The 111,701-nt window shown below is 45.3% G+C and overlaps 1 protein-coding gene across 4 annotated transcripts; it reads left to right on the forward strand.

The window, feature by feature from the left end:
- Positions 1-44,104: 44,104 nt before the first annotated feature.
- Positions 44,105-92,938, forward strand: RAB4A (RAB4A, member RAS oncogene family). 4 transcript variants are annotated; one of them, XM_046026916.1, is made up of 8 exons: positions 44,105-44,400; positions 70,794-70,874; positions 73,057-73,171; positions 78,154-78,216; positions 79,771-79,925; positions 81,138-81,233; positions 85,454-85,588; positions 90,207-92,938. In XM_046026916.1, exons 1-7 carry the CDS (start codon positions 44,370-44,372, stop codon positions 85,567-85,569), a joined length of 657 nt encoding a protein of 218 aa, XP_045882872.1. In that variant the 5' UTR covers positions 44,105-44,369; the 3' UTR covers positions 85,570-85,588; positions 90,207-92,938. The 4 variants fall into 4 exon arrangements, with proteins under 4 accessions (XP_045882872.1, XP_045882873.1, XP_045882871.1 ...); XM_046026917.1 differs by lacking the exons at positions 44,105-44,400; positions 70,794-70,874 and having other exon boundaries at positions 79,809-79,925; XM_046026915.1 differs by lacking the exons at positions 44,105-44,400; positions 70,794-70,874; positions 73,057-73,171 and adding an exon at positions 73,677-77,642.
- Positions 92,939-111,701: the final 18,763 nt, after the last annotated feature.

The raw sequence follows: 111,701 nt of genomic DNA on the forward strand, positions 1-111,701 counted from the left end.
CTTTATCTGTGTTCTTTCTACCCATGCCATCATTCCCAGCTGTCTCTGCCCGTGCGCATCGTCTACCAACGGTTCCATCATATCGATGCAGGCAGGACCAGTCCTCATCACCTTCACCACTTTTCTATAGAGCCCTCCCTTGGGGTTATCAGTATCACTGCTGGGTTCCTGGGAGGAATGAATGACTCTGAGACTATCTCTAAGGACACCACGTCCACCGTGTTAGCAAAAAGACACAGGGAAGAGCAGGGGTCCAGTGGACATGGGACCACCACCAGCTTAGGGTGGATGACTTAATCCTACACCAGCCCCAGCTCCTGCCTCAACAGGATTAGGTCAGAATTTTGTCTGCATGTTGCAGGTATAACTAGCCAGGGGGAGGCTCTGACAAGACACACCCGGTAGGCTGTAGGTAGGCTGTAAGCACGTCAGCCTGGAGGAGAAAGTGTTTCTTAAAGTGGCAGCTGCTGGCTGCAGGAATCAGAATCATCTGGGGTGCTTCCGGAAAATGTGTAGTCTCAGGCTTACCCCAAACCTGCCGGAGCAGAGGTCTGTGGTTGGGACCCCTGAACCCATACCTTAAACACCCCAAGGAGTTCTAAGGTTGACAGCTGGGAAACAGCCCCAAAACGCGTGGTTCTAAGAACTCCATACCCTCTGCTTCTTTATTTTGTGACTTTCTGATGTGAAGCAATTTCAAACTTCAGAGAAGTAATTCAGGAATAGTACAAAGCTCCCTTATACCTTTTATTCATTAATTACTCCCATTTTGCTACATTTGCCCACTTTCTCTCTATATATATAAATGTATGCATATATGTACACTTAGAATTATTATTTTCTGAACAATTTGAAAGTTGCAGTGACAATATTTCCTTTTACCCCTACATATTTCAGCATTTTTATCCTAAGAACAAAGATATTATCTTACCTAACAACAGTATAATTTTCAAATTCAGGAAATTTAAAACCGACACAATTTTCTCTTCTACAGTCCCTGTACCAAAGTCTTCAAGTGTCCGATGACGTCCTTTACAGCCATTCTACCTGACCAGGATCCGGTCTAGCCAGCTACACGAGCCGTTGACACCCCAGTCCCTGTACGGGGTAGGAACTTGCCCCAGACTCTCTCTGCTCTCCTCACGGCGACCCCTGCCTTTGGGTCGGTCTGCTGTCTGTCCTCTCCCCGCGCACGGACACTGCACCTCTGGGGACAGAAGGACGCACAGAAGAGGACAATCGCGGGACAACGAGAGGCTGACGCTCAGGACGTCTGGCCATGGGGGTCACTGCTGCGCTCTCAGCCCCCAAGCCGGGCTGCGGGCGGCCGAGGTCGCGGTTCGGGGAAGAAGGGGACCGCAGAGCCAGGACACTTCGGGGACAGCCGCGCGGCTCCGCTCACTTAAACCATGCGCTTCCACTGGCCTGGGACTCCCAGGAGGCAGCCGGCCAGTTTCCTTCTCATGAATAATTCAGCCTCCCAGCCTCCGGCTCACGACTCCGAGAAGAACAGCTTGAAACCGCTGTTGTTCCGCCTCCCCCAGCCTCAGGGAGAGCCTCTGCACCCCGGCCCAGCCTGCGACGCTCTCCCTCTTTTCTCCTCGTCCTCCCACCCCTGCCATGGATGCTGTTTTTCTCATCTTCCTACATCAGGACCAAAGCACTTGGATCCGCTTCTTAAAAATGCTTTCCCGGAACTTTGAGTAGGCCTTTACAGATGGGGAGGGTCCGCGGGCTTGGAGCCAAGATAAGTTCCAGCCGCTGGTTACCCGGACGGAGCTCCCTCCCCACTGGAGCGCCAGCAAGACCAGGCGAAGTGTCAGATGATGGAGGCCTTCAGGGAGCCTGACAGGCGGGAGACCTCACAGGGGATCACATAGGCCTGCAGGCAGATTTCCAGGAAGCCCACGAAACTCAGGCTTCAGCCAGAACCTGGGAAGGGTTAACACAGTTGTGTTTCTGGAAAATTCTGCAAAGTAAGATTATTCATATTTTTTCCTTGAAAAAGGCCACAGAAATTTTATAAGCTACCACCCTATGAAACTGTGTGTTTGCAATAGATAGATACAGGTAGGTACCTGGATACATAGATATGATATATAATAAACAAGTATACGCCAATGAGTTATTTTAAGGAGAATCAAAATTTAAATTAAAATTATTTACATTTAGGTCTTTTTTTTTTTTAAGTGAGGGGTAGGGAACTATGGAGCTGATGGAAACATGACTATTAAAAACTTGCCTTGGAAAAGAAAAAAAAAACTGAATTTTTTTGAGCAAAACTGCAGACCAAAAAAAAAAAAGTTCCTGTCCTTTTCCTTTTCGTTTTGTTTTGTTTTGTTGCAACATGACTGGATTCTTCCTGGTTTTCTGATCCAAAAATCACTTCTCTGGCTTTCTCTTCACCAGAGAGTATAAACCCATACACTCAATGTGGTACAGAAATCTGCACCTTTTGCTGAAGGAGGAGAGGACAGAGCCCCATGTCTAAGAAATAGTGTATAGTCAGAGCACGTCTCCTACCTCTTCTGGAATGTTCCCATCATGGAATGAATGCTACTCAAGTCAGCTGTCTTCCTTCCTAAAATCGTTTGCTTTGTCCTTTTAGCTGATATGCAGCCTCATTCTAGAAAATAAAGGTCATTTTTCATCTTGCAAGCTGTCCCATTTCAAATAATCTCTCTTTTTTTTTTTTAAGATTTATTTATTTGACAGATAGAGTAGGCAGAGAGGCAGGCAGAGAGAGAGAGAGAGAGAGGAGGAAGCAGGGTCCCAGCTAAGCAGAGAGCCCGATGCGGGGCTCGATCCCAGGACCCTGGGATCATGACCTGAGCTGAAGGCAGAGGCTTTAACCCGCTGAGCCACCCAGGCGCCCCTAATCTCTTTATTTTTTAACTTTTTTTCATTTCAAATAATCTCTTACTAGATAAATGATCAAGTATTAATAAGGTTGTTTTCCAACATTTCCATGAGAATTCAAAGAAAAACTTGGTGTTAATCACTGTATTTTTTCCCAGAAGAGTCCGTGGGACTTAACAAGATATTCTCAATGCTCCTCTGTCTACACAGAGCTTGTGTCTCCTACGCCAGGTAGTGAAACCAGCGAGGTGGTGGGAACCCAGGCAAGAAAAGATTCTAAGGAGTTACACAGAAAGAACTCTCCATCCTGGGGTATCCTTAAAGCCATGTTGTTCCTCTCAAGAATCTCAAAGCTTGACATGACCCCAAGCCATACAGGGCCTTTCCAGACTAGAGCAGAATCAGTTATTCCTGTCCAAACACACACCCTTGGCGTTCCAGCGCCAGTGACCTGTGACATGACAAGAAGGCATTCGGGTGGCTTCTGAGAAAGTTGCCACTTACTCTACTTGTACAGAAATACCTAAAACCTGAGGTACCAAAGGCAGCTATCGCTTGCTGAACCACGCACTATGCTAGGTTCTTGTCATACGTTCTGTCGTCTAACCCCCAAAAATAAAATCCTGGAGGGTTATTATTTTAAAAAAGCATTTTTTTTTTTTAGAACGGGGGAGAGAGGATTCCCACACTTTTTTTTTTTTAAGATTTTTTTTTTTTATTTGACAGAGAGAGATCACAAGTAGACAGAGAGGCAGGCAGAGAGAGAGAGAGAGGGAAGCAGGCTCCCTGCTGAACAGAGAACCCGATGCGGGACTCGATCCCAGGACCCTGAGATCATGACCTGAGCTGAAGGCAGCGGCTTAACCCACTGAGCCACCCAGGCGCCCCTAAAAAAGCATTTTTAACAGAACGGAACAAGTGTTGGTGAGGACACTGAGAAAGTGGAACGCTTACGTACTGCTGGTAGGAATGTGAAATGGTGCGGTCACTGTGGAAAACAGTATCAGGATTTCTCCAAAAAATTAAAAATAGAATTACCATAGGACCTAGGAATTCCACTCCTGGGTGGATGCCCAAAAAGACTGAAAGCAGGGACTTGAACAGATATTTGTACCCTCATGTTCGCAGCAGCACGACTGATGGAACCAAAGGTGGAAACAGCCCAAGTGTCCACTGACTGATGAATGGACGAGCAACACACGTCGATACACGGCACATTGTCTGTCCTTGAACGGAAGGGAATTCTGACGCGTGCTCCACACATGGATGAATTTTGAGGACACTATGCTAAGTGAAACAAGTCAGTCACAAAAAACACAAATACTGTATGATTCCACTCCTATGAGGTGCCCAGGGCAGTCAAATCCACAGAGATAGAAAGTAGACTGGTGGTTTCCAGGGCCTGGGAGGGAATGGGGACAGGGGAGTCATTGTTGAATGGGGAAAGGGTGTCAGTCTTGCAAGATGAAAAGAGTTCGGGAGATGGATGCAGGTGATGGTCCCCCAACAATCAGCAACCCAGGTTATCTGCAACTTGGTCATTTTCATAAGGTCACTGGGTCCTTGGTGACTTACTCTGTTTACCTGGACGGAGGGGCAGTCCACACACACACACACGTCTTGGTGTCGGTGGCTGAGATCCCTGTGCTCCCCTCATCCACACAACAGCCCCGCTTCTGTCTCCCCAGGTTCAGGATACGAACTTCTGAAGGAGGCAGGGGCCTGGGAGCCACATGTCTATCAAGACGACCTCCTCCCCCAGGTCACGGGCACAAAGATAGCTAATTTAAACCATGCTCTTTAAAATCAAATGAAAGAGAAAAGCAGTCAAGTAGAGAACGTGGGTTAAGTAAACATTACAAAGCCTTCAAAACCAGAAGCCCAGAGGCACATTTTCTTTGGGGATAGGCCTGCTATTTGTTCTTCCTTTCAAGGGTGTAATGTTTATTTAACTGGAAAAGACAGCTTGATTTAATTGAGTGTATGTGTGTGTGTGTGTGTGTGTGTGCTCGCGCACGTGGAAGGAAGGAAGAAAGGGGGGCTTCTACAGCTAGGCAGAATATCTGCTCTCTCTTGCAGAAACAGGCTACACTCGAAGGTTGATGACAACATGGACACGATCACGGTTTCTAGAAAAGAAACGAAGGAAGAGAAGGAAGGGTATAAATGACCATAGTTAAATGCCTACTCTGACTGGGCACATCTAGACCACACATTTAGGCTTTAAACATTTTATGCACCAACCCACAGTGTGAAGCACATTTTATCGTAGCCCATATACACGCGTGCACAGACACACACACGTTTACACATACATTTCACAAAAACAATGCTTGCCCGTGTGACATAGGAGGGATCCAGGCATTCTCTAGGCCATTTATTTTTATTTAACTTTTAATGGAGGTCTAACATGCCATAACAAAGTACACAAATGTCATACAGCTTGATGGATTTCTTTAGGGTCCTAATTTTTTTTTTAACAAATACGTTTATTGAGATATGATTTATATACCACAAAATTCACCCATTTCAAGTATATGGCTCAATAGTTCTCAGTATATTTCCAGAGTTGTGCAAGCTTTGCCATAATCCAATTTTGGAACTTTTGCATTTTCGTCAGCCCAAAGAAAAGTCAATGTCTATTCTATTTTGTTTTTGTTTTTGTTTAATGCCAGTCACAGCCCACCAGTGGGTCACAACTGCAGATGACAAAACATATGTCGGAGGTTTTACTGAAATCTTTCCCTTACTCGTCCCAAGAGTCCTGAAAGACCGGCACGGCTCTGGCCACGCAGCTGAAGAGCAAGAAGCAGAGTGTCCCAGTAATTCCAAGCTTGCAGCACTCAGAAGCGTTTGAGGCTGGGCGGGAGAGCGAGCCAGCCCCACACAGAACCCCCCATTGTGGGGAGATGCTGAGCTTGGTGACTCATTGCACAAAACACATTATAGTCAGGACTGTTGCCAGAAAAACTGAATTCAAACCTCATCAATGCAGAACTCAGCACTGACAATTCATAACCTGGGTGGGGCTGGGCTGAGCCTGGCCCTAGCGGGATTGAGCAGACGAGTCTGAGAAGCGAACTAATAACATAAGAAAACCTTCGGGGACGCTGCTGCCCCCAACTCTTCTAACCTGGAGCAGATGACCGTGCTTCAGAGACTGCAAACCATAAAAACTGTGCATCTATTTCTATAGCATGAAACTATTGTTATCAGTAGAACTGAGAGCAATTTCAATCAGAGGTACATCCAAAAATCCTACAGAACCACTCTTACACAGAGTGTTGTGATTAACAGCAGACGAAAGTTCCCTGTCTTCTCTCTTAGCCCAGCTCCTCAACCGGGGGAGGACGTGAGGGGAGTTTGTAGAGGTCTGTGTGCTGTGTGTAGGAGCGTGTCTGCACGTGTGTGTGAACACGTGTGTGGTGTGTGTTGTGTGTAGGAGCGTGTATGCACATGTGTGTGCATACGCGTGTGTTGTGTGCTGTGTGTAGGAGTGTGTATGCACGCGTGTGTGAGTATGTGTGTGTTGTGTGCTATGTGTAGGAGTGTGTATGCACATGTGTGTGTGTGAATACGCGTGTGTTGGGGGAAGGGAGGGCTCATTTCTCACCTCCACCCAAAATGGGCTAGAGGATGTAGATGGGAAGCAACCGGCAGACATTCCAGCCCAATGTGTCCCAAATTATGTTGTGGCAGGAAGGGCTCAGCTAAATACTGGAGGAGAAGAAAACCCAGAGGGCCTGGGCTCTGGGTCTCGGGCAAACTGAGCCCTCCTGAGGGGACTGGATCCTTGAGGGATTGAGGTCAAGCGCTGGGGGGCAAAAGAAGGACTCAGGGAACGGAGAAGATGCTGGCCAGCTTCCAGTGTACAATCAGTGCAACTGAATACGCTGATCTTCTTTATCGACCAGCTGGTTTGATGGGTAATGAAAGTGTGAAGGTCATCGGGGGAGGAAAGCACATAAAAATTTCACCTTCCAGTCCAGCCCCATCCTCTTTCTGGACACCTGTAAGTGACTAAACCAGGCTCCGCTTTGAGATCTCAGTTTCCTGCTCATACGCAGAGTTTCTGCGTCCATTCGACAAGCATTTCTTGAGCACCTTGTAAGTGCCCCCAACTGGGATAGAGAGCACGGAGCTGTTTCATTTTTCCCTAGAAGCTGTTGGGCTGAAGTCTAGGACAGTCTAAGATATTTATACATAAACATCCCCAACTCGGATACTGGGGAGAACTCAGTTCAGCCAATGCCAAATGTGTGAGAGCCTGCAAACCTCACCCCCAACCTGAACACATCTGCACCTTGAGCTCGGACAAGCTCCCTGCGCCCCACCTCCCCATGGAACAGAGGGTCCCCAGGGAAGAGCAGAAGCACAAAGGGAGCAGAGCCGTGGGGGCAGCCTCTGCCCAGAGCAGGGTTGACCGACTCACCAATGCTGAGTGTGGCTTTATCACATGTTTGCTCTAGGATGGGCTTGACATGTTTCCTGACCTGTTCCGTGGCAAGAGGACTCCCGCAGAAATGGGGGGCAGGGTTAAAGAGCACAGCCTGATCCTGTAAAACACAACAGAGCTGGCCTTGGTAGGTTTGGGCCTCCCCTTCCCTGAAGCACAGGACACGGCCACTGACAAGCAGTACAGGGCGGGGAGGGGCACCCCGAGTCCTCAGTCCCCTCAGATCCAGGTGCCGGGGCTGCCAGATCTCCCTAGGATATGGGTTTCTTTGAACTTTTCAAAGGTATGGAAGAAAGCCTGGCTTTTTATGAGTTCGGCCGCAGGCAGAGGAAATGGCTGTGTGTGGAGATGGAAGCCAATTAGAGGCAAAGGTCTGCAAGCTGCTCTCCCCAGAGCTTGCCACAGCCTGCCTCGGCCCCGTGGCCAAGGCTCCGCTGCCCTTCCTGCTCCTGAGGGCTGAGAGGCACACAGGGGGCTCCTGAACGGAGGTGGAAGGCCATTCTGAGGCGTCCTCCCCCGGACTGAGACTACCTTGGACCCCACTCACTGCTGAATTCTAGAAGACAGTGGCTTGGCCCGGATCCCCCATTCATGAGGTGTTGTGAGAAATGCCTGAGGAAGGCCAATGTCAATTCTGGCCCTGGGAGGAAATGGCAGTTCTTTTTTCCTGTCTTCCCTGGTGCCCTGAGGGCCACAGAGCTCCCCTGCAGAGAGACCCCCCCACCCCCGCCTCAGATTAGTGCCTTACTTGGTAAGTCCCACAAAGGGGCTGACCCCTCCTGGGACTAAGGGGTTCGCAGGAACACAGGACTTTGAGGGCTAAAACAAGTCTGTCAGTCTGCCCACCAGGCTTTCAGCCCTCCACTAAGAGACACAGAGATTCCGAGGGAAACAAAGGAAACCTGTCCCTGAGGACAGAGAGCATGGATACCAGCCCTCCAGCTGCAGAACACACCAGTGTCACCTGAGGTTCAGAGGACAGGTTGCATGGAGACTTCCACACGGGCCCCAAACCAAACCACCTGGGTCAACCCCCAATCTAAGCTGAGCCGTGACCCTTCGAAGCCTGACCTCTTCTGACCCAGCTGGGGCTGTGTCCCTCGTGGCCACTGCGGCCACCCGCAGGCTCTCAGTCCCCTGGAGCAGCCCAGGTACCCAGAGATGGTGGGCCATAAAGAATGGTCTTCTGGGGCTTTATACTTGCCAACATCCCGCATCCCTGACAAGGCACACGGAGTGAGGGTGAGTATGCCAAGGGGCTTGTGGTTCATTTTACCTTCCACAGTGACTAGGACCCCAGCGAGCTTTGTAGACTGTACGGAAAAAGGGAAGGGAAATAGGACAGGGTGTCCCTTGGCCTTTGGAACCCTCTGCTTGCTGCTCCTCTCCTCCAGGTCCCCTGGACCGGTGGGATGAGCCGTCCCGGGCCTCCGATACCGATGGTGAAGAGCAGCGGGAGAAAAGGTGGTGGGGCCAGGAGGAAGAAAGGATCCTGCGCACGGTTGGGGGCGGGGGCCTTGAAATAGCCTCAGCGTTCCCTGGGCAAGGATACCTGGTCGCCCCTAAAGGCCCCCGTGGCTCAGATCCCTGTTAGCCACTCGGGGACTCCTCCAGCAGCCCCAGGAGGGTCGGTTGGCTTCTCCGGGTTCACGGGAAAGAAGGCGCTGAGGGAGGTGCGGCCGGGCCCCAGGCGGCACAGCTAAGCAGGGTCATCATCCGGCCCGTCTGGCCGCGGAGCTCTCCCAGCCACGGCGGGCGGCTCTCGGTCGCGCACGCCTGTGAGCCTACGTGCGCGGCGCCCCTCCGTGCCCAGGTGGGCTCCTCGCGTCCCGAGGTCGAGACCCGCAGGTACCGGCCAGGGGCTCCTTGGGAGAAGCCGGGGCCGGCCACGGGGCCCCGCGTGAGGCTCGGACGCGGCCGCGGCGCGCCCCCTGCCGGCCGCTCCGGGAGCTCGCGCGGGGCGTCGGGGCGTCGGGACGGCGGCGGCGCGGACGCGGACAAAGGAGCCGCGCGCGGCCGCCATACTGGGGACCGCGCGCTGCGGGGCGCGGAGCGGGGCCTTCCGGGGCCGCGCGGAAGGAGGGGGCAGCGCCCGGCGCCCGCTTCCCCGAGCAATGCTGAGAGCGGCCCCTAAAATGCAAACGGTCGTTCAGCTGGCGCGACCTCGAAGGCCGGAGCTTGTCGTCCCGGCCTGACGTCAGACCCGGAAGGAAACCCGGGAAACGAGAGCGAACCCCGGGACGGAAGCCGCCGACCCCCAGCGGCGCGCACGTGCTGACCGCGTCCTCGCGCCGGCGCCGTGCGGGCCCTGCGGGCTGTGCGCTCACTCGGTCCTCACGGCCGTGACCGGGTCGCACTGTTCCTGTCGGCAGTTTGTTAACCGAGGCCTGTGAAGTTGTTCGGTTTTATCAATTATCATCATAATTATAATTATATAATCATAATTATCATTTCCACCAGCTATGGGAAAGGGGCACAGAGAAGTCAAGTCGTTTGTGTGAGGTCACACAGCCAACAGGCGACAGAGCCGGGGTCTGGACACAGAAAGCAAAGGGGACGCAGAGCTGCGCGTACGGAACAGATAGTTCTGCCCTCCCGGGTGCGCAACGGTAGTACTCGCAGCGCTGCGGCTGTCGACTGCTCCTTCTTGTCTCCCGAGGACGAACAAGCAGACCAGCAACAAAGCATTTGGGAGTCCCAAAGTCAAGGCGGTTCACCGCGGACCGCAGCACGGAGGGAGCCCCGCACACTCCCCTCCCAGAAGTGGACGTTCTGCCCCTGGACGGTGAAAACACGCCCTCACTCCCTGAGCCGAGCAGCCGCAGAGAGGGGGCGAGCGCCCGAAGCCTAGGCTCCGCCAGCTGCCTTCCAGTAAACTACCTTTCGTGGTTTGCAAAAGGAATTTGGCCTTCCAGGGGAGAGAAGAGAGCAAACGGGCCGAGGTGCGCAGAGACGTCTGGATCTGACTCAGGTCTGGGACTGAGTACGCGGCACACTTCCCACTCTGCTTTCCGCTACGAGATGACGCAGATGATAAGATGACGTTGTGCCTACTTGCTTAACAGGACAGTGAGCGAGGTCGGGGGGCAAAGTTGACGGCAACTGACCTCAGAGTGACTCTTGGTTCTTCCCTAAAATAGAACTGAAGAGGCCAAAGAGAAATAATGTGGCAGCTGGTGTCAACCGCTGGGTGTTCTCGCTTTACAGAGGGGCGTAAAAGACACCCCGAACCCCAGATCTCCACCCTAGATAAAGGGAGGCGTTGATGGACTGATGCGGAGGTGGGAGGACGGCTGCGGGGAATGAGTTCAGACCTTAAAACTAAAAACATCCCGGGGATCTTGGCAGGATCTTCGCTCCTCCATCTGCCTTTAGCTGACTTTCTGACAGTGTCCCCCAGTCTTGTGCAAGGGCAGAGCTAAGCTTTTGGCAGCGCGCTGGAGCCCAGATGTGCCAGGACATTCTGTTAACAAAGCACAAAGGGTAGAAGGAAGGAACAAACCATTCTTGTTCGGCAAGAGCTCCATTGTGTTTACCCAACGGGACAGAAATACTCCCTCCTCACCACCACCGCATATCCCTCCCAAGACCAGACTCGGAGCCCCACCCCCAGAGCAAGGATCCCGAGGTTTCACGGGCAGGACAGGGCGCAGAGCCTGCAGCTCTAGCGAAACTTAGTGCTCAGATCTGGCAGCCCCGGGGAGGGCAGGCCCATATCCCACCCACTCCAGAATCGCTTCATTCCACTTGTCTGAGCAGAGTGGGAAGGAGGGCCTCCGGAAACCAGCTGGAAGGGAGTTGGCTGGGGCTCTGCTGTCACTGATTTATGAAGGCCTTTCAGGGCCAGAAGGACACCATCCACCCTCCACCTACTCCTGCTAATTTATATTCTCGGAGCTTTCCATCACGGTGACAGCCCTGCAGGCACTTCAACCAGTCACGGGCTTCCGAGGCCCTGCGGGCAGGCCTGCTGTTCCCCTGTCCCCCATAGTGGGCCCTGCACCGCACTCCACACCCCAACCTCTCCCTACCACACTCCCAGCCCCTGCTGCTCCCAGCTCTCTGCTCAGTCAAAGGATCAGCAGGGCAGTGACTTTCTTTTCACTGAGGAGAAGCTCCTTCAACCGAAAAGAAATTACCATAGTCAAAAAAATAAAAAAGTATTGACATTATGACTCAGCCTTACCTGGTTTGACTGCTAAGTTTCAAAGCAAACACCTGCTACCGTCAGCAAAATAAATGCTAAATTACTAAGATACCCAAGTTCTTTCTAAACAGAATTTACCACACCGCTGAAATCACGCTGGGTTAAAAGAGTTTTCCAATTGCCCAAAGCATCTGAGTGCCTGTCGTTTTTTTTTTTTTTTAAGATTTTATTTATTTATTTGTTTGACAGAGAAAGATCACAAGTAGGCAGAGAGGCATGCAGAGAGAGAGAGAGAAGCCGGCTCCCCGCTGAGCAGGGAGCCCGATGCGGGGCTGGATGCAGGGCTTGATTCCAGGACCCTGAGATCATGACCTGAGCCAAAGGCAGAGGCTTAACCCACTCAGCCACCCAGGCGCCCCTTCTGTCCATTTTAGATGCTAGATCAAACCTTTGAAGTTCACTGTCTCTTGCAAAAGTAATAATAATAGTAGCACTAGTAGTAATAATGATAAAAACCACAGCACACTGGAAAGCCTTATTCTTGAGGACACTATAGTAGCTTGCTCTACCATATGGAATTATAGTCAAACGCACAAAAAAAACAGGTAGAAGCAGAAAGTAGGCAGGAAATGAAAACCAGGCTAGCTAGAAATCGGAGAAAGGCTTTAGGAAGCACTATGACAAGGAGAAGAGAAAGTTCCGGATGGCTTTGTCTCTGAGGTCAGAGCTGCATTCCACCGCTGAAGTGAAGGTGAGCCTTTCATTCAGTGGTCGGACAGCCAGCAAGCATTTATCACGCACCCACGACTTGCCTGTCACTGTGTTGGAATCAGAAGTCATCTCTGAGTCTAGCCGGGCTCTGCTAGAGAAGAAAATCCACCCTCATAAAGCTGAGTCATGCAGATTGCCTACGTGGCTTTCCCTGGACGGCTTCTCATGACCGAGGGATTCTGTTTCTGGCACGCGGAGGCCAGGGATAGACTGTTCACTCACCTCAAGGGCAAAGCCTGTGATCTTGGCTGGGTCACTCTCCTTCCTGCTTCATGTACAGTGGGCTTTCACATCACTGCTGTCCCCCAAACTCCAAACAGGAAGTAAGGGTTGTGATGTACTTCAGAGGGTACCAGGTGGGGCGGGGAGGGGTGAAGAAGGCTGCCTGAAAGCAAAGGTGTAAAACGTGCTGGGCAGGGAACCCCATCATAAATGCTGTGGTCGCCCCAGTGGAGTTTGACTTTCACTTTTGGTCTACTGTGATCAAAGCAGGAGTAGGGGGAGGGCACATGGTAAAAAAAAAGGAGGGGGATCGGATTAGCTCTATTTGAATGTATATTCTAGCTCGGGTAAAACACATCTGAATCATTGACAACCCCAGAATGCTAACAATTCCATGAACTAGTGGAATTAGTAAGAGACACAGCATACCAAGAATAATTAAATGGCCCACGGCCAGTGATACAGGAACTTCAGACAACGCAGAGGTCAGAGTGAGCAGGCACAGGCTTGGGCCAGTTTTGGAGAGGGAAAGCAAAAGGGAAAGTCACCACAGTCAGTAGGCCCTATGAGCAAAGACACGAAGAAAGAGAACTCACAGGTTTCTGAGGACGGCATGACTAACCCAGTAGATGAGGAAAATTCACTTGAGAGATGGCAGATGAGGTTGGATAAAGTTATCAATAAAATAGGGGTCATTCTCTAAAACCCCAGGAGGGGAATCAAGATATTGGAATAACTATCTTACAAAGACTAATCTGATATTAAAATACAGAAAGGATAGGAGATAGAAAGAAGAAAGGTAGAGGAAGGTTCTAGGAAGTCGTAATGTCACCTGGACCCGAAGCCCCGAGGATCTGGAGACAAGAAGGAGAGGGTGATGCAAGAGATATTTGCTGTCAGAAGAGGCAAGATTCAGTGTGTGACAATCTGGGCGACTGTAGAAGACAAGAAGAGAAGTAAACATGACATGGAGATGTTGAGCCTCTATTTCCAACTACTATGGTAGGAGTTCTCATGACAACTCCTCTAGCTGCCATTATTGTTGGCATCCAGATTCTGCCTTCAGATCAGAGCCCAATCTTACAAGTGGACTGAACTCCAAAGCAGGACTTGGGGGCCCCTGGGTCTCTCAGAAGGCTGTTTTCATTGGGATAAATGTCAAGTGTTCTAACAGAGACGAAACATAATTCGGAGTTAAAGTAGACATCGACCTCTCTCCTGCAATAGTGCACACATGTGAGAACCCAAGGCTTATATGGCAGCCTCGTGTGTCTAAGACAAGGTTCTTCCTTTCAAGTCACTCTGGCATCCTTATAGCGTTGTCCTCATTGGTGTTCTCCCAGGCGTCTTGCTCTGTTTCCTCCATGGTCTGCGCAGCAGGATGGAGAAAGGGGTAGATGGAATCACACTCCTTCCCTCTAAGAATATGACCTAGAAGTTGCACAGCCCTTTGGCCACACCCAGGGGCAAAGGAATGGAAATGAAAATCTAAAAGAAATGGAGTCTTGATCCTGGACAACTCAGGTGAAAATCCTATTACTGTGAAAGAAGAAATGAATGGATATTGGGAATTCCCTCCCCATCCCCCACCCCCCCACCCCGCAGTTACTGATATGGAAGCACTTGGCTTAAAGCAGTAAGTCACACCTTTTTTGAGCAGTGTGGAAAGAATGGCCCTAGAAATCAATGGTACCATTAACAGAAACAAGAGGAACAAGGAGAAAAACCAGCAAGGGAAATAAGATGATTAATTCACTTTGGAAAGTTCAGTGAACACCCCAAGAAACATTGGCTTGGGGCAGTCGAGAGACCAGGCACTGTAGCTCAAGGGAAAGGAGAGGGTTAGAAGCCCAGGTGACAGCCATGACACAGAGACCAGGAATGCCTTCCAAAGAGACTGAGAGTATGAGCCTCATTCAGGACTGTTCAGTGGCCTTCAGTCGCAGTACTGGATGTTCCTAGACAGCCTCCAAAAACAAAGTTAAGTCCTACTCTCCACTGAGATTCCTCGTTCCAAATGGCACTATTTCCTATTGAGTCTGTATATGAACACTTGATGGACAATGACTTCTCCTTATTAAGCGAGCCAGCACCTTCCTGATGCCAGTCCCTCTTAGCCTGTGTGTGCCCACGGGTGGGAGGAGGGAGGGAAGACAAGAAGGGAAGTGCTGAGAATTTTCAAGGCACCTACTGTAAGCACAAGTTGTCTTTTTTTTTCTCTTGGTAATCGTTAGCATTTTTGAACATCCTGAATTTTTCATCCTCTGTTGTTTAGCCGTCCATTTTCAAACTGTTTGCATCAATAAATAGGATCAGGGTGAAGTGGACTGGGTGCTAACACCTTCACCGGGGACAGAGATGGATTTCCATCCAGTGCGCATGAAGTTGGCTCCAGAACATAAAGGGGGCCCCCTCTTCCAAGCTACTTGGCAAAGTTCGAACAAAACTGGGGAGCCAGCAGGCCAGCTGTCTGGAATATGGAGGTAAATGTCAAGGTCTGAAGGAATGTGCACAACACGTGACAAAAAAGAAAAAGAGAGAGACAGAATTCCAACTAACAAATCTGCGTAAGTCTCTCAAAATCACAACCGCAAGACCACCATTTTGTGTGATGACACTCTGAGTACCAGAAGATCAAATTTTATATTGATTTATATTATATTTCTGTCCTGGAGCAAGATTAGGAAGGTCATATAGGGTGTTTTTGGTTGTTGTTTTTTAAAGATTTTATTTATTTGACAGAGAGAGATCACAAGTAGACAGAGAAGGGGGGGGGAAGCAGGCTCCCTGCTGAGCAGAGAGCCCAATGCGTGGCTTGATCCCAGGACCCTGAGATCATGACCTGAGCCGAAGGCAGAGGCTTAACCCACTGAGCCACCCAGGCACCCCCATACAGGGTGTTTAGATTCATCTGGTGTGCAGGGCAAACCAATAGCAAAATGAAACCAAGGCAGTGCTCAAATGGTTTGGATTTCTTGCCAACCAGCTAGGTATAGTTAGCAGATAAGTAAGGCAATGCCCATTTTTAATAGCTTTCTGAACTAATGAGGCAAAAAACACTAAAGAGGCACCTGATGTCTTTGCCTCCAGCACAGAAGGAAACTAGTATTTACTGAGTGTGTATGACATGCTAGACACCTTCCTTATGCTCTCTCATTTACCATCCCAACAATCCTAAGAGGTGGATTTTGTTATTCCTACTTCACAGGTGGGGACCCAAAGCTCAGAGATAAGTAACATGCCCACGGGCACACGGCTAAGCTGTATGGCCAGGCTATGAGCCCAAGTCAGTCTTTGTTTATAGATAGTACATAGAAGGGAACAAATTAATCGTAAAGGAAATATACCCAGAATTTTTTTATTAGAAAGTGTTGCACAAAGTCTTAGAAAGTAGGGTGTTTCTACGAAATGCAGTGTCTATAGATCAGAGCGATTAAAAGATCTATGTTAAAACTAAACTAAGTGAAAATGGACAAAGTAAAAATACAAATTATATGTGGTACCATGTTAGCTTATTGAAAGAAATATGAAGCCTTCCAGGATAACTTTAAAGTTAGAAGTCTGAAAATATCAAAAGTCAGTGAAAACTTAAAACACCTAGAACTCTCATCCACTGCTTGGTTGGAGTATAAACTGGGGATTTTTGGAAAACTGTTTAATGTTATTTACACCTGCGCTCAGACCCACAGTTCCACTCCTAGATAAACACCCAAGACAAACCAGGAGCCCGTGCCCTCCAAACACCCCAGCATTTCTAACAGGTTTATTTGCTACAGCCAACAGCTGGAAACAACCCAAACATCTGCTCTTAACAGATGGACATTTCCTGGTTTTAAGGCCCTCCGGGAGTCCCAGTTGTCTTACTGATCCAATTTCAGTCTCCATTCCTATCACTGTGAAAGCTCACAGTTCCGAACAGGCAAGGAAACGTCACTGCACGGGGTCCCCACTGGGAGCGATAGGAAACCACATGAATGTGTTGGTGATTCTGGACTTGAGGGCAGCCTGGGTCAGAGGATGAGGGAGTAAGGACAAGACTTGGGAGGTAGAGACAGAATTAATTACCCTGGGAAGGTTTGTGTGTGTTTATATTTCAAAGGGTAATAACCCTGGATCCATTCACTTCTGTTCCAAAGGGCTGTGACCGTCCAAAGACACCAGTGTTGTGATTTAAAGAAGAAAGCAGTCGATTCACAAAAGGGCTCGTAAACATGTAACCAGGTACAGGCTCAACAGTACTCAAGAAAAAAAAAAGAAAAGAAAAATGCGACCAAACCTACTACCATGTTCTGTTTGTCATTTTAGCAAAGAGTCTCTAAATTTTTTTAAAGATTTTATTTATTTATTTGACAGACAGATCACAAGTAGGCAGAGAGGCAGGCAGAGAGAGAGAGAGGGAAACAGGCTCCCTGATGAACAGAGAGCCCGATGTGGGGCTCAATCCCAGGACCCTGAGATCATGACCTGAGCTGAAGGCAGAGGCTGTAACCCACTGAGCCACCCAGGCGCCCCTCTAAATTTTTTTAAAATTTTTTAATAAATGTAGAATGTATCTTTAGCCCCAGGGGTACAGGTCTGTGAATCGTCAGGTTTACACACTTCACAGCACTCACCACAGCACACACCCTCTAAATTTTTTTAATATCAAGTGTTGGTAAGGGAGAGGTAAGTTTTCTCACAAACTGGGGACAGAAGGTACTTTGAAAATAAGTTATTAAATGTCTTAACTCACACACATGATTTGTCCCCTTTTAGAACTATCCAAAAGAAAAAATTGTGGATCTGTGTGATGATCACAACTCTGAGGGCCTCATCACAGGGTGATTTTTGATAGAAAAGCTTAATAGTCCAATAGTAGAAGGCTGGTTAAATACATTATGGTATATATCCAGGCATTTTGAAATGCTGTAGGAAAATATTTAATGACATGAAAAATGTTCACATTATTAAGTGAAGAACAGGCTATAAATGTTATGTGAAGCATAAGAATATATATGTATACACATTTATACAGAAACTCTTGAAGTCTGTCTACCAGATCGATGACAATAAGGAATATTTAAATGTCCTTCCTTCTGCTTACCTACATGTTCTAAGTTTTCTAAAATGAATTCAAATCTAGTGGATTAAGAGAAACAACAAACATTATTGTATTTAGTAATGTAAAAGAGTCATCTGGGACCTGGATGCGGCCTGGTGGTTCCCAGGCAGGACCACTGTCTCATCTACAGCTGCCCCCAGCCGCTGCCCTGGGGCCAAGAGCCAGCCCTTCCTCCTCCTGCCTGCGGGGCTGCTGAGGCCTTGAAACCCACAGCAAATCTCTGCGAGGGTGGAGGGGCAAGAAGGTAGGGAGCTTCTGGTGCTCCTGGGGGCGGGAAGGAGGCATAATCCCACCAATATCTGCGCTCCCCCCAATGCTCTCTGTACCATACTGGTCAGGTTTTTCAGTATTAATAGGCCAGTGCACTATGGGTTACGTAGGTACAAGTAAGCTAGCATCCACCTAATGACAACACACGACATTGTTTCATGAGAGTACATTCCAAGTTCCAAACAACTGACTTACTAGCAACTTTTGGCTCCTAACATACAAATAAATTGGGAACTGCAAATTTACTGCTTTCAGTAACTCAGAATTGTTCAATCACAGCCAGAAACGAGGATGCGTCCAAGAACAGCTGCTCTCAGAGGTCCTGCTGCCAATGGGCATCTCTTGCTAAGGCCCTCGGCAGGGCCCCGTGATAGAAACTCAGAGCCTATAAAGAAGATCTGTGGCTGTATTACAACGGGATCAATGAGTGCTCACTGACCCTTCAGCCCTCTGAGACTGGTGGGCATAAGGGCCCATTTACTCTGCCCTAATCACCACCTTGTCAGAGACACTGGATGCAACAATGAAACCACCAATGGGACTCCATTGGAGCCGTTGTCTCAGGAGACCCCTTCCATTGATTGGCAAAACCATCCTAAAATCAGCACCATAACAAGGAGCAGAGGGAACCCAGTTTGAGCTAAACTGTGCTGTCAACACCCCCTCATTCTTGCAGAGCGGCAATATTCACCTCCAACTCCTGGAGCTCTGAAACCACCTCCCACCTCCCTTGAGTAGCTCTTGCAGGAGAACTCGCCCGCATAAAAACAAAGAACGTTTTCTTTTTTCCCCAAAGGAGGTAAATATGGAAGTGAGGTGGACAGCATTATGGAAGTGAAAAGGGTAGGCGAAAAGAGATCTACCCCCACTGCAAGTGTTTGGCATGGCCTTATTAACTAGTCACTTACATTTTATTCTTCCCAGTGACTGTTAGTTGACTATTCAGTACTTAAGATCTTAATCTCCTTAATTGTCTGATCATGAATAAACCTACACTGATCTATCATCATCCTAAGAGAAATCCATTTTATCAAAAGAGGGAAGGGAAAGGAATTGTTATTTAGCCCTCGAAGAAAGAATCCCTGAGACCTCCTTTAAGGGTTAACATGTCTCCTACACCTGGTTTGGAATGGCTTATTTGAGATGAGAGTCCAGGTTAAATCAGGGCCCTCTAACAGTCCTCTGGAATACAGCAGCAAACTATGACCCAAGGCCATTTTATAAATAAAGCTCTATTGAAACACAAACACCCTCCCTTGTTTTCTATTATCTATGGTTGCTTTTGTACTACAAAGTCAGAGATGAGTAGTTGCAACAGAAGCCATGTGGCCTGCAAAGTCTAAAATAGTTACTCTCTGGCTCTTTGCAGAAAAGTTTGCCAACCCCTAGTCTAGACAGTGGAGAGACGCTGGAGCCCATCCTGTTGCCCAGACATGGCCCCCAATAGAAACCCCAACACCCACATCACAAAAGCCATCCACTGCTTTTTGAGGAGCGATTGGGAGACATTGGGAGGTAGGGAGTTTAGGGGGAAAAAAGTGAGAGAGAGGTAAAGACAATTTAAGATCTTCAGAAAAAGAGAAGGCATCTCAAAAAATATATAAATTCATAAGAATATATAATTAAATGTACAAAATTATGAACCCAGTGTAAAGTTTTAGCTAGTGCCTAAGTCAGAGGACATCTGTTCCAGCCATCAGGCATAATAAAAATTATAATAAGAATATAAACCACCTTGGATTTCTAGAATGACTTTCTTCTAGCAAGTTTAAAGCACTTCCTTTTCATCTTTCATCTGCCTTCATAACATTTATGAGAATTGTTGTTAGACTCACTTAACAGATGAGAAAACAGATTAAGTTGTAGCAAAACTGGATTTAAGGTCTCTTAACTTCATATGACCATATAACTTTTCATCTAACAAGTCTTTCTGTGAGTGAATGGGGGTGGGATTAATAATTACATTCAGACAACAGGTGTGAAACAGAACTGTCCTAGAGACACATTAATCCTCACTATATTTTTTAAGATTTTATTCATTTATTCTTGAGAGAAAGAGAAAGCACTCATGGGCACACAAACAGAGGGGGTGGACAGAGGGAGAAGCAGACTCCCCACGGAGCAGGGAGTCCCAGGACCCTGGGATCATGACCTGAGCCAAAGGAAGACGCTTAACCAATTTACCCACCTCGGTGGCCTAATTGTGACTTCAAAACTGTGTTCCATGAGGTGATCAGATGAAGGGTATTAAGGAGGGCACGTGTTGTGATGAGCACTGGGTGTTACATGCAACTAATGAATCATTGAACATTACATCAAAAACTAATGGTGTACTATATGATGACTGAACATATTGATAAATAAATAAGTAATTGATCTAAGGTTCTTGGTTTAAAAAAAAAAAAGCAAAACTATTCCAGAGATAGACTGGAATGAGAAAACTTCAGTTTATATGATTTTAAGCAAGTCAAATACCACCAAACTTATTCCTTAGGACTTTGGAATGTAGACGACAGAGAAAAGATACCTCCCAAGCCTAAAATCCTAGGAAGGAGTGTAGCTGTCCAGTTCCAGGCCTGGGAACACAAAATCATTCACCCATGAATCTGTCATTTGGCCTTCCAAGGCAGGAAGAGGATGAAAAGGGAAGAAAGTAATGGCAGAAAGGCAATACATGTAGCCAAAGACACTCTGAAACCCACAGGTAATCTCGACCTCCACAGGGGCCCAGGCCCAAAGCTGAAAGCCTTTATTCATAGGTGAGTGGGTGGAGTGGTGGGAACTGATTCTTCAGCTCTTCTTGTGTGTTGGCTGAGAGATCTCAAAAAGGTGGGACGGAGAAGAAGAGTGACAGATATGGTGACATGTGCATTAATATTTTAAAATATCTTGTTCTTTGGTTCACCTGGGTGGCTTAGCCAGTTGAGTGGCTGACTCTTGATATCTGCTCAGGTCCTGATCTTGGGGTCCTGGGATCAAGCCCCATGTTGGGCTCCTTGCTCGGCAGGGAGTCTGCATAAGGATTCTCTCTCTCTCCTTCTGCCCCTCCCTCTGCTCATATGCTCGCTCTGTCTCACTCTCTCTCTCTCAAATAAATAAATCTTTTTAAAAAACTTGTTTTTTAATATATAATTTTTTATTATTTAAAGCAGGTTCACAAACTATAGCTCACAGGTCAAATCCCATCTGCTGCCTGTTTTTGTAAATAAAGCTTACTGAATTGGTCATGTTCATAACTTATTTATTATTTGCATTGTTATTGTGTTACAATAGCAGGATTAGGCAGTTGCAATAGAGACTATATGGTCCTCAAAATCTAAAATATTTACATTCTGGCTCTTTACCCAAAAAGTTTGCCAACCCTTGATCTAAAGCAAAAAAAAAAAAACAAACTCCAAGATATTATGGAGTTTATAACATATGTAGACATTAAATGGATGGTAACAATAACATCTAGGTTGGGAGACAGAAATGGAAGTATAGTGTTGTATGGTTCTCATGCCATGTGTACTAGACTGTGACAAGTTAAAGATGTATATTTCATACCCTAGAGTAATCACTAAAGAATAATAATTCTTTATTATTGTTTAGTGATACCTGGGGGGCATGTTTGGTTAAGTTTTTGACTCTTGGCATCAGCTCAGGTCGTGATCTCAGGGTTGTGAGATGGAGTCCCACATCAAACTCTGTGCTCAGCACAGAGTCTGCTTGAGATCCTTTCTCCCTCTCTCTCTCTACACACACACCTCCCACGTGTGTGCTCTCTCTCTAAAATAAATTTTTCATAATAATAATAATAAAACAAAGAGGTATAGTTACCAAGCCAAGAGCAGAGATAAAGAGAACTCTAAGAAGTACTGAATCAATCCAAAAGAAGGCAAAAAAAAAAAAAAAAAGGAAAGAAGAAAGGATAGATGGAACAAATAGATGAAAATTCAGGACAATAAACTGAATCCAACTGCATCAAGAATTATATGAAAGAAGTGGGAGCGGAGGAGCAAGATGGGGGAGGAGAAGGAGACCTACATATCGTTCAGGTCTCAGGAGTTCAGCTAGATAGTCATCAAAGCATTCCCAACACCTACAGACTCAACAGGAGATTGAAGAGAAGAAGAACAGCAATTCTAGGGACAAAATCGACCACTTTCTGGAAGGTAGGCCATGCGGAGAAGTGAACCTGAGGTGACATACAGGAAGAGAGACCGCAGGGGGCGGCGGGGGGGGGGGGGCGGCGGCAGGCTCCCAGCAAGCAGTGGAGCAGCAGAGCACAAAATCAGAACTTTTAGAAGTCTGCTCCAATGGGGGAGTCGCTCCAGAGGCTAAGTGGGGTGGGGGGGAGTGGAGGGTGAGGGGGTGGGGGGCTGGAGTCCCCCTCGGGACAGTGAGGTCTCAGGTCCCTCAGAGTCACAGAAAAACTGGGGGCGTCTGAGTGTGGCAGAGCTCGCGGGTATCGGGGCAGGGCAGCCGGCTACAGAGACGGAGCCGAGGAGTGAGCTCTCAGCTCGGGGTTACCTTAAACTGTGATCCGCAGCACGGTCGGGCCACTGCTCTTCAAGCAGAGACACCACAAGTGGCAGATTCAGGGAGACTCGCCTTTCTCCCCCACAGGGAGTGGCGAAGGAACAAACAGCAGGAATCTGCTGGGTTTGGAGAGTCCAAACGGGGCCACGCGCGAGAGACAGAAACACTTGGTCAGGGGCCGGGTGAGCTCAGAGCACGGCTGGAGACCAGGGAGACGGGAGGGATGGACTTTTCTCCAAGGGCGCACTGAGGAGCAGGGCCCTGAGCTCTCGGCTCCTCCAGGCTGGAGACTGGGCGGCCTCCATCTTCATTCCCGTCCTCCAAAACACTACGGAAAGCATTCGGGGAACAAAAGCTCCGAAGAGCGAACCCGAGGTCATGACTTAGCCCCGGCCCCTGGCAAGGGCGGTAAAATTCCACCTCAGGCAAAGACATTTAAGAATCCTAGGACAGGCTCCTCCCCAGCAGATCAGCAAGAACATCCAGCCAGACCAAGTTTACTCATCAAGGAGATGCGGAATTCCAGAGTAGGGGAAAGCAACACGTATAATTCATGGCTTTTTCCCCATGATTCTTTAGTCTTGCAAAGTTAAATTTTTTTAATTTTATTTTTTCTTATTCTATTTTTTAAATTTTTCCTCTTTCTTATATTAACCTATTTTAACTATTTTATCTTAACAATACCCTTTAAAATATATTTTTTAATTTTTACTGTTACAGTCACATTCTATTCCATCATTGTATTTAACCTTATTTTCTATATATGTATAAGTTTTCCTTCCTTTAAAATTGTGTGCTACAGTTTCTTCTAACAGATCAAAATATCCCCTAAATCTAGCATATGGCTTTGTTCTAGTCTCCAGCCTGATTACCTTCTTTTTTTTTTCTCTTTTATCAACCAACTTCTTATCTTACCAATTGCCTTTTTAAAATCTTTTTTAACCCACTGAGCTTAAATCTTTTTTAATTTTCATCTTTATAGTCATATTCCATCCCTTCATCGTGTTTACCCCTATTTTTGTGTATATATGAGCTTTTCTTTCTTTAAAATTTTGGGATGCAATTTCTTCTAACAGACCAAAATACACCCCAAATCAGTGTGTGGCTCTGTTCTATTTACCAGTCTAACTGTATATATATATATATATATATATATATATATATATATATATATAGCGATATAGAGGGGACCTAATGTACATCACGGTAACTACAGTTAACACTGCTCTTTGATATAAAGGAAAGTTGTCGGAGAGTATAACCTGAAAGTACTCATCACAAAGAGATAGTTTCTTCTCTTTCTTACTATTTTATCCGTATGAGATGATGAATATTAACTAAACCTCTCATGGTAATCATTTTATAATATATGTACGTTAAACAATCATACTGACCACCTCAAATGTATACAGTGATGTATGTTAAGTATTTATCAGTAAAATGGAAAAAAGATCAACATTACTTTATTATAAGTAAGTCAATTCTTCGAGAAGATATAACAAGGTCAAATATAATAACAGTGTTTGAAACAAAGCCCCTAATAACAGAGCTTGAAAACACAGAAAGCAAAAGCTGATAGAAAGGAAAAATAGACAAATGCAAAATTATAGTGGGAGAGTCAAACATTTTTCTCTTAGTAATTGATAGAATAAGGCGATAGAAAGTCAGCAAAAGATACAGAAGATTTCAACAACATTATCAACCAACTGGCCCTAATTAACATAAAACACTCTACCTAAAAATAGCAGAATACACATTCTTTTCAAGTGTGCATGAGACACTGACCAAGACAGACAACATTCTGGCTTATAAAACAAACCTCAATAAATTTAAAAAGACTAAAGTAATAGAAAGTGTATTTTTCTGACCACAATAGAATCAAACTAAAAATCAACAGAGAAAAAAAAAAATGATGATAGTCAATGTTGTCTAGAGTATAAAAAAACAGCATTCTCATATATTGTTAACAAGAGCAGAAATTAGCATAACCCTTCTGAACATTAATTTGGCTCCATGTACCAAGAACTATAGCATGTATCCTTTTAATCCACCAGTTCTATTTTTAGGAATTATGCTAAGGAAATAACTCTAGATGTGCATAAAGATTTAAATATGAGAAGGTTCAACACAGTATTATTGTTAACAGCAAAAAAAAAAAAATGTGTGTAGAGGAAGGTGGAGATATCTTAAATGTCCAAGAATAGTAGATTAAATAAATTTTAATTTTGATGTAGTCATATAGTAGACTACTATGTAGTAACTTAAAATATTTTTATAGAAAAATACTAGCATGGGAAAATGTCCACCATAAAATATTAATGAGAAAAAAAGTAAGTAGAGGCGTGCGTGCCTGTGTGGCTCAGTCAGTTAAGCGTCTGCCTTGGCTCAGGTCCTGATCTCATGTCCTGGGACAGAGCCCCAGGGCTCCCTGCTCAGCAGGGAGTCTGCTTTTCCCTCTCCCCCTGCCCTACCTCCCACTCATGCATGCACATAGTGCTCTCTCTCGCTCTCTCTCTCTCTCAAATAAAAATCTTAATAAAATTTTTTTCAAATTAAAAAAAGAAGAAGAAAGCAGATTGTGAAACAATATGTACATAATATCCCAATAGTGTGTGTGTGTTTATGTAAGAGACTAAAGGACATATATCATAATGTTAACCTCGGTTATCTCTGATCATAGAATAATTGACAGTTATAATGTTCTTCTTTGTGCTTCTTCTTTGTAAAATCCAAATTCCCTGGAACTCCTATGTTTTGCTTTTAGAATCAGGAAAACAAGTTTGTTTGTTTTTTTTTAAGATTTTATTTATTGATTTGACAGACAGAGATCACAAGTAGGCAGAGAGGCAGGCAGAGAGAGAGGAGGAAGCAGACTCCCTGCTGAGCAGAGAGCCCTATGCAGGGCTTGATCCCAGGACCCTAGGATCATGACCTGAGACGAAGGCAGAGGCTTTAACCCACTGAGCCACCCAGGCACCCCAGGAAAACAAGTTTTATTTAAGAAGCATTTTCTGTTATACCCAGTCTGAAATACAACTTCTTTAAACTGAAGTCTGTGGCTTCATGATGCAGGGGGTTCTTTCTTTTTTGTTTGAATGAAACAAGTAACTGTCCCCACATGTGCTAATAAGAATACCTGTGGTAGAAGTGGGTAGGCAGCCACTGAGCAAAGACACACACACACACGGGGGTTGGTGGAGACGGAAGAATAGAGAGATGGAGACAGAGAGACAGAGAAAAAACCAGAAAGAACAAAGAGAGCACTTTGGAGAGCAGGTCTCAGTAAGCCTTTCCTCTTACGTGTTCATATCTCCCTCCAGCAGATCACCTGTGGCACTGTGGGCCTAGCGCGGCTCTGCCTCAGACATTCCCCACACTTAACACTACCAGCAGAGTCCCTCCTTTAGGTTAAAGATGTACTTTACAGAGTGAGGAGTCTCTTTGTCCCTTTTAAAAATGGGAAACGCGTTTGGACCAGTGAAGTGATGAGCCCTCCGTATTTTTATGCAATTAATGCATTAATGCAGTTAATAAGAGACATTCAGTTATGAAAAAAAAAATTGGGGGAGGCGGGTATCAGGATTCCTGAGCCCGAGAGAATCTATAGGAAGCTTACAATTCCCATAGCTTTAGTTAACTTATGAGAAAGTTAGCTTAGAGGTATGAGGATTAGAGAAAGGGCAAATGGGAGACATGCAGGAATACGGGCCGGGAGGATGGAGACTCTGATCGAAGGCTGTGGTAGCTTCAAAATATTTCCACAAAATCTTCGGGACTCTTCCCTTCAAAAGGTGGGGCTTAATTGCCCACCTCTGGGGTGTGGGCAGGATGTAGTTACTTACTTCCAAAGAATAGTGTCGGGCAAAAATTGCAGTGTAGGATTTCAGAGAACAGGTGCCCTTCCTTCCCCCCTCCCCTGGGTCTTTCTCTTTCCCTCCTCCTCACACTGTCCCCTCTCACTCACCTTCGCTGGCTCTGACCGCAGCCAGCTGCCTTGTTGTAAGGAAAGTCAAGCAGTCTTCAGAGAGGCCCACACGGCAAGTCGACAGTCTCGTGAGTGAGACTTGTTGGAAGCCGCTGTCCCACCAGTCGAGCCTTCAGATGACTGCAGCCCTGGCCAACAAACAGACCTTATGGGAGAACATGAACCAGAACCACCCCCTGGGCCGGATTTCCAACCGCTGGAAACTAGGTGAGATCATATTTGTTGTTTCAAACTGCTACCTTCTGGGGTAAATTTTTGCACAGCCATATAGCTAAATACAAAGGAAAGGAGGGAGAAAACATAAAGACTGTGTAGGGACAGGACGATATGCTTTTAACTTAATTTCAGATTCACTTCCTCCCCCAACCTCTCCCCAACCCCCGCCTGTGCCTAAGGCAGAATCTGAAGGGAAAAAGAAATACAGTGATCTGATATGGGGAGGCTTGGGGACTGTGTCTCATAACACAACCACTAGCCCACCTGTTGGAAATACAAGCCAGGGTCCTAACATTTAAACCTGGGAGCGGGGTCGTTTATTTATTGAACAGACAGGTACTGAGCACACAGCATCCAGCACTGTGCTATCTACTGGAGACACAGGAAGGAGGAATATAGACACAGAGCCTGCCTTCGTGGCGTTTACAGAATAGCATGGGAAAATTCCAGTCTCTTCCTGTGTCTGGTCCCAAATGTACAACGACCCAAAGATGAGATAATGTTACAGATTTCAGGATGGAAGTCTCAACTGCTAATTTTGCTTGGTTCAAATAGGGTCCCACAGCAGTGGAAAGGCAAACATGTTTTCTTTTCTAGGTCAGAAGCCAATCACAGTGCCCTTTTTGGAGACAGAGAAGCTTCCAAGGACTTAGTAGGAGAAAACTCACAGAAAAAACCAGCCCCCGCCTCTGAGTTACCTCTCTTCCCACCACAGCACCCAAAGCACACACGGCCCCACCCATTCACCTCCTGGACCTGAGACTCTCCCAGCTCTGCTCAAATCTTCTTGTAAAGTCTCCATAGTGCAAACTACCTCACGGCTGTTTTGTACGGTAACACAAGAGGAGGAGAATCTTTATTATTGCTCCAATAGGAGAATTTCTCTTTCTTTCTTACTAGTGACAGCCACTGAGAGATACAGGGAGGGAATTCTCTGGTACATCTGTGACTTCCTCAAAATCTTCAGCCTTCTGGAGACAGCTCATCCCACTCGTGCACAACCAGAGGATATTATCCGTAAACCCTAGAAGTCACTGCAGGACACATGCAGGGCTTCTGCTATCCCCCCTTATGCTACCACAGAGCTTCCAAAAGACAAGCTCACTTGTCCTGATGATGAGGAAAAATCCGTGTCCTAAAGCTGGCGGACAGAGCCCGCAGGGGAGGCCCAGACCCTGCCCCAGGGCTCTTCTGGGTTCTCCCTGACCCACTTCCCACACGCACCCAAAGTACCAAGGATGTGAAGTAGAAGTGTTAAAATTACCCCCTTGCTTGTTCTTGGGGTTCTATCTTTGGAGATCACTCTCCTCTGAGCTCCATGGCATTAGATACACGTCCTGTCCTCCAAGATCTCTGAGTGCCGCTCGGTTCTTCCATCAGGGTCCAGCGCAGGTTCCAGGACACTGACAGCCGTGTCACCTTCACAAACACCACAGTCAGCATCCTCTACCCTCCGTCTTCAAGTGTCTGCATCCTCTACCCTCTATCTTCAACCGTCAAAAACTGCATTAGGACCAGCTTCGATAGTCAGTGCGTTTAGGTGATGGAAATGATTTGTGAAACCAAGCCCCCGGGTTGGGGGATAATGCTGTCCTCCTGTCCAAGCCACAGGGCTTCCTTACAAGCAAGGGACTTCTCCACAGTGAAAATCCTGCCTCATGGACCTTACCCAGTCAAGTCAAGAAGCCAGACCCAGGAAATGGGAGCAGAAGCTAAATGCTTTCTTACACGAAAGAGCATTGTTGGAGTTTTAGTCGATCCATTCCAAAAACAGAAAAAAATGTGGTGATTATCGATATGGTGATGTTGGTTGGGCCATCAGAGTTGATGGCCAAGAAAGAATTCTTGAAATGTCTTTGGTGCAAAAAGGGGGTTTTATTAAAGCACAGGAACAGGACCCGTGGGCAGAAAGGGCTTCCCCGGTGACTGTGAGGAGCGACTGATTACATGCATTGAAAGAGGGGGGAGGTAAAGACCAGGGAAGTTTCCAGAGGGACTTTCATATGCTAAAGAAGACTCTCGGGATCCTGGAGGTTTAGCTATTGTCAAGCTAAGGTTGTTTTTCCCTCTACAAAGAAAGCATTAACAAGAAGACTGTTGGAAGTTTCCCGGAGCATTGGCTGCCTCAAATATTTGCCAGCGGGCTGCAGGGTTTAAAGAAATTTAAATTTATCTTCATTTCTTCCTGCCATCGTTCCCCCACATTAATGATCAGCTCTGTGCCCAGCATTACTGGGGCTGGGGCTGCCAAAAAGTCACCTAGGCTTTCTGCCCTTGAGGAACTGGCTGTCTGCTCACAATAAGCAATACAGGACTACAAAAGCCGAGAAAAGCACCCAGAAGAGTGGCTGAAACCACCTGCTTTGTAGAACAGTTGACTTTGAGGGATGAGTAGGAGTTCGCCCGGAATCAGAAAGGGGAACAAACCCATGGAGGGGTCAACAAGCGTAGTGTGTTAGGGGATTTGAGAGTAGAGTGACCAGAATATAATGGACTGGAAAGGTTGCAAAGGAAAGGGCCAGATCATGAAAGCTTGTCTGTGCCATACTCAGAAGTTTATGGTTTTCCTTTTTTCATCAGTCTGGCATTTAGCCTGATCCTAAAATAAAGATCTTACCTGAAGCATTGGTTCTAAGTGTCATCAGATCTCTTTTTTTTTTTTTTTTTTTTGTCATCAGATCTCTTAAGGATGAAAAGCATCTTTCTGGTTTCTTTTCTTTCCTTTTTCTTTTCTTTTTTATTTTTAAACCTTCAGTGAATACTTTCACCACCATAATTTCTTGTTCCCTTTCACCCTGACATGAAGTTGCTTAACAATGGAATAATTCAGTTCTTTTATTTCTCAATATTGCCCTTTTGAAGGTTTTCAGGTTTTTAAAAATCTGAATACTTTTGGCTGTTGTTATTCAGGGAAAGCCAGAGGGTACTCTGAGCTCGGCAGAGAGGTCAGCTTTCTGAGGACAAAAGAGGCTTGTTAGATCTGATTGTGGGCTCCCCCACCAAGAGCCCCGGGAGCAAGAGAAAAATGCAGAGTCAGAAACTGAGCTGAATTCTACGTTCACACGAGGAGCTCTACCACACAGTATCCACAAAGTTTCCACAAACTATCTCCCACAAAGCTGAGTATATAACCACCGAGTAAATGCTTGATAACCCCCCTCTCCCTCTTTCTACTTGTTCCAGATGGTTTTTAACACCAGAAATACCTAAAGCCTCCAAATCTTACTTCCCTGACCCTAAGCTCTCTGGACTCAAACATCTGCCTACTTGCTCAACATTTCTACTCTCACTTGACTAATCTTGATCCCTCTGGTGGCAGATTGTATTTTCTGAAAATAGGAACCACAATATGGCCCATCCCATGCACTCTTCGACAGTGGGATGCTGACATGGCCCATGGAAGGTGGAGACCCATATCCCCTCCCCTTGAAACTAGATGGATCTTTGTGACTCCCTCCAGCAACAGAGAATGGTAGAAATGAGGCTGAAACTTCCTAGCAGGTGCATGAAACTGTCATGCGCTACCATCTTGCTTTTGGAAGGCTCGCTCTTGCAGCCCAGCGCCATGATGTGAGGAAGCCACCCGCCACATGGAGCGGTGAGGTGTGGGAGTTCTGGCCAACAGTCCCAGCCGAGGGCCCAGCCAATAGGCAGCATCACCTTCTTCGGGATTGAAGAACCTCAGATAGTTCCAGCCAGCAGCTGGGTGCCCAGCTAATGCCACCTGCACCCACGAAGCCTCCACGGAGCTCTGTCCACATTGCAACTTTGTGAGAATTCACAAATCCAGGGGGCAGGTGGGACACACGATGGGACAGTGAGCCTGACTTTAGAGTCACAAAAACCAAAGGGGCCTTAGACTCACCACATCTAATCTCTGAGATGTTCCTTAGCTCCAAAACACCAAGAATAAAACTCAGTCTTTGTGGGGTTCTTCTAGGGACTAGAAAGAATGTGGAAAGTACCTGCCGCACAGAAGACACTCAGTATGTTGATGTTGTTGTTGCTGTTAAGAAAGGCAGGTTGCTGTCAGATTATGACCTGCTAATGAGTTTTTTATCCTGAAGGCAATAGGGGTCATGGAAAGATTTTAAACAGGAAGTTATGTAATTAGATTTGTGTTCCACAGAGACCTCTGTGGACCAGTAGTACTTGACCTTAGAACCTCTTGGAATTCCATTTAGGATGGTCTGTGTAAGTGTATATGTGTGCTTCACTGGAGGGCCCTCCCTGGTTCTTTTTAGAGCTTAAGGTCTGGCCCTGTAAAGGTCAAGAACCACTGCCAACGAAGCAGCAGGCAGGGGCGGTGGGAGGAGTGAGGGGCTGGCACATCACGAAAACACTCAAGGTGACCGACGGAGAGGACCCCGTAGTAAGTAAAGGCTGGGGCCTCCGCCTCTTGGAAGTGGGTTCCCCAGCCCCAGCCAACGTCTTGACTGTATCCTCATAAGAAGGATGCAGAGGCGCCCGGTTAAATTGCTCCAGATTCTCGGCCCACAGAAACTGTATAATAAATGTTCATAGTTTTAAGACAGTGAGTTTTGGGGTAATTTGTACCAGAGCAAGAATTTACTTGATCCCTCTAATGTCTTCCAACTACTTCCCTGGGCATCCCCGCCTTTGGCTCCTTTGAGAATCAAGTTTTCCTCTACGACATTTCCACCCACACATGGGCCCAGGCCAACGAACTTCAGGGTCTCACTCTGCCACCACATGCCACCACCCCTTGGCCCCGTGATAATATCACATTTGCACAGTGCTCTATGATGAACAAAATGCCATTACGTATGGGATCACATTGTCCTCATGGGAACCTTGGGGGTAGGAGAACTCTCCCTTTTGCATGTTTCCACTGTGTAGTTGATGACACTGAGGCGCAGAGGCACTGAAAGGATTTGTCCAAGCTCACACAGGTTGTAAGTCATAGCTGGGACTTGGACTCAGAGTCCCAGACCCCTTGCGCATTTGTTCGCTCAGCCCATCCTAACAACGTAGCACAACTTGAATGCCTTCCCATGGCAGACACTTACTCTCTCACAGCCCTAGAGGCTGTAAGTGCCACGGCGAGGTGTCAGCAAACTAGTTCCGTCTGGAGGCTCTGAGAGAGGGTCTGTGCCATGGCCCCACATCCGAGCTTCGGCTGAGCCTGGCGATCTTGGGCATTCCTGGGCATCACTGCGACATCTGCCTCCATTGCCCCATGGCCTTCTCTCCCCACCATGTCTGAATCCTCATCTTATAAGGACACCAGTCATACTGGATGAAAAGCCAACTCTACTGGCCTCATCTTCACTCACTCCTTAATTACATCCACAAAGATCTGATTTTCTAATAAGGTCACGTTCACAGGTACCGACATACCTTCCAGGCAGGTGGCGGGAGTCACAGATTAGCCCACACCACTCTCTTAAGTTACAATCTCGCCCAGTAGACAACCCAGAGAACCATCCGCTGAGGCCCAGACTAGCAATTCTTGGGATCCTCCTTTCCGCAGTGGTCTTGCTTCTCCGGAGCCCAGAATCCTGGCGAGTACGTTGAAGTACCCACAAGGGGGCACCACTTGACCAGGAAAGTCACAAAGACACCTGCAGTCTTGCTAAATTCCTTAGCGAATTTGTTTCTTCAGTTTATTTCTTAAATTAAGATCTTCAAATTGGATAGCCTAGAGAGACTCAAAGGTTTCCTGATTTTCCAACAATGATTTCTGAGCAGGATTGTTCCCATTGTGTAGCCGTGGAGCAGAAGCTGCCCTGTGCTGGTAGATTCTTGAGGAAGAGAGAAGTCGCTCTTCAGAGTCCTTACCACAGGACACCCTCTATAGAGTCCAGAGGAGCTCAGGATCTCCCACTGGACCCAAGATTCGAGGGAAATCATGCATCAAAAAATAAGTTGAAGAGTATGGCCATCTTTCCAGAGCTGGATCAACCTTCTCTCTCTCTCTCTCTCTCTCTCTGTCTTATAATTTTCAATTCTCTGCAGAGTTGACCAAGAAAAGTCTTTCTGGTTGGCCCCATCTCTCCATCACTTCTTCCATTCAACAAGCTTGCTCCACAAGCCCATTGCATATTGGTTCTCAAAGAGTCCCTCAGTTTCCAAAACCACCTCTCCCACAAACAGAATTTCCATTTGCTTAAACTCAGTAGTAAGGAAAGACCTCCCTTTACTCACACACAACATGAAAACACTTAAGCTAAACAAAAAAAGAGGCTAGAAGGAAAACCCATAGAAACAGCCTCCGTAAAACAATCCCTATTTCCTACCCCAAGTGACTCACCTGTTCCTTGGTAATCTGGCACATAGCCTTCATGCAGCCTTAACATGGACTCACCTGAAATGGTTTAAATGCTCCATATATTCCCCATGGTCTTCGTTACTGTTCACAGGTGGTACCAGCATCCATCCATCCATCCATCCATCCATCCATCCATTCATCCATCCAGTTAATTCCACAAACATTTTGCAGCATCTAAAATGTGCCTGCCCCTAGAGTGCTAGAGAGGGCATGGGGAAAAGAGTGCGAAGAATGAAGGTCAAGTCTCTGGCCTCAGAGAGCTTACTTTCTAGCGTCAGAGGCAAATTGCCCGGTGAATACAGAACTATTGCTGAATTATGGGGGCAAGCAGAGGAAAAGAAAGAAAGAAACCAAGCAGATTGTGCTTTAAGAAGGAAATCAACCATCTCAACAGAGGACAGAGGGAAAGTCCTTGAGTTAAGATGCTCCTTAAAAGAAGGTCAGGGAAGGCAGGAGAGATGGTAAGACCCAGGGAAGAGGAGGGGGCATGGCAAAGCCGCCCTTCCCCACCAGCTTTTGGAGGCAGCTCTTGCTTGCTGAATGTTGGGTGCTTCCCAAGGCTCTGGCTGACCAGAGAAATGATGGATGATCCCCGAACAGGAAGGGCGTGGCTCACAAAAATCTATATATAGCTGAAAATTTAGCCCATATTGTATCTATTGTATTTAGCCCATAGTGTATCTAGCCCATCCCTATTTCTAAGTGGGTTAGTGTCCGAGAGAGATCTCGAGCACGTGTCTTCACTATCTGTAAAGATCCTGCCGCTCACCACGTTTAAGGTTCCATACAGGCTCTACTCCTCTCTGTTGCATTTTCCACAAGCAGCTGGAGCCTGGGTCTTTCAGCAAGACGACCCCTTATAGCTCACATCAGGGCTTCTCCAAAGGTGGGGACCTGCTGCCTTAGAAACCCCTGTGGTGCTTGTTAAACAAGATGGATTCCTGGGCGCTGGTCCAGACTCATGAATCAGACCTTCCAGAGAGGGGATCCGGAAATCTGTGTTTCTCACAGGTCCCCAGGTGTTCACATACGCTCTACAGTTTAAGAAGCCGCAGGAGTGGGGCGCCTGGGTGGCTCAGTGGGTTAAAGCCTCTGCCTTCAGCTCAGGTCATGATCCCAGAGTCCTGGGATCGAGCCCCACATCGGGCTCTCTGCTCTGCAGGGAGCCTGCTTCCTCCTCTCTCTCTGCCTGCCTCTCTGCCTACTTGTGATTTCTCTCTGTCAAATAAATAAAAAGTATTTAAAAAAAAAAAAAAAAAAAAAGAAGCCGCAGGAGTCATCGGAAGTTAATGGTTAAATTACAAAAATCAATCAGTAAAAGAACCTGCAGGGGTCTGCACCTCATTTCTGAGGAGACATCGGGGTCTCTACCAATGCGAGTGAGGCGGGATTGCTGTACGTTTCTGATTTAGGGGAGGGGAGGGACATTTGGATGGCGAAAAGTGTTAAAGGTTGAATTGTGTTTCCCTCTCAAAATTCATCTGTTGAAGTCCTAAACCCCCAGGATCTCGAAAAGTGATCTCATTTGGAATTAGGGTGTAATTAATTAAGAAGTCATTAGCCAATATGACTGGTGTCCTGACTGAAAGGGGGACATTTGAACACAGTCGCACACACAGGGAGAACGCCATCTGGAGATAAAGGCCGAGGTCAGGGGGAGGCTTGTAGGAAGGCCAGGGATGGCGAGCAAACCAGCAAACCAGCCTCCAGCAGAAGCTGGGAGGAGGCCCAGCACAGATGCCCCCAGCACACAGCCCTCGGAAAGGAATCACCTGTGCCGACCCCTCGGTGGTGGGCTTCTAGCCTGCGGGATGGGGAGGCCACACGTCTCTGTTGTTCAAGCCCGGAAGTCCAGTGTTTGTTACAGCAGCCCTGGCAGACAAATCAAGGTGGCGTGGCACATGCCTGCCGGCCGAGCCTCCACCACTTTAGGGGGGATGGAGGGGGAGATCTGAAACCACTCAGACCTAAAGTCTGGCTGCCGTGGGGTCACAGAGAGCACCAGTAAGCCCAGGAAGCACCTCCTCTTAGGTCTCGTCAGTCTTCCAGTAAGAGGCAGAGCCCACCCAGCTGATGGAGGGAAATGGTATTGACTCCTGTTCAGGCCCAGAGGAAAGGCTTGTGGCTTACACAAACACAAACATGGGAGATTAAAATGGGGAGAAGGGCAGGTTGTCAGATGTCTGGATGGTGGCTGTTCTGTGCAGGGGGAAATTCCCCACCAATCTCATAGGACATACTGTATTTTCTCCTGTGACATCAGTAACCAGTAATCCTCTATAAAGGTTCTTAAAAGTCCACCCAGAGGGCGCCTGGGGGGCTCAGTCTGTTAAAGCTGGACTCCTGGTTTCCACACAGGTCATGATCTCAGGGTCCTGGGGTTGGGCCTGCATCGGGCCCTACAGTCAGAGCAGAATCTGCTTGAGATTCTCTCTCTCTGCCCAGTCCCTGCTCATGCTCTCTCTCCCTCTCTCTCTCTCTCAAAAAATTAAAAACAGGGGCACCTGGGTGGCTCAGCGGGTTAAAGCCTCTGCCTTCGGCTCAGGTCATGATCCCAGGGTCCTGGGATCGAGCCCCGCATCGGGCTCTCTGCTTGGCTGGGAGCCTGCTTCCTCCTCTCTCTCTCTCTGCCTGCCACTCTGCCTACTTGTAATCTCTATCTGTCAAATAAATAAATCTTTTAAAAAAAATTAAAAATAAAATAAATTTTTAAAAATCTTTTAAAAAAGTCAGCCCAGAGGTCATTTCAAAAGGGCATGAAAGAAGTTTGGGGGTGACATAAAGGTTCTATACCATGATTGTGTTGTTGTTTGTTACATGACTGTGTAAAATTTGTCAAAAATAATTTGTGTGGAATTGTACACTCAAAATTGTTGGATTTATATATATAAAATTATATATATATGTATATGCATATATACATATATACATATATATAATAGGTTATAAAATTATACCTCAATAAAGCTGATTAAAGTTTTTTTTTTTTTTTTAAAGGCAGGTGGGAGATTTTTTTTTTTTTTAAAGATTATTTATTTATTTATTTGACAGACAGAGATCACAAGTGGGCAGAGAGGCAGGCAGAGAGAGAGAGGGGGAAGCAGGCTCCCTGCTGAGCAGAGAGCCTGATGCGGGGCTCGATCCCAGGATTCTGGGATCATGACCTGAGCCGAGGCAGAGGCTTTAACCCACTGAGCCACCCAGGCGCCCCAAGCTGATTAAAGTTTTAAAAAAATCAGCCCATAACAGAAAATTCTGGCTAAATGTATTTGCTGATCAGGAGAAAAACCCAAAAACAAAAACAAAAACCCAGTCATTTTGCAAAATATCTTTTTTAACAAGAAATCAGACTGAAAATAGGCCATTTGATTTAAAATGCAGTTTAGAATAATAGAAAAATAAAACAGATAATTCTATGGTACTTTTACCAAAAAGTGGGAAGAAAACACATGTATATCCTCAGTCAGTTGGTTAATCTGATCTCTAAAATGGGATTAAAAGAAAGGAGGAGCCAGAAAATCCTCTTCACTGAAATGCAGAACAAAAGGTAAAAGGACTCATTAAAAAAAAAAAAAAAAATCCCTGAGTATAAATGTTATTAAATGCAGAAATAAGCAGAGAAGCATTCCCGTTAGAACAAAGAACATTTGTAACTTTCAAGTTTCAAGTTAAAGTTACAAGTTACAACTTTCAGGTTAAAAGATGAAGGTGAGGAATTCTCACATCACTAACAAATGTCTACTGCTCTGACCTCTGCACTGCATACTGTTTGGTGGAACATTTGCGGCACATGCTTGTTGAATAAACAAAAGTCCCTTTGCCTTTAGAAATAAGTTCAAAGAGTTACGTTCAGTATTGGAGAATTGGATGTGACCTTCAGGGTTATGTTCTAGCTTTGAACTAACCTGAGCTTATGCTTAATTTACAGAGGTGTTCAGGGAACTTTTGCTCCCAGAAACACTTGCCCACTCCCGTCTCCAGTCTTACTTAGCATCACAGTGAAGTAAAGAACCCTGGCTTGGAGGGTGAGAAAGCCCACTTCGTAAGGTGAAAGTCCAGGGAATTTACAGAAAGCACCCAGATTAGGACATGACCCCAAGGGCACTATGGTCTGTAGGTTCCCTTACGTTGAACGGTTTGCACACTTCCATCTCAGAGGTTTTCTTTTTTTTTTTTTTTAAAGATTTTATTTATTTACTTGACAGACAGAGGGATCACAAGTAGGCAGAGAGGCAGGCAGAGGGAGAGGAGGAAGCAGGCTCCCCGCGGAGCAGAGAGCCCAATGCGGGGCTCGATCCCAGGACTCTGAGATCATGACCCGAGCAGAAGGCAGTGGCCTAATCCACTGAGCCACCCAGGCACCCCCTCAGAGGTTTTCTTACTGCGTTTTTTCCTATTACACATTATAGATGAATAGCAGAGGTGTTTCAGTTAGTGTTGTTTAACAGAAAAATCTAAGCATGGATATACATTGGCCCTGAGAACTGGGGCAAAATACATAATACGCTTGGACCTTTGCTCCCTCGTCTACAAAATGGGATGACACCTACCTCATGAGTTTGTGGTAAGGACTAGGTTGGACAATATTACATCTAAAACACTTAGCACTCTACCTAGTATTTATTAAGTGCTCAAAAAATTACACAAGTATTAGATGATACTTTAAATGGTTTTATTACAGCCTTTCTACAATTACATGGTGGAATTGAGAAGATCAGCTTTTAAATTTCCCATAAATCAACAAGTTTAAAATTAATTTCATCACACTAAAGTAAATCTGTATTAAGTCAAGAACTGCTTAGTTTTATTTCAGTCACATGCTCATTCAACAACTATTTAATTATTGAGGGTTTGGTACCGCAAATACTAAGTTGGGCATGAGGACAGAGCAGAGAGTAAGACAGATACAACCCCTTCTCTTATAGAACTTATCACCTAGAAGGGGAGCAGACCATACACTAATAAATCACATGTGTTGGGTTAAATGTGTTAAAGTTGGACTCCTGTTTTCCACTCAGGTCATGATCTCAGGGTCCTGGGGTTGGGCCTGTGTCGGGCCCTACAGTCAGAGCAGAATCTGCTTGAGATTCTCTCTCTCTGCCCAGTCCCTGCTCATGCTCTCTCTCCCTCTCTCTCTCTCAAAAAATTAAAAATAAAATAAATAAAAAAAAAATCTTTTAAAAAAAGTCAGCCCAGAGGTCATTTCAAAAGGGCATGAAAAGAGGGGGCCCCCAAAGTAGGGAGTGTATGAAATGCTAGAGGGAGGGGGAGGAGAGGGATCACTAGGTTATACCTGAAAGGTATAAAATATAAACAGAGAACATAAACACTATAAGGGCACAAACCACGTAGACATCTGGGACAAGAGCATTCTAGCAGAGGAAAAAGCACACACAAAGGCTCCGAGGCCAACATCTTCTTGATGTGTTCAAAAACAAGAAGGCCTAAGTGATTGGAGCCAAGAGAATGGGGGTGGGGGGTGGAAGGAAAGAAGTCAGAAGTCAGAGGGGAGGCAGACCATAGTACCCAGGGCCGGGTAAAGAATCCCCTTGAATTTTTACATCAATCCCCAGCAGACACACAAGGTCCAGAAGAATCCCTAAATCCTTATATATTAGATATACAATTAAACAAAGAAAACGTCTCAATGTCTGGCATTGAATCAAAAATTACTTTGCATGTGAAGTAGGAAAATACCATTCCCAAGAAGGAAAACAGCCAATCGATGGAAACTGCCTCAGAGATTCCTCAGTTGAGGGGTGCCTGGGTGGTTCAGTGGGTTGAGCCTCTACCTTCAGCTCAGGTCATGATCTCGGGATCCTGGGATCGAGTCCCGCATTGGGCTCTCTGCTGAGCAGGGCACCTGTTTCCCCCTCTCTCTCTGCCCTGCCTCTCTGCCTATTTGTGATCTCTCTCTGTCAAATAAATAAACAAAATCTTAAAAAAAAATTCCTCAGATGATAAAATGAGTAGAAAATGACATTAAAACCATGATTACAACATATTCTGTATGTTTGAGAAATTAAAGGAGAGACTGAGAATAAGTATGGAACATGATATATGTATCTGCAAATTGAACTTCTAGAAATGAAATTACAATGTCTGAAAGGGAAAATACAAAGGATGGGATTGATAGATTAAATATTGCAGAAAAGATACGTGAATTTAAAAATATGACAATAGAAATTATCTCAAATGACACACAGGAAGAAAAAAAGATTGGCAAAAATGAACAGAGCATCAGTTAGCTGTGGGACAAATTCAAATGGGCTGATACACACATAACAGAATCACCAGAGAAGAGAGGGAGGGGCAGAAAATATATTGAAGAAATAATGGCTGAAGAAACAATCCAAATCTGAAAAAGAAAAAAAAAAACCAACAATAAATTCACAGACCAAAGAAGTTTAATGGAACATGAGGACAAGAAACACGAAGATAACCACACCGAGGCACATCACATCATATCATAACCGAAATCCATAAACCAGTAATCAAGATAAAATCTTTTAAAAAGGCAGAAATTTTGAGAAAACCAAAAAACTGTGTACAAAGGAATGAGGAATAGTCATAGATTTCTCATCAGGAATAGTACAAGCCAGAAAACATTATGTTAGAAGAAAAAAAAAGCTGCTCCCTTAGAACTCTACACTTAAGAAAAATACTATTCAAGAACAGAGATGAAATAAAGACATCTTTAGGTACATGAAGGCAGGAAGAATTCATCCCCAGCAGACTGCCCTTCGAGATCAGTTAAAGGAATTACTTCAGGCAAAAAGGAAAGGAGACCACATGGAACTGGAATGTTGTGAGGGATGGAAGCATCCTGGACGTGGTATGTATGTGGGTAAATATAAAATACTTGTTTAAATCTATTTAAAGAGAATTTTCTGGAAAATATGGTGTGTGTATATATACAGGGGAATATTACTCATCCTTGAAAAGGAAGGAAATCACAAAAGAACAGATACCGTATGAGTCCATTCATATTAAGGTGCCTGGAGCATCAAAATCATAGGGAGAGAAAATAGGGTGGTGTTTGCAAGAGTTGGGAGGAGGAGGAACAGGGATTTGGTGTTTCATGGAGACAGTTGTAGGTTGCAAGATGAAAAGATTCTGGAGATGGATGGTCGCACAACAAAGAGAACGTGCGAATGCCAATGAACTCTACACATAAAGACGGTTGAGAAGGTAAATTTCATGTGATGCATATTTTACCACAATTTTATAAAGAGAATTGGCTGTTTAAAACAAAAATAACAACAGAGTAAGTATGTGGGGTGTACAAGACTTGCAGAAGTAGGACCTCCACTGCACGGTTAATGGGGAGGACGGAGGTAAAATGTTGTGAGGTTCTTACACTTTGCATAAAATGGCACAGCACATACAGGTGGACCATGTGAGAAGTTAAAAACCTATACCAGAAACCCTAAAGCAACCACTAAAATAACGCTACAAGAATTTTATTCCTAATCAGGAACAAAGAAAATACAATGGAATCGTAGAAAATGTCTGTCCCTAAAAAGGCCAAAAGTAGTGACATGCCAGTAGCAGCAAGCAGAGGCATACACCTACCCCGAAAACTTCAGATTTGTACAACCATGTCAATCACACTTCAATGCAGCTGTAAACTCACAGCTGAATAAGCTGTTTCGACAGGTACAGAGTTCTCTGTAGTCATCACATCTTTCCAAATATATCCTCTTCTCTTTTCCCTCTGGGATGTAACAATATAGCACTCTCTGTTCTCTTTGAAATCAGGTGTGGGCACATGACTTGCTTTGGCCCTTGCAGCATAAACAGAAGTGATTCTACCCACTCCTGATGGGATTATCCTGGGCTAATGCATCATTGGTGCTGGTTTCTTCTCCTGCCCAAGTAGGAGTGTTTTTTTAGTGTTTTTTAGCGTGTGTTTTTTAGTGTTTTTTAGCGTGTGTTTCCATGAGATTTGGGTCAGCCTGGGTCTGCGAGTGCTCCCATGGAGCCCAGCATGAGTGGGGCAGGTGGTCTGAGTGAGAGGTGAACTTCATTGTGTTAGTCACAGGCATTTTGGGAGATCTTGGTTACTGCAGCTAATTTAGCCCATCCTCAGCAAATATCCCCTGGGGCACCTGGGTGACTCAGTGGGTTAAACCTCTGCCTTCGGCTTGGGTCATGATCTCAGGGTTCTGGGATCAAGCCCCACATTGGGCCCTCTGCTCGGCGGGGAGTCTGCTTCCCTCTCTCTCTGCCTGCCTCTCTGCCTACTTATGCTCTCTCTCTGTCAAATAAGTAAAAAATTGTAAAAAAAAAAAAAAAAAAAATCCCCTAACAACAGACATGTCCAATCACAGAGGTGGTAGTTTCAGATGGCCTTGGAAAGCAAACTGGTCCAGTGACCTCTGAGGTCTCTGCCAACCTGAAGAGCTATATGTCACAGGTGTTACCAGCTTGGTGTTTAAAAGGATATCAGCACTTGGGGCACCTGGGTGGCTCAGTGTGTTAAGCCTCTGCCTTCAGCTCAGGTTGGGATCGCCAGGTCCTGGGATCGAGCCCCACATTGGGCTCTCTGCTCAGTGGAGAGCCTGATTCCCCCTCTCTCTCTCTCTGCCTGCTGCTCTGCCTACTTGTGATCTCTGTCAAATAAATAAAATCTTTTTTATAAAATAAAAAGGTATTACCTTTTCAAGCCCCTACCTACCTGGGAAGAACTTGGCTCCTTTGTAAAGTAACATCTAAATATTTCTGAGTCCTCAAGGACTCAGACACAGTTGGCTTATGTTCTTCAACTCCAGCCACCAAGTAAAGTCACCATACCTCACAGACTGTGACCAGTGCTCTCCACCACGTCGAGCTCTGCCAAGGATGCCATGTCCTGCCATTCCCAATGCCACTGCTTTCTGGAACATCACGGTCGTGCTGGATTCTCATTCCTAGGCCTTTTTAAGCCTCCCTCCACCCCCAGGGGACTGGACCACTGTTCAGGGTCCAACCCTATGCCTAGGAGTCTAGAAGGCCCCTCAGTCATTGTCCATCTGTGCCCATCTGTGTCCTTTCCCATGTGGTCCTCTGCCAGTCCTGAGGAACAGCAATCTTTGGGAGGCTGGACGCCCCCTGAGGTTCCTAATAGGTTATTAAATGTGCAGCACTGCCAGAGAAAAAAGGGGAAAGTACGAGAGACTTGCAGGACCCACCATCCTAAGGACTGGGTAGGAGTGGATCTATTTTGGAAGAAATCCTTCTCCCTTCATCTCCTGTAGACAAATCTCCAGGGTGCTTATTATTAGGCTTTCGGAAACCTACTTTTACTCAGTCACAGACTTCCCCTAAAGAGAATGAAGACAATAACTGGCAAAAACACTAATTTTGCCACAAGTTTTCCTTTCACACAATGAGTAGCGCCTCAGCATCAAAGCGATCTCTGAGAGTTTTTAGGATAAATTTATTTTCCCTCAAAGATCCCAGGTGACTAGGATGCAAAGGCTCTTCCACCTTAGTATTCAAAAAACTTAGCTCCTTGGGGCGCCTGGGTGGCTCAGTGGGTTAAGCCACTGCCTTCAGCTCAGGTCATGATCTCAGGGTCCTGGGATCGAGTCCCGCATCCGGCTCTCTGCTTGGTAGGAAGCCTGCTTCCCCCTCTCTCTGTGCCTGCCTCTCTGCCTACTTGTGATCTCTGTCTGTCAAATAAATAAATAAAATCTTAAAAAAAAAAAAAACTTAGCTCCTTCAAATCTCGGCTCAAGTATTTCCTTTTCCAGTTGTGATATCTGGCTTTTTCTTTGCAAACTAAATGATTTCTTTGGGCAGTTTTTCCAAAACAAAGAGTTTTCCAGAAAGGTCTCTGTAAGTCTTCATGGTCCACAGAATAGGAAACTGTTCTCAGCTTTGAAATAGCAGCTTAATTTTTATTTCTATCACTCTGTCCAGGTTTCAGAGATCTTGAGGTCTGGTTTCAGTCAATAATCTGGTGATTTCCTTTCTTAACCATGGAAGCTTCTGGAAGGAAGAAAACTTAGATCTAAAGAATGGGATCCCTGTCTTTCTTTGGAAATAGTTTCAATCAGATTAGCCTACAGCACTCAGTAGTGTCAATTAAAACTAATTAAACAATTAAAACAGGCAGAAACCCCAATAAAAAGGCAACAAAGTATCTGAGCCCCTTGAGCAAGAAACATACAAAATAATTCTGGGAAATTACAGTTCTCACAGTATTTCAACATGGGGCCTTGTCTGTTGTTTAGAAGCAAGGATATATTTACTTGCTATTAGGATCAGAAAGAATAAAATGTAGAGTCAAATGGCCATTGGGAAGAAGGGAAGACCTCAGTGAAGTCTGATGCCAATTTATGTGGAGGATGGAGCCAAATGGACAGGAAAAAAATGTATTTACTAGCCCTTCCCCACAGTCCAAGTTACTTAGGAGTTTAGCCAAGGCCTATTTTTAGTATTCTACTCTATCTTTTGAATAAAGTTGGGCCTTAGGTGATACGATGTGGCCCTGACCAGGCTCAGGCCAAGCAAACTCCCAACCCAAATTCTCTTCCTAATGTTTCTCGCTGCATTTCCAGCAGAAGAGGGTTCTGAAGACAGTTGTGCGCCTTAAATCAGAATCCCCAGCCAACAACTAACCTTAGTTGAGGGCCAAGGGATGCTTCCTGCTTATAAGCTAGATTCCCCTACATTGGGCCGGGGAGGGGCCAGTGTCCATGGGCTTTGGGGGACTCTCCAGCACGAGCGCACCGTAAGCTTCCGACAGTTTTCTCCAGACACCAGCCCAGCCCTACAGGAGGAGGCCTGGCAGGTTGGACCGAAAGCCCAGTTTCCCCGCAGGTCCGCCAGCCTCCTCGTCTGGTCTCTAGCTGGACACCTGGGCTACGGCCTCCTAGTTACACGTCAACCAGGCTCTCAGACCGATCACAAAGGAGTCCACGGAAGGAAGTCTCTTCCTGCCAGGGAGCCGCCGAGGACGACGACCAAGTCTCTACCGAGGAGCGCCGATCCGGCAGGACTGTTCCCACCGCCGGCACCCTGCCCCCTCCACCCAAGAGCTAGACCCGCAGTCCCCAACGCACGGTCACCCGCAAGCCACACATCGCGGGCCCCTCCCCAGCCCCGCAGCCCGACCTTGGCCAGCCGCGCCCCTCCGTCTGCGCCCCGAGTCCAGCCCCCGCCTCGCAGCGCCCCGCGCCCTGGGCCTTGCGTCCCCGCGCCTCGCACCGCCGGGGGCTGCGTGCGCAGGCGCGACCACGCGGGGGGCCGGGCCTGGCGCCCCCTCTCCTCCTCCTCCTCCGCCTCCCCCTCCGCCTCCCCCCGTCCTCGGCCCGGCCCGGCGGGGGGGGCGGAGGCCGTGCGCCTGCGCGGAGCCGGCAGTCCGGCAGGGCCGCAGCCCCGGGGTGGCCGGCGGTTGCCGTGGGGACCGCGGGCCCGTCCCTTCTCCGGTCCCCTGCCCCGCGCCGCTCCCACCGAGACGCGGAGGACGACCCGGACGCTCCTCTCCCGCCGGCCCGAGCTGCAGCCGGCGACCGGGCGAGAGGCGGTGCCGCTCCCAAGATGTCGCAGACGGCCATGTCCGAAACCTACGGTAGGAGGCCGGCGGGGCGGGGCGGGCGGGGGCGCGCGGGGGCGCGGGCTCGGGGCGCCGGGGGGCCGGGGGCGCGGGGCCCGGGGGCCGGGGGCGCGGGCCGGGCTGTGTGTAGCACGACGTGACCTGCTTTTTCAAGTTTCCTCCTGCCTTCCCTCCGCGCCCGCGCCCGTGGGGTTTCCCCTTTCTGCGCCCCGTTTCCGTAGCTCGGGGTGTGGGAAGCCGGTTCCAGACTCTCCTCGGCGAGGTTGTGCCCGGCGAGGATGGGAAGGACTTAGGGCGACGCCTGCATTTCAGTGTGTTCCCCCAGGCTTCCAGCGTGACCTTTCCCGGTTTGGATTCCTTTCTTTGCCCTGGGATTACGAGGAGAAGTCGTCGATGGACTGACTAATCCTCGCCTGCCTTCGGAGACTTCTCGCCTCATTTACTGCTGCTTCTCAGTCTCTGGCTTCTTAGTCCTTTCTGGGTTGCATTACGGTTATTTATAAATGTGTCTTTTTGAAACCATAAACACCCTGGAAGCGGAGCCCTATCTGTTTAATCTTTGCTTCCCCTAAAACAGCCACCCCTGGAGGGGTCTACAGAAATAATTTTTGAGTAGTCGAAAACCTTCCCAGTTCGTATACTGTGTTTTGGTTTTGTGTTGTTTTAGCCCTGCGTGGTAAGAACCAACACTACCCTAGTCTGGTTTGCATCAGGCTTGAGGAGATGTTTACCGGTCTCTTATCACTTGTTCAGATGTGTGCATTCTCAGATTAAGACTTTGATTGGGAGTTTTACAATCCCAGGAGAGGTTCAAGTTCAAAAGTGTGTACCTGATCCCGCTCCTTTCACAAACCGGCGAGGAATGGCGTGATGGAGCCGGCAGGTGCTGGGAGGCGCTGTCCACACTGCGGGCGACACAACAGGCGTGGTTCTGGGCTCATGGAGCATGCAGTCTAGGGGGGCGTACAGAGTTAAGGGCATCCTGACCCTAACGAATGAGTAGTTAAAACTTCAGGCAGGAAGGAGTTCTGAAGGAGCCTGATCTGGGGAAGAATGTTAGAAAGCAATCTGACCCAGTCTGGGGAGGTAGGAAGCAGTTCTCATGGCTGAGCAGCAGATACCCAGGCCCAGACAGCCACGGAGAGAAAGGGAGTTCCAATAAGGGGAGCCTAAACAGTGGGACAAAGGAGAGGGTGAGGCAGAGAGGGGCTTTTCGAACGTTACCGTCTTTCTTCTGAGAGGGGTGAGGTCTCATTCGCTTCACCTTCAGCCCCTCCTGTGACATGTGCTTGCCCTGTTCTTGGTGCCACTTGGGCATTACGCCTGTTCCTAGAAGGCTTAGGAAACCCTCCAGGAAGTCGATGGCAGTTTTTCACGTTGTCATTGCTCTACATGGACCTGTGCATCCGTGTGGTCTGGTTCTCCCCATAGAGAACCACAGTCAGAGAATTTGTAAAGAAAATACATTTCTCTAGCAATTTTCAGCTGTACTTTTGCTTTTCTTTATTTTCAAGTGCTCCTTACCCCACATTTTTTTTTTTCTTTAACCTGGAGTCTTAGGGAGGGGTGGAAAGTCTAAATAAGAAAAACAAGTGGGGGGGCACCTGGGTGGCTCAGTGGGTTAAGCCTCTGCCTTCGGCTCAGGTCATGATCCCAGTGTCCTGGGATCGAGCCCCGCATCGGGCTCTCTGCTCCGCAGGAAGCCTGCTTTTTCCTCTCTCTCTGCCTGCTTGTGATTTCTGTCTGTCAAATAAATAAATAAAATCTTTAAAAAAAAAAAAAGAAAAACAATTGGGGATTATAAATTAGTAAGAAAGGACTGGAAGACTTTGGGAGATAAAGCTTTTTCATTTATCTTATATGAAATAAACTTGATAAAATATCACGCATCTCTACTTGCCTTTAGACACAGTTAACTGAATCTTGAACATCACGGATTAACTGATTAAATGATGATCCAAAGGCTTTTTTTTAAGATTTTATTTATTTGACAGACAGAGATCACAAGTAAGCAGAGAGGCAGGTAGAGAGAAAGAGGGAAACAGACTCCTCGCTGAGCAGAGAGCACGATGTGGGGCTCTATCCTAGGATCCTGAGATCATGACCTAAGTTGAAGGCAGAGGCTTTAACTCACTGAGCCACCCAGGCACCCCGATCCAAAGGTTTTAATCAGCAGTATTCTTATGTCATGATACCTCCCAAGTAAATTTTTACTTTTTTACTTGCAATTTCATCTTCTCCTCTAATAGAGGTAATTTAGAGGAAACTAATGGAATAGAGAATTAGTTTTAGAAACAGCAAATGTGGCAGTTGAAATTGCGAACCTAAAATAAGAATTTAAGAACCAACCAAAAGTCCTAAGGTGTCACCTTCACTTATCACTGACCATATTTGATCCTTAGATAGCTGGCAAATGAATGTGTGCCTAACCTTTAAACTCCTTTGTGCTCTAGGGTTATTTTTTTCTTCCAGAAAGGGAGGCTCTGTGTAGCTCAACAGGGATAGGATGAAAACTAAAGAGCCAGTGCTTATAGAGTACCATTTATGAGCTATATCTACCTGTTTTTAGCATGTTAAGGCAATATTTCGCCTTCCATAGACTGAGTAGCAGTCAACATTATGTTGCCTTGAAACTATATAACCATATAATGTTGAATACTGTATGTAATATTGTAATACAAAATTGAAATCTTAGATAGTTTTCAGATTGAAACCCTGGATCTGAATATCTCTAAACTGAAACAGTGTTTCCCAAATATTGTTAGATTCACTGCACTCTTAAAGCCTTGCCAGTTAGTGTGGCTTAGAACTTCCTGAGGAACTCCAGCCATCTAAGACTTGGGAGGTCAGAAATTGACCCTAAGTAATTCCTGACACCAAGACTTTGAGACAGAATTAATAAGTTGAAAAGGTAGTACCAAGCAATGATGGTCAGAAAGGTGCTGAAAAAATATAAGTGGTGCCAAAAATGCTAGGGAAGACAAAAGTAAGGGCTAAAGCAGTCTACCATGAGGAAAAATCTCTGCACTTTGGAGTTTATGCTTCCTACAGTGAACACAGTTTGTGAAACAGGAACACAAATGGCGAGTCTTGTGCTGATTTTTATTACAATATAGTCTTAATATTTTTATTTTGTGCTTTATTTTGAAAGCACTATATTACAGTACTTACCACGTAATTTAGAGAACTATCAAGAGATTTTCTTTTAGGAATCCATCATTATTGATGGTTGTGGGTTGAGTTGTATCCCCCAAAAGATATGTTCAGGTCTGAACCCCAGGTACCTGTGAATGTGACGTTATTTGGAAATCGGTGTAATGTAATCAGGTTGAGATAAGGTCCTGTTGGGTTAGGGTAGGCCCTAATCCAAAGACAGGTATTCTTGTAAAATGAGAGAAATTTGGTCATAGACACATGCAGAGAGAATGTGATACAGAGACGCAGGCTGAGATCAGAGTAAATGCTATAAGCCAGAGATCACCAAGGATGGCTGGCCACCACCAGAAGCTAGGAAGAGGCAAGGAGGGATCCTTTTCTTAGAGCCTTCTGGGAAAGCATGGACCTCCTGACACCTGGTTTCAGACTTCCAGCCTCTAGAACTGTGAGATAATAGGTTTCTCTCATTTTAAGCCCTCTGGTCTGTGGTATTTTGCTATGATGGCCCTAAGAAGCTAGTACATAGGCTTTGGTAGTTAGAATATGACTCATGGAGAAATTGGGGCTTAATAAATGAGGCAGAGGAGGGAAGATATTTTGGGCAAAGGAAATAACATCTCTAAAGTTACATGGAACCAACAAAGTATCAAGTAACTTACTGTTAGAGAAATTGCCAAGATGGCCGTTACCTTAATTTCAGAAAAGACAGGGCATGTAAACAAGATCAACGAAGGAAGCATATAACAGGATAAAGGACATTTCTCTAAATTGAATGCATTTATTATGTTTAATGTTTGTATTTTTCTTTTTCTCATTTGCTGAAAAGGGATGAACATTTTAAGAACCAGAGTTTGGGGAACACTACAGCAGTGTGTCTCAAACTGATGGGCCCCTGAGTCCTCTGATGTGTGAAGACGCAGGTTCTGATCCAGTAGATGTGGGGTGGTTGGAGGTCCCGCACCTGATCAGCTCCCAGGCCAGGCAGGCACCCGATTGAGCATCAAGACCCTGTGCTATATAATGGCTCCAATGCCATAGACGTTTGAAAATATTGTTCTTTAGAAAAGCAGAAGTTGCTGATAATTTTTCATGCTCATTTGAACTATAAAGCATATCAGTCCTTGCCTGTGAATGTCTTGCTCCTAAGTCTTTATTTCCAGTCATATCATTTACTCAAGCTGACTATCTTATATTCAGCTTCCTACGTAACTATTCCATTTGTATGGCCTGTGGTATCCTAACACAGTGTGTCCCAAACCCAATTAATTACCCACCCCTATTCCCTTCTCTCTGTCCCATGTACCCATTTGCCTAAGAGAATTCTTCAGCATCCTGTGTCCTGAGTCCACTTGGTTTCTATCTTTTAAACTGACCCCTTAACATAGAAGAGGCAAGGGAAGGTGAAGTTGGGCCCAGCTTAGTGGGTTATAAGGCAAGAAGACCCATCATCCCAAGGTTCTTCACCACAGGGACTAGAGCAGTTGTCCCAGATGTTGTCCCAGATGTTTGCCTCTCGTGGCTGGAGGCCGCGTAACTGCTGATAAGCAGCATCTCCTGCTTGCCGACGGGCACAGAGGCGGACTTCTCGGGCAGGGATGAGCTCGGTGGGTTCTGGCAGGGGCATGTCAGAAGGGGCTAGGTAAAATTTATTTGGGGACCCAGGCTGCTGTTAACATATGCCACAGCTTCATAGGAATGTCGTAGTGATTTAGGTAAATGGTATTTCCAAAGCTTTTTGTGCTCCTTGAAAAATGGTTCTGTGTAAGCATCAAAGTGAACTTTACTTCGAAAAATAATAATGGTAACATCTCTCCTGTGAAGGACCACGTCACCCACATTTTTTGGAAAGTTTCTTGCGTTTTAGGCCCTTTGTAAGGAATTAGCCATAATGGGATTCTCATGCAAGGTTCAGTACAATACTGGTCACTTTTATCATATGTAACCAGGCTGGTGTGTTGATGGTTTGTGCTCTGAATATTTCTTTGGAATGAGGAGAAAGCTGGTGTTTCTTGAATTATTTCTTATAACCCATCCTCTAGAGATTGGTTAGGCTATTGGAATGGACTTTTTTTTTTCCCCATTCCTAAGAACTCCATTAGGATACATGCCAGTGGAAATAGTTTGGGGAAAACCTTTGAATCGTCTGTGTTTCGCAAGGCTTTTCTCTGTCACTGCTTTCTCCATCAGTATGATCTCGATAATGGATATGTTCTGTATGTTTGAAGAATACTTTTTTGCTTCTCTGTAGCTGCGAATATAATTTAAAAGCTAAAATGACATGCAAGGTACTGTTATTTAAAGGTGGATAGAGTAAGGCAAATGTAGAGAATGGCCTACTATAGCACTATAACACATAAATCAAATAAACACTGTGTAACTGCAAAGTTTCTTTCTTTGTACTCCCCCCATAACCTTCCCAAACCAAAACAAATTTATGTTGGGAGATTTGACCCATAGCAATACATCCCTGATAGCGATGACTTTGACACCTGGAGAAAGAATGCTTTGTGGCTCAGCCATAGCCAAGGGCACCTCCTCCACTCAGAATGGTTAACTCTTGTATGACAGTACTTAGTTGTGTCCGTCTTTGGATTCTTTCTATTTCTCTGATGTGCTGCATCTTTGGCATTTAAGTTTTAAAAGCAGCAAACAATATTTAGCTATGGAGGGGAGGGTACAGTATTCATGAAGTCCTAATACATTATGAACGAGAGGATGTGTTTTAAGAGGGAGGTTTGTAATGTTTCAAATATGAATTTTTAATCATGTAGAAAAACATTGGGAACTTTAAAGCAAAGCCTCTCTTTCTCCTGTGTTGTAATTTAAAATATTATTATATGTAGCATGCTCCCTTAGTTGCACTCTTGTTTCTCTTGTTCATTTGCTTATGCCTGTTATTACAGGAGTCCTCAGAAAATGAATACTACATCTTGGCACTGCCTGTGGAAACTTTGCATATTTTTTTAAATTTATTTTTAACTAATCTCTACATTCAGTATGGGCCTCGAACCCACAACCCTGAGATCAAGAGTCACATGCCGTACTGACTGAGCCAGTCAGGCATCCTGGGGACTTTGCATATCTGGTTTATAATTTGGTTAAATCTCAATTGTGACAAAGAAAATTTTTCTCTCAAGATGAGACCGTAAGTTCTTTAAAAGCAGGGGACTGCTAAGGTGACTTTCTGTCCCTGGTGTGGTGAATGGCTCCCAGACACAGCCTTCAGGGACTGCTGAAAGCACCTTTGATTGGATTCCATTCGAGAGCAGCCTTTTTCTTCTCAGGTACAGAACATGAAACAGAGGCCAGGTTAATAGAAAACCCAACTTTAAGACATAGTTTTCCTTTCATTATGGTAGAAGTCAACCAGTTTTTTACATTGTGTGTAATACAAATGCAACTAATTAAAACCCCTTCCACTGCCTTCAGCTCAGGTCATGATCTTGGGGTGCTGAGATCGAGCGCAGCAGGTTTCTGCTTCTTCTCCTTCTGGCCTCTCCCTCTGCCTCTCACCTGGCTCATTCTCTTTCTCTCTTTCTCTCTCAAACAAATAAATAAAATTTAAAAAGAAAAAAAGCCTTCTTCCACAGACCACCTTTGCTTGAATTGAAGAGGTCACACAGTGCATCCTTTAAGAAACAGATTTCCCTTCTGAGGCTTGGACTCTGAAAGCAGCTCCCAGGGTGTGGGAGCAGAGAGCTGGAGGTCCTTTCCAGGCTTTCTGGAGTCACAGGGCTTGTGTGCTGCTGCCCCGTCGCACATGGTGATCGGTGTGGGGAGTTGGTCAGCAGTGGAGGTGAACGAGCTTTGGAGGCAGGCTTTGGTGTGTCCATCGGGCACATTGTGGGGAGACTGGCTCCCTGCTCAGTAGCCAGGGGGCTCTTAGGGGCAGACCCCTCCTTGGAGGCAGATGTACCAGAATCTGAATCTGTGGCCACTGAACGTACAAATGGCTGGCATTGGTGGTAACCGATTAACTAGCAGGGAAATGAACTCCCCGCTTACTGAGCAACCTTCTGATTGTAAATTGATTCTCTATGACCAAAAAATGAAAGAATTTTTATAAAATTATGCTTACCAAGATTTTTGTTTAATAGATAGTAGGTGATTAGCTCTTTTGGTCATTTTATCAAGCGGAATGCTTTCCACGGCAGGGGGTAGAGAACCCAACTCAGTATGCGTAGGTAATATGAAAAAGTTTTGTTTTGTTTTGTTTTTCAAATAAATATAGATGAGGAGGTTTCAGGATTGGCTGGTTCAGAAGCTCAGCTGTGTCAGCAAGGACCTAAGTGCTTCCCACGTCTGTCCTCTAGCTGGCCTGTGGGTGTCATCCGCGGTGACCGAATGGCTGTTCGTTGTAACCGTGGATGCCTTCTCGTAGCTGTGGACAAAAGGAGTTCTTTGCTGCATTTATGGAGCAGTAGTCCTTCCTGTTCATCTGGTTGGGCCTCATGGGGTCAGGTGCCTGCCCCCAGGCCAATCATGTGGAAAGGGTAACAAGTCACACTGTTTAGCCTAAGCCTGTATGTATTTCTAACCAAGTCTCTGGCTCCAAATGACCGTAATTGGCCTAAAATAACCAAAGCCTGTCTCCAGTTTTGGGGTCACGTTCACCTGTTACGTTGGCTCCTTGGGGGAGTAGCCGTTAGGCAGATATCTACCACAGTCTCCAAAACATGCAAGTTACAATTCAGTTTCAGCTGTTTGTTCCGGGTAGTGATCTTCCTGAAAATGATGGACCTAAGTATCCCTTCATGCCCCTCGTCCTTCAGCGAGGAAGTAGGCAGAGAAAGCAGCCCAGCAGTAGAGAGAGCGTGGGCCTCCGTCCACCTTGGCTACACGCACACACATCAGAGTCCCTTGTCTTAGAAAAACTGAAATTTCTCTTGTCATTTTGCAACACAACATACCTGCAGGTGTTCTTGGTTCTTACTGTTTTTGTGAATGTGCTAAAAACACGTGGTGTTTTGAAGACTGACATCCCTCCTCAGAGTCACTGTGACCATGATAATACTTTGGGGGAAAACAGAAGTTGGCTATTTGGCGACTGTCATTTTTCCGCTTTTCATATGTTAGCACCATGAGTAATTCGTCATAAATGCATACATAATGTAGGATACTCTACCTTTATGAGAATGAAGTCCGTATCTCTTTATATTCAATACTCTAGAGACATTCGTAAGTTGAGACATTGCTAAAGCTTTACTAGTAAAATTGATATTAAAGTGTCTTTCATTATTATGCACACAAGTTCCTTTCAGTGTTTACACCTATAAAAGCTTGGTGAGTTAGAGTATTTTCTCTGGCATGTAGCATACAATAATAAAGTGAATTTTCCCTATTACGTTGTCCCAAGAACAGCATTATTTCTGGCTATTGCATGACTAGACAGGCTTTCGGAGTGTGGGCTCGTTGAAGAATCTTCTGGTGTTAACCTCTGGCTCTATTTCCCTGGTTATACCAGAAGTTGTTCCTCATTGAAAAGCTGTTGGTGTATGGAGGCTGAATTCTCTTACGTCTAGACGAAGGGCGACGTTAGAGCAGTGTGTACACAGAGTGCTCTGTGGCGGTGTCTCGGATCCTTGCGACTGCATGAGGTGGACACAGGCCCACTGATGGGTGAGGAACCTGAGAGGTTCAGTCCTGGAGCTAGGAGAGGTGGAGCCAGAATCTGGACTCAGATCTGCCCTGCCTAGCATGCCCGAAGGCAGTCAAGCTGTTACGCGGCTTCTCTGTCTTGTACAGAAATCTCCATAAAATCTCAGGTCAGTGGTGACCCAGAATAAACATTCCCACTGGATGTCATTGCTCTACTGCATGTTCTGGACAAGCGTTGGACATTTAATATGACTCTGAGCTCAGCATGAAACGGGGACACAGGGAATAGCAGGGACTGAAGCGTGACCCTCCAGACCAGTGCGGAAGACCTTTACCGTCGATAAGGGACGCTTTCCCAGATCCGTGTGATCTCTGTGTGTGTATCTCTGTCATCTCACAATCTGTGTAATTGCAGATATTGTAGAACTTGAGGCTTGCTTCATAATCGCAGTTCAGAAAGACAGCATTCTGTGTGTGTATCCTCAAATAAAAAAGTAACTGTTCAGCTTGTCTCTTTTAATTACACTAGTTGGAGTGTTCTCTGAAACATTTCACAAACCACTTATCCTTTTTATTTTATTTTTTTTAAAGATTTTATTTATTTATTTGACAGAGCGAGAGACAGCGAGAGAGGGAACCCAAGCCAGGGGAGAGGGATCATGATCATGACCTGAGCGGAAGGCAGACACTTAACAACGGAGTTCCCCAGACACCCTACCACTTATCCTTCTTAATACAGTTTTATCCTCATGTATCAGAATCAAATGGAACATTGTACTCTTGAAAGTATCTAAACTTGTTTCTTGCTGAAGGGTAATTGTTTTTATTAGGTTTCTTTGTTTCTCTGTACTGACCTGGCTACTGACTTCCTTTTCGGGACAGTTTTCCACTTCGGGAGCATTATTTCTTTTTTTTATATGTCGTTATATCATGTGGAAAACAACTCCGAACTTGCAGTTTCCACACTGGGTGGCCGACCAGGCTCACTCACCTGCTACCTCGCTTGCATGCACACACCTGGCCCGTGGCAGGTTTGATCCCGATGAGGCCTTCAGCAAAACCGCAGACTGTGTCCCAGACCTTGAGCAACGATCCGAGTCTGTGCTGCACACGTGAAGTCCACGGATGTCACCATTCCTCTCTGCGGGCATTTAATTCAGGCTCAAGCAGACCAGAAGAAGGCCAGAGTTGGGCTTTGCTGTCGCTCCCGCCTACCTTTCCTTATTTTGCTTGGCGCCCTCCACAGGTCACATGTTCCGCTGCTGCCCGGCCCTTCTCCCCTCCCCAAGCCAGCACTTGACCACGCTTCGCAGCGCAGCTCCTCTCTGGCCAGCGTGCCAGAACATCCTTTTCTCTGAAGGGCCGTCTTCTGTTGCTCTACTGGCTCCTTCTCTTTGCTGTTGCTTGATGACCTTGGGGTCATTCCATATTCTGCAGGGTCACCTGGCATAGGGCCTCACTCTCCACTCCCACTCCTCACTGCTCCTGGGTGACTGCCGTGTCCCTGTAGAGCGGTCAGCGAGCGGCTCAGTGCCCGGTTCCTAACTTCCTCTCTTCTGCCCCCACTCGAGTTACTTCCCTGACAGCTCACATGTCCCATTCTGCTCACTCCCACTCGGTCTAACCTGGAGCTCCAGCCTCCTGGGCACCCCCGTCCCTTCTGCCAGGTGAGCTGTCCCCTCTCCAAATAGGACACCATCGACCTTTCCTCCCACCCCTTCCTTCTTCAGCCTTCAGCTGCACGCACTGGAACCGCAGCCTGCCTTGCCTGCTGCTCTCTGGTCTGCTTCCGAGGGACTCTCAGTAGTACTTAGCGATCCTCTCTCTTCGCCTGGGCGTCCTGCTCTTTCTCTCCACCTGCTGTTTTAAATCTTCACTAATCTGTCCAAGACCCTTTCTCATGTCTGGTAGGTGAGAGGGAGGGAACAGGCCCTGCTGAGCAACCACATCTCCTCCCTTCCCTGCTCCAACCTGGGAAGTGACTTAACCTCATACCTTGACCTTTCTCTGGTAGTGGCAGAGGCAAGGACGTCTCTCTTCGTTGCTGGGACCAGTCCCTGCCTTCTGCCTTGGCCCGCATCCCTCTAGTTTTCAGACCTGTACCGCCAACCATCCTTTGTTTTGCTCCTAATAACTTCCAGTTTGTCTGCCTCACGCTCTGCAAGCCTCCTAAGCACCCGTCTCTTCCTCTCGTCACAGCAGGCTTCTCGGAAGGGTTGTCGTGCGTCTTATCTGCGGCATCCTCTTCTTCAGTCACAGCCGACTGATTCTGCCACCACCTTAGGCGAGGCTGAACTCGCGTGGGGTCCTGGGACTCGGACCCAGTGGACACTTCGCACCTCTGCCTTAGGACTGCTTCCCCATGTCCCCACCGTGTTGGCTCACAGGCATTTTGAGTTCAATCTCTCTGAATCTGCAGTCGTTATTTCGCCGTAACTGGATTCCTCCCTCAGTATTATCCCCTTGCTGGTGCCACCCCGGCTGTGCCCTAAGCCAGAAACCACAGGAGTCTCTCAGATGACCCACTGTCCCAGCATGACACACTTCTTCTGCCAGGAAATGAAACGTGGACCGAATCCTGTGGTCAAGGCCACCCACCTTTGCCTCCTTTCCGACCTTTGGAAATCTAAAAAGCCAAATTGTTGTTTGTGGGAGAAACTAGGCAAAGGACATCTTGTCTACTCACTATGACGTCATTTTCTGGAAGATTCAAGGTCGTCATTGGCAATCAGTTGCTGAACAAGTGCTGTGCTGTTAGAGCCACTTTCTGGCTCGTTTCCTGCTCCATGGTTGCCTTTGCTGACAGGACCTGGTTGTCATTGTGCCTGTGGCTCACAGTCCTCCTTGGTATATGCTTCTAATCGGCTGCAGTCTAGGAAGTTAGAGCTTCCTTGAACTGAATATAAAGACAAGTCAGTAATGAATGAGTTTTCTCCCAAAGACTGAAGCCTTTGGCTTTGTGTTTAGCTGTTTCGATTGGCTTGGAGGCCGTTTGTTCCTGATCTGTATTTTGTCTGTGTTCCTGAATGGTCTGACCCATTTTTTTCCCCTCTTCTGCTTCCATTTATTGTACCTTATTGAAGAAATCCTTCCCTTCCCCTTCAGATGATGAATAAATTTTGCCTTTTACACTTGCATTAATTTACCTGAAAACAGTATTTGTGGATGTTTTCAGGTAGGGGTTCAGCTTCACATTTATGCCCCATGTGGATACCCAAATGTCCAGCTGTTACTTACCAAATCCTCTGTTCTCTTCTCCCAGGCATTCGTGATACCTGCTCAGTCATAAATAAGTAGGCTTGTTTCTGGGATCTCTACTCCATGGTCAGTGTCCATCTTTGCCTGAATGGTTGACTTTTAAGTAGAAACCCATTTCTAGGGGCACCTGGGTGGCTCAGTGGGTTAAAGCCTCTGCCTTCGGCTCAGGTCATGATCTCAGGGTCCTGGGATCGAGCCCCACATCGGGCTCTCTGCTCAGCAGGAAGTTTGATTCCTCCTCTCTCTCTGCCTGCCTCTCTGCCTACTTGGGATCTCTCTCTGTCAAATAAATAAATAAAATCTTAAAAAAAAAAAAAGAAACCCATTTCTATGTATTTGATAGCTTTTCCCATTATCTCATTTAAATTTCTCATGGAAAATTAAAAGCACATTAATAGCATATATTCATTTCAGATATTCTATTTTGGGATGTGGTCATTCCCCCATCTTCTAGCTTCATTCATGCTGAGGAAACCCTTCATCAGATGACTGTAATTATCACAGATTGGAGTCAAATAACCTCTTTGTGATTTAGAGCCTTAAAGTTAATACCCGTTATAATAAAACCACATCAAATCTGATGTAAGCAGACATAAGTATTTATGTATTAGGTTATCTTCTTATACATCTTCTTATATATATATCTTATATATATATCTTATACATCTTCTTATATATCTTCTTATACAACCTTTCTGTAATATGGCTATTCACCTACTCCTGTTAAACCCTTTTGTAGCTGTGAAGCCCGGCACACATAACGTATGAAACACATACTCTGTATTTGATGTATGTGTCATTCAACTTCAAGCAAGGAAAAGAAAAAGTCAAACCAAACAGATTATCAAAACAAAATAAATCAGTAAAATCAATGCACATTCTGCTGTACCCACAGAGACGGGGGCATGAGGCCAGCAGACCTCAAATACCCGCTCTCTGAAGAGAGAGCATCAGGCTGTACCCCTGACCTCCAGCTAGAAGGTGAGTGCATGGGGCCTCCATCTCCTGGTGCTCAGCTACAAGGAGGTCTGTGAATTCCAGATCCCCTGGGAAAGAGGAGGAGTATCAGCTGCAAGTCTCATACAGTTGGCTGCTTCTCACTACGAGGAGGAATTCGTTACCCATCGTGGTGCTTGGTTTTAGCTGCATTAGCCAAACACAGACCTCTCCGCACAAAAAATAGCACACTGGACAGCTGGGCTGCTCACGCGTCCTCCTTCCACCCTGTGGCGCCTCCTCCGGTTCCGCCCATCCGTAGTAGACCTACCATCAGTGGTGGGTACTGTCTCCTCTTTTATTTCTTATAAAGCTCTTTATTTTGAGGTAATTATAGACCCACATACAGGTTTAAGAAAAAATACAGAGCTCTCACGTACCCTTTCCCTGTTTCCCCCAGTGGTAACATCAGGCAGAACTCTACTAAGAGACCACACTGGGTACCCAGAGCGGGATGCCACCGCCTCCAAAGATAATGCCGTACTGGTATTGCCGCAGCTGCACAAACACACTGTTCCGCCCCTGCAGAGAGCTCTCCTGTTGCCCTTCCTGGCAACCACTACTGTGTTCTCTGTCTGTGATCTTGTCGTTTCAGCAGTGTCCTTACATGGAGTCGCACATCGCATCATCTTTTGGGACGGACCGTTTCTCTGGGGATCCCTCCAGGTTACAGCATGTACCGACAGTTCATGCCTTTTTCCTGCTCAGCAGGATTCCCTGGTTTGAGTGAACGAGACTTTGTTCACCTGTTGAAGAGCACCTGGGGCGATTCCAGTTTGGGGCTCTTGTGACTAACACTACTATAGATGTTGGTGTACTGGGTTTTTTGTGAACATAAATCTTAATTTTTCTGGGATAAATGCCTAGGAGGACAATTGCTGAGTCATATGGTAGTTGCGTGTTAAGTTTTTTAAGAAACTGAACTAATTTCCAAACGTGTGCTTCACCGGCAGTGTGTGGGTGATGGGATTTCTGAGCGCCTCACCCTCATTTGCTGTTGCCACTATTTTTGATTTGAGCCATTCTGGGAGTTGTATAGTGATGCTAATTATGGTTTTGATCTGCATTTGCCTGATTATTGGTTAATGATATTAGAAATATTTTCACATGCTTACTTGCCATTTGCTGTAGGAACTGTTTTGCAGTTGGATTGTTTGAGTTTATCCTGTGAAGTTTTGAGAGTTTTTTTTTGTTTTTTTTTTTGTTTTTTTTGTTTTTTTAAGTATACAATCTAAATGCTAGTCCTTTGTTGGATATATAATTTTTCAGTCTTTCCTTCCACTCTGTAGCTTATCTTTTCATTCTCCTAACAAAATTTTCTTTAAAATAAAAGAAGGATTTATTTGAGAGAGAGAGAGAGAGAAAGAGTGTGTGTGTGTGTGTGTGTGTGTGTGTGTGTGTGTGTACACACACAAGCAGGATGTATGGAGGGAGAGGGAGAGAGAATCTCAAACAGACCTTGCGACAAGCACAGAGCCTGACGTGGGGCTTGATCCCATGACCCCAAGATCCTGGCCTGAGCCAAAACTAAGAGTCAGATGCCCAGTCGACTATGCCACGAGATGCCCCCAAAATTTTCTACAAAGCAAAAGTTTTCAATTTTGACGAAATCCAATTTATACGTTTTTTCTTTCTCTGGGTTGTTTTTTGGAGTCAAGCTTAAGAACTCTTTGCTTTTCCATAGATACTAAAGGTTTCCCCCCAAATTTTATAGTATAATGTTTTGCCTTTAAGAGTGTGACCTATATTGAATTAATTTTGCATAAGGTATGAGACTCAAGTCATAGTGTCATTTTTTTCCCTTTATTGATATCCGGTTGCTTCCTCTCCACTTGTTGAGCAGGCTGTTTCTGGCGTGGAATTGTTTTTGCAGTTTTTTTTTTTTAAAGATTTCATTTATTTATTTGAGAAGATCACAAACAGCGGGGAAGGGTAGAGGAAGACGCAGGGCATCCAACACGGGCCTCAATCCAAGGACCCTGGCATCATGACCTGAGCCAAAGGCAGAAGCTTAACCAACTGAACCACCCAGGCATCCCTGTTTTTGCAGTTTTAAATTCTGTTGATGACTTAGTGTAGGTCTGCTTCTGGGTTCTCTGTTCTGCTCCATTGGTCTGTGTGTCTCCCAGCGTTGATACCATATAGACATCATTACTGCAGCTGCATAATGGGGTTCAGATCAGGGGACGTGATTCCTTAGCCTTTCGAGTTCTTTTGTCTTTCCATATAAATTGTAGGATAAGCTTGTCTATGCCAAAAGCCTTGCCAGAATGGTGATAAAAACTTAATAAACGTGTCAGTTTGGGGAGAATTGACATCTTTATTGTGTCTAGTCTTCTAATCTGGAACACAGTATATCTCTCCTTTATTTAGCTTTTGTTTTTGTTGTTTTTTCTGCTCAGCGTTGTATACTTACTAGCATTGAAGTCCTTCATGTATTTTGTTAGACTGACACCTAAGTAAATGTTTTTTTAAGATTTTATTTAAGAGAGAGAGAGAGAGAGCAGGAGTGCTCCCACAAGCAGGGGGCAGGAGCAAAAGGAGAGGGAGAAGCAGGCTCCCAGCTGAGCAGAGAGCTCCACACAGGACTGGATCCCCGGATCCCAGGACCGCGACCCAAGCCTAAGGCAGAGGCTTCACCGACTGAATCGGTGCCACCTAAGTGTATTTTCTGAGTGATTGTGAGTGGCATTATATTTTTAATTTTGATGCCCACATGTTTGTTGTTAGTATTAAAAATACAGTTGATTTTTATATTCTGTAATCTTAACCTTGATCAATTCACTTATGGGTTGTAGGAGATTTTTGGTTTGATTTTGTTTTTGGAGATTCCTTAATTTTCTTGTGTACAATCATATCACCTACCAGTATGAACAGTTTTATTTCTTCCTTTTTGATCTGTGTGCCTTTGTTTCCCTTTCATGTCCTATTTCACCAGCTGGAACTCACTGTGTGGTATTGAAAAATAGTGGTAAGAGCTGGCATTCTTACTGTGTTCCTGATCTTAGGGGGAAGTAGTCTCATCATTAAGTAGAAGATTAGCTGTAGGATTTTTTAAATGTTCTTTATCAAGTTGAGGAAGTTCCTCTCTGTCCACCCCCCCCCCCCAGCTTTATCACAAGCACGTGTTGACTCCTGTGAAATGCTTTTTCTGCACCAATCTGACTTCCCTTTTTTAGCCTATTAGTATTGATTTTGAAATATTGAACTGGCCTTTCACCTCTGAAATAAAGCCCACTTGGTCATAGTGTATAATTGTATTTATAAATATAAATATTAGTGAATTCTATTTGTTAGTATTTTATTAACTACTCAGAGATATTCTATAGTCTGTTTTGTTTCAATACTGTCATCTGGTATTTGGTGTCAGTGTAATAATAAGTATAAATATATATAAATAAAATTTTGAATATTCTTATGCTATGTAATATCATATATGTAATATGTTACATAACTTAATATGTACTTAATACATACTTATATTAACATATTACTTGTATATAGCATCTGAAACATCTTTAATATGTCAAATATATAATGTTAAAGTTTTTAAATAAACAAAAACATACAGTAAGTTAGGTAATAAATAGCAGCTTCCTAAAATGACTTGGGAAGGGTTCCCCCTTCTGTTTTCTCAAAGAGGTTGTATAGAATTGTGTTCTTTTTTAAATATTTGATATAATTCTCTAGTGAAACCATCTCAGCCTGAATATTTTTTGCGAGTTTTAAAGCTAACAATTCAATTTTATTAATCACTGTAGGACTCTTTAAATTTTGTCTGTTTTATGTTGAGTGAGCTGTGGTACTTTGTATTTTCAAAGAATTCACCCATCTCATCTAAGTTGTTAAACTAATGTGTGTGGAATTGTTCATGTTACCCCTTGGTTATCTTTCTGATGTCTGCGGGGTCTGCAGTGATTGCTGTTTACTTCCTGAAACCAACTGTTTGTGTCTTCTTTCCTTTACTTTTGTCAGTCTTAGTTGTATAAATGGATTAAAGGTAGCCCTCTACATCAGCCCCTATTTTGTTTTCTTCTTCACAGCAAGCTAGGACATTAGTTCAAAGTCTACCAGCACTACACTAAAATTCTTACACTCTAGGTTGCTTAAAATACAGCCCAAATAAGTATATTTTTAGCCATTTAGAGACTTCCTGCTTTGCATACCCTGTGAAATTAACACTCACCATCTGCTAACCTTTGATAAAAAAAACTCAGGGGCTATTAAAGACCTCAAGCCGCCGGCTGCCCACCAGACTGCTGAGTGACGTCGTGTGGACACATAAAGCCTTTCTCCAGACGCTTCTCCCTCAGAAGTCCCCTGCCCTTGTCCCCTTCTGGGCACCTTGTCTGGAAGCTCTCCTGCCGTGAGGGATGTCCCCTCCAGTGCAGCCTGTCAGAGTGCTGCCCAAAGGAAGTGGATTGTGCCATCTCCCAGTCATGTCTTTTTCCTGGATCAGCCCCTAATTCCTTGAACTCATCACAGTTTTGCTAGAAGTTTATCAGTTTTATTGATCTTCTCAAGGAGCCAGCTTCTGTCTCATGGATTTTCTCTTTTGTTCTTCTATTTTCAGTTTCATTGATTTCTGCCCCTTTTTATTTCCTTCCTTCTGCTTGCTTTAAGTTTATCGTACTCTTCTTTTTCTAGGTTCTTGAGGTAGGAATGTAGATAATCGACTGACACTTTTTTCCTAATGTATGCATTTAGCCTTCTAAAGTTTCCGCTCAGCAGTGCTTTAGTTGTATCCCACAAATTTTGATAGGTTGTAATTTCTTTTCCATTCAGCCCAATATATTTGTTTGCTTTCCCAGGAGACTTCCTTAAATTATAGATTATTTAGGGGCTCCTGAGTGGCTCTGTCAGTTAAGCCTCTGCCGATGGCCCTGGTCGAAATCCCTGGATCAAGCCCTACATCGGTCTCCCTCTCTGCTTCTCCCTCCCCGATTGCCCCTGCCAACTCATGCTCTCTATCTCGCTCTGCTCTCCCTTGCTCTCAAATAAATAAAATCTTTTTTTTAAAAAAGAGAGAAATCATAGGTTATTTAGAAATATGTTGGTTAGTATCCAAGTATTTGGAGATTTTCCTGTTGTCTTCATGTTACTGATTTCTACTTTGATTACATTGTAGTTAAGAGAACACATTCTTGTGTGATTTCCATTCTTTTAAATTTGTTGGGGTTTGTTTTGTGGCCCAAGATATAGTCTAACTTGATAATATGTCTCATGGGTCCTGGGAAAGAGTGTGTTCTGCTCTTGTTGGTGGAGTATTCTGTAAAAGTCAACTAGATCGCATTGGTTTGCTATGATTTTTTCCTTCTGTATCCTTGCTGATTTTTTCTCTAGTTCTCTCGGTTGTAGAGAGAAGGGTGTTGAGGTCTCCAACCGTAATTGTGGATTTGCCTGTTTGTCCTTTTAGTTCTGCCGGGTTTTGCTTGACATACACTTTATAGCTCTATTTTATTAGTTTCAGGTGTGGATTCCTGTCTTGCTGGTGGATTTATTCCTTTATCATTATGTAATAACCCTTTTGGTCTCAGGCAATCTTCCTTGCTATGAAGTCTGTTTTATCTGATAATAATAATGCTGTCCTTTGACTAATGTTGGCATGATACAGCTTTTTCCATCCTTTCATTTCAGCCTGCCTGTGTCATTCTAATCGAAGTGAGTTTCTTGTTGACAGCATATAGTCATGTTATGTTTTTTCATCTAATCTGCCAGTTTTCGTCTTTTAATTGGGATATTTATAGTTTCCATTTATTGTAATTATTGGTATATTAGGACACATTTTTGCCAGTTTTTAATCTGCCCTGTTTTTCATTTCTTTTTCCAGTGTTCCTGTGGTTTATGTGAACATTTTTAAGAATTCTGTTCACTTTATTTATATTTTTGAGTATATCTCTTTGTGTAGGTTTTTAAAGGGTTGTTCTGTGTGTTACATTACAGATACATTTCACAGTCTACTGCTGTCATCATTTTCTCCATTTGAGGGACATATAAAAACCTTACCTTCTTTCACATCTCTTTACTGTGTCCCACCTTTGATATACTTGTCTTAAATGTTTCCTCTCCTCATATTTAGAATCACATAACTGTTATCCTTTTTGTTTAAACTGCCAGATCTAATTTAGAAAGCTCAATAGGAGAAAAAGAAAAGTCTATTGTATTTATCCTTTTTTTTAAGTTTTTATTTAAGTAATCTCTACACCCAACATGGGACTCAAACTCATGACCCGGAGATCAAGAGTTGCCTGCTCTTCTGACGGAGCCAATCAGACGCCCGAACTTAGATGTGTTTTTGTTTGCCGTTGTCTTCCTTCCTTCCTGACATTGGAGGCTTCTTTTATCATTCACTTTCTGTTCAGAGAACTTCTTTACCTCTTTTAAACATGCTTTTAGGATTGGTCTGTTATGGACAAATTCTGTTAGAGTCCCCCCCACCTCACCCCGCCCCCAAGAATGTCTTGATTCTCCCTTCATTCCAGACGGTCATTTTCACTAGATACAAGATTATGGACAGAGAGTTTACTGTCAGCCCTTGGAAAATGTGCCACTTTCTTCTGGGCTCTGTGGTTTTTTGATGAAAAATCTGCTGTCATTTGAATTATTTTTATCTCTGGAGGCCAGCCATCATTTTCTCTGGCCTGTCATTTTCTCTGGCTGCTTTCAAGAACTTTTCTTTGTCTTTAGTTTTCAGAAGTTGAGTTATGATGTATGTTGGCATAGATTTATTTGGATTTGTCCTCAGCTTTTTGAATCTGGATTCCTGTCTGTTGCCAGATTTAGAAAGTTTTCAGCCATTGTTTCTTCGAGTACTTTTGCAACCTTATTCTCTTTTTCCTCTTCTTTCCTGACTACAGTGACACAAATATTAGAGCTTTTTTTTTTTTTTTTTTTTTTTAAATAGGATCAGGGTTCCTGAAGCTCTAGGCATACATTTTCAGTCTGTTTTCTCTTAGTTGTTTAGATTGGATACTTTCTATCATTTTGTCATCCAGTTCACAGATTGTTTCCACTGTCCCTTCAATCTTGCTGTATTTTTCAATCCTAAAAATACCATTTGGTTCTTTATATCTGTTATTTCTTCGATAAGATTTTCTCTTTGCCAAAGGTTTGTTTTTCATTTGTTTCAAGCATGTTTGTATTATTGAAATATTTTTATATTTAAAACTCTTTTAAAAGATTTTAAGTTGCTTTAAAATTTTTGTCATCCATTTCTTTTTTCTTTAAGGTTTTATTTATTTGTCAGAGAGAGAGAGAGAGAGAAAGCACACAAGCAGGGGGAGCAGCAGGCAGAGGGAGAAGCAGGCTCCCTGCTGAGCAAGGAGACTGATGTAGGACTCGATCCTAGGACTCTGGGATCATGACCTGAGCTGAAGGCAGACACTTAACCGACTGTGCCACCCAAGTGTCCCTTGTCATGCATTTCTGATATTTCTGTCATTTGGGCATTGGACTCTATTATCTTTTTTTCTTTCAGTTTGAGACCTTCCTGGTTCTCAGTATGTTGAGTGATTTTTCCCTTGAAGCCTGGACATTTTTTATATTATGTTACGAGACTTGAGATCTTTATTTAAATTGTTTATTTAACTGGTTTCCACTCTTGGGCACAACCTCGTTATTGCCAGGGGAAGGAGGAAGTGCATAGTCCGGGCTCGGCTTCTGTTGACTGTGCGGGGAGGGAGTGCTCCGTGTTACTGCTCGGTGGGGCCGAGAGCGCCCAGTTCCACGTCTCCCACACCACCACCACCACCACCACCACGGGGGCTCGGGGGCTCTGCTGACACTGTGGGGAGGGCTGGGGGCGGCTCATGACCAGCTACCGGGAATGAGAGTCTTGGCTCTGTGCTGCTACACCACCCTGCTGTAGTGAGGTTCTCCGGCCTCACTGGGGGACGTCTAGGCCCCCACTCCGTCTTTGCTGGCATGGGTCGGGGTGGGGTCCCAGATTTTCCTGTGCTGCTTGGCTGCAGTAGAGCCATTGATGTGTAAAAGTTTTTTCACTTGCTAGGCTGCCCTCACCTGGCTCTACAGCTACACAGAGCAGCTTTGGGGCAGGAGGTAGGAGGGGTGGGGCTTTTTAAAATCTTCACCCGTTTCCATTTGCAGATTGCCAGCTTGTTCAGCTCCAGGTCTCGGGTATGTGAGGCGGAAGGAAAACCCGAAGAACTCACCCGTGTCCTTTCTCAGGCCCCAAGGTCCCTGGCCAGTCTGCCTTCTTAGCTACACTTTCAAAGTCTCCTTATGTTGCTCTTATATGTACTGTCTAGTGCCTTAGGTTGTACTGAGCAGAGAGAAGTACTTCCGTCTCAGCTTCTGGAAGCAGAGGTATACCTTGGCCTTGAGTATCATTTTTGTACATTGCATTCCACATTAGAGAGTTTTTGATTTTGTGCTCCTCCTCTCAACACTGTGATTATCTCACTGCCTTCTGACCTTTGGGATAAGGAACCTAATTTCTTTATAGGGAATTTTTCCGTTCTTCCTGATTGCCTTCATAGTCTTAGTTCTTCCATTTCACTATGATGATGATGTGTTTAGGTGTGGACTTACTCTTATTTATCCTTCTCATTGGTCACAGTTATTTTGGATCTGATAGTCCCTTTAATTCTGTTGAAATTCTGAGGCATGATTTTTTTAAATATTGGCTCTATACTGCATTCCCTATTTTCCCATTCCCAAACACCAATTAGAACTGTATTTGGACCTTTTCCTTTAATCCTCCATGTTGCTTAAACCCACATAGTTTCCTCTCCTCTCAACTCTTTGTTCCGCCTTCTGGTAACTTTCTTCTGTCCCTATTCCAGTTAAATTTTCTCATTTTTGCTGATTCCTTTTTTTTTTAAGCCCATCCATTCACTATTTAATTTTAAAGACTGCAATTTTTATCTCTGGACACATTCTAGAAATCTACCTATTTTTTCATATTACTTTATTCTTATAAATTCAGTTCCTTTTTTATGGTATTTGTCATCTTGGGTAGACATTTGACCCATGAATGACACAGGCTTAAACTGTACATGTCCACTTCTACGTGAATTTTTTTTTACAGTACAGTGATGTAAGTGTGTTTTCTCTTCATTATGATTTTCTTAGTAACATTTTTTTAGCTTGCTTTATTGTGAGAATACAGTATATAATATATAACATAGAAACTATGTATTACTCTACTTACGTTATCAGTCTAGAGTGGACTATTAGTCAAGAGAGGACTGTTAGTAGTGAAGTATTTGGGGAGTCAAAGTTGTATGTGGGTTTTTCAGCTGCACAACATGGGATGGGGGAGGGGAGTAGTGTCAGTGCCCCTCACCCCTATGTTGTTCAAGGATCAACTGTACTTTTTTAGGTTCTTTTTTTTTTTTTTTAAATCAAATTCTTGGAAGTGTAATCTGTCTGCAGGTGGTGGACTCGTGAGGGATTGTTTCCTTGAGTGTCTTGTAATTTTAGATTGTGAGCTCATCTTCAAGGAGCTGTAAATGTGAGAATCCTTCCAAATGTCCTTCCAAAGTAATTCTTCCAGGCGTCCTAGTCATGTCACTTTCATTCTTATTGTTGCTCAGTTCTTGACCTGGAGGTTCATTGTGCACATGTTTATGTAAATTTGAATTTCAAACCCACCTGTCTTACCAGCCCATGATCAGTCTTCAAAGGGAAATGTTTTTCCCATTCGTTAAAGAGGCCAGGCAGAGTGAAAGAAGTCTCCTCATCTCCCTGAGCTAGTGAATAGATATTTTTCCTCCAGCCTACCCTTTCACTTCAGGCATAGTCTTGAGGAGAACTCAGAGTTAGCTCTCTACTCCCTCCTTCGCATGGGCACAAGCTCTTATGCTCTGTCCCATATACATTTTACAGTCAATACTGACACATCTGGGCCCCTATTGCTTTTTTTCTGTTTCTTTTTCCCAAGCATCTAGAATTTTCCTTTCTTTCCTAAAAGCTCAGCTGTGCTTTTTTTTAATGTGGTGTGTTTTATCCAGCATTTCTAGATGTTTGACCCAAAAGCGTTTTCAAACAAAAAGATTTTCTACTAAAGTACGAATACTTACCTGTTTGAGCTTACAAAATGTAGAGTATGAAGAGTTTGTTGGAGGGGTTCCTGGGTAGCTCAGTTGGTTAAGCATCTGACTCTTGGTTTCAGCTCAGGTCATGATCTCAGGGTCATGAGATCAACCCCCGCATCAGGCTCTACATTCAGAGGCTGAGTCTGCTTGAGATTCTCTCCCTCTCTGCCCCTTCCCCTGCTCTCTCAAATAAATAAATAAATCTTTTAAAGTTTGTTGGAGGAATTTTTACATATGGAAATTACATGTCTTCCTTGTCTTTTGCCCAGCAAGGTGCAGTTCAGTGGATATGTTACTCTTTTGTCTGTTGGAGCTTTGGTACAATCTAGATAACAGTTACCACAATAAAGTGCATTTAAGCCAAACTTCCAAAGCAGAAAATAACAGTGGAACAAGAATCAAGCCAAAGTCCATGTCTAGATATGTGAGTTTTGTTCCAGGATCACATAGATTTGTGATACTCATTTTTCTATATACATACGAAACATAAAAATATTTCCATTTGCATTTAGAAATTCTTTTTGTTCTCAGTATTTCCTGGTCACTACATATTGGCAGCATCTTTATTTGGCTCTCACATTTTTCTGTTGGGCAATGTATATGGTTGACTCTTGAGCAACAAAGGGATTAAGGGCACCAAACCTCTGCAGAGTTGAAAACCTGCATATAAATTCTGACTCCCCAAGAACTTAACTCTTAATATCCTACTATTGTCTGGAGTCTTACTGATAACATAAACAATCACTTAGCACATATTTCTGATGTATTATATAACATATTTTTACAATAAAACAAGCTAGAGAAAAGAAAATGCTATTAAGAAAATCACAAGGAGTTAGGCGCCTGGGTTGCTCAGTCGGTTAAGCGTCCCACTCTCGGTTGCAGCTCAGGTCATGGTCTTGTGGTTGTGGGACTGAGCCCTGAGTAGGGCTCTACACGCAATGTGGAGTCTGCTTCACATTCTTTCCCCCTCCTCATCTGTTTCTCCCTGCTTTTGCTCTCTCTCAAATAAATAAAATCCTTAAAGTCACAAGGCAGGGGCATGTGGGAGGCTCAGTCGGTTAAGTGTACAACTCTTGGTTTTTTGTTTTTTTTTTTAGATTTTATTTATTTATTTGACAGAGAGAGATCACAGGTAGATAGGGAGGCAGGCAGAGAGAGAGAGAGGGAAGCAGGCTCCCTGCCGAGCAGAGAGCCCGATGCGGGACTCGATCCCAGGACCTGAGATCATGACCTGAGCCGAAGGCAGCGGCTTAACCCACTGAGCCACCCAGGCGCCCCACAACTCTTGGTTTTGACTCAGGTATGAGCTCAGGGTCATGAGATCAAGCCCCCCATTGGGCTCCACACTCAGCGCAGATTCTTCTTGAGATTCTGTCTTTCCCTCTCCCTCTGCCCCTTCTTGTGAGTGGCTCTCTCTCTCTCTCACTCTCAAATAAATCTTTTTTTAAAAAGAAAGAAAATCACAAGGAAGAGAAAATACAGGTATAGTACTGTCCTGTAAAAAATTCTCATGTATATGGAACCATGTAGTCATTCAAGGGTCAACTTTACAATGTATTGGGCTTTGTATTTTAAATAGAAGAAGATATTGAACAAGACTGAGAAATTCCAGGGTTTCCATTTTAACCTGGCAATCTTAACCTTTGATTTCTTAGGTTATAAAAGCTGTTCAGTGAACATGATTAGATTTGGCATGTTTTGTTTTGTGTGCATGTGTTGTAAAATTACATAAGAGTTGCCACTTTCCCCATTTTTAAGTCTACAGTTCATTTGTATAAGGACATGCACATTGTTGACAACCACAGTCTATCTCCAGAACTTTTCCATCTTTCCACACTGACACTCATACCTCCTCACCGCCCCCCCACTTCCCCAGGCACTGGTGGCTGCGATTCTACTTTCTGTCCCCGAATCTGACTGTCTAGGTACATTATATAAATGGAATCATACAGTGTTTCTCCTTTTGTGACTGGAATGTTTCCCTTAGCGTAATGTCTTTGAGGGTCAACCTTGTTGTGACATGTGTCAGAATTTCCTCATTTTCAAGGCTGAGTAACATTCCAGTGTATGTTTATGCCGTATTTTGTCTATCCATTTATCTGTAAATGGGTTGCTTCTTTTTGGCTGCTGTGATCACGAATGTGGCATGCTTTAAAAACATGTGGTAAGAAGCATAAAACTTGATATGGTTAAATGCTGACAATTCTGAAATCATTGTCCTGTAGGTTTATTACCTGTAACCATGGGAAAATCATGAGAGGTTAAATAGGCTTCATCTCTGAGTGATGGTGAATATAGTTCCAAAGAAACAGGGCTAGACTGAATGTCAGCAAAGAAATAGGCCATTTGGACTTACGTTGGGGAGAGAGGAGCCAGGGCCAGGTGAGCTTGGTCTGGGTTTGGAAAGGTGTGTGGAGGTAACATTTTCACAGGTGCAAACCAGGGAACCAGGGACAGACCAGGGCCTTCAGGGCCACAGAATGAGTCCAGCAGCAGGGGGTGTGGGGTGTGGAGGGCTCGTGATGGTGGGGTTCTGAACAAGGTGTGAGGGAGGGGTGGGGGAGGGAGTGGGTCCTCTCAGCTCCTGGTCTCAGCAGAACTAAAGTTCTTTGCTAACAGAAGAAGCAAAATTAATCATTAAGGCCACGTGGGGCTACTGATGGTACATCATGCTAATTTAATTAAAATCTTACTGGAGAGTCTTCATTTCCATTGTATGGAAAATAATATTCCAAATTAAATATATTACTTGTATAAAGAAGAAAGGAAGAATTCTTTCTACACTGAGTGAGACAAATCTCCCACTTCGAATACTGACCCAAACTTGGCTTACACTGTCCTTCCCACAAGTCACAGATAAGGGAATAGAAGCGAGACCACAAAAAATCTTCAGGGGTCGGGGAAACATACCTGTTTTTAAAAAGAAGAAGGGAGTGGACTTCTCAAAGCCTAGAAGTTTCCCAGGGCTTTTCTTTTGTACAGAAAACTCTTGAAATTTCTAGACTATTTTTGTCACTGCTTATACATATTTCTTTGAATAGTGACTAGCAAAGGGACAGATTTTATTCGCTACAAGAATAGTCTTCAAACTTCCGATATCAAAGGAAATTGTCCCAAGAGCGGAATTCAGAAAACCACTGAGAGTTGGCATATGTGCCCAATACCAAAAAGGTGAAAAGATGAGTTGACATGTTTTTTGTTGTTTTCACAGAATAGTTGCCTCTTTTTTCTGTTATATTAACATGGAAGATTTTGCTAACTTTTTTTGATCATAGTCTAAGGATACATTTGTAGCACATGTTTTAAAGTTATTTTTCATGATGTCTTTTTGTTTTTCAGATTTTTTGTTTAAGTTCTTGGTTATTGGAAATGCAGGAACTGGCAAGTCTTGCTTGCTTCATCAGTTTATAGAAAAAAAATGTAAGTGACATCAGATGGTCCATGTTTCATGCATGTCTTCCCCTGAGAGTGCTTTCTTGCTCAAATTTGTTTATAGCAAAACTTCTGAATATTATTTCAGGAAAAAAGTTATAGTTTAAAAGTATGTTAAAATCATATTAAAAGTTTATGTTATATTAAGCTTCTAGCAGTATGACTGAGTTTTTTATTAAGTTATTTCTGTTTTATGGTGGTTCATTGTTCAATATATTATCATACTGTCCATTTTCCAGATTCTCTAATACATTCCAGATATCAAAATACAACATAGTGAGGCGGAAGGCCACAGAGGACTTTCCTGCCGTGACAGGGAGCCGCCCAGGAAGCCCGAGTAGTACATTGTAGATAAAAGTCCTCTTGGCTCCTCCGTGGCCTTGTACTATAGTGAAGGTGGTTATTGTCATCGGTTCTGTTTTGTAGGTTTAGGAAACAGGTTTAGAGCAGTTGCGCAGGTCCCCTAGAGTTGGTTAGACTCAAGTCTAGGTATTTTGACCACAGACCTGTCTTTTTGCCACTGACTTGCACTGTTTTGGTAAGGGAAGTTGAATATTTTATTCCAAGGAGTATCAAAGACTTGTAAGTTGAAAGACCCTTAAAGTGAACAGTGGGTTTACAATCATGGAAGGGTCGTGGAGGATGACCTACTTCACGGCAGGCGGGTGAAGACACAAAAAATAATGAATTTCACGTGCCGCATGTGCACCTACGTGGTGGTGGGTCACGTGGGGAAACAGACAGCGGAGGGAGTCCTTGGCAAGGAGCTTTGAAGAATGCTATCAGAACGTATTCTGCTACTTCCGTGTTCATTGTCCAAGAGCTTGTTGGGACCTCTGTCTCGTGACACGGAGCCTGCACGGGCTAGTCACAGAGCCAGTCCTCAGTGAATGTATCAAGTATTTCCTCACTGGGCGGTCCAGGTCTCTTCCCAAGGTGCCAAGACTGCACTGTAGCATCTCAGAAAGAAGTGCCCCGAGGACGCTGGGCACAGAACCCACCCGCCTGTCTTTGTGTCCGCTCCCTGTGGCGGTCTCTCCCTTGACAGTCCTCCCCTAACTCCTCACCACAGCAACGTGTGTGTTGGGTTAGTCTGCGTGGTCTGCGCATGATGGGAAAAGGTTCCACTTGACTGGTCCTGTGGCTGCGCTGTAATCAGGACGCCCTTGGACTTCAGCCATCAACTTCTGATGCTTTTACTCCGAGGTTTCTCGATAGCTTGACTTCTAGAATGTCCGCACTAGTTCCCCGTCCTCGGACGGGCTGGTGTGGTCAGTATTAACTGGTCAGTCCTGCACCCCTGGCCCCAGGAAACACTCAGCATACCTCAGGTGGCATTGGTGATTTCTAGCACACTTAGATTCTGCCCTGCGGCAAAAAAGTGGAGGTCAGTCATGGGCTGTGTCGCCGTGTTATTAGTGATAACTCGGTTCTTCATCCCCCACAAGGGCTTTTCTCACAGACAGTTCATTCCGGGTGGGTTTAGCGAGCTGCTCCTTTTGCCTGCTTCTCATAGAGATAGCATTGACTTCTTCAGCAAATTCATTCCAGATTACTGTCACACAACCACAAATTCGTGGAAGCTCAACAGCTATAATGTGCTCAGAATTTTTGTTGTTCGGTTTTGTTTTATTTTGTCTGTCTTTTCCCCTTTTTCCTTTAATCTTTGGTGTTCGTCAGGTTCCTTTTGGGGGCTACAGTCCTTTTCCTTCCCTTTTATTTCTTTGGAATATTTATCCATCCGGGTAGTGGAGACAGTCACCACTCAGTACTGACAGTCACACCTCAGTGACAGACCTGTCCCTGGGCTGTCAGCCCTTCAGATTGGCCCCCAGGTACTTTATGCCGTCCCCACGTGTGAGTGTCCTCGCAGGGAACAGGTGGCTGTGACTGTCTGTGGCATGGCCCCCTCCAGGCCTAGGCTTTACAATGGATGGTTCGCTCTAGGGGTTTTGTGAAAAAGCCTTATCATCTCCTCTGGAGTAGGAACTGTATGTGTCTTCTGTTTATAAAACAGTGTGTGCTTCTTATCAGCTGACCACTGGAGAAATGAAAGGCTACAGTAAATTACATTTCCATTGACTTTAGCCCTTGATTTTGCTTATTTAAATCTGTAAGTCTGTTTCTTTAATGTTCTCAAATTAAATATCTTGTTCTTTTTCTCTTTCAGTCAAAGATGACTCAAATCATACAATAGGAGTGGAATTTGGTTCAAAGATAATAAATGTTGGTGGTAAATATGTAAAGTTACAGATATGGGATACTGCAGGCCAAGAACGATTCAGGTAGCTTTCTCTCTAATGTAATTAAAATATTCGAAAATTGGATTTGAAATAACCAATTATCGTCTCTTTTTGTGTACATATATATAGTCTCCGCCTTCCCTGCACAGATTTCGGAAACTTCACCTCCGGAAGCTTTAAGATAAGCCAAAAGTCGAGTTTTCTCCATGCAGAATTGATTTACTAAAGAATGCATTAGAGTCTCTCGAGTGAATGCACTCTCCTGTGGAGGCTGATTTATTCTTTGGGACTCGTGAGTCCATTAGAGGGTGTGGTATTGTATACTCTACAGTACACTTTAGATTGAGATGAAGGCAAAGTAATAGCACAGCAGTTTTTTTTTTTTAAGATTTTATTTATTTATTTGACAGAGAGAGGTCACAAGTAGACAGAGAGGCAGGCAGAGAGAGAGAGAGGGAAGCAGGCCCGCCGCTGAGCAGAGAGCCCGATGCGGGACTCGATCCCAGGACCCTGAGATCATGACCTGAGCTGAAGGCAGCGGCTCAACCCACTGAGCCACCCAGGCCCCCGTAGCACAGCAGTTCTTCTCTTCACTTTTACAGGAGAATTTTCAAAAACCTCTTTGGGCATTTTTGTTTTGTTTTATGTTAACTAGAGCATGTTCTGTTGGTTGACAAGCATCCGACCAAATACTCCATCCTGCACGTTTTTGTTACACTACAGCCGTAGCTGGTGTTTGGAAGGATGAGCCCGGATCACTGCAGAGGATTACATGTTTCATATTCTGTAACTACTAAAGCAGGGAAGTGGATTAGTATTTTAGTTGTGGTTTTTGAACAGATACTCAAAGTCAGAACAGATATGCAGTTTTAAAACTTAGGTAAGTAAAACTCACTCTCACTGGTAGCATTAAAGTCAGGTGTATATTGTATTTGAAATGGTCAATAATTGCTTCAAAAAATTTTAATCACAGTTATTCTTCTGGAACCACTGATTAAACACTGTGGATTCAAGCCAGACTTCATGTTTTTTCCCTCCAAACCCTTACTAAAATGACTGCAAAACAACTGAAATGTCATTTACTCACAAAGACCTAGAAAGGGAGAGTACATAATGATGATGAAGCGATTTCCCCCCAAAACCCCAAATGTCCGTGATCCGGAATGGATGCTGAGTGCCTGACAGCTGAGGGAGCTGCATCGTCAGGGCCTGTCGTGGGGGAAGGGCAGCAAGCGGGGGCTGCATCCTCCTGCTGAGTCCCAGAAAAAGTCAGGATGTGGGAGCCTCAGGTTCTGCAGGAGGGAGGGTTCAAGTGTTTATGTCTGCTGTGTCCGCACCCGCAGGAGGAGAAGTGCAGTCTCTGAGTTGAAATAGGGTCAGGACTCAGAAGTCCTAAGGCCAGCAGAGGGCAGGTATGAGGGAAGGACGAGAAAAGGGAAATTTGTGCAAGTCTGTGACCCCAAGCCTCTCCCCACTTCTTCCCAGTTGCCGGCGTCCGGGTGTGTATGTGATCTCAGGCAGGGGAAACAGTTTTTCTCTCCAGAAAAATGAATAACTCGAGAGGAAAGGCCAAAATACACAAACGTGTTGGGTCGCCCAGTAAAGCAGCGCACTCACTGTGCTCTTCCACCAAAGACATGAGGTCCCAGAGGTACCGGGCCACCTCACACCAAATGTGTGAGTGGATGGGGGACAGTCCCAGCTCGTATGTATCACATGACATTTTGGAGGACAGGGAAGAACTGAAGATACAAACAGATCCCAAGGGGAAGAGCAGCAGTCCCACTGAAGGACGAGCAAGAGGAATGGTGTTATACTGTTCTGCAGCAACTTGCCTAAGCTCGAAGGCACTGAAGCCCTCCTACCTCAGCGTGGAAAATTCCTCTCCAGCCGAAACACCAAGCTTGGCCAAACTGTCAATCAAGTGTGAGAATTAAGGCAGAAGAGCTATAGATATTCAAGAATAGGGGAAACAAAAGCCATCTTTTCATGTATTCTTAGAAATTACAGGAGGATATCCTTCGTCAACACAAGGAATAAACCCTGAAAGAGGAAGGTGAAGTCCAGCCAACAGGGGACCTGGCTGGGGAGGCGAGCCAGGGCAGGGGGCAGCGCGGCCGTCAGGCAAGGGTGCTGCCCGACGGGAGGAGGAGGAGATGCAGGGAAGGGGCGGGGAGCGTACGAGTGAGCTAGATTCTTGTCAAAGCAGGAAGGCAGTAAGCCCTGAAACTCGTAAGTCAAATGGTTTCACAAGCATTTTATAGAAAGACGGAAGCAAATACCAAGAAGACAAAACTAAGATCCATGAAAGCAGGGACATTCGTGTTTTGTTGTTGTTGCTTCTCCAAAGCCCAGGGTAGAATGTGGCACATGGACGTTCACCATGTATTCCATGAATGACCGCATTTAGGAAATCAGTCAGCTCTGAAGACGGCCTTGGGGAGTGGGGCTCCCGGGAAGACTGCGGCAGGAGACCAGACTGCAGCGTTGGGCCCATTAGCGGTCTTTGCTTTTCAGACAAGGCGGCTGTATTACTTTGAGAAAATTAAGTACCTCAGAAGAGTACTTTTCTTAAGCATTTAGCTTGTATACCAGCATAATTTATCAGACGGCATGTGTCAAGGTGAGGTAAATGACAGTGAAGTCAACGACTCAGCATGGGTGTAACTTAGTTTCTCTTGAGGAGAACCCTTACGTACCTTTCTCTAGAAACCTGCTAGTTTCTAGAAACTAAAATGGAAAAAAAGTTGCCTCTTCACGTATGTGGAAAAGAAGCCTCACTCCAACTTGGAGAGGGAGCCCCAGGAAGAACTCGCCATCTGGTCCTGCTCGCGCGGTGCCTGTCTGCCATTTCTTAGAGCGTGTGCCCGCCTGCAGAGCGGTCTAGAGGTGGAAAGGGGAAGCTTCAGGCTACCTATCTGCCTTTGGAGTTTAGGAGCTAAAAATACATTGAGAAAGAGCTGCATTTTTCAAAGTATCGAAGTCATAATGGGTCCTTCTGCTTATTTTTGAATTTGATCAGGGCCCCAGTTCTCTTTTTGCCCTGAAGGGAAGCAGTGTTCTGTCGTTCCCCTTTTCTGACTCCAGATGGGGGGGGGCGGGGTTTCCTGTACCAGTTCTCCAGTTCTTCGTCATCAAGTCTGTGGCCAATCAGAACCAGTTCTGATTCTGGAGTTAGCAGCAGGCCGCAGAGGCTAAGGGCACCATCCCGAGAGCTGCTCCACTTCATCCAGCAGTCGCAGGCCCCGTGACCTATCCCCAGGCTCAGCAGTTTGTAGAGTGACTCACAGAACTTAGGAAAGCACCGTATTTGCTGCTGCCGGTTCATCACAAAGGGCAGAACCCAGGAGCAGCCAAATGCAAGAGCTGCATGGGCGCTGCTGTGGGAGTTGAGTGCTGAGCTCCCAGGCCGTCTGCGGGCGTGCTACCCTCCCAGCACCCGCAAGTGTTTACGAATCAGAACTCTCTGACCTCCATCATTTAGGGGTTCTTACGGAGGCTTCAGGAGGTAAGCAGGACTGATGAAATCGTTGCCCCCTGGAGACTGAACTCAGTCTCCAGCCCCTGAGCACCGAGAGCACTGTAGGTCTTGATGAGGAACTGGCTTGCTCAGGAGAATGGACCGAGGGACCCAAGTGGCAGTGGGGACATGCATGGTAGTGGGGCCACCAGGCACAGGTGACTGCAGGAGTCCAGCCAGAGACTCAGTGGTCTGGATTATGAAGATGCAGGACCTGCACAATATCAGCTGTGTTCTGTTAGTGAGACAGAACCCGACTCATGGGTCCAGCATGGAGATGGGCAAAAGAGGAGGCGAGGGTAAACGCGGCGCTTTCTGGCAGTATAAACAGGGTTGGTGGTGCCCTCCTCCGCCCCAAACCAGGATGGACCTGCCGCCTGGAAACCAGAGTGCTCAGTCTTACACATGGGACGCGGGACCCGTTCAGGAGGCAGTCGTATGGAGACGTGGAGGCCATGGCTGGATCTTACAGAAGCAGTTTGGGCTCAGGAGGACGTTGGAGTCAAGGTGTGAGGAGGAAAGAGAGCGCAGGACTGAGCCCCAGCACTGAGGAGGTCCGGTACAAACAAGGCAGGCCCGGAAGAGCGACCCAGAGCTCGAGGAGGAGGGCCGGCCAGTGAGAGAGGAGGCGGCTGTGGCTGCAGAGGTGGAGCGAGGCGGGGCTCAGGGGTGAGGACCAAGAAATGCCGCCGGGCTCAGAGCTGGGAGTAAGGGACGCAGACACCCGAGTGGAGGGGAAGAGAGGGCGATAGCAAAGATGACTCTCGGGAGGACTTCGGACCCAGAGCAGAGCTGTGGAAGGACAGTGCTGCGTATCTTCTTGTGTTTTAAGACGGGAGGCACCAGAGCACACGTTATGTTGCTAATGGGGAAAAAATCCAACAGAGAGGGAGAGACCGATAATGCAGAGGAGACAGTGTCAGTGAAACTAACCCGCAGGACGGGGGAACAGCTGAGACGCTCGGAGGCACTCGGTGCGGATAGGTACACTAGGTAAAGCCCTGTTTCCTTGGTAGTAAGCGGGGAGTGGCTGGAGGGAAGTCCTGGGGGGCGGGGGTGGCTGTGGGTGCCTGGTTGGAAGATGAGCGTATTCTCGTCCGAGGGCTTTCCCTGGGAAAGAGTAGGGGGCAGCTGTGCAGGGGTCTGGGGGAGACCGGAACCCCCAGAGGGAGCAGAGTAGGGTGGCTGAGCGCTTAGTGGCCACCTAGCTCTCCAGAGTACTGCTCCTCTCCCGCCAAGTTCAAAGATAACCTCGAGTTCTGTGGGAGAGCTTCATCTCCCTGTTCGAAAATGTCCTTTTTGTCTCAGTGCAACGTCCCCAGCTCCCCAGTGTTTCTGTGACATGATTTCAGACAGAAGAGCCCCCTTACACTCAGATGTCTGAACCGTTTCTGTTTGAAGCAACATCTGTCCCCATGTCGAGGTTTACCCAGAAACATGGGTGACGGTGCTCAGTAGGAGGGGTCCCGATTGGCCAGAAGTCAAAGCCGTGTGATTCTTTCAGGTCTGTGACGAGAAGTTACTACAGAGGCGCCGCAGGAGCTCTCCTCGTCTATGACATCACCAGGTAATACGCACTCCCCGCAGGAGAGGCAGCTGGGGGCTCTGCTCCCCGAGTCCCGTCTTCCCGAGGTGCACCTGCGTGTCTTGTGTGTGCCCTGTGGCTGGGAATCTGGAGTCCCCTCAGCCCTCTCATTCGGGGTCTTAGAGGCGATGGAGGCAAGCCCTCCCCTTGCTTACCCGGTCAGGAAATCTGCGGGTGAGGTTCGAGATACATAAAGCATCCCTGGGGTGTGGATTTTAGCACAGTGCTTTGACATACTCCTCCAGGCTCACGGGGGAAGCTTACACGTGGTCAGTGAGTAGGAGTAATGGGCCCTGTTGAGTGTTGAGGGCACAGGCTCTGCGCTGCAGTTGCCTGGGTTCAAGTCTCAGTTCCAGGTCGGTAGCTGTGTGGTGTCCTCGGGCGAGGCGCTCTCGCATCCAGACTTCAGTTTCCCTGTTCCGTGCAGTTGCGCTGATTGTGCTGCACTCACGAGATTTCCTGGTTGGTAAATTGGTTAATAGGAGGCTCGCGACACGTGCTAAGAATCTGCGTGCGCTGTCCTGTGTGTGGCTGTCACTCACACATCACGAATTAAATTAATTCAGTTCCTTGGTCTCGCTTGCCCCCTCTCAGGTGCTCAGTGCCCACATATGGCGGGTGGTTGCTGTATTGCACAGTACAGGTCCTAGAACATTCTCGTCCTTGCAGAAATCCCAGCAGACAGCGCCGATCTCAGTGTTTGCTGACACCACCTGAAAAACAGCATCTCTGCCCTATCGTCCGGTGGCTGTCTGGGTGGGAACTTGCACAGCCGAGAGGGTCACCCTTGTGCTGTGACACACCCCCCGTCTGCATGTTCAGGATGAGGCACACTAACCGGGAGGTGGGCAGCTGCTGGCCCAGTCCCCCTGCACTTGCTCAGGTGGTAAAAGGCTCAGCCTGCTCATGTTCGAGGTCATGAGGCTGTCTAGGGGTGCCGGCAGGACGGACGTATCCCCGGGTGTGTCTGAACTGAAAACATCCCCTGGAGTTCCACAGGCCTGGGCAAGCCCTCCCTCTGCCGCTGGCTGCTGGTGTGCCTTTGGGCAACTTAACTAAACTCTCTGGGCTCAGGTTTCTCATGGAAAAGCGAGTTACAGTGTATGTCACAGAGCCCTTAGAAAGAATGTGGTAAATCCTACAAAACAAAGTACCACCGCACTGCGCAGAGCTGGTGACTGGCAGCGGTTGGCTCTCCGGTCTTGCTTACCCATGTTGCACGTAACGGCGCTGAGACTTAAGAGTTCAGTAGATATTTGTACAACGAGTAAATGAATGTCTGTTTCCTTTTCCACCTTGACTGGGCAAAAACAAACAGCAAAACCTCTGACTCGCGGTTTCATTTTTCTGGAAACAGAACAATCCAGCCCCGCTAGGTGTACTGTGGTTGGGCCTTCAGGCTTCCTGCGCTAGATTCAGGCTTGTCGGCGTTACCCTGATGTGTGCAAAAGCGGCGTGTGAGTAGTGTGAATGACTGGAAAGAGTTGCTGGTCTTATAAAATACATGTACTGTTTTCACAATCTTATATTACGCAGCCGAGAAACCTACAATGCGCTTACTAATTGGTTAACAGATGCCAGAATGCTAGCGAGCCAGAACATTGTGATCATCCTGTGTGGGAACAAGAAGGACCTGGATGCCGACCGTGAAGTCACTTTCTTAGAAGCTTCCAGATTCGCTCAAGAAAATGGCAAGTGACCCTTTACCTACAACTGCTTTTCAAATGGGCAGATTTGGGGGTAATAACGTTTCTTTGAATTTACATTATTGGAATTTTAAGATTAAATAGTACTCAAGAAAAGTGAAATTTCCTGGTGTTTTTAGTGAAGTTAAGTATCTTTAGCCTATTTTCACTGTATTGCATTCTGCCTACAGAAGTCATTGATGTTGGTAAAGACCAGTGTACTAATACTCTGTAATGACTTTTTGGTCTGAGCACAGGCCTTGGTCTGAAGTGAAGTTTGTAATGATTTTTAAAGGCCCTAATCGCATGATGTCCTGTCCTGTTTTCTAATGTAATTTGGAGCTAAGTTGGTGGAACATTAGCTCTAAATAGAAGGGGAAAGCAGTGGCAGAAATACTGGGCTTATGGGTTTTATTTTACTTCGATTAAATTTAAGTCATTTGGTTATATGCCCTCGAAAATTCTCTGAATTTCCATATAGAAAACCAGAGAATGACACATAAAATTAATGGTTGCTTATAGGTAACAGAATGATCAGAGTTCAGACATTTTAAAGAACTTTAATTTTTAGAACCAGTCAAGAATTAAAATATCCTAGTATTGATTTTCAGTTGGCCTCTAGGACTACCAACCAACCGGTTTTACGCTAAGAAAATAAGCATGTGAGAAGAACATCAGCTATTGTGAGTTTGTTAAGAAGCCATTTAGATGTACAGAAGCCAGGAGAGCCCGCCTTTCCACTGGGTCGGTAACCGCTCTGGTGGGTAAGAAAAGTATGAATCCAGAGAGGGCCTCTTCACAGTCAGGATGACAGGCTGCAGCGTAGGGCCTCCCCCACCCCACCCCGGGTCAGTTGTATCTGTGGTGACGTGAAGAGTTTTCGGAGACTCTGGTCTCATGTCGACAGCTGGGCGTCTCCAGGCAGCCTGCTTCCTCAGCGGCCCCCCCGCGCCGGCCCAGCATCTTCCACCGACGAGCACCAGCGCGAGACACCTGTCACTGCTGAGAGGGGCTTAGAATTCTGCTAACATTAAAAAAAAAATATATATATATATATGTATAGACATTTATTGATGCTGTATTTGCAGAAATATGTGGTTTTGAAGTAACAGAGTCCATTTGCCTGCTGTGGGAAGAGAACGCCCAGCAGGCCGCCGGGACTCGAGCTGTGGTCGCCTTCTAAACGTAGCTTCACATTTTGTTTGCTCTCACTTCTAGAGCTGATGTTCTTGGAAACCAGTGCACTAACGGGGGAGAATGTGGAAGAGGCCTTTGTACAATGTGCAAGAAAAATACTTAACAAAATTGAATCAGGTAAAAGGCTTTCCATTGATAAACTTTTCTTCAGCATATTTTCCTCTCTAGTTCAACAGTAGCACTTTTTAATTCTCCAGGAGTGATTTGGTCAGAGAGCACCCTCTCTGCGCCTGCCAACCTAAAATTGCCACTTACAGTCTTGAAGGTCTCGTCCGCGTGGCTGAGGCAAAGGCCCACCCTTTTCCCCAGTGGCTTCCTTGCACCATTGGTGAAAGAGAATGGGCAGGGTTTCTGCGCGTGTTTGCTTTCAGAACCACGGCCTTTGGTGGGTCCGTTGCTTAGAGGAGGAAGGCGGGGTCGTTGTCCACTCTCTGTCAACAGCTTGCTGGCCCTGCTGGGCCAGTGGTCCCATGGTGTGATGGGGGACCGCCTGGGTGAGAGTGAGGGAGTTGTAGGTACACGCATGATGTGGATACTTCCAGCTTGGGCATCGTGAATTTATTTCTGAAGCTAACTGAGTGTGTGTCTCTGTTGTAACCTGTCTCTTTATTGTTCTATTTGTTGCTTCGGTAAAAATAAATTTAAAATAACCCAAATTTAGGCAATTACTATGTAATTGTCATTTATTAAAGTTGAGTTTTATTTAAATATTACCGAAATTATATGTGGACATTCACTTTTTAATTGATTCCATCAAATATCTGAATGTCTGTTCTTTGTCAGGTGCTGGGATACAAAAATGATTTAATCATAATCCTTGCCCTCAGGAGACTGTCTTTCATGGGAGACGTCAAAAACTAATTACAGCACAGTGTGGTGGATACAGTAACTGAGGGGTGCGTAGGATCCTGGGATCACACAGAGAAGAGGGACCTGCCTAGCTAGGTCAGGGAGGTGGTGTCCGGGAGGGTTCCAGGAGGAGGGACAGCTGAGCTCGGTCTTTCACAATGTGAGGAAGAGTGAGCTGGCTAAGGGGGTGGGTAGTCCCGCCAAGGGGACAGCATGATCTGAAAGTAACTGGAAAGAAAAGTCACTGGACCAGAGAGACTCCCGTGGGGATGGCAGGGGAGAAGATTGGAGAGAGTCGGCAGCCAGGCTAGTGATCCTCATCAAGGATCTGGAACTTCATCTTGTGGGTTACTGAGTTGTACCCTGGCTGTACACTAGAGTCTCCTGGGATGCTTGAAAATTCAGATCCCTGGCGCCATCTGTCAAGATCCTGATTAATTGGGCTGAAGTATGGTCTAGGCATCAGCATTTCTAAAAGCCCTCTTACATGATTGATTCTAATGTTTATCCAGAATTAAGAGCCACCGCTGTAGAGGCCGGGAAGCTATTCAAGGATGGTAAGCAGCGAGCAGTGTGGTCAGTCTGGGACTTGAGGTAAATCACGTATGTCAGTGGCCATGTTGAGGAAAGATGGGAAGGACAGCACAATTAAGGCATTTTTGAATCCAAGTAAAAGGTGACTGATTAAAGCTTTGAGGAGGATGTGGAAATAGAGACGAAGAGATATAGATGAATCAGAATTATTTTGGTGGTAGTATCATATGAATAGTAGGGCAGGGCGGTTGATTTGGGGGTGGGGAGTGGTGAGGAGGTGGGGTTAGGAAGGCATGAAGAGCCAGGGGTAACTAGATGTCGCACGTGGGTGACTTGGTAAACGAGATGTCATTAAATCAGAGGATAAGCAGGGTCAAGGGCATGTAGATGATTCTGTTCTGGACATGTTCCCTTTGCAGTACCACTGGCACAAGCCCATGGAATGATCTCATAAGCTCTGGGGAGAAGTCTGGGCCAGCAGTATGCATTTGTCAACCACCAGTACGCAGAGTAGTTGAAACTATGGAAGGAACGGGATCAACCGAGAGCAGTTGAGAGTGAGAAAAGCACTGATCAAAAGCGGAACCTTGGAGACCGAGAGATGGAGAAGAGGAGGAACCTACAAAAGAGGAGTAGGAAATGGTCAGAGAGATGTGTGGGAAGAACCAGGGGAAAGTGGCTGTCATTTCAGCCAAAATAAGAGAGTCAAAGACTTGTTCACTATCAAATGCAGTAGAGAACAGTCTCCTAAGCCAAGAACTAAGCTAGAAAAATACCCACTGCGGTAGGCAATAGGAAGTCATTGGGCTTCTTTATCAAGAACAGCTCCAGTAGAATTAAGAAAATAGAAGACAGCAATTGAGGAACAAAGAGGAGGTGAGAAGGCAGAGTGAGTGTTGACCGCTCTCTGAAAGGAAAGTACTGGTAGCGTAGGGTACAAAGGGTTAACTTACAGAGGTTTTGGTAATGGAAGAATGTTAGCCAGTGTGAATGCTGAGAGAGAGAAGCAGGTGGAAAGGAAGGAGAGGAGATGACAGACAGGGAGGGGGTGAGCTGCAGGGAGGGTGTGGGGTGAGGTGCAGGGAGGGTGCGGGGTGAGCTGCAGGGAGGGAGCGTCAAGGGCCCAGATGGAAAAGAGGGACCCTTCATCCTTCTGGATTTTTTTTTTTTTTTATTTTTTAAAGATTTATTTATTTATTTGACAGAGAGAGATCACAAGTAGGCAGAGAGGCAGGCAGAGAGAGAGAGGAAGGGAAGCAGGCTCTCCACTGAGCAGAGAGCCCGATGCGGGGCTCGATCCCAGGACCCTGGGATCATGACCTGAGCCGAAGGCAGAGGCTTTAACCCACTGAGCCACCCAGGCGCCCCCCTTCTGGATTTTCTTGATCTGAAAATAAAAAAGATTTTTTTACTAAATTTGGCAGAAAAACTGTTACTTTTAAAAACTCTGTAACATTGTTATTAAAATTGGCTTGGTGTTGAGTATTAAGCTCAGCACGAGGTTTGATGTAATTACCTTGCTTCCTTAATACTGCATATACAATCTTCAAAATACAAAGATCATCAAAATCATAATTACATCTCAGTGAGAAAATATACAGATGTAAGTTAAAATTTTTCAGCAATACTTTCAATTTTCTGAATAGGCAGTACATTCATATGATTCAAAAACTACTGTTTCCTCTTTTTTTTCAAGACTTATTTATTGGTTAGAGAAGGCATGCACGCACAGGAGCTGCAGGAGGGGCGGGGGGGGGGGGTGGGTAAGCGGGCTCTGCTAGGGTGGAACCCGACGCAGGGCTCGGTCTGGCCACCCTGAATTTAGTACCTGAGCCAAAATCACTTAACCAAAGGAGCTACCCAGGCACCCCTCCTCCTCTTTTTTTTTTTTTTAAACACAAAAGTTAGTGTACTATAAATTCTACAACTTGCTTCCTGTGCTTACTGGACCTATGGATCATTACAAATGAGCATAGAGAGACTTCCGTACGTACACATGCGTATGCTAACGCACGTACACACACGAGTGTGGGCAGTATCAGTTGTCTGTCTCGCCATCATTTAACCAGTTTTCTTCGGATGTTTGGAGTATTGCCAACATGTTGCTGTCCCAAATACTGCAGTAAATAATCTTTTATATGTCATTTCCCCTGTGGGAAGGGTATGTAGAGGATGAGTTCCCAAAAGTGGAATTGCCAGGTCAAAGAACATGCATCCGGAACTTGGGTAGAGACTGTCGGATTCCTCCCAGCATGGTTGTAGCAATTTATGATCCCACTACAACCAATGAAAGTGCTTCTTTCACCGAAGCCAGGCCCACAGGGTGGGCGCATTATCGTACTTGGGTTCTTACCAGTCTGATAAGTAGGAAATGGTCTCTTTGTGGTTTAATTTTTAATTAATTTATTTTTGTATACATAATATATTCATATATTTCCAAATTCAAAAAATACAAAAGTGGATACAGTGGAAATCTCCCTCCATTACAACCCCTCTCCTGTCCCTGAGCCATCTAAATCTTCTTGAAGTCAACTGTTATTCTGACTTCTTTTTTTTTTTTAAAGATTTTGTGTATTTATTTATTTATTTGAGAGAAATAGCGAGAGAGAGCAGAGCAGGAAGGGGGCAGGCAGAGAGGGAAGCAGGCTACCTGCTCACAGGCTGCCTGCTGAGCAGGGAGCCTAACACAGGGCTCCATTCCCCAGCTGCTGGGATCACAATATGAGCCAAAGGATGATGTTTAACCAACTGAACGACCTAGACACCCCCCATTCTCATTCCTTCCAAAGATATTTTTGTGCCCATATAAGAAAACATATGTGTGTATTTTTTCCTCATTATTCAAAACAACTGTTTATACACAGCATTTGCACTGTCTTTTTTTCACTTAACATATTCTTGGTGCTCACGGAAACATGAAAGCTTTTTTTAAAGAAGACTTGCTTGGTCCTCAGGTGAGCTGGACCCGGAAAGAATGGGCTCTGGTATTCAGTACGGGGATGCTGCCTTGAGACAGCTGCGGTCGCCGCGCCGTGCCCAGGCCCCAAGCGCTCAGGAATGTGGCTGTTAGAGAAGCACAGAGTATCCAGGTAGGCGCTCTTGTCACATTGTCTCTGCTGGCCCTCTTACCGTGGACTCTGTCCGCCGCTCCAGAGTCCCACGCATGCTTCCCCGTGAAGCTTGTCATTCCTCTTTGCAGCGACGTTATGAACCCGAGAGGTGAGTGGGTAATTAAAAGTTAGCTATTTCAGCAACAGTGGAATACACATGCTTCTCAAGCTCACGTGGAACGTGCAGCAAGATAGACCACATTCTGAGCTATAAAACCACAGTTTAACAAATTTAAAGAACAGAAACTGTACAGTGTCTTCTCTTAGACTACAGTGGCATTAAACTAGAAGTCAGTAACAGAAAAATAACTGGAAAACCCAAAACATGTGGAGGTTAAAAAACACACTTTTAAGTAACTCTTGGGTCGAAGGAGAAGTCTCAAGAGGAAATTAAAAACATTTTGAACTAAATGAAATTCAACTTATGAAAATGTGGGGGGAGGCCGTGTAAGCAGTGCCTAGAGAGAAATATAAAGCATTGAATGCATACTTAGAAAAGAAGAAAGATCTAAAATCAGTCATCTAAGTATCTGCTATAGGAAACTAGAAAAAGAAGAGCAAATTAAATCTGAAGTAGGCAGAAGAAATAAGAATTACAACAGAAATTAATGAAATTAATACCAGAAAGTCAGTAGAGAAAAATCAATAAAATCAAAGCTAATTCTTTGAAAAGATCAGTAAAATCAATAAGCCTATAACCAGACTAATTAAGAAAAGGGGGTGCATAAATTACTAATATCAAAAATGGAAGAGGGGACATCACTGCAGGTCCTATGGACATTAAAAGGATAATAAAGGAACACTATGAATAATTCTATGCCCACAAACTGGATAATGTAGATGAATTAGACCAGTTAATTAAAAGACATGATTTGCCAAAATTCAAGAAAAAATAGACCACTTAAATAGGTCTACACCTATTAAAGAAGTTGAACCTGTGATTAATAATCTTCCAAAACAGAAAAGTACCGGACCCAGATGGGTTCACTGGTGAATCCTACCAAACATTTAAGGAAGAAATTATACCATTTCTCTACAGTCTCTTTCACAGGAGGGAAGCAGATGGAATGCTTCCTACCTCATTCTCTGAGGCCAGTATTACCCTAATTTTGAAACCAAAGACATTAGAAGAAAACTACAGACCAATATCTCTCATGAATATAAATGCAAAAATCCTCAATAAGATATTAATAAATTAAATCCAGCAATGTACAAAAAAATTATAAACCACTTCCACGTGGGACTTATTTTGGGTATGCAAGGCTGGCTCACCATTCCAAAACCCATCACATGAATGGGCTAAAGAAGAAAAATCATATGATCCTGTCAAGAGAAAAATCATTTGACAAAATCCAACACACATTCATGATGAAAATCCTCAGTAAACTAGGAACAGAGGGGAATTTCCTCAGCCTGGTAAAGATATCTACAGAAAACTACCACTAACATCATTAAACTTGAAGCTTTCCCATTATTGAAAGGAGCAAGGCAAGGACGTCCCCTCTCACCAGTCCTTTTCAACAGCGTGCTGAAAGTTCTAGCTAAACTAAGATGAGAAAAGGAAGTGAAAGGAATACAGATAGGGAAGGAAGAAACTGTCTTTGTTCACAGGTGACATGGTTATCTATAATGTAGAAAATCTGAAAGAATCCACAGACTCCTGCCTAAGCAATTACACGGCAAGGTCAGATAGCAGGATACAAGGTTTGTGTACAAAGCCAGTCACTTTCCTGTGTACCACTAATAAACAAGTACAGTTTGAAATCAAAACAATACTGTTTATATTAGCATTCAGAAAAGCGAATACTTAGGTATGATTCCTACAAAATATGTACAAAATCTATATGAGGAAGACCAAACTGATTCTACAGTTTATGGAGTGGCAAGAGACCCAGAAGAGTCAAGACAGGATGGAAGAAGAACAAAGTTGGAGGACGGCGGCCACTGGACTTCAAGACACTGTCCAGCTGTGGTCGTCAAGACTGTTTGATGTTGATGAAAGAAAAAACAAGCAGATCAGTGGAACGGAATAGAAAGCCCAGAAATACATCTACATAAGTATAGTCAATTGATCTTTGTTGTTGTTGTTGTTGTTTTTTAAGATTTTATTTATTTATTTGACAGAGAGATCACAAGTAGGCAGAGAGGCAGGCAGAGAGAGAGGAGGAAGCAGGCTCCCCGCGGAGCAGGGAGCCCGATGTGGGGCTCGATCCCAGGACCCTGAGACCATGACCTGAGCCAAAGGCAGAGGCTTAACGCACTGAGCCACCCAGGCGCCCCATCAATCAATCTTTGATAAAGGACCACAGATAAGGCAATGGAACGAAGATAGTCTTTTCCACAAAAGGCTCTGGAAACTGGCCATCTGCATTAAAAAAAAAAAAAAAAAAGGGGCGCCTGGGTGGCTCAGTGGATTAAGCCGCTGCCTTCGGCTCAGGTCATGATCTCAGGGTCCTGGGATCGAGCCCCGCGTCGGGCTCTCTGCTCTGCAGGGAGCCTGCTTCCTCCTCTCTCTCTGCCTGCCTCTCTGCCTACTTGTGATCTCTCTCTCTGTCAAATAAATAAATGAAATCTTTAAAAAAAAAAAAAATTATTAAAAAAAAAAAAAAAAAAAATCTAGACACCTACCTTACACCCTTCACACAAATTAACTCAAAATGGATCATAGACCCAAATGTAAAACATAAAACTCTTCAACTCCTACAAGATAACATGGGAAAAAAACCTAGAGGACCTTGAGTATGACAGTGACTTTTCGAACCAACACCAAAGGCATGATCCATGGGAGACAGAATTGATAAGCTGATACAAGACTTCTGCTCGAGGAAAGAAGAGGAGAGATAGAGAAGACAGGCCACAGACTGGGAGAAAATATTTCTGAGAGACATCTAATAAAGGATTGTTATCCAAATAGAAAAAGCACCCTTCCAACTTAATAAGAAAAATGGGCCAAATACTATAGTGGACACCTCACCGAAGAAGGCCTACACTGTAGACGGCAGCAAGTATAGGAAGATACCACATGGCATCGCCATCGGGGACATGCGAATGAAAGCAACAGTGACATACCACTACACCACACTTACTAGAATGGCCAAATACTAGACACGGACACCACCGGATGCTGGCAAGCTTGTGGAGCGGTCGGAACGGTCACTCGTTGCTGGTGGAAGGGCAGAATGGTGCGGCCACTTCGGAAGACTGTGGGTCAGCGTCTCACAAAGTAAACACACTCTGTAAGCATGATCCAGCGGGCTCACTGCCTCGGTATTTACTGAAAGGAGGTGCAAACACCAAAATCGGGGGCGCCTGGCTGGCTCAGCTGGTAGAACATGTGACTCTTGCTCTCGGGGTCGTGAGTTCAAGCCCCACGTTGAGGAAGGAGTCTGCTTAAAAAGAAAAAAGGAAAGAAAACACAAATATCTGCACGTGGATGTTTATAGCAGCTTTATTCGTAATTACCGAAACTTAAAAACATCTCAGATGGCCTTCAGCAAATGGATAGACTAACCTGTGTACATCCAAGCAGTGCACTGTTGTTCTGTGCTAAGAAGAAATGAGCTCTCAAGCCACGAGAGAGTGGAGGAGCTGTGAGTGCACATTACGAAGTGAAAGACGCCATCTGGAGAAAAGGCTCCGTACTGCGTGGTCCCCACACTGACATTCTGGAAAAGACGAAACTATGACAGTAACAAATAGGTCAGTGGTTGTCGGGTTGGGGATGGGAGAGGTGAATAGGCAGAGCATGGACGATATTTGGGGCAGTGAAAATACCCTGTATAATACCACGATGATAGACACTTGTCATTGTATATTTGTCCAGCATCTGGAGGAAGCCATGGTGTAAATAACGGATTTCGGGTGACAATGGCGATTGTGTGTTGGTGGAGCTCCATCAGTCCTAGCAGACGGACCTCCCTGGCCTGGGACGTCCATAACGGGGAGGCTCTGCGCGCGTGTGGGCAGGGGTGTATGGGAAAATATAAAAATGTAAAATCTTCATAAGAAAAAAGTCCTAAAGCAACCACTAAAATAACATGACAAAAAAGTTTTGGCTAATGAGCGAACATAGGAATTTAAATGGAGTAAACACATAATAAAGCTAACTAATCAAAAAGAAGGCAGAAGAAGAAAATGAGGAGTAAAGAACAGATCAAACAGGAAATGGTCGATTAAACTCTACCAGTTAGAAAAGATGTTCTGCTTGAAAGAATTTAAGCTTTATAGGAATTCTTCATGTTCTTGGTCAGAACGAAAGGATGCCTGGTAGGTGGAGGGCATAATTGGGATAGAGATTTTTCTGCCTTTGTATCCATAAGGAGACTTTTGGGTAAGCTGAAGTCTAAATGTGTCTGTTGCTAAAATAGAAGGCTTATTTATAAGACTTGCAAATGGAGATTTTACCTTTCTAAAGCTTTCTTTTTCCCATTTACCACAGTGGACTTTTTAAATGTACCTACCACATTATCTAACAGCTTTAGGTAGGTTTAAGTGAAGTTGGAAGATACATTCACTGAGTCCCTGTGGGACTTTAAGCTATGTCTGTCTGTACATTTATAATTATGCATATTTCTAAATTGTTCTTAATATTTTTTAGGTGTTCATACAGTGGTATTTGGGACACAATTGTTAGACCTTGAAGAAGAAGTTTTTTACCACCATCTTTTTCTACTTAATACAGAAGTAGATGTTTGTGCGAAGAAAAATGATCCGGGTATTACGCAAGCTCGTGGACATGGCGCAGCGAATCAGAGAAATAATCTCATTAAACGGACGGTCCCGTGGGGTGTGTACATGTGTGTAAAAATTTCTGCTCCATATTTCCCTTTCACTTTTGGTTGCAATCCTGTGTGCCGTATATATGCTCCAGCGAATCACGTCTCCACAGCATGGTGTCTGACGTAGCGCATGTTAGAATGTTGCCCTAAGTGCAGTCTAAGATGTTGTTGTTCCTAATCATGTGTCAGTGGTGAGGTGTACTTGGATCATCACGTCGGGTGTCGCGCACAGCTGGTTACATTCACGACCTGACACTCACAGGCTCTGGCCTCGGTGGCCAGCGCAGCGCTGACGTCATTCCGCCTGCCACCGTCTGCCAAGTGTTTACGTCATCCACCCTTGAAATGCTAGACCAGTAGTTACCCCCACACGGAGATGAAACGAAACATGGTGTGTTTCCATGAACTTTACACTGTCCAGCACTCGGCCGACTTTAAAGTATCTTCATCCAGACCAGCTCGGGAAAGGTAGCCTGAGGACCTGCTATGTTTTAGGCGCTGGACCGGGAGAGTTGTTCTGCTTTTGGCTGTTTGTAAGCGTGACGGGTGGTGTAATCCGGGGCTGCTCCCGTGTTTCTGGTTTGCTGCTCTTGATGGTCCCCCGCTGGAAGACATTGTTTGTTAACTGTGCTTTTCCTGGGATTCAGTGTATGCCGTCACTGCCTCTTTCTTAAGTCTTCTATTGTTTTGTGTTAGTTTTAAGGAAACCCAGTAAATCAAGTCACTATTAAAGGAATACCACTCATTAAGAAATTTCTGTATAGCTTTTGCTGAATACTTAAATGCCTTACTACGGTTATCAAGCTGACATGTTTTTAATTCACCTAAGGTGTATTGATGAAGTATATATATTGTATTACAAAGACTTGTTCTGATATTTTAAAATGTCAATGCAAAAAGCATATAATAGAACTTTTCTTTCAAGTTGGAAATACAGTGTTAAGGCTAAAAGGTTAAAAAGCATTCTTCACCTTCAGTATGTTCTTTCACTGTGACTTTTAGCTGCAGACTGGGAGATTTCATTGCCTTTCAGTTGGAAGCTGCCCGCCGCTTTTGTTGTTTGACGGAGGCCACAGAGAGCAGCCGCACCAGACTCTGGAAGGTGATTTGGAGGATAATAGTACGTATCTGTTTTAGGTACTTCCATTTTGCTTTTTTTCCCAATGCCATGGATATTTTCTTTTGAAAAGTCAGAATATGACGCAGACTCTGAGACTGAGCTCCTCCGTGGACCGGGCTGGGAGAACATTGGATCCAGAGTCGCGTTTATGATAGTTCCGCGGGCTGCTCGCGTCTGAGCAGCGTTTTGCCTGGGGCAGGAGTATGTCTGTTCTATACATCGTTTATTCAAAAGCAGGAATTTTTTTAATGAATGTGAAGTTGGTGAAATGAGCCTATTCATGAAACCACAGGTACTACATATAATTCCACATCCTCTGACCAATAAAAGTTGCTGGAGAACCAAACCGTGGTGGTTCTTAATGAAGGCCTTCGGGAGAAATGGAGGAGGAGGAGAACTGAGTGTTGTCGGTGGGGTGTCCTCCGCCAGTTCTCCGTTCCGCACACAGCCCAGCCGGCTGGGTCCCGCGTTATCCACCCGGAGATAACGCAGCCTGCACAGGTTCCGGGCATGGTCTGCCCTGCCCCTCCGCACACACACACACTTCAGGCACCGCAAGCCAGCAGGTACCTGTGCTTCCGACCATCTAGAAATCTGAGGTGCCCACGACCCCTTGGTTGGGTTTGATTCATCTGCTAGAATGGCTCATAGAACCAAGAAAAACCATTTACTTGCTAGAATGCTGATTCATTGCAGAGGCGACTAGCGAACCACCAGATGGAAAGATACATGGGCCCCGGGCTGGAAGGGTCCCGAGCCCAGCAGCCCCTGTGCCCCTGGAGTCTGGGGTGCACCAACCTCTTAGCCAAGGATGTGTTCTTGTTCACCAGCTTGGAAACGCATCAAGCCCTGTTTCAGCCTGCCCCCATCCTTCCCAAGTTGAGGTCGTGGAGCTGAGTGTTCCAGCCCCTCTAATGATCTAGTCTTTCTCTGCAGACCAGTTTCCACCTGGGGCTCAGGGGGCCCCAGCCTCAGTCGCCTCCTTAGCATAAGCCCCAGCATGCTCAACGGGGACGCTTTGTGACTAACAGCACACACCCATCGCAGGCAGTTTCGGGGTTTTAGGAGCGCCGTGCCAGGAGTCGGGGACAAAAACCAAATACATCTAATAGTCTAGTAAATGTTATGTATACATTTTCCACAACTTACAGCTTTCCAGGAAACTCTTGATTCACATTTCCAGAAAAGTACTTTGAGTCTTCGTAGAAAAATATTCTAAACTCCATTTAGACTTGGAATTGTTTGTTCTTTTACAAGTCCAGCATTTAGTGAAAGTAAGAACGTCGCAGTTTGGAAATTTAATGGTTTTATTAAAAACCTGTTTTTTTGTGACTGATGAAATCTTAAGGATTTCACAGCAGATCAGTATTATTCAGAGTGATGAAGAATCTGATGTTAAAAATTAGAGATTTGGGGCACCTGGGTGGCTCAGTCAGTTAAGTGTCTGCCTTTGGCTCAGGTTATGATCCCAGGATTCTGGGATTGAGCCCCACGTCGCGGGCTCCCTGCTCAGCGGGAAGTCTGCTTCTCCCTCTGCCTCTGCCTGTTGCTCTCTCTACTTGTGCGCTCTCTCTCTGTGTCTCTGTCAAATAAATAAAATCTTTAAAAAAAATTAGAAATTTAAATCATTAGCAGTTCATACTGTAACACCATTGGTGGTTCTCATTTTCTGTCAAATTTATCCTTTTTTTTTTTAAGGGAGATATAGAGGGACTTTAAAACACCTATGAATTTTTAATCTTTTTTAATGTGCCAGTTGTAAAGTGACTCTCTTTCCTAATCATTCCACCTGTTCATATACATATAATCGGAGTTTATCCCACTTGTGGCTTAATTACTTGCCAATTGTATTAAATGGAGGAGTTGTTTCAGACTTTTAGAGGGATTTCTGTGAGAACACCCAGCAGATTCAGGAAGACCATGGCTAGGTGTCGACCATCCCCCTCCCAGGTTAGAAAAGACTGCGTATTGGGAGAAGACAGTGGTGTGAACCTGTGTATGCCTGTCTGCTCTCCTTCTGCCCCATTTTGCATGCTGTAGCGTTGCAAACATCCAAGGTATCTGTCATTGCACCCACACTAGTTCAGTATGCATCTCCGAAAAGAATTTGTTTTCAATTTTACATAATCACCATGCCATCAAGAACTTCTTAAAAGATACTGATAAAAAACCAAGAACGGTTATGTTTTTTCTTATCTTGCAATTATATAAATTTTCTGGCATTTACGGAAAAAGCAAGATGCACATCTTTCGTACGGTGTTTTCAGAGCATGTGGCTAACTCACAGCAGTTCAGTCCCTGGCCCCGGCGGCCCTTGTGCCTGCAGCAGGAGCACCAGGGTGACGAGCACAGCATCAGTAAAGTGCTGGTTTCTCTATGTTGGGCGGGGGGGCCCTCAAGTCATTTTACATCGAATTTCTTTTTTGTAATATGAGTAATTGAGAGTAAATCTCCCCCGTTATTCCCTTTTCCAGAACAGTCATTGTATTAGTTTCCATGGCCATAAATATACGTCACATACCCAAAGCACGGGTTATGCCCGTTTCCAGGGGAGACTGGTGCTTTTATAGGACACGCACGTTTCTCCTAATGCCCCCTGCTTTCCCATTGTGCCTTTGCATGGACCCTGTATTTTCTTCTTTTGTAACGCACCCCACCGGCTCTGCAAGTCTGTCGGGCTCAGCCTGTTGTCCTGGAGGGGGCGCTGTGGAACTTCTTTGCTGGAGCCTCCTCGAAGCCCCTTCCTGCCCGGGACAGCAGCACACTCTGCTCTTGTCATTTTCTATCCTAACCTTTCCTTTGATGTTGGTCACGTTTATCTATATGTTACTCTTACTTGTCTTCTCTCCCGGGCTAAGACCTCCCAAGAACAGGCCTGCCTTTTGTGTGCCCCACGCGGGGCCATAGGAGTGCTTGTGGAAAGGACAGGTGATCGTCAACTCTGTCCCCATGGCTTTCTAAAGTACTTGGATGTCCAGTCTATCCACGGCAAGATCCTTCTTTTGCAAAATCCCCGAAAGGTGCTCACAGGATCCTGCTAAATCCCTTTCTGTCCAGGAGGGAGTTTCGTAACTCCTGGAGCCCCTTTGCAGATGCATCACCAAGATGGTGAAGTAGAAGAGCCCAGCCTCTCCCCCCGCAGAGATCAACCTGGACAACACTGGACACCTTTCCACGAAGTCAGCTCCAGGAGAGCTCAGGAATCCACTTAAGAACTTCAACACAGTGGGACAAAAAAAACCTAAGAATAACGACAAAAAGGGGGAAGAAAAACAAAAAGGGGGAAGAAAAAGGGGGATGTGTTCTCGCATCCTGAGGCCAGCATGGCTCGGCACTGTGAGAACAGCCCCTCGGGGAAGAGTTCTCCCCACCAGGGAAGGGAGAGTGGAGGGAACGACCAGTCTCCCGAGTCTCTTGGGGCACCACACAGAGGACCCACTTCAGCTTTACCCCAGCCAGCGTCCTGCAACACTGAGACCTATGGAGATGGCCAAGAGCAAGGAAGAGGGTCAAGGGCTCTCAGTCAGCCACTCTGCAGAGGACCCTGCAGCTTTCACCACTGCAGATTTCATTCTTTTTTTTTTGCCCCTGTGCCAGATGCCTGAGTCCCTCCTTGCTCCCTCCCAGTGCCCCCGCCAGAGCCTGGGATCTGTGGCTACATGAGTGCAAGGTGCCAGCCTAGACTTCCCTTCCGCTGTGCAGGGCCGACCCCCAGTGCCACGGGCACACTCACCCCAGCCCCTCCCGCTGGGTACTCGCAGGCCACCAACCTGACTCTAACCACTGGTCAATCCTGCAGCCGGAGAAGTGCACACCCACAGCTAGGGTCCCCCAGCTGCTTGCTCCTGGGCCTGCGGTTGGCCCAAATCCTTGTTGCTGGCTCTGGCCCCTGCCACTACTCTGACACCTGAGGCCGGCTTCCACAGCCAAGTACGTGCACACCACCAGCCTGACCACCGCTGCTGCCTGCCCTGGTCCCAAGCTACTGGACAGGAAACATCACCGAGGATCCCAACAGCCCTTGAAGCCGCCACAGATCCTCGCACACCAGTGCTTGCCAAGGGTCACCCAGTTGATGCCGTGGACTTCACTGGCCTGAACTGATGCGGCATCAGACCTGGAGCCCCCACACCCTCGGGCACTCGGCACCCTGCACAACGAGTCTCGGCGACACAGCACACCCAGCAGCCCCTGTTTGCAGCGGGCAGGTTTTCCTCACTGAAGCCAGTCCATGCAGTCAAGGAGGGGACGGCTTCTTCAAACGCACATACACCTTCGCAAGGTGACAGACCACAAAGAACTGGGGAACAACCCACCAGAGGAGTGCCGGAAACGTCCAGAAGCTGACCCCCAAAGGAATGGAGAGACATGAATTGCCTGATAAAGAATTCAAAATAGTTGTTCTGAAAGGTGCTCAGAGAATTACAAGAAAACACAAACAGTTTAACAAACTCAGAAAAACACAAGAACAAAATGAGTTCAACAAAGAGAGACTGAAAACATAAAAAAGAACCAAACACATTTTGGAGCTGAAGAATACAACTATTAAACCGCAGAATTCAGTAGAGAGCTTCAACAGCAGACCGGACAGTAGGAAGAATCCATGAGCTTGAGGGCAGATGGTATGAAATTACCCAGTCAGAGAAGCAAAGAAAGAATGAACAGGAATGAAGAAAGCCTACAGGACTTACGGAACACCATTAAGAAACAACCCACCTGGGACGCCTGGGTGGCTCAGTCGGTTAAGCAGCTGCGTTCGGCTCAGGTCATGATTCCAGGGTCCCGGGATTGAGTCCCACATCGGGCTCCCTACTCGTTGGGGAGTCTGCTCCCTCTGCACCTGCTTGTGCTCTCCTTCATGCTCTCTCTCTCGCTCTCTCTCTCTCTCTCTCTCTCTGACAAATTGATAAATAAAATCCTTTAAAAAAATTTTTTTTTAATTTTAAAAATTTAAAACAAAAAACCAAAAAAGTCTACCCATGTCTTTGGAGTCCCTGAAAGAGAAGGGAGAAAACGCTTTTGGCGGGGGCACCTAGTGGCTGTCAGTTACGTGGCTGGTTTGGGTTCAGGTAGTGATCGTGGGGTCCTGGGATCAAGCTCCCTGCTCAGTGGGGAGCCTGCTTCTCCCTCTGCCCCCACTTCATGCTTGTGCTCTGTGTGTGTGTCTCTCTCTGAAATAAAATCTTTAAAAAAAAAAATTTTTTTTTTAAGTAGAGGCTGAGAACTCCCCAAATCAGAGGAGTCATTTGGACATCCAAGTTTTGAAGCTGACGAGTCAACCAAAATTTCAGTCCAAAACTATCTTCTCCAGGACACATTATAATAAAAGTGTCCAAAATCATGTGTCCTCGTGCAGCCTATTCCCTTTCCGAAATTTGGGTAACAGAGTTATCCAATTACTTTACGTTCTAGGGGTAAGACATTTGACATTTAGGCAGTGGGGTTTTTTCTTTGGATGGGTATATCCTGGGAATTCTGTCCGTACTCTTGGTTGACCTCCTGGTACCTCGCGGCGCAGCCTGTGGGCAAGCAGGTACTCAGCATGTCCTATCCATCTTCATGAGCAAGCTTTAGGCTTGAGAGCTATAAGAGGCAGTTGAGGATATGATTATTGATGTCTCTGTTTTAGACCGAGGTGTGCTCAGCTTGCTAAATATTGTATGACGGGTCATAAATGCTTGGGGGCAGAATGTGTCAAATCTCTCCGTTTTGTTAATTACATACTGTCACACTTGACAAGTCCCCGTGTTGGAGAAGCCAGAGCCCTAATGAGATCTTGAAAACTTGGACCCTGCTGCCTTTTCAAAGGGGGGGAGGAATGGCAAATTGTTTTCCTACTCTAATGTTAAGATTAAATGATTTCACCTGAAACTTGAACTTTGTATCTATTTAAGTTGATTAGACCAGTTTTTACCTGATTTTTCAAACTTTCACCCTGTCTGAGCAATGAGAACTATAACTCAGCACTTGGAGAAATCTGGTTGCTGAGTGCTCCTCAGGGGGCTCCCTGGGTCTCTGATCCAAGTACAGCCCGGGGTACCCATTCCAAGACCCCAGCGGGTGCCTGAAACTGTAGATCGTACTGACCACTATATATATATATACCATGTTTTTTTCTGATATATATATAGCTATGAAAGGGTTAATTTGTAGATTAGGCACAGTAAGAGAACATCCAAATTGTTAGCATCACCAGCTTTGTGCTTTGGGTCCCTCAGTAAAATCGGGGCTCCCTGAGCACTACCGCAATAGCACCACAGCCACACTGAGAGCCAAGTGGGCCCCGTGACTCCTGGTTGGGGGGGCGGGGAGAACTCGTACAATGTGGATATGCCGGACAAGGGGAGGATTCGCGCCTCAGGTGGGACACAGCAGGTTCGCACAAGATTTCATAATGCAGCTGAGAAGAGCATGCAATTTAAAATTGGCAAATCATTTATTTCTGAAATTTTACATTTTATAATTATGGACCAGAGTTGACCACAGGTGACTCAAACGAGAGAGCTGCCAGCTGGGGGTGGGGTGGGGGGAAAACCACTGATTTCTTAAAAAACAAAAATCAAAAAACAGTTTATTAATGAAATTACTAAAAACTTTTAGTTTAACAAGCTCATTTCTAATACTATCAGTTAAAATTTCTGTAATAATAAAACCTTTTTCCAAGGGCTTTGCATATTTTACAACGTAAAAGGATTCTCACATTTAACACCTGATTCAACTTTCAGAACAGCCCTTTGCAGTGGTACGGAGCAGATCTTCCCCCATCTCACAACCGAGGGCCCAAAATACGGGGGCATAGGAGCTAGCCGCCCCTAGGAAGTAAGTGAGCAGAAGGCATTGGGTGCCCGCTATGGACCCCATCACTCGGCAGCCAGACAAGGCACTAGGATTTCTAGTGACTGGAATCCTTTCTTACCTTAAAATATACTATGAAAATTTCAAACATCCATTTGTTGGAATTCTTAAAACTCTAAACAGTTCTTAGTTTAATTAGTGAGAGTGGTTTTTACTTTAAAAATAATCTTGGGTGGGGGCTGGGTGGCTCAGGGGGTTAAAGCCTCTGCTTCGGCTCAGGTCATGATCCCAGGGTCCTGGGATCGAGTCCCACATCGGGCTCTCTGCTCAGCAGGGAGCCTGCTTCCTCCTCTCTCTCTGCTTGCCTGCTCACGCTCTCTCTCTCTGTCAAATAAATACATTTAAAAAAAAAATCCTAAAAAAAAAAAGAAACTTTAAAAAAAATAATCTTTGGTGCTAAATTTTCAGGGAGGAATGTTGATTTCATCACTGTAAAACCAGCTTTTGATTTAAAAAAAAAATTGGGGCACCTGCGTGGCTCAGTGTGTTGGGCCTCTGTCTTCAGCTCGGGTCATGATCTCAGGGTCCTGGGATCGAGCCCCGCATCGGGCTCTCTGCTCAGCAGGGAGCCTGCTTCCCCCTCTCTCTGCCTACTTGTGATTTCTCTCTCTCTGTCAAATGAATAAAATCTTAAAAAAATTTTTTTTAATTAAAAAAAAAACCTTGCAATTTGGATAACTTGCCTTTTGGGCCTACCTTCAGTTAGTTGAAAACATTACAAGGTAAAAGTGCATGGCTGAAAAGGCACGCTTACTGGTTTTCAGAATGCTTGCCGCCATCTTTTTGTTGGTGGCTTTTAAAGCTGTCCAGAACTGAAGCTGTGGGTGAGTAAAATAGTAAGGGAAAGGTAAGAATGTGCCGGGGCGGGGGGGGTGCACTGATGGCTGTCACCCCCCTCATGGGGAGATTGTCCTCCCCTTACACCCTGAGGTTTGCAGCCCTCACCGCAACATTGCATGTGATTTGCTGTGACCACATTCCTGTTGACCCAGGCTAGCCCTGGCCTGCGCTGCTTCTCATCTCCATTTCTTTAAGTTAGCCCCCGAGCGAGAGTAAAAGAAAAATTGCTTTATTTACTCAAGATTTTTCTTAACTTAATCTCTAACTATCAGATTATTCTACCGTGGCATTCTTCTCTCCTATTTATTTCCAGGAATAATTTTGGCTTTGTGCTAATAAAATGCTAGCCTGTTGCTTCCGACTTTTACCAAATATAGTTACCTTTTGGGCCCTGTGTAGTGGCCTCAACTTTAGGCCAAGTCTGGTGTTTGTTCATAGGGTTGTCATGTTTCCCTGCAGGTCAGTTCTGTTCTGTTACTGGGTGACACCGCACAGCACGGGACTCCGCTGGGGGAAAGCAGAAGTCTAGTTCAACGGATGTTGTAGAAAGTATAGAAGGCAAACAGGAGGGCTGAGGGTCAGGGGTCATCCCCAAGTGAGCACGGGACAAAGGACCTGGAGCTAAGCCAGGGTGCAGAGCCCTGCCCGAGACGGAGGGGGCCAACTGAGCGAGGTGAGCCATTCGAGGGGGCTCTGGGCAGGAAGCAAGCATTTGGCTGAAAGCAGCACAGAGACGAAGGAACTCAAAGTTCTGAAATCCTAAAGCCGTAAGAACGTGAAAAGAGAAAACCGATGTCGTCATCACAGCTATTAGTCAACACCTATAGGCCATAAAAACAATGACAGATAAAGGAATGGTAAAGTCAATGCACACACGTAGTTACTCTTACCTAGATCAGATGATGGTTCCTCGTCAACAAAACCAGTGTTTTGTGTTTAAATTGAAACCATACACACGGCGAGCTTCCTGCCATAGGCAAGCCTGTGTACGTGTGAGCCGCTGGCACGGGGGAAGAGGGAGCAACCATGCTTCACTTGGGTTGTGTCTGTGCTTCGAGACTGTTCCACACTTGGCTTCCTTCATCCCTCCCCTGCAGGTCAGCTCATGGTTAGAGGCAGAGAGTGTGGTTCCGCCACAGTCTGCCCTACACCATGCAGTGCGGACTCCCTTGGCCAGGACACCTGCACACATAGGCATGTCAGGAAAGGCTTAGCAGTGGAACTGTCCAGTCAAACACGTCTTCCTTTGTGAGATTCATAAAGTCGAATGCCCCCCAGTGCCCTGGTGCCAATGGACTCGCCCACTAGTAGAGCACGAGGTCCAAACTGAAATCCACACTTAAAAAAACAAAAAAAACAAAACAAAAAAACCCCGGGGCACCTGGGTGGTTCAGAGGGTTAAGGCTCGGCCTTCAGCTGAGGTCATGATCTCAGGATCCTGGGATTGAGCCCCGCATGGGGCTCTCTGCTCAGCGGGGAGCCTGCTTCCCCCCACCCACCTCTCTGCCTGCCTCTCTGCCTACTTGTGCTCTCTTTCTTTGTCAAATGAATAAATAAAATCTTTTTAAAAAATTTTTAAAACCCCAAAACCATAAGGTTTACACTTTCTCTTTATTAACCTAGAAAAGGTTAGTCTTTTTAGTGAAAATTCAGAATTTATATCTTACCGTTCACAAAGCTCAGCGTATACCTCATAGCAGTAGCCAGAGACTGCTCTTAGCGAAGTAAAACAGTACTTTCTTCAGACTACTACGGTATTTATGGAAAGCTAGAATTGAGTAAAGACAAAAGAATCTTCAGGGGGCAGACATACATTTGAAGAGGGATATTTAGTTTGTGTTTTCTCTAGGATTTTTTTCTTGAATACCTAATACATTCTTGGGGTCAAAAATCAAAGCAGCATGAAAGACACACTGTGGCGTGCCCCCCCCAACCTTCCCTCACCTCTGTACGAAACCACCTGCCCTTTGTGTACCCCCTCCAGCTTCTTGATTTGGACACAGATAGTTTTTATTACTCTTCCCTTAAACAAAAGGTAACATATTACATACTATCCACTTTCCATCTCTACTGTATCTTGGAGCTCTTGCATACCTCAGTACACCGAGAACTTTCTTCTCACTGAAGGCTACATAGTGTTCCTTCCGACCATGTTTTCTCTAACCAGCTCCTGACTGGTGAACAGTTGGGTCATTTCCAATTCTCTGGTTCCTTCTGAGGTTATTCCAAAATATTTACGAAGTGAGAGCACTGTTAACTTCTGGGTCTTGACCTACATTCTCCTTCCCTCATTTCATGGAAAAAGTAATAGCATTCCTTCTAGTTTAACCCCTTTCTTATAAATAGGCAAGAATCATTTAGAAAATTCAGTATCTGGTACGGCCAGTGTGCTCCTCTCTAGATCAACCTGTCTTTACCTCACAGACCTACAAGAGCGGCCTCTAGAAACCCTTCTCTTGAATCTGGCGATTCACGGAAACATATGATGTGACATCTTACATCTAAGGGCCCTTTGCTGCAGAGTGTTAAGTCTATTTACTACTCATTTAATTGGGGGGGGGGGGGGGAGTTCAATTTCTACTTCATATTCACCAAAAAATTAATTCAGTTGGAATAAAAAACTGAAAACAATAGGCAAGTTTTTTTTTTTAAGGCATTGGGAGAACATACGGAATTTTTTTAATGATCAAAGGGTGAATCTTTCTAAAAGTGACACAAAATCCCCCATCTGTAGAGAAAAGGTTTAAGGTTTGACCCTGCATATTAATATTTCCTATAAGAAAACGGAATGCATAAAGTTTGGCCACGGGCTAGGACAACACGTTTGCGATACATTAACAGAAGACTGATGCCAATGTATAGCGATCCTGACAAGCTAGACAGACAGGAATGCACTTAAAAAAATGCACTTTAAAAAAAAGTGTGTTTTTCTAATTTTTCCAAAATATTTTTAAAAGATTGGCAAAGCACACAAAGAAACAGATGATTAACAGACATGGAAAAGATGTGAACCTCTATTATCAAGTAAAATGCAAATTAAGATAACCACATTTTATTCCTGATATTGGTAATATATGACTTTTTCTTTTCTTGTCAGTCTTGCTACACATTTAGCTATTTGTTTCATTTTTGTTTTCAAATTCATTGATTTCTATCCTTTACTTTCTTTTCTTCTACTAGATGTGGGTTTATTTTGCTCATTCTTTTCCAGTTTCTTAAAATAGGAGCTTAGGTTATTGATCGAGAACTTCTTTCCTAATATTAACACTCAGAGCTATATATTTCCTTCTAAGCACTGTGAGCTGTGCCCACAAATTCTAATAGGCTGTAATTTCATTTTCTTCCATTTAAAATATTTTTAATTGCTCTTGAGTCTTCCTTGGGAGATTATTTGTGAGTATATTGTTTGATTTCCAACTGATTTGAGATTTTCCTGTTATCTTTCTTGTTACTGATTTCCAGTTTAATTCCATTATAGTCAGAAATATACTTTGTATAATTTCAATTATTTTGCATTTGTTAATGTTTATTTTATAAACAGGATATGGTCTACCTTGATGGATATTCCGTGTGCACTTGACAAATATGTTCTTCTGTTGTTGGGTAAAGTGTTCTATAAATGCCAGTTCTTTGATTAATGATATTGTTTAGCTCTTCTATATCTTCACTGATTTTCTGTCTACTACTTCTACTACTGATAGTATCTCCAACTGTAATTGTAAATTTGCCTAATTTTCCTTTCAATCATCAGATTTTCCTGCATATATTTTGCCTAAGCATGATTTTCTTTGCAATTTTAGCCTTTTCTGACTGATCAACTTAGTCTGCCCATCCGAGCTCCTCTGTTTCCAGTCATAGCCCTGCACTCCCTGGACATCCAGGGAATCCTTGCTCTTCTTGCATGTTGTGATTTCGTAGGGATGATCCTTGCCACACTTCTGGAAGTTCACCAGGCTTTAGGAACACTCACCATGTTCATGGCAGCACTATTAGGACAGAAGCTCATCTATCCTATAGCACTGTTTTTAGGTTCTAAGGAAAAACTCACTTCTCCTCTGTGTCTCCTCTCCTCTCAATACTACAGCACTGTTTCAGTTCTGACACCAGGTTTGTGGGTTTCCCACACATCGAGGAATTCTGTGACACCAACAGGTATCCTACAGTTTAACTCAATTCTGACAGTATCCACCTGGAGATAGCATGAGACCCTACAGGTTGAGGACTCAGTCCCACAAAACTGCCCTCCTTCTCCGCGACAGATGCCAATCACAAGCCCAGACTGTTACCTGTACTTCTGTCTGACCAGTTCCATGACCCTCCTTGGGTCTATTAAATTCCCAGAGGGTCAACATCACTATCATCATGAAAATACAACTCAAAACCACAATGAGATATATCTTACACCTGCTGGAATGGCCACCATCAAAAAGGCAAGAAATAACAAGTGTTGGTGAGGATGTGGAACAAAAGGAACATTCATACACTGTAGGTGGACATGCAAATTGGTGCAACCACTGTGGAAAACAAACAGCATGGAGGTTCCTCATGATCCAGTAATTCCAGTTCTGGGTATTTACACAAAAGACATGAGAACACGAATTCAAAAACCTATATGCACCTTTATGTTTATCATGGCATTCTTTACAATAACCAAGATGTGGAAGCAACCCAAGTTTCCCTCAATAGATGAACAAATAAAGATGTGGTGTATATACACAATGGAATAGTATTCAGCCATAAAAAAGATGAGACCTTGCCATTGATCCCATTGGGTATTTCACTAAGTGAAATAAGAGAAAGACAAATACCATATTATTTTACTTATATGTATAATTTAACACCCAACAAAAGAAACAAAAATCAGAACAGTCCCATAAATACAGAGAACAGGCTGGTGATTGTCAGAGGAGAAAGGGTGGGAGGGTGAGCAACCTGGGTGAGGGGAGTAGGAGATACAGCCTTCCAGCTGTGGGATGAATAAGTCACAGGAATGGAAGGTACAACACAGGGGATACAGTCAATGATAATGTAATGGTCGTGTATGGTGACAGATGGCAGCTACACCTGCAAGCACCACATAATGTAAAGACTTGTTGAATAACTATGTTGTACCCTGAAACTAATGTCATGTGTATCAACTGTACTTCGGGTTAGAAGAAAAGAGACTTCCAGGGCAGATGGCAGAGTAGGGGGACTCCAGGCCTACCTCGTCCCATGGATACAACTAGATAACACTCACCTCAGTGTAAATCACCCAGAAGAACAATCTGAAGGACTCCACAGCTAAAGGTAGAGAAAAGGCCAGTCAGGGAGGGTAGGAAGTGAAGAGACTCAGGAACTGTTTGTGGGAGGGAGGGATGGCACGGTCAAGGAGAGGGGAGAGAAACAGACCCTCACACCACAGAGCCCACACAGGGAAGATGAATCCCCATGACATTTGGCTTTGAAAACCCAAGGGGCCAAAGAAATCAGCAGGCTCAGCTCTGGGAGAGCAGGTGGGTGAAAGGAAACTGAGTCCCCGCCCTTTAAAGAAAAAAAAAAACAGCACCACAAACAGCCCACGTAGATACTGAAGCAGCTTGAAAAATGCCTGGGGCATATGGGAGGGGAGAGTTATTTACTAATCTCAGAGCGCAGTATCTGTCAGGAGAGACAGAAATCACTGGAGAACTCCTGCAGGAACAAAGGACCTGTCAGGCACCATTCCCCTCCTCCCATGCAGTACAAACACACAGCTACCCGTGGGACTCACTAACTTGCTAGCACTGCCTCCTCCATATCCCATAAACACCCCCCCACCCCCGCAAACACACACTGTTCTGCTCATTCACCCCTCTGGAGAGCCCACCTCAATCCAGGCACAGCAACGAGTCAAAGCTTGCTAGCCTCACACTGCTACCCCAGAACCTCCATGCTGTATGTTGGTGGCTCTGCCCTCTCCAGTATGCTCTTGACCAGAGCCCTTAGGGCAGTGTGCAGACCTGGAAAAGAGCAAGCAGCCCCTACACTGGCCAGCATGGCTCCACAATGATTCCTGCCCCAGAAAAAGGGAAAGATAATCACATAAACTAGTCTGGCCCACGCAGTGGACTGGAAGCAGATAGCTGGTCTAACTTCAGGCCCCACTCACCAACCAAAGCTTCCCAGCGGACAACACAGGGAAAGTGCCCCACAGTTTGGTGCAACTGCATCTTTGGCATATGCTTGGTCTGACTCAACTCAAGCCCAGGGTGTCCCCAGACTGGTCCACGAACACCACAGGGACCAAACACTGCCCACTACAGGCAAAGAGAGCCATTGCAGATTATTGGACTGAAGGAAAAATTGGCTCAGCCACAACAGCAGGGTGCACACAACATCCATAGAAGACACCCCCGAAGCAACAGGTTCTGGTGAGTAGGGGACACTGCATGGCAGGACACTACAGGACTTCTTCATAAGGCCGTTATTTTCAAGTGCAGGGCATGCAGCTATCTTTCCTAACACACAGAAACAGACACAGGGAGTTAGATAAAATGAGGAGACAGAAGAATATGTCCAAAATGGGGAAAAAAAAATACAGGACAAAATCATCACAAGAGTCTTTAGTGAAATGGAGATAATGTCTGATAGAGAATTTAAAGTAATGATCATAAAGATACTCACTGGACTTGAGAAAAGAGTGGAGGACCTCAGTGAGACCCTTAATGATGAGATAAAAAAGAACTAATCAGAGACAAAGAACACAATAAATGAAATTAAAAATACACTAGATGGAATACATAGTTTACTAGATGGTAGAAGGATGAATCAGCTGAAGGACAGAGTAATGGAAAGTAGTAAAGCTGAGCAGGTGAGAGAGAAAAAATTATGCAAAATGAGACCAGACTTAGGGAATTCAAGCATAATGACATTCCCATTAGAGGGATCCCAGGAGAAGAAAAAGAAAAAGGGGCAGAAAATTTACTTGAAGAATAGCTGAAAACTTCTCAAATCTGGGGAAAAAATAGAAACTTAGATCCAGGAGGCACAGAGATCTTCCAACAAAATCAACCCAAAGAAGTCCACACAAGGACATGGAAATTAAGATGGCAAAAGGAAGTTATAAAGATGGAATTCTAAAAGCAGCAAGAGAGGGGCGCCTGGGTGGCTCAGTTGGATAAGTGTCCGACTCTTGATTTCAGTTCAGGTCATGATCTCAGGGCCACAGGACCGAGCCCTGTGTTGGGCTCTGCACTCAGAACAGAGTCTGCTTGAGATTCTGTCCTTCTCCTTCTTCCCCTCCTCCTGTTCTTGCTCTCTCTCTCCCTTCCTCTAAAATAAATAAGTAAATAAAATCTTTTAAAGTAGCAAAAGAAGACAGTTACATGCAAGGGAAATCCCACAAGGCTATCAGCTGATTTTTCAGCAGAAACTTTGCAGAGCAGAAATGAGTGGCATGATATATTCAAAGTGCTGAAAGGGAAAAAATGTGCAGCTACCCAGCAGGGCCATCATTCAGAATACAAGGTGAGATAAAGAGTTTCCCAGACAGACAAAAGTTAAAGGAATTCATGACCACCAACCCAGCCCTATGAGAAACGTTAAAGGGGACTCTTTGAGTGGAAACGAAAAACCATAAGCAAGAGTAAGGAAAGTAGGAAGCACAAAAGCAGTAAAAATAGGCATATCTGTAAAAATCAGTCAAGGGACTCACAAAATAAAAGGATATAAAATATGACACCATATTCCTAAAATGTAGGGATGAGAGGAGTAAAGAATGGGTCATCAATTTAATATAAACTCTATATGCTGAAGATATTACATATAAACCTAGAGGTAAACACAAAACAAAAACCAGTCATATATATGCAAAAAATAAAGAGAAAGGAATCCAAGGACCACTAAGAAAGCAATTAATCGTGAGAAAAGAGAGCAAGAGAAGAAAGGAACACTGGTGGTCACCAGAGGAGAGGTGGGTCATAGGTGGGTGAAAGTAGATTAAGGGGACTAAGAGTACACTTACCTTGATGAGCACTGAGTCATGGAATAGCACAGAATTGATAAATCACCACATTGCATACCTGAAACTAATATAATTTTGTTAACTGTACTGGAATTAAAATTTTAAAAAGCTTAAGGAAGGATGAACGGCAAACACAGTGTCTGCTAAGCACCAGGCACTGTCTAGACCGTGGAAGACAGAGGTGGCGGCTGAGCAGGGAATGGAGGACTCATGCCCTCTCAGAGCTGGGCTTGGTGTTTAGGAACAAGGGGTTCCATTTTACAATGAAGCCTGTGTCTTGGCAAGTCACTGTCCTCTCTGAGCTCACTTGAGTCTTTTTTTAAATTAGGAGGTGGGATAATGGGATCTCTAATATGATATGCTATTAGACCATATATTATTATCATATTATGACCAATATGATAATATGATAGTATGATCTCTAAGCCCTAACGTTCTGATTCTAGCATCGTAGGAATGAAGTTCACTTCAAAATCAGCAAAAGAGCTGCAGCAACATACAGACTTCAGGATGTAAACACAGTTATCCAAAGGGAAAATAAAGATGACATGTTTTTAAAAAATGCTTTAAGGGGTGCCTGTGTGGCTCAGTCATTAAGTGTCTGCCTTCAGCTCAGTGCATGATCCCAGAGTCCTGGGATCAAGCCCTGCATCAGGCTCCCTTCTCAGCAGGGAGCCTGCTTCTCCCTCTCCGACTCCCTCTGCTTGTGTTCCTTCTCTCTCACTGTGTCTCTCTCTGTCAAATAAACAAATAACAATCTTTTAAAAAATGTTTTAAATAGTATAAGTTCCTTAAGAGGCTCCCAAAGATCAGGAAAGCAGTTTACTTACTAGAGCACTGGTTTATTATGAAAGGCTGTAACTCAGGAAGAGCCAGATGGGGCAAGGTATGTGGGAGTTCCCATGCTCTCTGGGGACACCACTTCCCCCACATTGCCAAGTGTTTACCAACCCAGAAGCGCACCAAACCCTGTCCTTTGAGTTTTTAAGAAGGCTTCATGACACAGGCGCAGTTGGTTCGATCTTGGTTCTTGATCTCCAGCACCGTCCCTTCCCCAGAGGTCAGGGTGGGGACTGGAAGTTCCTAACCCTGCAATCACAGCAGTCCTTCCCGCCCCCATCCTTGGGCCTTTCCCAAAGTCACTTCATTAACACACAGTCAGGTGTGGCTGGAAGGGCTTTGTCTAGGAGAACAAGGCACACCTTTCACCTTTAAGGCTCTGGAGCTGTTTCAGGAACCCAGGACAGAAGACCAAGTATTATCACTGTTGCTTGCTTTGCCCCCAACCTTCCAAGTTCCCTCTTCGGTCTGAATATACCCTTTGACTCTTCCTTTAAAGCCGGTCTGCCAGCTCTCAGTTCGCTAGGCTCTCCTTCATGAGGGAATGTCGTTATTTTGCCTTCATTCCTGAGAGACTGCATTGGAGACAGAATTCTGAGTTGACAATTGTTTTCAAGCACTTTAAGGAATGCGTCACTTTTTCTGGCCTCCCCAGTTTCTGCCGAGGAAATGGACGGTCATTTGAATTATCCCCTCTAGGGAATGTTTCATTTTCTCTGGCTGCTTTCAAGATGTCTTTTAGTTTTCAACAGTTTATGTTGTATCTGGGCTTGGATTTCTTTGGGTTGAGGCTCAGCTTCCCTGGGCGGTTGTCAGCCATCATTTCAGCGACGTTTTGCAGCATTATGCGTTCTCTTCTCATTCCGTGACTCCTGTGACGTGACCCTAGAATTGTTCTTTGTTGTTCAAATTGGATGATTTGTATTGATTTGGGTCTTTCTCTTGTTATCTACTAAGCCTATTCGGTGAGCTTTTAAAAATTCTAGTTACGCACTTTTCAGTTCCAGTATTTTCACTTGGTTCTTCTACCACCTATTTCTTTACTGATAATTTCTACTTTATTTTTTATTCTATGTTTTTTAAAGATTGTACTTATTTACTTGAGTGGCTGAGAGAGAGAGAATGCACCTGAGCCAGGGGAGGGGCAGAGAAGCAGATCCCCTGCTGAACATGGAGCCTGATGTGGGGCTCAATCCCAGCACCCCGGGATCATGACCTGAGCCGAAGGCAGACTCTTAACCAACTGAGCCACCCAGGTGCCCGATAATTTCTACTTTAAATGTTTATTTCAAGTGTGTTTTGCTGTGCCCTAGTTTTTGCGTCCGAGAGACCACCAAGGAGCCAACACTGATGCAATCACACGAGGGTTTACTCGACAAGCTCAAGCTTGGGCCCAAGTATACCCGTCACAGCGGAATAGGGACTTGGACCCCGAACCGGATTACAGTCAGAGTTTTTAAAGGCAGACTGGGGGTGGACTCGGCGGTAGGTGATTGGGCCACAACTGCTGGCTCTATGTTCCTGTTTCTTCTGACAGGATTTATTACAACGTTAAGCTATCCTATTCCCGATTGGTCTTTGGAATGGCGTGTTGTTTTCGAAATCTTTGGTCAGCCCTCCTTGAACCAGAGGTAACTGAGTTGGGTAGGTGAGGACAAAGGGGACGTTCAGAAGGGCTGTCACGGTAAAGAAGGCTGTCAGGATGTTGGAGGCCTGGTACTTGTCAAGCCAAGGCTGGTTTTCCCTCTAACGAGGCCCCAACGTGAAGACAGTTGGGAGTTTCCTGATGGAATGTCACATTCCTCCTATCAAACATCCTTTTCAGTGAGTTTTAGCTTTAGAAGAAATTTAACTTTATTTCCATTTCCTTCGGCCTCAGTCTCCTTCAGTTTTATGGAGGGGAGGGCGACATTAGGGCTTGAGGAACTGAGTTACCTGTCTCTGGAATTTGGGCTATCGATAAGACAGCTTCTTTGTTGTAAATCACTAGGACATTCGGAGACCGAGGGAGACTCCTGTCTTGCAGGATTGTGATCTCTGCAAGTTAACTATTTGCTTTTCTTTTAGGGCAGCCGGGGGTGCCTGAGGAATGTCACACACACTACCGAGGGGAGCAGGAGGAGAGGGGGTGCAAGGTGCCAGCCTTTGCTTTGTCCTCAGCCGGCCTCCTGCTCCCTCATCAGTTTGTGATTAGTTATTGGAGTATTTTAATCATAGCTTCCTGAAAGTCCATGATGGTATATATTTTCATGGCTTTTTACAGGCTGGGTAATCTGGGACTGCAGCCTATGCATTTTGAATGCTACGTGAGGAGATGCAAGCAAATCCTATGGAGAACGTTGACATTTTGGTTTAGCAAGTCGTCCATCTGGTTAGGTCCAGGCCACAAGTCCTGTGAGTGTTGATTCTAACCTCAGATCGGATTTCCAAAGCCTTTACAACACTGTTGGGATCTGTCACCATCTTGTGACCACGGAGAGACCTGGGGAGAGACCTACCTATCAGCAGAGGTCTCAAATATGTCTGGCATGTAGTTAGGGTTAGTTTCACAGGTGAACAGTGCGGACCAGGTGAGCAGGTCAGGGGTGAGCCCGAGCTCATAAAAAACTTTGTGGAGTCCCTACTCCCTCTCCCATACCTCCTGGGTGCTCCAGCCCAGCCCTCCCAGCCCACTCCGGTAACTGAGTCTCAGCCGCACCCCCTTGGCGCCACAGCTCTACCAAATGGAAAAGAAATTCCCTTCCCTTAGACTCGTGGCTCCCACAGGCTCCGATTGGAAGCCAAGGGATTAGCTGGGGCTCCAGCATGAAAAATGGAGGAGGAGGAGAGCAAAGAAAGGGCATCGTCCCCATCCTGAGCTCTAGCCCTTCTGTTTTTGTTCTGCAAGCCTGGCCTCTCCAGGGCCTCTGCACCACTCTGCTCACTTGTGCAACTGGGGCTGCACTGCCTTCTGGCTGGGAGTTACCAGAGGAACACAATCGTGGTAAACTCACCACTTCGGCTGGACTTGGAGTCCCGGCGCTCTCCCCGACTTGCTCGCTGCTATTTACCTCTCCGAGTCTTCCGGTGGTTGTGACACGCATGCTGTCCGGGTTTTCCTGCTGTGCTCAGTGAGAACAAAAGGAAGGTGTGTGTTAACTCCACTTCCATCTGGAACACAAACCTGCCCTACGATACTAAAAGCTAGAGAACATGTAGAACATTATTGCGTACTTGTGCACCCCCCAAAGAGCGTCTCTGTAACTCCGTAGATAAGTGTTTGGAGAAAAGGTCTGAGAGTTCACGTACCCAACTTAACACTCTTCCTCTTCGAAGGGGGGCAGAACTTTGGTTGGGGGGGTCTGGAGGAGCATTCACTTTTGACTCTCTGCTACTTTTTAAATTATTTTAACAATGCACTATTGCTTTGGTAATTTTCAAAATAGGAAGGTGTGAGGGAAACGACAAGGAACGATTTATAGTTCAACTTAAAGGGTGTACACAGAAAGTATTTTTGCTGGGTAGGACACATCTTGTGAAACGCCAGTCGGATGAAAGATCCACTTAGGAGCCAACATGATCGTGTTTTCCTCAACCACCGATGTCCTAATCAGACTTCCCAGATATCCCACAAAACAGAACGTTTAGCCTGCAGGATGAGTTAACTTGATTCACATTTTCCAAGTAATTGCAATA

This window comes from Meles meles, chromosome 13 (assembly GCF_922984935.1).
Source record: "Meles meles chromosome 13, mMelMel3.1 paternal haplotype, whole genome shotgun sequence".
Lineage (NCBI taxonomy): Eukaryota > Metazoa > Chordata > Mammalia > Carnivora > Mustelidae > Meles > Meles meles.

Bases quoted from the DNA above. Each gene is read 5' to 3' on its own strand.
- RAB4A (XM_046026915.1), top strand. From the start codon at position 77,407: ATGACTCTCGGGAGGACTTCGGACCCAGAGCAGAGCTGTGGAAGGACA. The intron at 79,926-81,137 runs GCAAGTGACCCT...TCTCACTTCTAG, and splicing joins CAGATTCGCTCAAGAAAATG to AGCTGATGTTCTTGGAAACC. The intron at 81,234-85,453 runs GTAAAAGGCTTT...CTTGGTCCTCAG, and splicing joins ACTTAACAAAATTGAATCAG to GTGAGCTGGACCCGGAAAGA.